This window comes from Nannobrachium achirus, assembly GCF_963921795.1.
Source record: "Nannobrachium achirus genome assembly, chromosome: 23".
Lineage (NCBI taxonomy): Eukaryota > Metazoa > Chordata > Actinopteri > Myctophiformes > Myctophidae > Nannobrachium > Nannobrachium achirus.
Genome location: NC_137830.1, coordinates 22,464,998 through 22,609,176, shown reverse-complemented (window position 1 = coordinate 22,609,176; position 144,179 = coordinate 22,464,998). Strand labels below are relative to the sequence as shown.

The 144,179-nt window shown below is 42.4% G+C and overlaps 11 protein-coding genes across 14 annotated transcripts in view; 3 read left to right on the top strand and 8 right to left on the bottom strand.

Moving 5' to 3' along the window:
• Positions 1-2,083, bottom strand: part of cdkn1d (cyclin-dependent kinase inhibitor 1D) — a 12,555-nt gene extending 10,472 nt beyond the window's left edge. The window contains exon 1 of the mRNA XM_080753957.1: positions 1,944-2,083. The gene's annotated coding sequence lies outside the window, so the exon portion shown is untranslated. The remainder of the gene's footprint in view (positions 1-1,943) is intronic.
• Positions 2,084-30,344: 28,261 nt separating this feature from the next.
• Positions 30,345-38,356, top strand: sapcd1 (suppressor APC domain containing 1; the record flags this gene model as incomplete). The annotated part of the gene is made up of 5 exons (XM_080754259.1): positions 30,345-30,434; positions 34,531-34,704; positions 35,526-35,672; positions 36,445-36,447; positions 38,216-38,356. The coding sequence occupies 5 exons, from the start codon at positions 30,345-30,347 to the stop codon at positions 38,354-38,356; spliced, it is 555 nt and encodes a 184-aa protein (XP_080610385.1).
• A 15,791-nt stretch (positions 38,357-54,147) lies between these two features.
• Positions 54,148-55,434, bottom strand: LOC308308806 (achaete-scute homolog 5-like; the record flags this gene model as incomplete). The annotated part of the gene is made up of 2 exons (XM_080754258.1): positions 54,148-54,708; positions 55,333-55,434. The coding sequence occupies 2 exons, from the start codon at positions 55,432-55,434 to the stop codon at positions 54,148-54,150; spliced, it is 663 nt and encodes a 220-aa protein (XP_080610384.1).
• A 2,421-nt stretch (positions 55,435-57,855) lies between these two features.
• prdm4 (PR domain containing 4) lies at positions 57,856-88,832 on the bottom strand. 4 transcript variants are annotated; one of them, XM_080754767.1, is made up of 18 exons: positions 88,803-88,832; positions 87,881-87,935; positions 86,688-86,803; positions 86,278-86,481; positions 85,135-85,304; positions 84,364-84,464; positions 84,064-84,140; positions 82,940-83,169; positions 82,527-82,710; positions 80,557-80,706; positions 79,051-79,169; positions 78,721-78,806; positions 77,780-77,907; positions 77,108-77,297; positions 75,691-76,040; positions 74,601-74,661; positions 74,145-74,346; positions 72,201-73,635 (listed from the first exon to the last, which is right to left on the bottom strand). In XM_080754767.1, the coding sequence occupies exons 3-18, from the start codon at positions 86,800-86,802 to the stop codon at positions 73,363-73,365; spliced, it is 2,640 nt and encodes an 879-aa protein (XP_080610893.1). In that variant the 5' UTR covers position 86,803; positions 87,881-87,935; positions 88,803-88,832; the 3' UTR covers positions 72,201-73,362. The 4 variants fall into 4 exon arrangements, 3 of the variants coding, with proteins under 3 accessions (XP_080610891.1, XP_080610892.1, XP_080610893.1); XR_013963321.1 differs by having other exon boundaries at positions 73,512-73,635; positions 74,145-74,326; XM_080754765.1 differs by lacking the exons at positions 72,201-73,635; positions 74,145-74,346; positions 74,601-74,661 and adding exons at positions 57,856-59,949; positions 61,448-61,616.
• Positions 63,050-71,667, top strand: LOC308309053 (uncharacterized protein). Its single transcript, XM_080754516.1, has 15 exons — positions 63,050-63,342; positions 64,609-64,710; positions 65,166-65,246; positions 65,618-65,683; positions 65,794-65,970; positions 66,076-66,433; positions 66,556-66,678; positions 67,134-67,296; positions 67,547-67,780; positions 68,067-68,158; positions 68,300-68,404; positions 68,588-68,781; positions 69,046-69,210; positions 69,542-69,786; positions 69,995-71,667. The coding sequence occupies exons 1-15, from the start codon at positions 63,119-63,121 to the stop codon at positions 70,039-70,041; spliced, it is 2,376 nt and encodes a 791-aa protein (XP_080610642.1). The 5' UTR covers positions 63,050-63,118; the 3' UTR covers positions 70,042-71,667.
• Positions 88,833-90,698: 1,866 nt separating the features above from the next.
• On the bottom strand, positions 90,699-91,385 carry LOC308309138 (ribulose-phosphate 3-epimerase-like; the record flags this gene model as incomplete). The annotated part of the gene is made up of 1 exon (XM_080754614.1): positions 90,699-91,385. One exon carries the CDS (start codon positions 91,383-91,385, stop codon positions 90,699-90,701), a length of 687 nt encoding a protein of 228 aa, XP_080610740.1.
• A 1,430-nt stretch (positions 91,386-92,815) lies between these two features.
• Positions 92,816-93,730, bottom strand: LOC308308805 (inositol-pentakisphosphate 2-kinase-like; the record flags this gene model as incomplete). Its single annotated transcript, XM_080754257.1, has 1 exon — positions 92,816-93,730. The coding sequence occupies one exon, from the start codon at positions 93,728-93,730 to the stop codon at positions 92,816-92,818; it is 915 nt and encodes a 304-aa protein (XP_080610383.1).
• Positions 93,731-94,505: 775 nt separating this feature from the next.
• Positions 94,506-95,921, bottom strand: LOC308308804 (inositol-pentakisphosphate 2-kinase-like; the record flags this gene model as incomplete). Its single annotated transcript, XM_080754256.1, has 1 exon — positions 94,506-95,921. One exon carries the CDS (start codon positions 95,919-95,921, stop codon positions 94,506-94,508), a length of 1,416 nt encoding a protein of 471 aa, XP_080610382.1.
• Positions 95,922-98,506: 2,585 nt separating this feature from the next.
• On the bottom strand, positions 98,507-99,169 carry LOC308308803 (thioredoxin domain-containing protein 9-like; the record flags this gene model as incomplete). Its single annotated transcript, XM_080754255.1, has 1 exon — positions 98,507-99,169. One exon carries the CDS (start codon positions 99,167-99,169, stop codon positions 98,507-98,509), a length of 663 nt encoding a protein of 220 aa, XP_080610381.1.
• An 8,978-nt stretch (positions 99,170-108,147) lies between these two features.
• On the top strand, positions 108,148-126,226 carry tmem209 (transmembrane protein 209). The gene is made up of 15 exons (XM_080754468.1): positions 108,148-108,191; positions 109,746-109,888; positions 111,165-111,223; positions 112,451-112,582; positions 113,047-113,270; positions 113,993-114,200; positions 115,937-116,112; positions 118,024-118,095; positions 119,177-119,273; positions 120,206-120,331; positions 120,535-120,632; positions 120,934-121,048; positions 121,531-121,628; positions 123,349-123,422; positions 125,327-126,226. Exons 2-15 carry the CDS (start codon positions 109,749-109,751, stop codon positions 125,379-125,381), a joined length of 1,674 nt encoding a protein of 557 aa, XP_080610594.1. The 5' UTR covers positions 108,148-108,191; positions 109,746-109,748; the 3' UTR covers positions 125,382-126,226.
• Positions 126,227-127,163: 937 nt separating this feature from the next.
• On the bottom strand, positions 127,164-128,582 carry LOC308308802 (nuclear factor 7, ovary-like; the record flags this gene model as incomplete). Its single annotated transcript, XM_080754254.1, has 2 exons — positions 127,164-128,246; positions 128,538-128,582. The coding sequence occupies 2 exons, from the start codon at positions 128,580-128,582 to the stop codon at positions 127,164-127,166; spliced, it is 1,128 nt and encodes a 375-aa protein (XP_080610380.1).
• Positions 128,583-144,179: the final 15,597 nt, after the last annotated feature.

The following is a 144,179-nucleotide window of genomic DNA, read 5'->3' as shown; positions in this document are numbered from 1 at the left end:
AACCTAAATTATGGTAAAGAGTCAAGTTCGTCTTGTTTTGACTAAAATCGGCCCCAAATTGTAATAACCACCCGGGAGCGTGATGCTGATGTGTTTTTATCTTGCTTGACATGGATAATTTCCAATCAATCTTGGACACATTGAACCTTTGTAAAATACATATATATAATAATTAATAATTAAGACAATAAAAATCTTTTACCTCTACTTAAAAAAAAAAAACAAAGTTCAATTATGATATTCTGATTTAAATACCTTTGGAAATATACAGTTCTTTTGACTCTACTCTTCAAAAACTATCGAAATGTTTTTGACTTAAATTGTTCAATTATTATGTTCTGTTTCAAATACCTTAAAAAAAAGTTTAACCCATGTTTTCTTCCCTTGTTGTTTATGCTGCCTTGACATTTAACACACACACACACACATCTCAGGAGGGAATTGATAGTACAATATGTTATTGTTGTTTAACATGGTATAGATATCATTCTCAGTGTTAAAAGTCAATGCCATGATGTTTTGATCTGATAACTAATGCACGAGACGAGAATCTGCCCCACTCCAGGGACAGAAAGATTGACCAGCGAAATGTCAAAGTGTCCCGGACACTGGATAATGAGAAACCAAAACATTCTACATCCTTGCTTCTGAGTTCACGAGACTCAGTCACAACACCATCTCATGATCCATTGTTATGCTTAATTGTCCAATCATAATGTGACTAATGTATTTTATGCTGTACACATTCAACTATATATGTGGAATCATTATGCTTTGTACTCAGAGAGCTTACGATGGGTGATTTTGCTATACTGTACTTGTACAGTACTTTGAACTCTGACTAAACTTCAACACAAAAACGCATATTCTCCGGTGTGGTCTCATTCATTGTGTGGAGTATTTTATTATGATTGGGGAAAACTGTTTATCCATATGGAATATGATCCAAAATTCCATCAGTCACCTTTACAACGAGGAACAGCAGCACAGCTAAACGTGTGGGTAGCGCCCCCAAATATGTGTCAAAATGGCCTGCATTCACTCTCGTTTTGGGCTTCCCTGACACTGAGTGCAAAATATAAAGTGTAAAAATTGCCAAATATATTTTTTCTTATTACTGTGGGCGAGTGCAATCATTGAATGCACCAAGCAACAAAGGTGAATACCAACAGAATAACAGTATTGCAGGCTATAGATTTTAGTCTAAAAATCGTCCCAGAGCTCTCCGTTGAGAACCATGCTGTTCTAGTGAAAGTTGTTTACGTGGTAAAAGGTGGGCGCGGTCGGTGCTGTGTGCAGATCTACGACCCCTAGCGGTGTCCCCCCGACACGACACCACTGGGGGGAAAACTGTAGCTTCAACTCGAGATTTTTTTTTTTGTATTTGTTTTTACTTCTGGCAAAAACAATGCAATAATATGCTCAATGTCTGTTTGTAATTGTCGTAAAGTGTGGGCCAATTACTAAAACGGCACACAAAACATGATGACACACATGTTATACCTCCGAGACATAACTAGTCCAAATGTGACGCATGTCGTTCAGTAATCAGTACCGAATAATATGTGGGTCAGTGAGATGCCTCAGTCACACAAACGGACCCAAGTGTCCTGTCAAAACGACATCAGAAGCTAGAATGTAAGACCAAAGACACGTAAATAATCTTGGTTTTCAATCAAATGTGCCTTCTTAACCTCCCTAAAACCACAGTATCGGCTGATGATGCACTTTTCACGTCGTCATTTAGCCTATTAAGAGTGCATTCGTTTAGGCTAAACCGACATTAAAATGATCACGCCACACTCTGCAGGCAAAATGACAACGAATAGCATTGAAATATATAAAGGCCCATTCCCACTGGGCCAGATAACAGATTAAATAAATATTAACAAGCAAAATGGTAAACAAAAATACAATAAACAACGATAACAACGATCTCTTACCATTAGCGTCGGAAACACAAGAAGTAATTATTGAATCCTGGGAAAATCCTGAGGAAAATATACTAAACAGCACGCTTTCTGAGTTCTCAGAGAGACGATCCGTAGGCTACTTGGTGACAGTCTACACAAAAACAATCTCACGTTGAGGTATAGTAGGCTAGTAGCCTAGACACTACCCACCTAGAACCCCTCCCCCTTCTTATCTATGTGACTACAGTCTGTTTGTCATGGACCTGAAGGGAGGGGGAGGGGGGTCTACATCACGTGGTATTCATCAAAACAATCCCAGTGTTCTTGGAATCCAGCCAGGGGGGCCAAAACAACAACCTCTACTAGAGACAGTGGGCCATTTCCTTGTAAGGACTACCCCACACTCATATTATATAATATATATATACAGTGGTGTAAAGCAGGGGTCTTCAACGTTTTCAGGCCAAGGACCCCTTAGTTGAGAGAGAGAGAAGGGACCCCCCAAAACCTTTTCATAGATTCCATATAGTTTCATCGTTTGACAGCACCATCATCAGTGTACTTTGGATTCATGTCGATTTGTGTTTTCAGATATTTAACCACAGGCCCCCCTGTAGTAACTCTGGGGACCCCCTGTTGAAGACCCCTGGTGTAAAGTAGCCTACATTTACGTAAGTACTGTACAACTTTGATTTAACCACTTCAACCATATATTAATTCTGGCCATTTGAAAATAGCCGATCTACAAGTGAGCTTGTAGATCTGCTATTTTCAAAAGATGTTTGTACGTTTGAAAAGTTGAAATGCATGGGACATTATTACTTTTACATTGTGAATTCCAGACTTGTACTTGTATTTCGATATTGCAATATTGATACCTTACTTAGGAAATGTGAGTACTTTGTCCACCACTGAATATATACATATACATACTGTACATACACACTCAAACACACACACAGTTTGAATTATTATTTTATTTGTTTAATCTTTGGGATCCCAATGTACACTGTAAAACTGTAATGCCAATGTTGGAGACCTGTAAAGGGTGCCTTTAGAAGCCTTGGTGGTCTTTGATTGATTGAAAAACGTATTAGAAGTTTGCAATAGGAAAGAGTACAGTTTCACGACAGTACAAATCACTGGTACAAGGGCAACTAAAAGAAGATCCTAGTAAGCTTGTTTACACAGGAACCACTTTATGTATCTCATATAACATTGATAGACAGATTGATAGAACACAGTACTTTGCTTAGGATAACATCAGTCCAGACATTGGGAAACACTGCTCGGTGACACTGAGCCCACTGTAAAGTTTATAGCCTCATCATAAATAATCAACATTGAATAGCTTAACTTACTCCCCTGTATGTTTATAATGATAATTTTTAAGATGCACTCGGATAGCCTATGCTAGACTACAGACTTGACAGATTTGGCACTCTTGTCTGATTGACTTTATGTATTTGTTTGTTTATTTAATAGGCCTAAAAGAAAAGTTATATTTTTCTGTTTAAGCATTTATTTTTAGCTATCTTGTTTTGATCTGTTTTCTTATGTCACATGAAGGAAGAACACTGCAAATTTCTGGGAATAATGTTGAAATGCACCCATTAGTCATAAGGAATGCTTTTCTCAGTGCTCCGTATTAAATTCTCAGTAACTTGTAAAGCTGTAGTTCCCAGGATTTCTCCGAACACAGTGAAAACCCAGAGTGTTCTTTTAACTCAGTCTACAAAACTTAACCAAAACGGAATGCCAAACCTGTTTGTAACTCAGAGTTGGAACAAATGGACCCGCCTTGGCCCATTCATACACTATCCAAGTTAAATTGACACTCTTTTTTTTCTTTTTCTTCTTTTTGCAGTGCAGGGGCCCCCAGCCTGAGCGGAGAGGAAGAAGGATATTGCTCAGTGTTATAAAGTAACTAAATACATTTACTCAAATACTGTACTTTTACTTCTACTTCACTACACCTAAGAGGCAGATATTCTACTTTTTACTCAACTAAAATTATTTGACAACTTTAGTTACTTTGTAGATTTAGATTTATTACAAAATTAGTATTAGTATTAACCAGCTCTATGCATACTTAAGCTATTTGAAAATAGCAGATCTACTACAAGCTCACAGCGTCGCAAAGAGATCTGCTATTTTCAAAGCATTTTAATTACACATTTGGAAACTTGTGAAATGGGACATTCTGCACAACGAGTACTTTTTCTTTCAGTAATTAAGTATATTTTAATGCGAATACTTTTACTACTTTTACTCAAGTAAATTCTGAATACCGGACTATTAATATAGTTTTGGTAGTATGGTACTAGTACTTGAACTAAGTTCAAAAACAATCTGAGTACTCCTTCCCACCACTGATTGCAGTGCAGGGCAGTGGTGGAAAGAGTACGAAAATGTTTTACTTATTATTGATACTAAAGTATCAATACTGCAATATAGAAATACTCAAACTGTACTTAAAGTACAAAAAGTAAAAGTACTCATTATGTAGAATGTATCATTTCAAGTATTCAAATGTGTACACATATTTTGAAAATGGCTGATCTACAAGCTCACAATGCCTTGCAAAGCAACGCATTGTGAGCTTGTATATCAGCTATTTTCAAACGGCCGAAATGTTTATAGGGCTGAAGTTGTTAATGTAAGTTTTGTAATAATAATCCAAATCTGCAAAGTAACTAGTAACTAAACCTTTCGAATAATTGTAGTGGAGTAAAAGTACAATGACTGAAAATTGGAAATGCTCCAGTAAAGTAAAAGTGCCTCAAAATACAGTACTTAGTTACTTTACACCAATGGTACAGGGGCCCCCAGCCTGCGCGGAGAGGAAAAGGATCTTGCTCAACTCAAACTGTGCCCTTGTTGCTCTCATGTTCTCCTCCAGTTCAGCCAGAAGTAGGTCAAGTTCTCCAATGTGACATACATTCTCATGCATGCCTTGCGTCACAGAGTTCTTGGCACCCCACCAACTGTCCAAGTCACGTTGAACTGCAACGTGAGGCGCGGGGGCCTATAGCTCAATTCAACCTATAGGTTCTCTCCCTCTCGCTCTCACGCTCATGCAAAAGTTTTTGCGGGAAAAGAGTTTTGGCGGGTAAGGGGTAATGGATTCATGGAAATGAGGAGGGGAGGTTTCGTGGCTGAACATGCATTTGGGTCACCAGTGTCGTTCCATAACCTATATATTAGATCACAGAAGATTATATAACTTGTGATGTATTAACCTTATATTAACTTTAACCTATTTCACTTTTTTAAAAGTGAATAACATGTGATTTTGACCGATCTGTATGGTAGAGTATGTTAATGCAGGAGCTTATAACTAACTAGTGTTGTGGTTTTATTTGGTCGCCCTGCTCTTCTATTGAGACATTTAGATTTAGAAAATTCAATATCTCCCCTGAGGAACTACTCAATATATCTATTACATTGTCAGCACTTGCCACATTCATGGCATTAAAACAAACAAGCTAATCAAACTGAATTGGTAAAGAGCCTAATGACGAAAAACATGTGGCTTGCTTCTGGAATTTACAGTTGCAATCCGTTAGTTGTACTGTATGTCCTACCCGGGATTCAAACCTTGGTCTTCTGTGTGAGAGACCAAAGGGTCCTAAGTAATTTCTTCCTATTCTATAAATAGAGCCAATCTACAAGCTCACACGTGTTGATGTAGATTGGCTATTTTCACAATTTTAAAATGACTCAAAAGTTTAGGCTCATGGGGTAACGTGATGCGCAAGATAAGAAATGCCTGGCGTTCATCCAAGAGGGAACTCTTGGCCACGGTGCACGGTGAAGCAGCGACCGAGTATTTCCCGGTGAATCTGTGCGCAAAGGTGGGGGCCGATGGGCAAGGAGGGTTGCGAGCTTATGAGAAACAACTAAAATAAGACCTTAAAACCTGGCGAAAACAGTTGCGTGCATTAGCGGAAGATGACGATAAAGGAAATCATTTAATGGAAAACATTAAATTAACTTCTGAAAAGCCTACACGGCCTTAAAACATGGCAAAAACAGTTGTGTGCATTAGCGCAAGATTAGATGAGGATAAAGGAAATCATTAAATGGAAAACATTAAATTAACTTCTGAAAAGGCTTCTAAGCCTACACTAATAGCCTACTAAAAACTAGTGAACCGCGATCACGTGAATAATTGTGGTTGTAAACAATAACACAGACAATATAAATCCTTAGTCTAGTTGTGGGAAGAAAAGGATATCATCATGGCCCCAAATAACGTTTAAATATCTTGCAATTGGCGACGAGTCTCTTACTAAATCGGCAAGATTACATTACATAACATGATACATAAAAGCTAAGCTATCACCTCTCCCCCACACTCCCAAGCCCCCACCGGTGCGCACAGATTCACCGGGAAATACTCGGTCGCGCTAGATCTAGGCGAGGTGGAGGCAGACGCGGGGGTGTGAGAACCGAAAAACGGCCGAAAGACGCGGACGCGACCGAGGTTTGCTATAGAGCTACTGACCACAAGTTGAGCAACTTACACAGTATAGCTTTAATATCTCTAAAATGACAAATTAAACATTGGCCAAATTGTCAAATATTAGAGGCAGAAATTGTGTAAATAGCCGATCTACATGCTCACTAAGCCTCGCAAGTGAGCATATGTAGATCTGCTATTTTCAAAATCGAACCTTGTTATACAAAATGTAATGCCTCAACTCTTAGTGCTCGTCAGGGTGGGGTGGGGGGTCCCCAGTTAAAATATGATTATTTTGGGGTCACGGCCTGAAAATGTTGAGAACCACTGATATAGGCTACTGACAAATTGGCTTGTCAAACATTTTAGGTTGCATAATGAAAAACACAACACTGATGCCATTTACTGTACTGTATGTGTTTACATTTCTGCCGTGTTGTGACTGCTCATTAAAAGTCTGTTGTGACTGAAGTGTTCTCAGTGTTGTGTCGGTTACATAAAGCTTCTGCATTACAGGTTTGCTCCTGGCTTAATGGATGACTGACCGTGACATCATGGACATCTGAGAGGCCTGTTTGCAGAGCCCACACCCCTATGGAGGTGAATTCCAGGTAAACACACATGTGTATTGTGTATAGTATACATCACGTTTTGAACTGCTCACGTTTCCTTTGTCTGAACGCCAAACGTGCATGCACAAGGCCAATTGAGCCGAAGGTTACAAATTCCATCGTACAATTGTGGCTTTTATGAGGTACATTGTCGCTATACAACAATGGGAAGTCCTTAATGTCTGTTAAAGTACTCATTGATTCCCCATAATAAACTGATATTGTACATGTAAGTATGATCAACCTCTTAACCCTGTATTATACCTGGATGTACAATGGTGGCTCACAAGAACAGTTGCAACACGTTGTGAGCTTGTCGTACATTAATTGTAATCAAGGTGAATGAAATAATCTAGATTGATTTCAAGTCCTATCACGCAACCTTATTATAGTCAGTGGTCAAAGCACTGAGACGAGGGTGACTGTGTAATGTTTTCTGCACAAGTCTGACAATGACAGCCAGCCAGGGATTAGGCTACTCCTAGTACTAATCTGAGTTCCCAGAGGTTCTGGCCAGCTCTCAAGGGGTAGAGAGGCCAGGCCACTACTAATGACATCAGCACTGTGGAATGGGTCTGTTAAGAGGGCACTATTTCCACATGGGACCACTTTCAACCAGGCATTCCTATTTTGGGCATGCCATTATAGGCGAACATTTTCAAACTAAAATAAAAGAAGAAGCTCACCGGCTGAGCTTGTAGGTCTATTTTTGAAAATGTGACAATAGAGTTTAAGTGGTTAAAAAAACTTCAAGGTAGCTAGTTCCATACAAGGCTCAAAAACATCTAAAACTTGTTTTTTCCATGAACCGCTGGATCGCATGCATGTTGATAATTCAAAATGCATTTACACATTTCAACATTAATGTAAAATATTTCTTCTTAGTAACAATGAATAAGTGGATGTATGACCTGATAAATGTATGTGAGTGATCAAATAAACTAAACTAAACTAATATATATGTTATTTTAAATTAATTTTGTTTACATAATGTGCAATGGAACACATTATAGTACTCGTGCTGGTTGCTATCATTTTGGAATTGTCGTATTATTACAGTGCTGTGTTCGTGATTCTCTGAATTAAGATGTTGTCCCGGGTCCTTAATCCCCTTCTAATCTGTGTGTCAAGATGTCTGCGTACACATTATGAAGTCTGAAGGGTCATCAACAAACAATGATGCCTCGCCAGCGTGATCTAGTCAGTGTTTACCATCACCAGCCCATCCTTATTGTTCAAGATCCTAATCCCTGTCCTGTGTGTGTGTGTGTGTGTGTGTGTGTGTGTGTGTGTGTGTGTGTGTGTGTGTGTGTGTGTGTGTGTGTGTGTGTGTGTGTGTGTGTGTGTGTGTGTGTGTGTGTGTGTGTGTGTGTGTGTGTGTGTGTGTGTGTGTGTGTGTGCGCGTGCGTGCGTGTGCATGCTTGGCTGTGTGCACACATTTATTCTGGCACACCCTAACCTTAATCCTGACAGTTTTCTTGCATACGCGTTGATAAGCATTTCGTTATTATGTGGCCATTAAGTCCATTGTCTCTGTTCCACCATCCATGACCCGTGAATACGCCCTCTCGCCCAACAAAGAGCTGCATGTCCCTACGAAGGTGATCATTCAATCCAAACATTACCATTTTGTTTCACTTTGTAATAACATACCATTCTGACTTATTATTATTATGCTACTAAAGATGTGAAACCTGTTACACGAATTACCACAGTGAACAGTTGTGGAATCGTTTGTACATTCTTAGCTGGCATTACTTCATCAGTTCACCCACATTACAAATGCCTTGTAACTGTGGGCAGATTTATAGGAATGTGTTTTTCTGCTGGAATTTGAATAACATCTATTTCCATTTGTAGTTAAAACGGCCCTGTTACATAATGAAACTGGTAACGAAAGACATGTAATAGGTACACGTTTAAAGTTTAACAAATGACATGTTATAAATAAATCATCATGCACTGTTGTTTTTCATTACGATGACAGCAAGATGAACATATTTTAAGGACTATAAAGGGACAAAATAGAGACCTCTAAAAGGAACAGACTCGTTTTAAAATCGAAAGATCATCTTGAAATGTGTGTTTTCTGTCCTGAGGGCAGATTCCTGCTGGGAACCTGTTGGATTCAGTGATTGTGAATAGTCTAGTCTAGGATATACATGAAGAGTAGTTTCTGTTCAACAGGAAGGTTCTGTGGTAAAGGGGAAATGGAGGGAGACGGTGAGACAGAGGGAGGTCGGTGGAAAGTCTGGTGATGCAAGGTTGAGAGGAGAGGGAAGTAGATGGTGTACAGGTGCAGTAAGGGGGTTTCTCTAGCACTCCTCTGCTCTAGATTCTTTTAAATAGTGGTGGAAGAAGAATTCTGATTTGTTTTCATAACCCATTAAGACCTGAGGCCGATTCTACAAATGCCTTCTAAATCAGTTGTTCTCACACTTTCAAGATTTCTCAAAACTAGCAGATGTACAAACTCGAAGTGACGCACTGTGGGCTCTGCTACTTTTGAATAGCCAACACAAAAATTGAAAATGATATACTTTCCCAGTTTTTTTTTTTTTAAAGATTTGTTTTTGGGATTTTTGCCTCCATTTGATAGGATAGTAGACTGACAGGAAATGGGGAGAGAGACGGGGAACGACATGCGGCAAAGGTCGTCCGGATCGTGAATCGAACCGGCGACGCCAGCAGGAATCACAGCCCAGCATATGGTACGCGCCCTGACCACCAGGCCAGCGGGCGCCCCATACTTTCCCAGTTTTAATACCACAATATAAAAATACTGTTACAAGTAAAAGTCCTTCATTATAAATTTGACGTACAAAAGTATTGACATAAATGTACCTACTGAACCAAAGTAAAGAACATTTTTGTGAATACAAGCTGACAAACGAATCGTGATAATACATGATGTGAGCTTCTAGGTCTGCACTCGAATAGCCTAAGGAAAACAGAGTAAATCCTCCGCCAGCAGAGCGTGCAAGTACTGTGTTTGGCTGTGTATGTAGGTAGGTAGGTACAGTAGGTAGGTAGGTAGATACTGTAGCTGTGGGGGTTTAAGCCCGCAGCCCAATCAGGGACCAGCATTTCTAGCAACCTCACCATTAACAGCCAATGAGGGACCAGCATTCCTGGTGATGCCAGTGGTGATGTCACTGGCATCGCCAGTGGTGATGTCAGTGGTTATCACACCTCAAGGTGCGCTCTGTTGGCGCACAAGTAGGCGCCTACTTGTGCACAAGGAGCAAGTTGGCACCTCGACAGAGTGCAGCTCTAGACATTGTATTGACATACAGATGGACAAAATAACATACACAAAAGTTACATAGTAGGCTTGGTTAATTAACTTGGTTACTTTCCATCACTGCGGAAATCGGCAGTGAAATCTCTTGTCTGCTTGTGGCAGACAGTAGACTGTTTATGCACACCGTAAATGACCGACACACCAGAGCCAATTATATGAGCTAGTGGTTTGAGGATGAGAAGAGGACAGGCTTGGAGGCACCGGGCAGGGAAAGAAAAAAGGTTTTCAATGATTTATGAAGGACAGAAATCATGGAAAAGCAAGACTGATAAAAAGAAAATTAGGCAATTCTGAGTGAAGAAGAGACCCCCCCCCCCCCAAATCGAACTCTAATTATGCCATTACACCAAACTAAATTAAACTACAGCCTAGAGAGCACAAAATGAAATGCTGTACTGCTTCCATGTTCTCCCAGTGTTCCGCTGAGTCATTTAGGGGTGCAACAGTTAATCCAACTAATCGATTACATCAATTTAATTTAAATAACCAAGAGCCTGTACACATTTTTGTATTTCATGAGATACATAAAGTGGTTCCTGTTTAAATAAGCCGAAAAAGCTTACTAGGATCTCGTTTTAGTTGACCTTGTATCAGTGATTTGTACTGTCATGTACTTTTTCCTATTGCAAACTTCTAATACATTCTTCAATCAATCAATCAGTGGCACAACTGGATATAAATGTGGAGTCAGGTCTTTGGCCTGATGTTGATTATAGATATTAAAGCTATACTGTGTAAGATGCTCAACTAGTGGTCAGTAGCCCTATAGCAAACCGCGGTCGCGTTCGCGTCTTTCAGCCGTTTTTCGTACCTTCACACCCCCGCGTCTGCCTCCACCTCGCCGAGAGCTATCTTTAGAGGGGTCCCTGGTTCCTGTGCGTTCAGGCATTCCGGAGAAACGGACTCCTTCACCCTGCCTGGTAGGCGAGATTACCTTTTGAGTATGGAGACACACAGGCGACTACAAATATGGCCGCCATAGCGACCCCACTTCAAGATGCGCTGTGATTGGCCGGCAGTGTATAACCCTCGCTGTGATTGGCCGGTAGTGTGATGACGTAATTTTGCCGCGAAATCCGGTCCCCGGTCAGAATCATAGAAAACATATTTACAGAAGGCTTTAGGGGATGAAATTAACGGAGTTGGTGTTCTAAAACTTTAGCGATTTAACAGTTAGGACAATTTTATGATTTGTTTTATAAAAAAAGTTACATGGTATAACTTTAAGTATAGAGACTGCCTCCTGGTCCCATTCACCTGTTTTCTTTTAAGATTTGTTTTTGGGCTTTTGTCTTTATTGGATAGGACAGTAGACTGACAGGAAATGGGGGGAGAGATGGGGAGTGACATGCGCCAAAGGTCGTCCGGATCGGGAATCGAACTGGCTACACAGCTAGGCATCCATGCCTTTGTGGCAATGCCTAAGTGGTTGGCCCCTGGACCAGTAGGCCAGCGGGCTACCCCCATTCATCTGTTTTCATTCTCCCTTGCTGTGGTTTGTCGTAGAATTTGGGGAGGTCAGTTTTGCTCTTGTCCACGTGTGCGAGCGTGTGTGTGATTGGGAGCGGAGTATATTACGGAGTGTGGTTTACATTCCGTAATAAAGGTCGGTGAACCCCAAAAATAGAGGCCACACACACACACACACACACACACACACACACACACACACACACCACTGCTCGTCCAGCTGTGATGACCACAGGTACAGGCTCTGGTTTCAGGATACTGATGTGGCAGGGCTTCACAATTATATTAAATAACAGTCGTTAGTCTCAATCTAGAGTTTGTGGCTAGAATTAGTTTATTGTTTTTCCGTTTGTTTTGGAACGGCGGAATATCATCGCTGTCGTGCATCTCCATATTTCAACTTTTTATGTTAATCTTCTTCTTATTATATGAATGTCCTACTAGGGGACCCCCTAGGGGTCCTCAGATTTACTACAGGGGGTCCTCCAAAACTGAGTGATATTTTCCCCTTTTTTAATATTAAACACTTGAACTCTAGTGTCCAAGAGCTTTAGCCAAAAATAGCAGATCTACAAGCTCAACGCCTCGCAGCAGGCTTGTAGATCGGCTATTTTCAGCAAAGAGCTTCGGTGTAGAGGGGGAAAAGAGCAGACTAAGTACATAGTGAAAGGTCAAGTTTATTAAGTGTTGACAGTTCAAGAGGTTAAATATCTGAAAACACACATTAACATGAATCCAACATACACTGATGATTGTGCTGTCAAACAATGAAACTATATGGAATCTATGAACAGGTTGTGGGGGTCCCTGCTTCATCTCTCTCTCAACTAAGGGGTCCTCGGCCTGAAAATGTTGAAGACCCCTGTCCTACTGTCTTCATGCTACAACAAGCGTCACACAAAAGTAGCCAAGATGTTGAAAGTGAAAGTGGTTAAGTCTGTCTGTGGGTTTTCTAAACATTGAACCAATGAAAAGTATTGTTGGACATATGTTTCCGCGGAGCACCCTTGCACCCTTAGCCTGTCGTCTCTGTCGGGTGGATATACTGTATATGGAGAAACAGGGTGTCGCACCAAATTCTGGGCCCTGGGTACTTTAACTATTGAAAAATAGCAGATATACAAGCCCACAGCGCGGCACCGAGTGCCGCGCTGCAAGCTTGTAGATCTGCTATTATTGTGGAAATGTGTGCAAGTCTTTGAATATTTCAAATCCTTCTAAGGTTTTTTTTGTTGAAAAACCTATGTTTCTATGTCAGTGGTGCTCAGACTTTTTCATGTGAAGGACCCCCAAAATGATATGTATTTGGCCACGGACCCCCATCTCAAAATATTTAGTTCCAGGGACCCCCCCAGAAGCAAGATCTGAGTTACAAATGTTCACAATGTGCACATATTTTCAAGAATTTTCAAAAATAGCAGATGTACAAGCTCGCTGTGAGCTTGTATATCTGCTATTTTTCAATAGTTGAAGTATAAAATAATTCCAGACCCCCCCCCCCCCCCCCCCCACCTTGTGACACCCCTGTGGAGAAAAGAGGTTTCTGCCTGACAGCAACACTATGTGGGATGTGTGCGTTGCTGCCGATGTTGAGGTGTAATATGACTGAGGACTGGGGAGTAGAGAGAAAGGTATGCAGTTTGGAGGGGTGCCTGCTCGCTGTTGCGGTGTAGTTGGGGGCAAGGGGTGTATGTGGGGGGTGGGGGGGGGGGATATGCAGAGAAAGAGAGCGAGAGGGAGGCAGGACGGAGCTCGGGGGGTGCAGCTGGATATTGTCTGGGGTGAACGGGTTTAAGATGAAATGTACCCCGTGAGGTCCTGCCTCACTGTTTGTTTTTGGGGGGATGGGATCGGGGGGGCGGATGGGGGTTCATGTCGTTCAGCGTAGGGGGGGACGCCAGTACAAGATCGGGGTCTCAAATTTGCTTTCTCTCAGTGACCGAGGCCTTTGTGTGTGTGTGAGCGTGCGTGTGTGTGTGTGTGTGTGTGTGTGTGTGTGCGCGCGCACGCACGTGTGTGTGTGTGTGACTGTGTGCGTTATTGTATTATTACTACATGGCCCGGACTATAGCCATATGTCTGTGGCTAATGTATTGGCGTTTTGCAAAAGTTTGCACTAGACTGGCTATAGACTGTTTATTTAAGCAGCTTAGTTTTTAACATACTGTGTAGATCACTCTTTACACACAGTTTTTGTATGTGGTATTCTTGAGACTGTAGCTTCTGTTTTGGTTTTTAGTGCACAGTGAATTTCACGTGTCTTTTACTTGTAATTGGTATTGTTGACAATAATGTTGAACCTACTTGTGAGGGCCAAATATAGTACATGTACATGTAGATTTTTGAGAAATAGACACTGTCTGCGAGGACTATTTTTCTAGGCCATGAAACAACATACTGGTTGTTTAATGTTGTTAAAAAAAAGAAAAAATAAATAAATAAAAGGCTTATAGTTGTGAAAAGATTTAAGTTGGAGTTAGGGCTAGACATTTAGAGCAGGGGTCTTCAACAGGGTTGTCTGGGACCCCTAGGGGGTCCTCAGAGTTACTACAGGGCGTCCTCCAAATCTTTGTGTGATAGAACCTTTTTTTTCTCCTTTTTTATATTAAACACTTGAACCCTAGTGTCCATATTCTGAGAACTTTAGCCAAAAATAGATCTACAAGCTGCTGCTGAGCTTGTAGATCGGCCATTTTTGGCAAAGCTTTGGTGGTGTAGAGGGGAAAAAGAGCACACCAAGTACAGAGTGAAAGGTCAGGTTTATTAGGTATTGATTGATTGGTTCAAGTGGTTAAATATCTGAAAACAGAAGTTTACATGAATTCAAAATATACCGATGGTTATGCTGTCAAACGAAACTACTGTATATAGAATTTATGAAAAGGTTGTGGGGGTCCCTGCTTCATCTCTCTCTCTCAACTAAGAGGTCCTTGGCCTGAAAACGTTGAAGAGCCCTGATTTAGAGGTTAGGATTTTGGAGTTATGGTCTGATGATTCCTGATTTATGCTTACTGTAGTTATGCGTCGGTGTCGCGCATATAGCTGAGCTTGTAGCTTTAGGGCAAAACATTTGGGCAAATAATTGTAAAAAAGTGCATTCATCAAACTGTGTACATGAGTGTGTGCGTGCACACATCCACGCGCATTTCTCCATCAATTCAGAGCCTGTTCCTTTTCAAAGTGCACCCACCCGCGCTCTGAAGTGATAACATTATGCTCTTTGAAATTCTGTTTTTACAGGGAGTGTTCTGGAGGGGCAGAGAGGGGGGGGGGGGGGGGGGGGGGATTGGGGTGGGGTCCGGCGGGTGTAAATCGATCCTTTGTTTTTCCTCCCAACACATGTGTCTGAGAGAGAGAGAGAGAGAGAGAGAGAGAGAGAGAGAGAGAGAGAGAGAGAGAAAAGGGGGGGGATTGTTTTGGTCTTCCTGCGTAGCCTCGGGCACTGACTTTGAGCATTACTCAATGTCAAAAATGAAAACTCGCTCTGCCTCTGACACTCTACATAGGACAGTGGTTCAGAATCATCTTTATTGATACATCACAGGTACAGTATACAGGTATAAAGAAGTGGGGGAAAGTCTTTTTTTGTGTGTGTGGCTGACTGGCTGTGTGCAAGCTTCATCATGCGTCGTTTTTAGAAAAAAAGGGGGAGAGGGCAAGGAGGAAAACAGGAGAGAAATAGGTCAAAAGGTACAGTATATAAAGACATATGCACATAACACAACATATAGTAGGTACTGTATGTGTATGAGGCTAGGTACAAAAAGTGGAAACGCTTCAGAATGTCCAGATAACAGTTTGTAATGAGATTAGACAGTTAAAAAGTTATTTTATGTATTTCTTTATTTCAAGGACCTTCAGTTTGATATGAATTAGGCCACGCACCTGAATAACTCTGAAAGGGTACTAATCTAAATCCATCTGGTTCCAGTTGTACATTCTTGGCGTTAGAGACTATCCATTTGGTTAGCTATCAATTATAGACCCCACTTTGTTGGTCGGCTATTTTTCAAGGAAATGTTAAGTGGGCTATTCATAAAGAGTACAAATACTTTGGTACTTAAGAATATTTTGATGGCAATACTTTAATACGTTCAGGTCCAGGTTTTTTACTTACTATTTGCAACTTTTTACTTGAATAACAAATGGTTAATAACAAATTATAGTACTACTTCCACTACTGTGCAAACAAAATGTTGACTACCTTTTTCCAACTAAATAAGAACTAACCTATAATGATGGCTATGACTATAAATATATTTCGTCAATAAATAAATAAATTATGAAAATGTGAGGGAGACTTGTCTTAGTAGAACTAAAACGAGTCATTTTATGCTTCGTTGCGCCGGTGTCGTGCTCCAAAAATAGCCAATCTACAAGCTCACAACACATCGCACTGTGAGATGTTGTGAGCTGGTAGATGTAGTATAGCAAAATATAAATCACGGAATCACGATGCCATCAAGGCCTGCCAAAATATAAAAATGAAGATTTAGTTGACTGAAATCTTCTGATATTTAGTCAACTAAAACAGCCGTAGACTAAAACATTTTAGATGAGTAAAATATGATTAAAACTACATAAGTTTATTCAAAAGGACTATGACTGTCGTAAAAAATGTACTGAAAATGTACTGTCGTAATCAACAGCATTTTTTTTAGTGCAGTGGAGGTGAGGTGTAAAGGTGGATTGCATCAGCTGGTGTGTTTTTTCCCTTATCTCCATCTGGGGAACATCTGGTTTACATCTGGTCCTCCTGAACTCTGTCCAATAGCATCAGCCTGCGGAAGAGTGCGTGCGTGCGCATGCATGTGTGTGTGTGGTGTGTACGTGAGTGTGCGTAGGGACGATTTGTGAGTGTGTATGCGAGTGCATGACTGACACGAGTGACTGACTGCATGAATGAGGATAACAACCTTTAAGCGAGGGGCGCGTGAACAAGTACACAGTCAGTTCCTGAGTGGTAATTTGACTCTGAAAGTGTAAAAATGTACCCCTAGGATATAAATTACTATACTCCAGGATTTGGCATTCAAGGGTTGCCCAACTTTAACTGAAAATGAGAATTAACCCATTAAGACCTGAGGCTGATTTTACAAATGCCTTCTAAACCAGTTAGTTCTTTCAAGATAAAAAAAAATGAAATGTTAAAAAATAGCAGATAAGACAAGTTATAAGTTACAAGAATGGTTTGATGTCAAACTCCTCGTTTAGACCATGAGGAGCTATTGAATTGAGATGATGAATGTAAAACATTTATCTTATCTTATCTTTGTCAAACCATTCTTATAACTTGTCTTTTTGACATTGCATTCTGTTGGTATACTGCAGCTGACTGCATCTGTATGACTGTAGAGTTCAGGGAGCTTTGTTCTTGTGGACAGGTACGTCTGTACACTTGATGTCTGTGCTGTGGGCATACTGTATGTGTATATATATGTCCAGGGGTCTTCGACGTTTTCAGGCCAAGGACCCCTTAGTTGAGAGATGAAGCAGGGACCCTCACAACCTGTTCATAGATTCCATATAGTTTCATTGTTTGACAGCACAATCATCAGTGTATTTTGGATTCATGTTAATTTGTGTTTTCAGATATTTAACCACTTGAACCGTCAATAATGAATAAACTTGACCTTTCACCCTGTCTGCTCTTTTTCCCCTCTACACCAAACCTCTTTGCCGAAAATAGCTAATCTACGAGCTCGCAACGCCTCGCATTTGCGAGGCGTTGTGAGCTTGTAGATCTGCTAAAGTTCTCAGAATTTGGACGCTAGGGTTCAAGTGGTTAATATAAAAAATGAGAAAAAAAAGTTTCTATCACACAAAGATTTGGAGGACCGCAGGACCCCCTGTAGTAACTCTGAGGACCCCCTAGGGGTCCCAGACCCCCTGTTGAACACACCTGATATAGACTAATTGTCTGTTTTGTAATTCATTCCAAATCCAAATTGGGACGTTATATCCCCAGGTGTACTCCTTCAGTGATTGACGTGAACTCTGTCCACTATTCCCTTTATATACTATATATACTGTATCTGCCTTACACGCTGTTCAATATACCTGACGAAAGCCACAGAGGCCTTTCGGCCGAAAAGCCGAAAAGCAGCACTTAGAGCTCCTAAATCTGTCTTTGTCTGTTTGTCCCGCGTCTATTTGTACGCATGTCCTGCCCCCTCCCACAATGGCCAAGCTTCGCGGGACGCTTAACGAAAATTAACTCATGATGGCACTGGTCACTTCACACTGGGTGTGATTTTCTTTTTTAACTGCATGAATAAATATATTTTTTCTGGGAGCATTAAGACAGTGTGCAGACCTTCTCTCTCCACAATATGTATGTAGATATGTTTATTCGGATCTAGCACCCGTTGAAATAGCCGACTTCATGGATTGATGTCCATGCACCTCTTGACCGCTATCTTATTATGGGACGTCCCATACCTCCAGATGTCGAAACATCCCCAAAATTGTGTGTGGATGGGAGAGGTAAAAAGTGGAGAGGGGGAAAATGGAAACTGACTGCATGAGGGAGGAGAAGAGGAGAGGAAAATGTGGGCCGCCAAGTTGGGGGTGGGGGTAGAGGTGCGCCCCCAGGGTTTGGGGGCCCCTGGCGCTGATGGTAACTGGGCCAGCTGAGTTTTAGCCACGTTTAGCGAGGTATATGTGACGATGAGCCCTGACTCACCGGCAGTGGTGGACAAAGTACTCAAATGTTTTACTTAAAGGGATATTCCACTTTCAACAGGGAGCAGTGGTAGGGCCTCTCTCCACATACCCTATACCCACCCATTGTAACTTCAAACTTCATTTTAACCATGATAGATTCATTAAAAACACCCATTATTTTTTCTGGTGACTCATTTTACCTTCCTAATACGTGAGCAGGCCGTGTTTTTTCGATAACTTTTTTCATTTATTTTTAATAATTATGTGGGAAAATGGAAAAAAAGAAATACAAAAACATAATTATTAAAAATAAATGAAAAAAGTTATCGAAAAAACACGGCCTGCTCACATATTAGGAGGGTAGTATGAGTCACCAGAAGAAATAATGGGTGTTTTTAATGAATCTATCATGGTTAAAATGAAGTTTGAAGTTACAATGGGTGTGTGTGGGGAGAGGCCCTGGGCCTGGAGGGCCTGGTAACATTTACATCAAATATCTAAATATTCAATCAAGCTAATTAAAAACTGTTCAGGGTGTTCATAAAAGCCTGATTAGATGATAAAATTACCAAAAGTTCTTTTGAAAGTGAAATATCCCTTTAAGTAAAAGTATCAATACTGCAATGTAGAAATACTCTGTTAGGGTGCCCTCACACCAAAATACCTAGAGTGGAATCCGCCAATGCATTTCAATGAGAATGGAGAGTGGCAAAAAAACGCTCAATTCTCATTGAAATGCATTGGCGGATTCCACTCTAGGTATTTTGGTGTGAGGGCACCCTTACAAGTAAACGTCTAGAATTCAAAATGTACTTGAGTAAAAGTACGAAAGTATTGGCATCAAAATATACTTAAAGTACCAAAAGTAAAAGTACAAAATGTTTGAAAATATCAGACCTACAAGCTCACTGGCTATTTTCAAATAGCCTATAGGTATAAAATAGGTCTAAAGTGGATTAATGTATTTTAATTTAAATCTGCAAAGTATAACTAAATATTTCAAACAAATGTAGTGGAGTAAAAGTACAATATTTTGATCCGAGCTGTAGTGGAGTAGATGTAAAAGTATTGGAAATTGGATATACTCAAGTAAAGTACAAATACCTCAAAAGTGTACTTAAGTACAGTACTTGAGTAACTTAGTTACTTTACACCACTCCTCACCGGGTGAGGCGAGGGATATGTGAGGAAGAGAGAGTGGATGAAGAATGGTTGTAGGCTGCAACAGGGATATTTCACTTAAAAAAAGGGGGAAAAAAACTTTTATCATCTAATCAGGCTATTGTGAGCTAGCCTGATTTCAGACTCTACGCTGGAGCTTGAGTCTGAAGTTGTCCCCATTCTATTTGATTGAAAAGGGGAGGGGATTTAACATTTGAAATTCCCAATCACAAGAGATCTGGTGGGAGGGGTTGTGTTTGACTTTTGCACACAAAACATTCCCTCCTCCCCCTCCCCTCAATGACATGCACCAAACAGGTCATTATCTTTGATGTTTCATTGATTAGAGAGAATCACTAACGAGCTATCGACACTTGTAATTGTAGCTCTTTTGAAGTTCAGAGGAGGCAATTAAGAACTCTGGTGAGCCACCCCTCCCTCCACTATTTCTGTTGATTTTCAAAAGTTAGACGCACCCCTCCTCCGTATTGCATTGATTTCATTGGTCGGTTTCGGTCGGTTTCGGTAGAAAGAGACGCATCATATGACAAATCCAGACCAAGAGAAGCAGTTCACTCAGAGAGTGGGCGGGTCTATTGGCTGGAGCCAGGCTAATTGTGAGCACCCCAGACAGTCGCTTGATTCAGTGTTCAGATATTTGATATTTATTTTTAACGGACACGCCTCCTTCCTATGCAAACCCATTGTAACTTCAAACTTTATAACCATGATAGATTCATCAAAAACACTTTGTTGGTTCTGGTAACTCATACTGTCCTCCTAATACATCTATCATGATTAAAATTTTATCAGACAAGTGAAATATCCCTTTAACCATGCAGGCTTGTACCTTGCCTGTTTTCCTCTGCCGAAGGTTGGTGAATGGGTGAATCTAATGCGCATCGTAAAGTGCTTTGGATAAAGGGGGTATATACTGTATGTGTGCACCATTTACCATTTTGAACATGCCAGCATCAATGAACATTGTAGAAAATAGATGCGACATGCTCCTTTTGGCATCACCATCTATAATCCTTAATAGTTCACAGCAGATATGGCTTGGACTCATATTATTATACAACATGGTGCATAACAACCTCTTAATCATGGGGCCCCAGTAGGGACATGGGGCAGCTCTGTCCTTTCATTCCTGTGTGTGTGTGTGTGTGTGTGTGTGTGTGTGTGTGTGTGTGTGTGTGTGTGTGTGTGTGTGTGTGTGTGTGTGTGTGTGTGTGTGTGTGTGTGTGTGTGTGTGTGTGTGTGTGTGTGTGTGTGTGTGTGTGTGTGTGTGCGCGCGCGTGCTAGTTAGTTGTGAGGGCCAAACGTTTTAAGTGTTATGCACCGTTCGAGCCCTATACTACCAGTAAGATGCCCTAAGGGCGAGAATACATACATGGGCGCGTGCATCCGCCTGGGTGACAGCAGACTGCTGGGTTCGCCAAAAACGCATTCACTTGAATGGAGCATATACTTTTTGGTACCAGCAGGGGGGAAAATAGTGAACAACTAGCGGCCATTCATATGAACTTTCTCTTGAAGCATCTTCCTATATCGCCTCAACTTGCAAGTCGAATACTATACCCTTGGGTCTAGCTCAATGGATTTCCACCTTTTCAGGCCGTGACCCACCCAAAATAATCATATTTGAACTGGGGACCCCCACCCTGACAGGCACTTGGAATTGTAGGAGTTGAGGCATTCAGTTTAGTTTGACTCGGTTCCATAAATATTGTTAAAATAGCAGAGCTAGTAGCATTTTGACCTTGTTTTCCCCAAAAATGTCTGAAAAATCCAACATATAATGTGCAAACAAACAAAAACGTTTAAGTTAAACATGATAGTTGCTGTCAAATGATTCTAAAAGCCAAAACTGCAACATCACTTGAAGGCACACACACATGAGCACAAAAATGAAAAAAGTTGGAGGGAAAAAAGACGTTGGAATACTAGTCTAAAATCTCTCAGTTGTCCGTATTGGAATCAAATTCAACGGTCAACACACATTGATGGAACAATCAGCCAAATATGGTGAGCTATCCACAAGTTTCCGCGGGAGTTTACTGGAGACTAACAGGACCAAACTTCCGGGTTTAACAGCAGACATACAAGCTCACGTCGCGTCGCAGATGCAACCCGTTGTGAGCTTGTAAATCGGCGGCGGAACCTCGGTGCAGACGTTTGCGCAATGCACTATGGGACGTAGGAAACTCGTGGATAGCTTTGAAAGCCTCTTATCAATTAAGTGTAACTAGCCCTTACCCGTTCAAAGATATGAGCTCCAAAATGATGTGCAGTGTGTGGGTTATGGGATGTGCACTGTGCATACAGTATATGAGGGATGGAAAGTAACTTTAACTGGTGCTTGCATGATAATATGTAGGAGCATCAATGTAAGAAATACCCGTTTCGTTTAATGGCTACCCCCCAGCCCGCCCGCCCACCCGCCTGTGCACACACCCGCCTGCCTGCACACACACACACACACACACACACACACACACACACACACACACACACACACACACAGAGCTGGTTAAACATTTTGCCTCAAGCTAGATGCAGAATTGATGTGCCTCATGCTAGATGCAGAATAGATAGTAGATACACCATAAAAATGCTAATATACAGCATACGATTTGTGAAAGTGACAAACAGGCTTCACAGTTATGTCAGGTGTGTTCATATGCTTATGGTGATGCGATTTCAGATCAATTGCTCCAGCCACTGAGGAGAAACGCTGTGACAGACAGACAGACAGACACTCACTCACTCAGACATTCCCAAAATTATAGTATAGACTAGCCCTTACCCGTTCAAAGATATGAGCTCCGAAATGATGTGCAGTGTGTGGATTATGGGATGTGCACTGTGCACACAGTATATGAGGGATGGAAAGTAACTTTAACTGGTGCTTGCATGCTAATATGTAGGAGCATCAATGTAAGAAATACCCGTTCCATTTAACGGCTACAGAGATACTGTGTACCGATCTGCATGATTTTGGACAACATCTGTAACAGACCCCTGCTATAGAGTGTTTGTTCAGTAACACGGGTTTCCCGCTCCCAACTATCCACCTCTTTAGTAACAAGAAAAGCTTTTTCAGGTTGGGATAACCTTTTTTTTTTTTTTTTTTTTTTCAATCAGGAGATACACAATTTAAGCTGATAAATTGGTAATCTCTCTTGATTGGATGAAATTGGCAACCCACCCGAGAAAGAAATGTTCTGTTTATTAAAGAGCTGCAGAGACAGGGAGACCCCTGTTACTGAACAAACACTATATTGACTAGTCTACTATCTATCAGAATATCACCTTTTAACCTTTAAATCAATGCAAGCAGTATTGTGTGTTATTTTCATACATGGTTTCAACAGCATGCATGGTAAACGCATGACTGTTGTTCTGTTAGTCAAGGGTTTAAATAAACCAGACATTGCAAATTGTTAGCCTGGGCTGGCTTCCAATTTCGGGCTTTTGATCCGGTCGGGAGCGGAAGAGCTCCTACGTTTTTCTGTAGTCCAAAACGGACTACACTTTGGCCGGAAACAACGACCGGAAACAGTTTTAACCCGTACTTGCGCATGCGCTAACTACTTGCGCATGCGCTAAACTGGGTTGAAACTGTTTCCGGTCGTTGTTTCCGGCCAAGTGTAGTCCGTTTTGGACTACAGAAAAACGTAAGAGCTCTTCCGCTCCCGACCGGATCAAACGGCCCGTTTAGTAAACGAAGACCAGGCTTTCTCTCAGGGGAAAGCCTGGTGAGGCGAGGTTAGCAAATTGTGAGTATCTGTTTTTTGAAGCTATGTGGACATACTTAAACCACTTAAACCCTGATCCCAAGCATAGACCCCTGTAAACCCTGGTCAACTAATTCATGGGTTTCAAATATAGTCCTACACCGGCCATGTTGAGGACCAACATAGGTGATCTGCTATTTTCAAAAGATTCTTATACATTATATACATTTGAAAATTTGAGAAATGGGACATTCTGCACACATTATTGATAATTTACTTAAGTTTAACTTAAGTGCACTTAATTTAGAAGAGAATATCTCACCTGTTCTTGGCTAATATGACCCCAAGGAACATCTTAGGAACTGTGAGTATTTCTCTATTGAAATACCTGAAAATGACCTTGCCCTTTTTTTAAATGACCACACCCTATGTGCTAATATATCAAGTCTTCTAAACCATTTATACAGCTTTGTTGGTAATGGCACACAGGGTGTGGTCATTTAAAAAAAAAAGGGCATGGTCATTTTCGGTTTCACCCCTATTAGCTGAGAACAGTTGAGATAGTCTCTCCTAAATTAAGTGCATACTGTATAGATTAGCCAGGTCCTAGACTATTAGTATACTGAACTGAATACTTAGTATATAACTAAGTAAGCCATAATTTACACTTGACCAGGGTCTATGCTTGGTGTATGTGAGTGTTGGTATGTGTATGTTGAATGTTAAAGTGGTTAGTGAAGAAGCGGTTAAAAATGTCAATGTATGGATCTATATGTGATGTGACGGTATATAGTGCAGGCAGCGCGGGAAGAGAAAGTGTAAGTGGGTGTGTGTGGAGAGCCGAGTGAGACAGGAAATAACTAGGGGCCTGTTTTCAGCCACAAAGTACAAGAAGTAGTAGTAGAGCAGTGACCGAGGGAAGTAGGTTATTGGCGGGAGTGCGTGTACATGTGTACCAAGTTTGTTTGTGTGTGCGTGCATGTGTGCGTGCATGTGTGCATGCCTTTATGTATACAGTATACACTTATGTAACACAGACACACACTCAGTTCCTTATGTAACCTTATGGCCGTGACACACTCTCAGTTCCTTATGTAACCTTATGGCCGTGTAGCTACAATGACAGTGGTCCAGGGACCACCAGAGGTCCTTGAGGGGGTTCCAGGGGTTACCCAGCAAAATGAGTCAGTTTAATTTTATTCATTTCATTCGAATTTAGAAAATGTATAATGGCTATTAATTTCACACCATAGGTTATATCAGAAATTCAGACTACAGGATATATTCTTCAAATATGTTCAAAGTGAACTGATCTATAATAAACATACAATCTTCCGGCTTCAAGCTATTCAGATCATAGATTATTCAAAAATGTTTTAAAATAGCAGATCACCACGACACATTGTGAGCTTGTGTATTTGACAATTTTGGGATATTTCTGAAAATCTTCAATTATGAGGGTCCCTGGCGCAGAATACCGTGGCCAAAATACAGTACCTATTAAATATGTCAGTCAAGCACTCCCAAATTGATATATATTTGGCCGCGGACCCCCATCTGAAAATGTTTTGTGCCACTAGGGACCTCCAGAAGAGAAGATTAACGAGTAAAAAATAAATGAAACATTTTCCAAAATTAGCAGATATACAAGCTTCTGGGATTCATCATCATGGGGTTCATGATATAACAGTATAGGTCAGTTGGTCCACGCCTCCTCACGTCTCCACTGGTGCTGTTGGAACGCCCTGAATGAATCCCATGTTTTCATCTGGCTTGATTCCAGTGGTGGAAGAAGTAGACTCATAAGGAAAACAGAGTAGGCCTACCAATGTACAAAATAGTCTCTTACAAATAAAAGTCTCATATTCAAATTGTACTAAAGTACAAAGGTATTCGCAATAGAATGATGTATCCCTATGTATTGAAAGTAAAATTTGGCTACTCATTTCACAAGTTTCCAAATGCTTTGAAAAGTGCAGATCACAGTTCACATGTCAAAAAAAAGAGAGAGAAAAAGGGAACATAAATCTCTCCTGGAGTGTCACTGTCATTAAATATGTTCAGATAGGTGTCTGCGGCCAAATACTATTCAATTTGGGGGTCTTTGACTTGAGAAAGTTTGAGAACCAGTGAAATACAGACGCTATAGGGGTTGGCAACTGCCATCAGGGGCGTCACAAGGGGTAGGAAAGTGGGACTGAGTTACTAGGGCCCAAGGTGGAGGGGCCCTAGTAACTTTAACTATTGAAAAATAGCAGATATACAAGCTCACAGCGCGGCACCGAGTGCCGCGCTGCGAGCTTGTAGATCTGCTATTTTTTAAAAGTCGTGAAATCTTTGAATATATGTATTTTTTAAGCGAACATTTGTAACTCAAATTTTGCTTCTGGGGGGTCCCTGGAACTAAATATTTTGAGATGGGGGTCCGTGGCCAAATACATATCATTTTGGGGGTCCTTCACATGAAAAGGTTTGAGCATCACTGACATGGAAACATGGGTTTCTTGCACACATTTTTTCACGATTTTTCAAAAATAGCAGATCTACAAGCTCGCAGCGCGGCACTCGGTGCCGCGCTGTGAGCTTGTATATCTGCCAAAGCTACTGCATCTTGCTTTAAATTATGTAAAGCTTTGGTTCGCAAAGTGTGGTCCGGGGACCCTCAGGGGTCCTTTGACATACTTTTTTATTTTTTATTTTACCAACTTTCAATTACCTACATTATGCAATGTATTGAAGACGCTCCCTCTCGTGTTTTGCAAAAGCTACTGCATCTTGCTCTAAAGTCTAAATTATGTAAAGCCTTGGTTCGCAAAGTGGGGTCCGGGGACCCTCAGGGGTCCTTTGACATACTTTTTTATTTTACCAACTTTCAATGACCTACATTATGCAATGTATTGAAGACGCCCCCTCTCGTGTTTTGCAAAAGCTACTGCATCTTGCTCTAGTCTAAATTATGTAAAGCCTTGGTTCGCAAAGTGGGGTCCGGGGACCCTCAGGGGTCCTTTGACATACTTTTTTATTTTACCAACTTTCAATGACCTACATTATGCAATGTATTGAAGACGCCCCCTCTCGTGTTTTGTAGAAGCTACTGCATCTTGCTCTAAATTACATAAGGCATTGATACTGAAAGTGGGGTCCGGGGACCATCAGGGGTCTTTTGAGATACTTTGTTATTTTTTTATTTTACCAACTTTCAATGACCTACAACTACATTATGCAATGTGTTGAAGACGCTCCCTCTGGTGTTTTGTAGAAGCTACTGCATCTTGCTCTAAATTACATAAGGCATTGATACTGAAAGTGGGGTCCGGGGACCCTCAGGGGTCTTTTGAGATACTTTATTATTTTTTTATTTTACCAACTTTCAATGACCTTCATTATGCAATGTGTTGAAGGCGCTCCCTCTGGTGTTTTGTAGAAGCTACTGCATCTTGCTCTAAATTACATAAGGCATTGATACTGAAAGTGGGGTCCGGGGACCATCAGGGGTCTTTTGAGATACTTTATTATTTTTTTATTTTACCAACTTTCAATGACCTTCATTATGCAATGTGTTGACGTCGCTCCCTCTGGTGTTTTGTAGAAGCTACTGCATCTTGCTCTAGTCGAGGCATTGGTACTCAAAGTGGGGTCCGGGGACCCTCAGGGGTCTTTTGAGATACTTTGTTATTTTTTTATTTTACCAACTTTCAATGACCTACAACTACATTATGCAATGTGTTGAAGACGCTCCCTCTGGTGTTTTGTAGAAGCTACTGCATCTTGCTCTAAATTACATAAGGCATTGATACTGAAAGTGGGGTCCGGGGACCCTCAGGGGTCTTTTGAGATACTTTATTATTTTTTTATTTTACCAACTTTCAATGACCTTCATTATGCAATGTGTTGAAGGCGCTCCCTCTGGTGTTTTGTAGAAGCTACTGCATCTTGCTCTAGTCGAGGCATTGGTACTCAAAGTGGGGCCCGGAGACCCCCAGGGGTCCTTGGGGTGGTTCCAGGGGGTCAACATATTTGACAGAGGCCCTACTGTTTTATTTTATTTATTGAATTTATTCTTTATTTTATAAAATTTTGATGACATACAATATGCAATGTGTTGGTGTTTTGCAGAAGCTACTGCATCTCGCTCTAGTCAAATTGATGTAAGGTATTGGTTCTCAAAGTGGGGCCCGGGGACCCCCAGGGGTCCTTGGGGCGGTTCCAGGGGGTCCCCAGCAAAAGTAGTTTACATAGCGTCACATTCATTTTAACCACTTTATATATACAATTGTTTGGCTATTCAAAAACAGCAGATCTACAATCTTACAGAGATCTGCTTTGAAAAATATCGATAATGTGTTTTTACATAAATCCTCTCTTTAAAATACAATTCAATTCATTTGGGAGTCTTTGTGTTTCACAGCAATGGCAGGCATCAAGTAAGCTGACAGAGTACAGCATCTTACAATGGGCCTGGTGTACAAGATACACTGCACCACTAAGATACCCATGTACCTGACAAAATACTTTAAAATGTCAAGGATGTTCACAATTACAACATCAGAGGCAGCTCCACAGATCACGTCCAACCCATATTTGGCTCAAACAATGGGTTAAATGTGTTCTCCTGCTATGCCGCTAAAATGTGAAAGGCCCTACCGAAGGCCCTAAGGAGTGTAAATCCCTACCCTCCTTTAAAACCGCTCTGAAAAGTCACCTACACCTACTGCTACTCGAAACTGGTAAAAAAGACAAAGCCTATACCCCCGTCCTTTCTACCGCAAATACAATTTCTTCATTTTGTGTGTGTGTGTGTGTGTGTGTGTGTGTGTGTGTGTGTGTGTGTGTGTGTGTGTGTGTGTGTGTGTGTGTGTGTGTGTGTGTGTGTGTGTGTGTGTGTGTGTGTGTGTGTGTGTGTGTGTGTGTGCGCGTGCGTGTGTGCGTGCTTGCGTGGCCGTGTGTGTGTAGCAGTTCATTTCAGAGTTGCGTGCATTAGAGGCACAATACCACAATGTGGAAATACTTCAAAATGTGACTTCAGTAAAAATACAAAAAGATTGTCATCGAAACAGTGCCAAAGTAAAACTATAAAACATACACAGACATATTTTAGAATAATACCTGACAAGCTAGGCGTTGTGAGATAAACTAGATACAATTTAAGATAGATGGATAAAAGTTAAGGTCTAAATAGGGTGAAGTGGTCAATGTATGTTTTGTAATAATAATCAAAATATGTGGTAGTGTAAAAAGTACAATATTTGCCTCTGAGATGTAATGGAATAGAAGTATAAAGTAGCCTATTCAAAAATGGAAATACTCAAGTAAAGTAAAAGTACCTCAAACCTCTTAGCCTACTTGAGTAAATGTTTATTTTGTTCAAGGTACAAAACCAAAGGATTGTGTATAAGAATTATACAAATTCGCAAGTTATGAGCTCAAAATAGGGCTGCAATAATATTGATTTTTATATTTATTTTAGCACACAAAAAAGCTGACCTGTGCCTTTTTTTTTGGCAACCTACCATGTTACAGAACAACATATACAGTATCTGTATAGTTACCAATATTGATTGTATTATATTGATTTTTTTCTAGTTGTCTTCATTGACCAGGCTTATGCTTGTGGATATTGACCCAGAGTGTCAGTGATTTTCTGTATCGGGAGTGACCAGTTAATCCAGCTTTGTGTTTATCCTAAAGATTTTTGCCTGTCATTGAAACTGTTTGTTTTACGCTTTAGACTTAATTCCCATACCGTTCCGCCCGCTATTCAAGCTCTTGCCTTGTTTTCACAAGCAAATAAGTATCTATCTCATTCTCAGAACCTGTAATACGAGCGTATTGTTATGTATCTCTCTCCCAAACAGCTGTAAATGAAGGGTACACACACAGACAACAGAACACTATACGCTCATAAGTCATAATAGGTGGTGAGATGTCCCGTCTCGTTGCCAAAGTTCTGTCACATTCCTGCGAGCATGTCGGAACAGAACGGACACATTCCCACCTGAAACCTAAATGCGCAGCCCACTTTATACTGTGCCACGCCCCGTAAATAGCAGATCTACAAGGTCACAGCGTAGCGTGTCTGCGCTGCGTTGTGACCTTGTAGATTTGCAGTTTTCTTGGGTGCAAGTCTAAAGGAAGGGGAGAAGAAATGGACAGAGTAGTCTATCAGCTTCCCTCATCAAGAACAGAACATAGTGGCATAAAGTGTCTAAGTAAGTATTGTACTCAATGTTGAGGTACTTTGACTTTACTTGAGTAGGCTATTTCCATTTCACAAGACTCCACTACAATAATTTGGCAGCTTTTACTTTGTAGATTTAGATTATTATTATTGCAAAACTTATAGCCTACTGTATTAATCACTTATCTCTGTTTTAAACTTAGGCTATTGTCACACGACGCGTTTCGAGCTTGTCGACCTGCTATTTTTGCTTTGAATCCTGAAAGGTAACAGTTCTAGACGTAGGAGGTTTCCACCTGACAGAGACCATGTAGAAATCGTTGCCGTCAGGCACGAACCTCGTATCTCCATCACTTCAACTTCAAATTGTTGCCCTACTACCGTTTAATTGTTATTATTTCAAGTTAGGCCTAATTAAAAAATAAGAGGAATGGTATTGGACACACAGGGTTTTTCCACCCGACCAGCGAAGGAAATGTCGATTAAAAACAACAGCCTCATGACGGTGACATGTGGAATTTTTCATTAGCTCGCCCTGGGGGCACCAGGGTGCTTGTGTCTGTTCCCTTAACCATCCTGCTGCTGCCGCCCTGTTATTCCACTCTCTCTCTCTCTCTCTCTCTCTCTCTCTCTTTCTCCCTCTCCAGTGTTATTCAGTCAGTCAGCTGTGTCCCGTGGTGTTGTTTCTGCTTTGTGTTGCGCTGCGTTGTGCTGTTTGTTGTTGCAGACAGCTGTATGTTTGTATGTATGTATGTATGTATGCATATAGGGGCCAGTAGTAGTGGTGCTGGTCTAGCTGAGTGACAGTGGTACGGTGTCTCCTCCCACCCACCACCATGGCCTCGTCATGTCCCTCCTACACTGTGGTCATCATCCCACTCAGGACCAGCCTCTACAGCCTGGACGCCCTGCGCTTCTACCTGTGGGTAAGGACTAGAGCAGGGGGTCTTCAATGTTTTCAGGCCAAGGACCCCTTAGCTGAGAGAGAGATAAAGCAGGGACCCCCTCTACATATTGTATAAAATGTTGTTGCAGATTTTCATCGACTTGTTTGACAGCACTGCCATCAGTTGGATTTGTGTTAATGTGTTTTTCAGACATGTAATCGCTTAAATCGTTGATCGTTTACTTGGTAAACTTGACCTTTCACTCGATACTTGGTCTGCATTTTTTTTTACCTCTACACCAAAGTTATTTGCCAAAAATAGCTGATCTACAAGCTCTCAGTGCCTCGCACTGCGAGGCGTTGAGAGCTTGTATATCTGCTATTTTTGGCTAAAGTTTTCCTCGGAATAGGGATGCGAGGGTTCAAGTTGTTCATTTAAAAGAATGATCCTATCACACAAAGATTTGGCGGCCCCCCTGTAGTAACTCTGAGGACCCCCTAGGGGTCCCGGACCCCCTGTTGAAGACCCCTGGACTAGAGAGTTGGGTTTACAAATATGAATTGAAGCAGGTTGGAGTCAGAGTTAGGATTAGGCATCTAGAGGTTATGTTTAAGGGGTTAGAGATGGAGTTATGCCTGCTGTACTTATTGTAGTATTTATTACTGGCTTGCACCGAAAACAGCTGATCTGAGCTTGTAGATTTGCCATTTTACGGCTTTTAATGTTAGTGTATCTATAGTAGGTGTGTGTCTATAATTATTTTTCCACTGGAATACCATAACACAATAGATTCTTTTTTTAATAATCATAAATTGACATACCTGTAGGCATTGGAGTGTCATTCTCACATTGTCCTATGGCTAATGATGGATGGACTACATGTGCCGTGTGTGTAATATTGCATTAATATAGCAAAAGTATCACAATATTCAATATGATCGGTACTAGCCTAGTACACGCTATTCACGATGTATCAAATATCGGCCCAAGCCTAGTGTTTGTGTTTGTTTACTACACACATGCATTAGTTCAGGAGTGTCATCAACTAGCTTAATGTACCGGTACATGGCACGGAGGTAGGGAGCAACCTTTGCTTCAATACTGAGTGCAGTATGAAATGACTGTAGTGTGTCAAGCGTACAGTACAGGCTTGTCTAACAGCAGTAGGCTAAATACTTGACTGGTGATGTAATTATTTGTCTCTATCATTGCCTTAAGGCCCGAGCAGACGTCAGTGTTTTGCTATTTGCTTTATGTCCACCTGTATGACAGGTTCAAAATGCACATTTAATGTAAGAAACAACCTTGTTTGAGACTCCTACGTTACAAAAAAAACACATCACATGTGCTGCATGGAAACGGACAACATCCTGGACCTTACACAAGTAAAAGGCTGAAACCGGAATGGAGAGACGTGATCAGTGTTACTTTTTAATGCCTCCACTCCAAGTACAGATCTAGGGTCAGATTTCCTGACTTCATTTTTGAAAAACCAAACCAGATCCCGAATAAGCAGCCAGGGAATTTAGTACATTGTCCCACTTTTTTGTGATAAGGCAAAATTATCGTACATTTGGGAATTATTTGAATTATTGATCATACATCGGATCATACATCGTACAGAGAGTAAAATTATCGTACAAATATACAATATCGTATAAATATATATATTTCTTTATTTTCTTATTTTTAACCTTGTCCCTAAAGCTGAAAATAGCAGATCTAAAAGCTCACAACGCATCGACTTGCAATGTGTCGTCAGCATGTAGATCAGCTATTTTCTGGGCGAAACATCACAGAGCTCAATCATCTGTCTGCCTGATCTTATTCCTATAACCCCAACCTGAGTATATCCCCGACTTTTACTACAAAACGACCTCTCTTCTGAGGACCAGGACAATATTATCCTCACAATGTGATTTCAAATATTTGTGGGACATTTGTCCCTCACAAGTAATAGTTGATCACACACACGCACGCGCGCGCACACACACACACACACACACACACACACACACACACACACACACACACACACACACACACACACACACACACACACACACACACACACACACACACACACACAGGGGTGAAAAATCTCCCACCTGCCTGTTACGGCATGGCAGAGATAGAGATGACAATAGAGAGGTGGTTGACCTCTGCCCCGGTTCACACAATGCTGTGGTGGCTTTGTATTGAGTGATGCTTTACACAGTAGCCTCCTGTCAGCCTTCACTCATTATGGACGTTTACACACGAACAGGGGCGTCGCACCAAATTCTGGGCCCTGGGTACTTTAACTATTGAAAAATAGCAGATATACAAGCTCACAGCGCGGCACCGAGTGTCGCGCTGCGAGCTTGTAGAACTGCTATTTTTTTGAAAAATCAAGAGCATTTGTGCAAGTCTTTGAATATTTCAAATCCCTCGAAGGTTTTTTTTTTTTAAACCCATGTTTCTATGTCAGTGGTGCTCAAACCTTTTCATGTGAAGGACCCCCAAAATGATATGTATTTGGCCACGGACCCCCATCTCAAAATATTTAGTTCCAGGGACCACCCAGAAGCAAAATTTGAGTTAAATACATATATTTTCAAAGATTTGCACACATTTTCAAGACTTCAAAAACAGCAGATCTACAAGCTCACAGCCATAACTTGCTTTCATCCACTCAATGTGATATCAATCAGTCCAACTTCAATCAGTCCAACTTCATACAGAAAACTTATTTTCATAATGTTGCAAAAGTATCTAATTTACAAACTAGATTGTAGATCATCGTGTGTAGTCTGCAAGGGGCACCAGTCGTTGGTGGACAAAACACTGATGCTAAAAACTGGATGCTTTTTTGGGAGGCATTTCTGCCTTGAGAGTACAGTTGACAGACAGGAAACAATGAAAGAGAGACATGTAGCAAAGGTCGCCTGGCTCGGGAATCAAACCCGCGACTGGCTGTCAGGCTGCATTAGAGCCTATATGTGGCATGCACCTTAAACACTACTAGTAGGGGTTTCATCGACAAGCTTATCACATGTCGATCTGCTGACTTTCCTGCCTAACCTTCCCCATAATACAGATGCTGGGGTTTAAGTGGTTAGTTCAGACACATGTGTTATTTGGTATTTGGTAATAATGAATACCAGTCACCCCAACGACACATTCCCTCATGTAGAGCCCTGCTCCTCACAGCTTCCCGTCAAACTCCCTGTGGACTGAAGTCCGTATTAATAGCTGATGCTGTTAACAGTTGAAGTGCAAAGTACAAAAACACAGACTAGATCCAGTGTTTTCACCTACATCGACGGTATTGGCAATTATGCAATGTCGATGTGTCCTGATGTTTGACCACTGTTTTTCCTGATTGAATACTTGTAAACAGCACTTACAGGTACAGAGTATATTAAAGCTAAAAGGATAACTCATAAAAAAGCTAAAAGGATAACACAAAAAAGTCCTCTGACTATGTTGTCTAAACCTAAAAAAAACTAAAACAAAAATGTAATTATCCTCTATCCCCATCCGAAAAATGTTTTGGTGCCCAGGGATCCCCGTACCAGATTTGCGTCTGAAAATAGCTCACAAGCTCACAGTGCGTTGGATCGCAGCGTGTTGTGAGCTTGTAGATCGGCGACTTTAAATGTTCAAATAGCGTAACAGGGTAGAAGACACCACTGGGGTCACCCCTCGTCCCCAGCTCTTTAATGAACAGAAAATGCATTTTTAAGGGCACTTGAAGAAGGTGCCCTTCTTTGACAGCAATGACAAGGTTGAACCCATGTCTCCAGCTGGGCTTTCTGTGGACACTTGCTTTTGCAATGTAAACGTATGTTTTCTCATACTAATAAAGCTCCTTTGAATTGAATTGAATTGAAATTGTATCGTCTCTGTCGGGTGGAATCCTCATTATGTCCAAAACTCTTACTTTTCAGGATTCAAATGCAAAAATAGCAGATCTACAAGCTTGCGGATCTGCTACTTTTGATGCTTTCGTGTGACGCTGAGAGAGAGTGTGACGCTGAGAGAGAAAAACAATATTGAGATAAGAGTTGTCTGTCCGACAGCAACATTATCTCGTATGAGAGCCTCTCAGCTTAGTATCTGATTCTGAGGAACCCATACTGCTTTGTTTCAGATGAAGCGTCTGAAGGACCTGGAGCTGGAAAAGGACTGTCTGTGGTGTGGTGTGGAGGTTCTGGAGCAGGCCCGTCTGTGGTACCGCAGACGGCTGGAGGAGAACCGGACCCAGCAGGCCGGTCTGGACACCCAGCAGCAGGGCTTCGCTGGCGGATCTGAAGGGGCCCTGGAGGTACGATATGGCAGTGAAATGCAAAATTATTCAAACACTTTCAAGATTTTTCAAAAATAGGTTGTAGATCTGTTATATTTGAATAGCCAACGTATACAATGGTAAATGTTAAATGTGCATTTATATAGCGCTTTACTCCAAATCGCTTTACATAGATTGTGCATTACATTCACCCATTCACAGCACACATACACCTATACGGTTCTCCATCCGGCCGCTCCACCCATAGACATAGAAAGGTAGACGCCTCCTTCAGCTCTGGGGCATCTGCATCGATCGTGAGACAAGGGGGCAGCTTCCGCGTGCTTCACAGAAACAGAGGTTTGGTAGGCCATTGAACTGCAGCGGCAAATGAGGTATATAGGTTTATATAGCCTATCTGTGGCTCTACCGGCCACTCTACCCCTGAACCACTGCCGCCCCCTGGATAAATGGATAAAGTGGTTAAAATGATTTTGATGCTTAATACAATTTTTTTCGCTGGGGACCCCCTGGAACCCCACTCAAGGACCCTTGTGGGCCACTTTGAGAACCAATGCATTATGTGCTATCCTTTAGTAGCCTAAACTTTTTAGCCTGCACGCGGAAGCTGCCCTCCTGCCTCGCATAGTTTTTGGTTAGGGGAAACATTTTTGTAATGTATATTACATTTTTTGGTGGAAAAGAAAATGGGATTCTACTCGAGTTGTGAACCATAAAAATTGGTCCATGACCCAGAAATGGGTTGCTCCCCTCTGTTTGGGAAACAGTGCTTTACTACACCACTTCTCTTGAGCAGCAGATGTATATTTAACCATGTGTGTCTCCCCTCCGTCCTGCAGGCCCAGCTGAGGTCTCGCATCCAGCGGGTCAACGGCTCTCTGGGCAGCGTGATGAGCGAGCCCCAGGTCACCAGCACCAGCACTCACTCCCTGCCCGATGCTGTGGCAGACAGCGACCTCCGCTGGCACAACTCGGTACTGGCTCAGGTGAGGAAGAATAGAGGTTTATTCACATACTGGGTGACTTGACTTAATCTGGGACATAAATACGGCCCTGGCATCTTGGCCCATGACCGGCCCACCAGAACCAGCCCAAACCCTGTTAGGGCTGGTTCAGAGTGTGGGGGTCCCTGCTGCATCTCTTTCTCAACTAAGGGGTCCTTGGCCTGAAAACGTTGAAGACCCCCTGCCTTATACTCATATGCCTCATAAAGCTCCTTTCGGAACCTCTCCCTCCGCTATACAGCACCGAGATGAGGTTCCTGTTGGTCGCATGACCATATGAGATTTTTCTGGCGATAGTTAGCCACGCTTTCCCGATTCTTACCTTCACCAAACATTGCATCCAAAAAGTAAAGGTCCCATACCATACCCATACCCGTCTCTCAGATGCGTTGAAACAAATACTTTTAACTCGCTTGTTCTGTCAGCCAGTTCGATCTTTTTTTCCCAGTGAAATTTTACGGAAGCAGTAATGGGCATGTGTGACTGGCCATTAATCTGTGTTACAGAAATGTTTTGCCTGAGGCTTACACAAACGAACAGGAACCTCATCTCAGAGCTGTATAGTGGATGGAGAGGTTCCGAAAGGAGCTTCACCTCATACTGCATACAGACACTCGGTCAAGCATTGGAGCGCTGAGGCACTGCTCAAAAATATTGTAGAGCTATTTTAAAAGTGTTTGTACTTTTTGAATACCGGCCAAATTTTATCAGTGTGGTTTAACTTTCTTCTCCTTCTTGTTCTTCTTCTTGACAGGAAGTGAGTGAGAAAAACCGACAGATCGCTATTTTGGAAATAGAACGACAAAGTCTCCTTCAGCAACTTGGGGAACTACAGGGATAATGATGGACGCGCGTACACACACACACACACAAACACACACACACACACACACACACACACACACACACACACACACACACACACGTCCAGACTCCAGACAGTAATGTGCAAGCAAAAATATGCAAATTAATTTTACATTTCAGTAAATGTTGTGATATTGTTTGTTTCTCTAACCACTGTAAATAATACGCATGTAAAATAACATAATAAGTCTATGTTGGATGTACTATCAGATCATGCTATCTTTTAATCCCTGAGAAATGTTGCTGATGAGTGAAAGCCTGAAATGTGAATATTGTTGCTGTCAAGCAGAAATCTCTTATCTCCTTATTTATTTTTTGTAAATTGGCGCCCCTTACTTGTTCACACTACAGCGTCACACAAAAGCGTTTTGAGCTTGTAGATCTGCTACTTTTGCTATTTTTGAATATCATGAATCCTGAAAAGTAACAGTTTTGTATGAGGTTTCTACCCAACAGAGACGATACTTATGATCATATTTATGTTATCATCTGGATGGATAAAGTATCTTAAAATAGGCATCTTGATTTGTGTATCTGTGCACAACCCCTTTGAAGTTCCAAGGGGTCAATTAATACCGTAAGAAATGTAATTAAAAAGACCATTACTGCATCAAAATGTGAATCAATTATACTATAAAAAGTAAAAATTGGCCAAATTGTTGTCAAATATTATAGGAAAGAGGCAAAACTTGTTAAAATAGCCGATCTACAATCTGACAACAATGCCATATGTGGAACAGTGTCATAGAACTTACAGCACTGAATTTGAAATCATATTTATCTATTTAAATAGGTGGTTGCTGAGACAAGTTATACACACATTGGTTAAATGTGATGCTTTAAGAACTTCAGGCAGACAGACATAGTGATGAACAAAAATAATTACTTTTCATATGTTTTATTCTTCATATACTGTACAAGGTAACAAAAACAAATCAGTTCACCATAATTCTCTGTTTAAGTATTAGATTACAATCACCAATTTCTTAACATGATCTAATCTAATCTTATGACATACTGTAGATCACAGAGATGAATGCCATGATATTTCACTGCAGTATTACTAGTTACCACGCTTCATTTAAAAGTAATATTATGTTACAATGTTAGTGTCTGTGAAGGGGAATATAGCATATTACTTATGTCTAAATTGTCTAAATGAGTGAAATAGGTCTACATTACGAATTCAGAACTCACTTACTCAACAGACCTATAATATACTGTACCTTCTGTAAAGTATAATGACATGATAATACAAATATATTTCTTCTATTTTAAGAAAAGTCCACAGAACAAAGACAGCATGATCCTAATGTCCTGGAATTGGAGTGGCGAGTGGCGGTGATGTTGTTAAAGGTGTAGTGCGGTCGCTTAGCCACGTAGTCGTGGCCGGAGTAATGAGATGTCGGACTTATGGGCAGTCCCCGCTGTTGAGGTCTCCTGTAGTTATTGACCAGACAGCTCACTGTAGGAGTGGTGGAGGACATGAGGACATGGAGGCCTGCTGGTTCTGGAGGTCGACTCCTTCTTCTCCAACACCACCACACCACCACCATAGATAGATAGATACCTTTATTATCCCAAGGGGGAAAATCAGTCTGTCGCCCAGAGGCAGCAAAGCAGTTTAAGGTTACCACCATCTCCCGTGCAGCCCCAGCAAGGGGCCTGTGGAGGACGGGGTGGAGGAGGCGAGGGTGGACGTACAAGAGAACCATCTCCTCACCCAGGTTGGTTTCCCCAGAGAATTCCATCTAAGACTGAACGCCGGTCTGTGCCACCGCACAGGGATATCTGTACCGTGAGAATCCTTCGCCATGTAGGGGGATTTGGATGCCACCCGTGCCACCTGCAGCCACCGTTGAGTAGAGACTTGGGTGTGCACTTATTTGGATACCTGCTGTGTGAAGATTTGCGTGCTTGGTATGCAGATCTGGAAGCAGATCTGGAGACTGGGCGTGCAGATTTGGACACCGGGCGCATGTCCTGCTTGCACCACAAAGTTGTGCCCTTGTTGCGCCATGAAGTCGTGCCCACTGTTGTTGTTGGGTCCTCCTTGCAGAATTATGTTGTGGCTTTGTGGCACGGTGTTGTGTCGCTGCTGTTGTTGCGGCATCAGCTTTCTCAGTTTGGGGCCTTGCAGTGCAGTGTTGGGTCCTTGCACAGCAGTGTTGGGTCCTTGCACTGCAGTGTTGGGTCCTTGCACTGCAGTGTTGGTGCCTTGCACTGCAGCATTGGGTTGTTGGCCTTGCACTGGAATGTTGTAGTTTAGCATCACAGTTTTGTGTTCCTGCACTACAGCGTCGTAGTCTTGCAGCAGCAGCTTTCTCTTCTGTGCGTCGACAAACTTGTGCCCGCTCTCGGGGTTGATCTGCCAGTAGCCTCCTTTCCCGCCCTCGCCCTGCTCCTTGCAGACCTTCACAAAGCAGTCGTTCACCGACAAGGTGTGACGCACGGAGCTCTGCCAGGTGGTGCTATTGGAGTCTCTGAGTCTGTAATAAGGGAAGTTGTCCGCCATCCACTTGTAGATGTTGGAGAGAGTCATCCTGGACTGTTTGTCGTCCCTTATGGCCCTGTAGATGAGAGAGGCGTAGGAATAAGGAGGTCTGATGGAGGCATCGGGGTGTAGAGGCATTGTGGTGGCTGCTGGCTCCCCAGCCAGAGGGCGGTGTAGAGGCATTGTGGTGGCTGCTGGCTCCCCAGCCAGAGGGCGGTGTAGAGGCATTGTGGTGGCTGCTGGCTCCCCAGCCAGAGGGCGGTGTAGAGGCATTGTGGTGGCTGCTGGCTCCCCAGCCAGAGGGCGGTGTAGAGGCATTGTGGTGAAAGCTGTGTCACCAACCAGCAGACTCCTCTCCGGGTGCGCACTGGGAACAGAGTATTTCCTCAACCAGTTGAGATTTGTTAGGCTGTCATCTATACTGCTGTGAACTCTGTCAGTTGTTCTAACATCATGGTCCTCATCTGGGTAACCAGGCGGACATTTCTCCTCCTTAATCGTGGTTTCCTGGTCCTCATCTGGGTAACCAGGCAGACATTTCTCCTCCTTAATCGTGGTTTCCTGGTCCTCATCTGGGTAACCAGGCAGACATTTCTCCTCCTTAATAGTGGTTTCCATGTGCAGCATTCTTCTGAATAAATCAGCAACAAAGGTTTTAGCTAAAACTGTAAATAATTGGTATACAGTTTATAAAGATGTGTCCTCTCCTTTGGTCCTCTTTGGAGAGTCTGAGGGATGTTATGGGAGTAAATTCAGTAGTCAGGTCTGTGTCTCTGCGTGTAGGTCCACACACTGTCTGGCTCCTGTTGACTAGTCTCTCCTTTATAAACAGCGGCGCCACGTCACAGCAACTCTTACTCACGTGACCCGCGCGGCTGCTGTTTGTTGATATCAACCATATCAACCTATCAACATACGGTACGCAGAGGTTGCCATGGTTACCCAGCGCGGGCGACACGCCTCTTCAATTCAAACCCAGACCCCTAGAGAGAGAGAGTTATGACACTTACGTCGACTCCCATTGTACGCGTGGAAAGCCTATTTACTCTACTATGGTGGAATAGCTTAGCCTAGCTAACTGGAGCCTGTTCTCATTCTTAGCGAGCCTTTGCTGCTCTTCAGCCCCATCCGCCCCCATTATAACCGAGGCATTTTCACTCGCTGGTAAGTAGACTAAATCACGTCTTTCCCCCCTTTTAATAATGTTGTCTACGAGACTATCGCTCGCTAAGAATGAGAACAGGCTCCATGCGAAGCCACTTCCGGTCGGCGGCGAGATCAAAGCGTGTCGCCACTCTGTTTACACTGCTTTACACGTCACTACTACGCTGCATGGGACTATTTGCGGCTATTTAATTAACCTACTTTATATGTTTAGTACTCTGTTTCAAGTAAAAGTCCGGAATTCAAAATTAACTTGAGTAAATGAAGTAAGTATATTGCCATGGCATCAAAATGTACTTAAAGTACAAAAGTAAAAGTAGGCCTACTTAATTAGAATGGCCCATTTCAAAATTTCAAATGTATTGTGAGCTACTATCGGCCGAAATGTTTAATGATTGTGTATAATCCTATATACATTATAATTTATAGAATATTAATCATCCTACTGTCCTAGCCCTGAAACATGATACCCGTGATATGACACGACCGTCATGCAGCCACCTAAACCTTACATGTCGCGAGGTACTGAAAGTGCCACGGCAGGCAAAACAAACGTTCAAATGTAAAACATAAAGTGCTTGCCCAAGGTTCATTTGTATCAGAATTGATGCCGTTTAACCAGAATTACATGGTGCTCATGTGTTGTTTAATAAGGAGCATTTTTATCCGATCGTGTTCTGTTTTACCGGACCGGTTTTTTCAAGGCCACGCCCACATCTCTGTCCATAACGCCAGGAAGGAAAAACAGAAAGCGATGGGATAAAAATGCTTCTTATTAAACAATACGGAAGGGGCATGTAATTCTGGTTGAACGGCATCAATTCTGACACAAATGAAACTTGGGTAAGCTAAGCACTTTATTTTTAAAATATGTTTGTTTTTTTGTTTTGGCTGCCGTGGCACTATCAGCGTACCTCGCGACATGCAAGGTTGAGGTGGCTGCATGACGGGTCGTGCCCATGGTCGTGCCATATGCCACGGGCGTCATGTTTCAGGGCTAGGATAACGATAATCCTTAAATTATAATGTAGGCCTATAGGGGCAGAGCTGAAGTGGTAGCCTACGTTTTGTAATAGGCTATAGTCACAATCTACAAAGTAACTAGTAGCAAGTTTTCAATTGCAGTGGAGTAAAAGCTGAAAGTAGCCCTACAATATGAATTTATTAGAAGTTTGCATAGGAAAAGGTACAGTTTCATGACGGTACAGTTCACAGGTATAAGGTCAACTAAAAGGAGATCCTAGAAAAGACTAAGCTTATTTTCATAGGAAATAAGGAAACCATTGAAGTATCTCATATAACATTGAATGACAGAGGATAGAACACATTAAGGATGTCCATAATTACAACACCAGAGGCAGTGCCACAGATCACGTTCAACCCAGAGTCAACTCAAAGAAAGGGTCGAACTCGTTCTTCTGCTATACCACAAAAATGTGGAATGCCTTACCGAAGGCCATAAAGGAGTGTGGATCACTAGCATCCTTTAAAATTGCCCTGAAAAACCACTTACAGGCAGCAGCCGTTCGCAACTGGTAAAAAACCTAGCCCAACCCTACCCTCCCTGCCCCTTTCTTGTATATACTTGTATACTTGTATATTCCTTGTATATACTTACTGTTTGTTTAGATTTACTGTATATTCCTTGTATATACTTACTGTTTGTTTAGATTTACTGTTTTCTTTTCTTTTTTTCCCCCTTTTTCTTTACATATCTACTGCATAGTACTGTGTTCTATTTGTCTGTCATTCAATGTTATATGAGATACTTAAATGGTTTCCTGTTGAAATAAGCTTAGTCTTTTCATGGATCTCCTTTTAGTAGACCTTGTACCAGTGAACTGTACCGTCATGAATCTGTACATTTTCCTATGCAAACTTCTAATAAAGCCTTCAATCAATCAATCAAACATTACTATGCAGTAGATATAGTCAGGAAAATAAAATAAAAAAACAGACTACATTAGGTAAATACAAAGAAGGGGAGGGTAGGGCTGGGCTATGTTTGTTTTACCTGTTGCGAACAGTAAGTGCCTGTAAAGCCCCTTTTCGACTGAAGTTTTAGCACCACACCACACCACACTACACCACACCACACCGCACCACATAAAAATATCTACATTTTCCTTTACACAAAAGTACCCCTATCGGTAAGAAACAAATTGACCCTTTTAACTGTGATTATAATACATAATACATTTGTATTACAACTATCCTAATTATAATGCACTATAATGGATTATAACTGTGATTATAATACATTATAAAGTATTAATGTATTACTATGATACTTATAATATACTATAATAGATTATAATAGTGGTTATAACACAATAGAATCTATTATCATGTATTACAACTATATCCTGGTGGTCTAAATGAAAAGCCAGTGAGTGATTAGTCAATATGATGTGTTTGGCCCTGTGTGGCCTAGCTCAGACCTACTCTAGAGTGGATACTTTTTAGTACCCCGTTTAGTACCACTTTCACACCACTCTACCCAGGACCTTGTAGTGGAAAACCTCACACAAGTGGGCAGTGTGGTGTGGAGTGGTGTGGAGTTGGGCCAGTGGAAAAGGGGCTTAAGTGGTTTTTCATTGCGATTTATGGAGTGGAGTAGAAGAATTGGAAATTGGAAATACTCAAGTAAACTAGACCAGGTCAACCTGGTTGTGCCAGACCCCCTGTCTGTCATCATCATTTATGACATCATGCCTTTTGTAGGCATGTCATCATCATGTCATCATCATATATACCCTTTATATAGAAAACCCGGACAGACATTTGCTTATGTAGGCCTACCCATTTCATGGGTCTGGCAACTAGTAAAGTAGCCTACAAATAGGCCTACCTAAAAAGTAAAACAAAAATACTTAAAGGAGGACTTCACCACTTTTCAACCTGTCTTCATAGGTCCTCAACAATGTTCATGATAAAATAGCAATTTTTTTCCCTACTCAGTCTGGGTCTCATAGGAGAGCTGTGGGCGGGTCAAATCCATCCACCAGTGACGTCATCAATGGGGAATCCAAGCTAATAGAAACTGCAGGCTTTCTAGTCCTGAAAAGTTACAATGTTAAAGTGGAAGAAGACATTGTTCTCAGGATAATATAAATCTAAATATATATATATATATTTTTTATATTGTTTAAAAAAAATCTGTCAAACGATATGTCACTGGCGGATGTGACATGTACTGTGTCTCCACAGTAAGCTGAACTCATTAAAGTTTGAACGGTGTTTCTAGGTGTAAGTAGACTATGTAGGAGTAGATAGGTACCAAAGTTTTACTGACTGACTGACTGACTGACTGACTGACTGATAGATAAATAATGAGGATAATAACATATACGTGTGCTCGCTTTCAGCGAGCCCTCAAAAATATTGTGATATTTAATTTATTTTAATTCATATATTCATTATAAATTGTCAATACAATCTTGGTGTTTTGCCAATTATTGTGGGTCTAACGTCACGTGCAATATCCTCCTCATGGTCCATGCGTGGGGCCAAGCCCACAGGTTGGGAACATGGTTTGGAATCACTGGCTTAGTTTACTACATAATAACCAGTACTAGTAACCACCAGAGGGGGGCAGTGTGGACTTAATTTGAGATAAGGCACAAGTGTATCAGAGATAGAGAGAAAGGCTATAGTTATTTCAGTTTTTACATCGTCTTGGGCCGGTGGAAACCTCCTATGTCCAAAACTGTTAGGCTACTTTTCTAATTCAAAAACATCAAAGCAGAACGCCAATCTCAAGGTCTGTTACTTTTTGAGAACCATTGTGTTAAACCCAGTGGTGTCACTGTGCCTGAAAGGTGCTCTGCATTTCGTCTCTGTCCAGACATGAAACCTCATATGTTCAAAACTGCTACTTTGCTTGTATATCTACTACGTTAGATGCTTTGTTGTGACGCTGTAGTATAGGATCAAGTAGGGTGTTAATTTACAAAAAGATTCTGCCCAACAGCAACAATGTTGGTGTATTACAATGAATAAATGGTGCATTTATAGGGCCTTTATCCATGGCGCTTTACAGAGATTGTGAATACATTCCCCCATTCACACACACATTCATACACTGATAGCTGAGGAAACCATGCAGTCACCAACCTGCTCACTGGGAATTCAGGGTGCTCAAGGACTCTTCGACACTAAGGCCCCATTTACACTGGCAGCCAAAACCAGCCTGAATCAGGAATAAATGGTCACATGGAACAAATCAGATTCCAATCTGGATGTGACACAGATCTGATTGAGGCTGGTTGTGGCTGCCAGTGTAAATGGGGCATTATACTCTCTGGGGGAGCCCGGGCTCGAACTTGGAACTCTCTGGTGTTCTAAGACGGCAACTCTATCCCTGACCCTGAGCCACTGCCGCCCCAGATGTAGATGTTCTACTGTGTGTGCATGTGCAACCTGGTCAGTGGCATATACGCGAACGCTCACCCCAAAACAAAGTCGCCTCGAGCCGAGCGTCTATCCGGCGGAACGGTAGAATGGTCTCTGCCTGGTAAACATGCCTAAACGGTAAAATCTAACCTTATTCCTTTTGTAAAATGGTCTCAACCCCTAAACGTATATGGTCATTCTCACGAAAACGTGGTTTCAAATATTTCAAGCATGACATATTTAAAAGACTTTTATCAAACTTTTAGGCACCTCTGCGTGGTCCAAGTAGTCTAGTAGGGAGAAAATACACTCAGGTTGGACAAAATTGTATTATTTAGTTTTTCAACTGATTCTGTTAGGAAATTAGGTCTACTTGCCAGGATAAAAAATCTACCATGATCTGCTCACTGCAAATACCCACAGTGGCCAAATCAAGTTGGGCTCCCATCGACTTTCTATACAGGAGGAAAATACCCAGAAATACCTCAGCTTTAAGTAGGATGTGAGGGGTCTAACTAGGGGTTTGTCATAATGCTGAATCCATTGCAAGCATTTGTTTTGCACAAAAAAAATCCTTGGGCTAAAAATGGCCCCGAAAATGATGGTTTAGTGATGAAAATGATGAGTCATCAAAAAAATCATCTTTTGTTGGCGTTTTCTGGGGCCAATTAATGTTTTTTGTGCAAAACAAATGCTTGCAATGGATTCAGCATCATGACAAACCCCTAGTTAGAACCCTCACATCCTACTTAAAGCAGATATTTTTTCTGGGTATTTTCCTCCTGTATAGAAAGTCGATGGGAGCCCAACTTGATTTGGCCATTGTGGGCATTTGCAGTGAGCAGATCATGGTAGATTTTTTATCCTGGCTAGTAGACCTAATTTCCTAACAGAATCAGTTGAAAAACTAAAGGCCTCTCCATACTTCGACCGAAATGTTTGGTGAGTTGTATTTTCCGACATGCAAATTTCCGAACTCTCGTTCGGTCCAATGCTTTTCAGAAGTCCCGAGGGATATACTTTTATGGTAGAAAAGGACCTTTTGACCGAAAACGGCGGTTTCGTTCAAAGTATGGACAGGCCTTTAATAATACAATTTTGTCCAACCTCTGCCTTAATTTTATCGGACTAAGGTGAACACAGAGAAGCTGGCGCATCAGTGGAAAAGGGGCTTTTGAGTGCTTTCAGGCTGTCGTCCATACATCCATCTTCAACCGCTTATCCGGAATCAGGTCGCGGGGGTAACAGTTCCAACTTAGAATTCCAGATTTCCTTATCCCGAGCAACTTCCTCCACTCCCTCAGGGAGTATACCGAGGCATTCCCAAGCCAGTTTGGAGATATAATCCTTCCATCTGGTCGTCATATTGGTGCCTTATATTGTACACAGCTTACAGTATATTGTGAGGTCAACACATTTTTCCACTGAAGTGTGTTTTCTTCACTTCAACCTCCTCTGAACCATTTTTGAACTTTTTGGGAATTGCAATGGACCATTCTTCCCAGTGGATGGATCCAAAGTCACTGGGAAGAATTTGTCCTTGGCCTGGCACTCACTGCATTGCCCGCATAGCATGTTATTGGTGCTGCAAACACAATCCTTGGCAATATCATTACGGGATGCTGTTGTGATGATGACACCAAGCTGTTGTAGCCTCTTTATTTTCTGTGTCATGTTTTCGTGTATTTTGCAGGCACATGTTTCTCGTTGAAAAACATTTGGTCGGACGATCCAAAATGCTCGCAGTCTAAAAAGCTGAGCCTTAATGGAGAGCTTATGTTGAGGATGCTGTTGGATAAATTGTGTGTGGAGTCTCGCCATGGTGTCTGTTAATTCCCTTTTTCTGAAGATTTGTCCACCCCTGCGAATCTCCCCAGCTTTTCCATTGATGATGGTGGAAACATCATCCTGATGTAGGAATTGACTGACCAGGTTTCTCATTTGATGTCTTTTGAGGGGGGTTGTTTTTTCCTTGCCCTTTTGGTTGGTGAGGCTCTGAGCTCTCCTGGAATGTGTTTTTTTTATTTGAAGCCTCTTTGATTGATTGATTGATTGATTGATTGACTTTATTAGAAGTTTGCGTAGGAAAAGGTACAGTTTCATGACAGCACAGTTCACTGGTACAAAGAAACCTTTATGTATCTCATATAACATTGAATGACAGATGGATAGAAGAACACAGTACTATGCAGTAGATATTGTCAGAAAAGAAAAAAAAACTGTGCAAAAAATATATATGTGGCGGAGAGAGTCGCAGCCCCAGCCTGAAGCCTCAAAAGTCTAGTATCTGCCCTCATTTCATAGGGATGTCCCTTTGGAGTAATGGTTAAGATATTGGACTTTCACGCGGGAGACCCGGGTTCGAAGCCGGGTGGGGAGGTTCGGATCACCTCCGTTACATTGGTGCCGTGACCCGGATCCGGGCTTCCCCGTAGGAGGAGGTCAAAGGGGGTTGAGTGTGGCGGAGAGAGTCGCAGCCCCAGCCTGAAGCCTCAAAAGTCTAGTATCTGCCCTCATTTCATAGGGATGTCCCTTTGGGGTAATGGTTAAGATATTGGACTTTCATGTGGGAGACCCGGGTTTGAAGCCGGGTGGGGAGGTTCGGATCACCTCCGTTACATATACAATAGATATTTACAATATAAGGGTCAGGGAGAGGGTAAAGGGCTGACCATACCTCAACCAAAACTGAAGATTTCAGTCAAAAGGTCCTTTTCGACCATAAAATTATGTCCCTCGGGACTTCTGAAAAGCACCGAGTACAAGCTGCGAGCTTGTAGAAAAGTCATGAAAATGTGTGCAAATCTTTGAATATACTGTATGTATTTTTAGCAAACATTTGTAACTCAAATTTTGCTTCTGGGGGGTCCCTGGAACTAAATATTTAGAGGTGGGGGTCCGTGGCCAAATACATGTAATTGTGGGGGTCCGTCACATGAAAAGGTTTGAGCACCACTGACATAGAAACATAGTTTTTTTTTTTTTAAAACCTTAGAAGGATTTGAAAGATCCTCGGTGAGCTGATAGATCTGCTATTTTCAATAGTTAAAGTACCCAGGGCCCAGAATTTGGTGCGACACCCCTGCTGCCGAGCAGAGCCTCAGGAAGCCAGCCTCCTACTGTACTTCCGTCCCTGCATGTGGGCTCTCTCTCTGCCTCGACACGTTGCATGCTATCTCCCTGGTGGTCTGCACTGATGTTGACTCAACTGATAACCCTTATCTCACCTATACATCACCTCTCTCTCTCTCTCTCTCTCTCTCTCTCTCTCTCTCTCTCTCTCTCTCTCTCACTCACACACTGTACAAACACACTCATGTATATACAGTACACACACAAGGTGTTGCACTTTGCGGCCCTGCACGCATGCAAACAACAGAACTGTACCTCTCACACACATACTTACATCAAGTAGCTGCTGTACTTTTACGTAACTCAAGAAAGTGCACTTCCACATCAAGCAGAGTTTCATTAAAACCACCTAATTATTATGAGACAAAAAAAAAAGACTAATGTGTCTGTTTTTCTTTTATCCACTTGAATAGACCTATAGTCCAGCCAAGGACATTTTGGTGATTATATATATTTAAAAAAAGATATTCAAAAAATAATAAAACAATAAAATAATATTACTCTTTAAAACCTTGAAAAACCTTGAAAAAAGATCTTGTGAAACAAATGTCGCCATCTAATCATCAAGGACAATGATACACAGAAGAAGAAGAACTCTTGAGAGTGTAAAATGAAACCATTTGGTTTCATTTTAAATTATTGTTAAACACCTGCATTACTCAATTTACAAGAAGTCTACACAATTAGTGAGAATTTAGAATTGTTATTTTGATTGACCTGTTATCCCTCCTATGGTACCACATCAATACAGCATGAAATTGTGGACACAATCTTATCCAACAACCGATAAAGTATAATTTAATGACATCAAACGATGGTCTGCTGCTAAAATGACGAATAAATAACGTACATTGATGTGATAAAGGTTGAAAACAACTGTTATAGGCCTGTGGTAGTCAACATGATTTACTTGCTGTCAGGCAGACACCTTGTAACTCCATATTTCAAAACGTTTTGTTTTTTCATGAACATATAGTGCCCTACTTCGTCATACTAGTGTCAGTGAAAGTCAACGTGCTTTTCCTTTTCCTGAATAGTAATTAGTAACCATACCACAGCAGCGATAAGTAAAAATCAGCTAGAGAATGTAAAATAATTAGGGCTGTCAAAATGTGTGAATTCACTCGGGATGATTAATATATGGAGTCAATGCAAAAAATAATTTTAATCAATCTTTATTTCTTCTCTCCTCTGTTCCCAAGCATAACACCGCATCCCTGCATTGAGGGGGGACACTCCTGTATAAAATGGCACAGAGACCACATGCCTGCCAGGAATCCGTGCACAACCTTGATTTCAATCTGTGCGTGCACGTATACAAGGAAAAGAAAACATCCATTATGGCAGAAGCTTTCCTTTAAGTAGCTCAGTTTTCGCTATCTTCACAGAGCCACTGAACCATCAAGGCCAGGGTACCAGCACTTTGCTAATTATTGGGTCTAATTCACGCAGCACACAGCCCAAACGCCTTTTGTAAGACGGGGCGTCATGCTTGTATGGCAGTGAACACCGTTCTTCCCTTGAGGCACGGTTCGCTGGCTCTCAACCCTGCTGGTCTCTCCAGCTCCCCGTCGGGCCTGTACACAATAATAACACGTCCTTTGGTTTTTAATCTGTGGCTTTTTTTTTTTTGCTTTGAGAGAATATTGGAAAATAACGTGTCGTTTCCGTGCAGGTCGGCGGAGGCGTGAAACATAAACAAATATGGAGAGAGGATGATTTGGAGAGGAGGCACACCACAGACTTTCCTCCAGCCTAGCGGGACTGAGGGTTCCCTCATAAACTGAATTCCTCAAACAGGGCCAAAGCTGACACCATCCCCATATCCCGGGCCTCCTTAAATCTGAGCTCTGGTGTTCATGTTTATGAAGTTAAAAATGCATTGATTTACCAGAGGGGCAAGGGTTGCACAGCACCCACCATCAGGACCACTGCCCCACGCAACCTGTTTCAATTAGTCTCCAACATGAGCTCATATGTTAATGTCGTTCTCCTAGCTGGCTGCTAACAGCAGGCTCAGGTTTCCCCGCTAAGGGCACTGTCACACCGAAGTTTAATTATACCAATGTGAGGGTGGATTCTGTCAATGCTTTTCAATTGGAACGGAGCATTCTGTTGCTGTTTGCGAATTTCTGCCTAAAAAATGCCCATTCAAAAGCATTGGGGGAATCCACCCTCATACTGTAGGTAGAATTAAACTTTGGTGTGACTGTGCCCTTTTAATAAGTGCCAGGATTTAGATAGATACAGATCGATACTCTGTATCGTTTGGTATCGATTCCTCAAATAAAAATATTTTTATTTTACAATTAGAATTCAGCTTTGCTTTTATAACGGTAAATCCTTAATCCTTTTCAGATTATTCCCAAAGAACCAGAGACATACACTGAGCCTATCCACAACTGTCCAACATCCCATCGTGCATTGCGCAGTAGGCGAGCGACATTTCCGGCGTCGCAGCCGAGTGTGATCTACAAGCTCACAACGGTTGCATCTGCGACGCGACGTGAGCTTGTATGTCTGCAGTTAACCGGAAGTGTCCCGCAGATAATGCTACAGTAAAGTCTTGCGGAAACAGGTGGATAGAAGATGATTATTGCTGACTATAGTAGTAGCCTATTTCATTGATGAGGCCATCCAGGTTTCTGTCATTTTATGAATAATACAATACAAAGTTACTGGCAGGAGGCCTCTGATGTGTAGGGAAATTCCAAATCTCAGAGGAACTTCATGAACAACACTGGAAGACTTCATAGAATATGCAAGCAGTGTGGTGTTTAACAAGTGATATGGACAACTGAACAGTTAAAAGGATGCAGCTGTGTGGCGCGCTTTATTGTTGCAACAATGCTGTCAGGTGTAGAAAAAGGTGTAAGATGACATGTCATGATCAATTTGAGCCAAGAAGATATCATTTTTACCCCATACAAATGGCAGCACATATTTAAAAATATTAGCTTGTAGTTCTGATATATTTTAAATATATACAAGAGGAAACAACAGACTTAAAAAAATAGTCAGTGTAGATCTGTCAATGTACACACACATACACAGAGACTAGCTGCAGTGCCCTGTCAATCAGTGAGCGCACGGCTGCAGTGAGACCTGGGCATACATTAAAACATACACCAGTAAGACTCCCTAATCGGTCGCTTATCTCCACAAATAGGGCAAAAAGTAGTTTTTCCAAAATCTTCCTGATCCATGTTGATGACATGAGTGTAGACATACTGTGTAGTGATTTCCGTGATTTTAGGGCAAAATCTGTAGGAGCAGTGTCGAAAAATGTGTTTTTAAAAATCGGCCTGAAGGTGGCGCTATATGGGACAGATGCATGTTGATGGGATGAGTGTAGACATAGTGTGTAGCGATTTGCGTGATTTTAGGGCCAAAACTGTAGGAGCAGTGTCCAAAAATGTGTTTTAAAAATCGGCCTGAAGGTGGCGCTAGAAGAGGGCAATGTGAGAAATGAGGGGTGGGGTCTTCGCGTTGCCTTGGCGGACGAATAGGTACCGGCCCCGGCTCTCCCGGACGCTCCTAGCCCGAGTTACGGCATTTTATGTGAGCTGCAGTGGAGGGGGTCCTCCACTGGGGGCGCCACCACTTTTGCATCCGTTCTGGAGCACCAGGAGTGGGTGGTCCCCAGGAATTCCCCGTGAGCAGCCCCGTTGGGGTGGTCATTTGGTCATTTTTGCACATTTGGTCATTTTTTACACCTGGGGGTCCCCCAGGGACAGCTCCGGGGGTCCTTGGAGGTTGTAGTTTGGCAGGTAAGGAGTGTGTGTGCAAAATGTGGCATGGATGGGGGCAACGGTTGTGGAGATATGAGCAGGGCAAAAGTGTGACGTGTGAGTCACGGACGGACATTTCTTTACACCTGGGGGTCCCCCAGGGACCTGGGGGTCCCTGGAGCTCCGGGGCAAAAGTGTGACGTGTGACGTGTGACTCACTGACTGACGGACAGACAGCCGGTGGAGGTTTTGGTAGTAAATGCGACCTACGGTCGCAATTAAACCACTTCAACTCTGTATACATTTCAGCTATTTGAAAATAGCCAATCTACACGCTGTGCATCGTGACATTTACATCTCCCATGTATTTGTGCCACAAGAAAATATGTCAAGGGTTTAAAAAAAGGTGTTTGTCCCTGCCTCAATACAACGACTGAAATCAACTCAAATCTAAAAGGGGAAACAATGACAAAACAAAAAAAGGTGGCGATATAAACATATCAGGGACACATTATTGCTACTGGCTATAATGAGAAAACTATTACAACTTTATAAACAAACGTACACTTAGACATTGCATAACTCTGACCATAGAATAAAACATTTCCAATGAATGCATCTATAGGCAAAGTTGGAGAGTGGTGTCATTTACATGGTAAGAATGTGAGCAGGCATGGAACAGATGCTTTATGAGTTGTTTGAGAACATTCCTTAAAGAGTCAATGTGTCGATAAGTGTCGATCATTTAATTCAGTAGTGTGTTATTTTGTATAATGACCGATGAGCTCTATAACAGACCGCCAGTGGTGGAAAAAGTACTCAAATGTTTTACTTAAGTAAAACTATCAATACCACAATTAATTAAAAAAAACAAATACGCTGTTACAAGTAAAAGGTCTGTGTTCAAAAGGTTACTTTCTAAAAGTAAAAATGTATTGGCATCAAAATGTTCTCAAAGTAGGCTACCAAAACAAAAATGTTTGGAAATAGCAGATCTACAAGCTTCGCAATGCAATGTGAGTAGATAGGCTATTTTCAAATGGCTGAATTGTATAGGGCTGAAGTGGTTATGTATGTTTTGTAATGATAATCAATCTACAAACTAACTACTGTAGTAGCCTAACTAAAGGTTTTAAATCATTGTAGTGGAGTAAAATTACAATATTTGGATCCAAGATGTAGGCTAGTGTAGAAGTTGGAAATTGGAAATATTCAATTGAAGTACAAATACCTCAAAATTGTAGTTAAGTAAATGTACTTTATAGTTACTATACAATTACACCACGTGCAGATTGCTGTCTAATCAAAGACTCAGAGCACCTGCTGTGCTAGCTTGATTTTATGTTGCATCCAACATGACAGCCATGGAAACAAACATACAATATAATTTACAACTAAACGTTGCACTCAAGAATGTTTTTGTTATCAAATAGACAATGAAGTAGCAGAAAACGTATCCTATTTGATCAACACTTCCTTGTTTTCCGAGTTCCGAGGCGACCGTGTCTGCCCAGCGCAACACTTATGAAATATTTTCAATTACCGTAAGCAAGGAAATACTTCTTTTTGTTGTTACTTTTGAGTAAATGTATTAGCCTAATTAGTTTAATAGCTGTGTAATAAGCGGGACGGCCAGCCGGTCATTAAAAGCCTTCAGGTTGATTATGGCAGTAACCAAACATTTTAGCTTGTGACCCAAAAGAGAAATTAGACATTTGCCCTGGGACCCAAACTAGTGAAAATAGCAGATCTACAAGCTCACTACGTGAAGCTTGTAGATCGTCTATTTTCACAACTTCTCTTCTTCAATTTGTTTGCTTTAAAATGTATACAATTTTTTTTAATTATATACAAAAATACATATATTTTTGTAGGAAAAGAAAACTGGGCGGTTTTACTCGAGTCGAGGTCGCGCAGGATTCATTATTGATATATATCGGACCAGTTACCCATGTATAAAGATCCCTGATACCCATATATGGAGATCCATGGAGCTATGGGCATATTGGTTGGATCGGCAGTTCTACAAAAAAACATTGTTTTATACAACTGCACATTGTGCAAGGACAGAAATGGCAGGGGAAGCAGCTAAGAACATAGGCTGAGCTATCCATGTACAAAAGTTTTAGTCTGTAGAACCAACCGTGTGCTGTGAGACCCCAGACATGCTTACTCGGTTACTCGTTATGGGAAAGTCCTATGACGTCTGACATCATACATACAATCCCTTTTATGCCCATATATGGAGATCCCTGTCTGTAGAACCAACCGTGTGCTGTTAGATCCCAAAAATGCGTCCGTGCGTGTCAGTATCTGTCTCCCAGTCCTTGTCCCCTTTTATGGGCATATTGGTCTACTGATTTTTTTTCTTTCTTTTTCGTATAACTGTAGATAGATGGATAGATACCTCTATTATCCCAAGAGGGAACATCAGGGCTCTCCATATATGGGCATACAATGGACAAGGACGAAATGTGATGTCACAGTGTGATGTCACAACAATGTGATGTCACACCAATGCGATGCCATAGGTCAGCTATAGACATTGAGGCGTTACCCTTACCCTCTGACGTTAGATGTACTGTAGCACCGCTCAAAAATGTGAATGGGGGACCATGGCCTAATCTAATGCATATCAAACTAGGGATCTTGAGAGAACCACCGTTTCACAATTGTTCTAATACACATTTTCTCCACAGTCGCTGAGACTGGTTTTGGACTCTCCATCACTGTTGCATTCTGATGTCCTCTGTGGCACAGGCACCCGGTCCCGCTCGTCCCCGAGCGACTTCTCCGTGGCGCCGGCGGACACGCCGAAGTCCAGCAGGCTCTGGAGGTGTTTGATGTAGTCGATGGCCGCGCGCAGAGTCTCCACCTTGCTGAGCCTCCTGTCCTCCAGCTCCTGCGGGAGGTGCTCCCGGAGACGCGCGTAGCCCTCGTTGACGCAGCGCACCCGGTGGCGCTCGCGCTCGTTCCTCTTCCGAACAAATGCGGGCTCCAGGGAGTAGTCCAGCACGCCCAGGTGTCCGTGGAAGCCGGGGAAGTAGGCCAGGCGTCCCGCGGCGAGCCTCTGGCCGTGGGCAGAGTCCAGGTGGCCGTGCGTGGGGTCCAGGTAGGCCGCGTGGAGGTGGAAGGACAGCGGGAGCGCGTCCGCGTAGGATACAGTGTCCAGACGTCCCCGTTTGGCCGGGGCTACCGTCCCGGTTTCAAGCTGGCCGTCCCGAGTCCCGACAAATATCTGTAAATCAATAAAAAATTAAATAAATCCGAGTTTTCAACATTCACAAACACCTTGCCCGACGTCAATTAAATAATTTTTATATAATAAATAAAAATTGTTTCGAGCATTTTGCATCATCAACATAATCCATTGACAGATGCAGGCATGAAAAAATGCCAGACGTGGAAAAAAAAGGGAAATTGCAAATGTGATTGCACTGACGAGTCGTGAGGAATCCATTGGGAACTGAATTCCGTCTTACTATTTATATTATACTAGTAAGACGCCATATATGGATTCTGTGAGGCCTATATGGGCCTCCATATATGGGCTTAATATTGATGACATCAGGGATCTCCATGTATGGGCATAAAAGGGTGTGATGTCAATAAAGGATGACAACAGTGTGTGAAGCATGACCAAAAGCTTAATTTTGCTGTTGTGCAGCATTACAACCCGGATAACTTTACTCAAAAGGTTGACAAAACACAGGTTCACTTTGCTGGCAAAAAAATCTCAGACCGAATACAATAGTAACCACACTCATTATGTAAAATCGTAGATCTGCTATTTTCGCAAATTGTTAGAATAGGGCAGAAGTGGTCAAGGGTCGTGGTTTGGGTGTTTAAAAATAATGGTCACCCTAGTGTAGGAGGCTCTGCAGGGATCCATGGAGAGGTCGTCGTACGCCAGGGGTCGTGCGTATGGCATTCGATCTATTACGTCCTCGTCAAAGTAAGACATCATTCTAAAGATAGAGAAAGTGGTTAATTGATTCATTGGTGACAAAGTTGAGGGGTGGAGGGAGAACTAATCGATTTAAATGACTATAAAAAATGTAAAACTAAAAGTTTGAATTGGTTTAAAAATAGCTGTTCTACAAGCTCAGTTTTGAGCCTGTAGATCAGCTATTATCAATATTTCTGCATGACACCATTGTGCAATTAAGTATAAAATGACACTCATATATAAAACAGGCTTCTCGATTATTCAATTAATCCAAAAAGTAATCGATAGAACAATCCTCAAGAAAATAATCCATAGTTGCAGCCCTAAGAAAAGAGAAAAAAAAATGCTTTGCTGAAAAAAGATTGTTCTTTTACCAAAACATACCTGCTCACATGCCACATAGCCTCTGATCATCTTGTTCTTGCTGTGTATAGGTTTCTTCCCTTACGTTTCCCTTTGCTTCATAGCCTTAAAATGCCTGACTCCGTGTGTCTGTGTACCTCTCCACAGGTTAACCTTGATCTCCACACAGGCATGCTGCTGCTGCCTTTGTGACAGTCAAGCTGAAGTTCACTGTGGTTATAGTGTAGGAGTTGGTGGGTGGGAGGATGTACTGCAGGCTGTATAGGACATACAGGGGTGTCGCACCACATTCTGGGCCCTGGGTACAAGGATTCACTGTTCTTCATAGGGGGAGGGGGTTTAACCCATTTAGACTGGGAACGCATTATTACGCATTATTTTGTGCTTTAAAGGAGTAGTTCACCCCCAAAATGACTTTTTTTCTATTGATTACTCATGCCATGGAGAGCAGAGTTCAATAATATTTTTAGTTTTTTGTCACATTCCTAAGACAAAAATTTGATTTGGGACCCGTTTCGAAAAAAAATTTTAGGGGTGAACTACTCCTTTAACTATTGAAAAATATCATAATACAAGCTCACTGCTGCTATTTTTTTTTTATCGTGAAAATGTGTGCAAGTCTTTGAATATTTGAAATAAAAAAAAATGTTTTTATGTCAATGTTGCTCAAACCTTTTCATGTGAAGGACCCCCATAATGATATGTATTTGGCCATGGACCCCCATCTAAAAATATATTTAGTTCCAGGGACCCACCAGAAGCAAAATTTTAGTTATAAAAAATACTTATATTAAAACATTTGCGCACATTTTCACGACATTTAAAAAATAGCAGATCCACAAGCTTGCAGCGCAGCACCGAGTGCCACACTGTGAGCTTGTATATCTGCTATTTTTCACAGGTGCAGGTCAATCTCAGAAAATGTGAATATTTTGTAAAAGTAAATATTCTTGAAACTTTCATATATTTCTTGAAACGTTCAAATATTCTTGATTCTAGTTGCGCATTCATGATGTTTTATGGCACACAGCTCATGAATATCAAAAGTCCATATTTCAAAATATTAAAATATTACACGAGACCACTCAAAACAAGGATTTATATTAAGAGAAATGTCAACCTTCTGAAGTCAGAGTTGCTTTTTTACAAAATATATTCAAATTTTCTGAGATTGATCTGTATATCCGAACGCACCCTGTTTCACTTGATCATTAAAATAAACATACTCTGAAAATGACACGGCAGCCAAATGGATGGTCCGTGAACACTTGCAATACAAGGGGACCAACCAAGTGCATGGCACCCACCTTCAGGATAGGATCCACCCCTACACTGCTCCCTGGCACACAGATCAGCTAACACAGCTACCCCCTGGCTCCCAGGCTGTGGAATGACACCTTATTTCTTTTTTAAAGGCACAAAATATGATCATGATTAAATACAGGTCATATCATTTATTGAATATGTGTAAACAAAACAAAAAAAATCCATATCCTTATTGTGTTAAGAATATAGCATTTGCTCTGTTACATTATGCAGCTGATTTGCAAATAAATCAATATTGCCAGGCATTCACTCTGCTGTAACAATGAATAAAGATAAAAAATAATAAAGTCATAATTATATAAAGATGATAGCTTATTTTAACAAATATGTTGACGAGTCTTGTCATTACTGGGTCTTTAAAAAGACAACTATATATCAGAACTTATAGTCATACAGTACAGTATACTGTGTATTGTGTAACATTCATTTTAGATGCGTTTTTGGCAACACCTCTCGTAGCTCTGTGTCATTACAGCATTTGCCTATTATGGACAGCTCCATAAAAGAATTCTGCAGGTTCCTAGCGCCCGATGGCATTTTGTAACAAGTTGTCAGAAACTGTATTGGTTAAAGACAAAATACAAAATACAAATAAAGTGTTTGATAGTGTTTAGAGCCGAGGAGTTGTCAAAAACACAATTATGTGGAAAGATTATACAGTATGGGTGTTACAGTACATATCAGAAACCAGTACAAGAGAACGGGGTGCGGGAGGCCGGGGTGCCGTTCGACGGGTCCAGTTGGCCCTGGCGCCCCCCACTCTGTTTTTATCACTTGTACTGGTTTCCCACATGTACTGTAACATACTGTATGTGTACAGTATAAACCTTACAAATAGACCACTGAAGTCATGATGTCATGCCGCTAGATAGAGCTCTCCCCTGTGTTCTTGTTATTTATCGCCATAGGGGAATCTTGGATGACGTCATCCTGGCGTTAACTGTCAGAGGGGTGGCTCTGCATCGTTTATGATATGCATTCATATTTGATATATAGCTTGTTTCTGGAGAAAATTATTTCTGCCGGCAAATGTCGGAAAATACCCTTCCGGGTTTGAAATTAAACTGTACCCTACTAGCTGCGTTCATGGGAAATGTAGTCGCTGGGTTTTGTTTGACTCGTTTCTAGCGTTTAATGTGTTGCTCTTTGGGTAAATGTATTTCCACCTTCAGTCGATGCTTCATATCTATGAGTAAAATCACCAGGTGGTGTTTATTTTTGAAACCCAGTTCTTATATGATGCGATCTAAGATTCCCTTATGCTTATGGGCATATCAACACAAAAAAAATAACAATGGGAACCTGGGGGATAGCGCCCTCTTGCGGCAGTGACGTCTTCGAACCAACCTTTAATTTGATTGAAAAGGTTACACACAGTATGACTTTAAGACCATGATACAGTAGTATATCAAATGGCTTATACAGGAACAATTATCTTAACAGCATGGTGAGGCTGAAACCCTACATACTTTGTTGTGTAAAATAGCAGATCTACAACCTCACACCACATCAAGAAGCACAGCAAGCTTGTAGATCGGTTATTTATGCAGAACGATTGCCTATTTCCGGAAGGGGCAGTTCGGTTATTTTCACCCATTATGACAGGCCCAGAATAAGGATGCTAAGTTTCGACAATTAACCGGAAATATGTCAAAACCGAAATTTAGCAATAACCAACTTAATCTTGCTCATGTAGGTTAATGGAATAATCGAGATGAGAAGAACGAATCGACAAAATTCAGAATAGATTTCTTTATAATCAACTTAATCTATTATTCTGATGAACCAATTAACTCTATTAAACTTCACTGTGTAATGGTGTCGTACAAAAATAGATTAAATAGCCGATCTACAAGCTCACAACGCGTCAAGAGCTTGTAGATCTGCAATTTTCACTTTATAGATTTGTTTAAATAATCGTTCAACTAATCGCAATTGAGGCAAAGGTTTGCAATAATGGTGATAATTCATATCTTCCAGCTCTAGTTCATGTGGTTAAAAAAAACAAAGCCAGGATCTTAAAAGATCTCAAAGTGTCAATAATTGTTCAGATAAATCTTCATACATAATTGTTGAAATTAATTTGGCAATGAAAGTGAAACAAAGGGACAACAAAGTCGTACAAAAGTCAATAAATAACACCTCTCCAGAGGCACTGTGTGGGGTCCAGTGGTCCTCAAAGTGGGGTCCAGGGACCTCCAGGGGGTCCTTATGGGGGTTCCCGGGGGTTCACGGGAAAATAAGTTAAAACACTTTAACCTTATTTCATACTTAAGTCATTTGGAAATAGCAGATCTACAGGCTCGATCGTAGTGTAGGTCTGCTAATGTCGGAGAGAAAAAAAAGGACACATTGAGGATAATTCGGAATAATGCACTAAAATGTGCACACATCTTCTCTTGTGGGGGTCCCTGGCACAACATCTTTCCAGAACCACTGTTGTTAAGTCAATGTGGGGGCGACAGCGACTTTTCAGAACTATATCCTCCCACGTCTAAACCACAGTCCTCGTTGCTGGCCGAATCGACAAGTCCCTCAACCCCTCCCCCCCTTCTGCCATCTTCCTCCTCTTCGTCCTCTTCCTCCTCCTCCTCCTCCTCCTCATCTTCCTCCTCCTCCTCCTCCTCGTCCGGTCCTTTCCGGGAACCCCCCCTCTCCCTCTCGGCCTTGGGGCCCTTGCAAATTTTGAGGTGGCGGGTGAGGTGGTACTTGGTGAGGAAGGCCTTGTGACACTTCTCGCACACGAAGTCCCTGCGGCCCTCGTGAGAGTTGATGTGCTTCTTCAGGTGGTTGGTCTTCAGGAAGTACTTGTCGCACTTGGGGCACTGGATGCGACGCTCGCTGTTGGGCGGGTGGGGGGGGAATATGATGAGGCAAGAGAAAGAAGGGGGGTTAATATAATTTAATATTGCTGCAATTCAGTGAAATGATGCACTGACTGCACTGTGACAAAGTCATCGTATTGGTGGGAATACATGCGGATCATCGTGGTTGTATTTTTTCTTTTTTCTTCGCGTGAAAGAAAAGACTTTGAACGGCCGTGAACCGGAGCCACCGCGCGCAAAATGTGCACGAGCTGCGTGCACGGAGCGAAAATCAGGTAAATAGAATAGGAAAAACCTTGGCAGCTTTTTTTTTGCGGCTGTGTCCTTCTGTCTAATCGGTCTAAGCAACCGGAGCGACCGCGGAGGAGCTGTTGTTCACTGTTGTTCAGCAGTGAGCACTTCTCCTCCTCTCCCCCCAACACTACTAACGTGTGTGTGTGTGTGTGTGTGTGTGTTTGTGTGTGTGCGTCCGTGTGGTGACAGAAAATAACCGTGCTTCAAGCTCACAACTAACTACGCAGTCACACTTTTTTGGAGAAAGACACACATGACCTACTAGTCTAGTAGCCAGCCCATAGAGCCCCATTGTAGACCCGGACATTTTGAGTACCCTAAAGTTTTATGTTAGAAATGTTGACTATGGGTCCCCAGCATATAAAAACCACCGGATGCTAACTTGTATATGTTGAGCAATTTTCATAATCAGCCACTAAAGTTGGTGTCCCATTAACTTTACATTACAGGAAAAATAAGCAAAAAATTAATCTGCTTTAAGTAGCATATGAGGGGTCTAACTAGGGGTATTTCATAACATAATGATATTTTTCGGGCGTGTCATCACATCTTCAGAACGGGTACACATTATTGTGTATCATTATTTTATGCTTTAACTATTGAAAAATAGCAGATATACAAGCTCACGAGCTTGCAGATCTGCTATTTTTGAAAAATCGTGAAAATTAAAATTTTGACCCGATTCTATGTGTCTTTTGAATCCTTCTAAGGTTTTTTGAAAAACCTGTTTCTATGTCAGCAATCTGGCCAGCCATCGTCAAAGAAAAGGTCCTTTTCACTTAACTGGAGCTCAGTTAGTCTGTTCTTGAGAGACTACTATGTCAGTGGTGCTCAAACCTTTTCATGTGAAGGACGTTAAAGGAGCTATAGTCAACTTTTTCTTGAAAAACGGATGCTAAAATAAAAATAATGTTTCGAAAATATTTTATAAAAAAATAAGCTTCATATATGTGTTTCTATTCAAAAATTACCACAAAAAGTGTAAAATAATGATAAAATAATCATTTTGGCCATTGTCAGACCGACACTTTGTTTACATTCTAGTCCATAGACTAGGATGTAAACAAAGTGTCGGCCCTACAATGAAAAAGTTGACTATAGCTCCTTTAAGCATTCAATAATTCGAGGCCTAAATGGGGTTAAGTAAAACGTGCGAGTACTTTTCCCACCACCGTGACGTTATGACACCGCGAGAGAAAGGCGTGGAAAACGAAACGTACTGCGTGTGGGAGAACATGTGCTGCCTCAGGTCCTGTTTCCTGATGAAGGCCCGGTCGCAGAGGTCGCATTTGAGCTTCTCGGCGCCGGTGTGGATGACCATGTGCGAGGCCACGTGTGATTTCTGGGTGAACGACTTCTCGCAGACCGTGCACCGGTAGTTCTTCTGTCCTGCAAGCAGAGAACATAAGAATGCTGTGAACAGGGTTCCCACATATTTTTACCAATTCATTTCCAAAATATTTAACCCGATTTCCAGGACTATATAACAATAATTCAGCTCAATAACAAGTTGCTTACTCCTATGCGCAATGCCCAAAGACAGGTAGTGTTTGCCAGTGGTTCTCAACCTCAGGCCGTGACCCCCAAAATAATCGAGGACGAGCACTAAGAGTAGAGGAATTTTGTATAACATGGTTCTATTGTTGCGAGGCGTTGTGAGCATGTAGTTCAGCTATTTTCACAATTTCTGCCTTTAATATTTGACAATTTGGCCAGTGTTTAATTTGTCATTTCAGAGGTATTAACAAAATCAATTACCAAAGACAATGCATAGCTATTTTTTCTAGGACCTTCCAGGACCCTTGATCAATTCCAAAACTTTTCCAGCACTGGAAAAATATTTTAATAATTTCAAAATATTTCCAGGAATTTCATGACCGTGGGAACTCTGTGTGAAGCACCGCAATGACCCGTGATATAAAAATCAGTATTTCACCAACCTTGGGTTCTGTCCCCACCTTGGGGGAAGCGCCAAACATGTTGCAGAATATCATTTTGGGTAATTTCAGAGTCAAATATTTAGTTTACATTTTTCAAGAAATGTTTACTATATTGTCTGTGTCAGGTGGAAACCTCCAAAAGTGGTACTTTTCAAGATTCGACTAATAAAATAGCAAAAGTAGCAGATCGATGAGCTCGAAATGCGGCATGAAGTCAAGTGAATCTGCTACTTTAGATGCACGTGTGTGAAACTGTAGAATCATCAATTAAAAAAAATTAAAAAAAAACACAAAAAGTTAAAATACTGAGATAAGAGTATACTGTATATCAAGGGTCTTCAACAGGGGGTCCGGGACCCCTAGGGGGTCCTTAGAGTTACTACAGGGGGTCCTCCAAATCTTTGTGTGATAGAAACCTTTTTATCTCCTTTTGTATATTAAAGCTGATATAAGCATTTCTTGGGCCAGCTTGTCAGAATTTTACTGTCACTTTTTTTATTTTTTTATTTTAGATTCAGATGGTTAGCAATGAAGTTTGCAGCGACAAAAAAAATCGAGTCTCTCGGTTGCCTGTAGGGGCCGCAGTCTGCCTCCAAAGCAGAGAGCTGCTGGGCTAAACCACAACGTGATTGGTTCGTTGCCGTTTAAAATCACCGCGCCGCGGTACAAACTACCTCTCTCGATTGGCTACCGAGTCGACTCTTTCGATTGGCTACGTCGGTTGTCAATCATTTTAAGCCCCACAGGCCGACGCCTCATTCTCCAATGAGGTTTGAAAACCACCGGTTTGAAAAACAGAAGAAGAAGAACATACTACGCATGCGCTCCCAACGGCTGTTTACGTCACTGCTCATAGTTTATTCTGTGCTGTGGTCGTTTCGTTTTGCGCTCTCTGAGACAAACAAACAAACAAACAAACAAAGACAAACTTTTAACGTGCTTTTGTGAAAAATGGCGGATTGGGAAAAGAAACGTCCCCGTCCCATTCTACCACTCCCCACAACGGCATACACCGCAAAGGCGGCAAAGAAAAAGAAGGCGGTGGAGAAGGAAATACACAGAGCTCGTGACAAAACACGAATCAACATCGGTGCTGCACATGGACGATGGAGGGATCTCAGAGACTCCAAAGGTCTCAAAACCGATGCTGAACTTGCTCTGTTGCTCCTGGACAGGTAGGCTTTTCACTTGCTCTATTTTATTTGTTTCCTGTGTTGGAATTAGTAGTTACAGCACTGCTCTTTTGTCTACTAGCTTACTATGCTAATGTTAGCTTCGTGGTGTGCATATGACTAGGACTCGGTACAAATTGACCCAAATGTACACTTGTCAGAGTTACATTTACATGGATTACAATATAAAAGGGGGTCCCAGAGATAACCAGGGTCTGCAGCCAATGCATGTCAAACTGGGGGTCCTTGAAATTAAAATGGTTGAGAACTGCTAGAGCTAGAGCCCTAAAAATCCTCTCTAATTTGAGGGACCCTTACATATCTTTTCAAACGGGGGTCCACGGGCTAAGAAGTGTCAATTTGGGGGTCCTTGACATGAAAAAGTTTGAGAACCACTGGTCAAATATGCTATTATTCGAATGATAACGTTAGTCTTGTCATGCACATAACCTACTTTCTACAGTTTCTAGAGAGTAGAGCAGTGGTTTCAAAACTTTTTAGCCCGTGACCCAAAAGAAAAATCAGACAATCGCCCAAGAACCAAACTAGTGAACATGCATAGCAGATCATCAAGATCAGAAACAGCAGATCTGCAAGCTCACAACGTGTCACGTTGCTCCGCGTTGAGAGCTTGTAGATTGGCTATTTTCACTACTTTATTATTATAGCCTATTTTATTCATGGAATGTCTTAGATGTGTTTGTTTCTTGTTAAAAAACTGTTACATTTCTAAAAAAATAAATCATATTTCAAAAGGTTTTACATCTTTTGAAATAATTATTTTTTCTGGAGTTCCCAAACTTTTTTGGCTTGGCTCAGGGCACCCTTAAAAATATTTTCTTCATCCTAGGCACCCCTACATTATATCATAATTTTCACTCCCAGCACCTTATATTTATAGCATATTTTAGCGACTATGTTGTGAGGAAAACATTAAGATAATAGCCATTTTGGTTAGAATTGACAGAAAATAACTTTGTAAGTTTAAAATGACACTTGAAATATTTTTTCAAGTGTCCAAATAAATTCCAAATATTATCAAATTATCTCGCGGCACCCCTGGACTGCCATCACGGCACCCCAGGGTGCCCCTTCACCCACTTTGAAAACCCCTGGTCTAGACCCATGAAAATTGGTCTGTGACCCACAAATGGGTCCCGACCCACTGTTTGGGAGTGTTCTAGAGTGTGCCCTCTGCTTAGTCATTTAGCATGTATATCCACTGAAATGGCCCACAAATAATGTTGCAATATTTGTGTGTTATTGTAGTTACATGAACGAGGAGTCATCCGCATCAACGCCCAAAAAGCGCCTTCCTACACCCCCCGCCCCCCCTGTTTCCAGCATCTGTGCCGGGTCTCTGGCTGACAGGTGAGTGTGCATGAATTACTATCGCTGTAACTTTCTTTGCCTACTGAAATGCATGTCTAACTGTCTTCACTAGCTTACATTGCCTTAGTGAAAAAAAATGTCATGTTTCATCTCACTGTAATGTATGGTTAAATAAATATAAATCAAAGTGGGAATTCAAGCTCTCAAGCCACTAAACCTACAAAGCATTTTCAATTATCACATGCAATCCTGTGACATTTCCATGTAGTAATGTTGTAGGGATAAGTAGGATAGTAAACCGTCGATCTATGTTATCTGTTATTTCTCATATTAATTATTGATGTATATTCAAAATATTAAAACATGCATGTTGATAGAATTATTGCCAAGAAGTATAGCTGCAGCCTCGCTATGCTTTGCCCTTAGAGAACACAGTTTCCTCCTATAACAATGGCTTTAGATCTTTTTCTAAAAACATGTTGCCTTCATTACAGAGTTGATGACTTTCGGCCAGAGGCTGGTGTTCAGGACCTGGGCTGTTGCAGTGGGGAGACGCCTGTGACCCTGGCTGCAAGGTAGAGCCATTGAGTAGGGCCAAAAAGATTATTATTATTATTATTAATAAGTAGTAGTAGTATCATCATCATCATAGCCAAGGGCTTGAGGCTTAGAAAATGTATTTTCCCAGCTGTTCTGAAACAGATGAGGACATTAAACTTTAAAAAAAAAAAAAAAAGTAATGTTGCCTGTGCGTGCAGTGACAATGACTCTATATACTATATTCTCTACTCCTTTGCACTTTTGTTTGAGACACTGGTGCTAAAAATGGTGCATAATGTATATGCACATTAGCTAATATTTTTAATTCATTCAGTAGGAAAAAATAAATACATTTTATATTGCCAGCATCTACATAGTTGTTGTCATTTTTATTTTCTTGTTGTAGGAAGTCATTGGATTTTTGCGTTGGCGCCATTGATGTTGAAGACTTCAATGACATAAAAAACGCAACGTAAGCTGCAATGCATTGCATACATTTATATCTTGTTTGTAGCTTGTCAAATCGTTCATTCTGAGCATTCTGTTGTCTGAGTAATAATTTTTGAACATTTCCTTCCATAGCATTGACTGGGGAGAGGAGGAGGAGGAAGAAGAAAACGACGAGTCTTGGTGTCTACTGGAGCCAGAGCCTGTAGAGAGTGAGGCAGAGTCTCCAGCATCATCTGACGAGGAGGACGATGTGTCCTCTGAGCCAGATGATAGCGACGATGCGGATTATGTTGCTCCCCTTCGTGTTAGGTAGGTTCCTATGCTGTCCCATAACTGTTTTCAGTGAAGTGACACTCTCAGTTACAGCTGTTCTTATATTTTTGTGTTTTATTGTTTGATTTCTCATGGCTGAAGAACTGGCGGTGCTCTGAAGTCAGGTGTCGACATCATGGCATTCGATACCATCACCATGGAGGAGACTGTCCATGATGTTGTACCCGGTGAAGACTCAGAGACGGATGAAGAAGAGTCGGACGAAGAAGAGACTCTGGTGAAAGAAACTCCACTCCCAGACAAGATTGTGATCTCGAAGCCAGAAGAAATAATTGGCCACCCAGCATCCATAGCCTACCATGACTGTCTCAAACAACTGGCAGAATGTCTTCTGCTACCTGTTCACATGTGCACAGAAAAGGACCCTGAGACGTGTGGGGCACTTGGACCATTTGGAGTCATTGTGATATCTCGAGGTACAGCAGCCATTGTTGAATGGGTACGTATTTCTAAATATAATCGTGAAATGCCTTTTTCTGTGTGGGCACAGTAAATCCGGGAAAGGGACACAAAAATATCAATGACAAGTATTCTGCTTTCTATTCCATGTCTGTTTCTCAGAAATGTCCATCTGGTCATACTGTCTGGAGTTGGTGTTCGCAGCCCAAGGTGAAGTTTGGAGTGAACGCTGGTGATTTCCTCCTGTCGTCCAATATCCTACTCTCTGGCAACAACTACACGAAGGTACACCAAGACTCTTTCTTTTTGGACTGCTTGACTGGTGTGTTAGTCACCAGCCAAGTGTGGGGTGGCTCAGAGTAGATGACAGAGTACAGCATATTGCAATGGGCCCAGTGTACAAGATGGTAGATACACTACACCACTAAGATACCATGTAACGATGTTCACAATTGGAAACTGGTTACAACAAACCTAGCCTAACCCTCACCCCGACTCTATAATAACTATTATTTTGCACTTTTTTTTTTTTTTTTAATCTAATGTGCTTTTCTGATAAACATCTACTGCATAGCACTGTGTTCTATCCGTTTGTCATTCAATGTTATGGAAGAGAAGTATCACAATGGACATACCTGAGTTTCCTTTTAGTTGTATCGATGAACTGTACTGTCATGAAACTGTACCTTTTCTTATGCAAAACCTCTACTAAATACATGTACTTCAATCCATCGATTCAGGTGGCTCTGCTGTTCAAATTCATGAACATGCAGATGGTCAACAGCTCCACCTACTTCAAACTCCAGGACCAATATTGTGTTGACACAATCAAGGAATTCTGGAGTAAGAAGAGAGAGCAGATTGTTAACCGACTGCGCTCAAAAGACTGTGTTGTGGCCCTGGGTGAGACGCGCACACACACACAAACACAAACATACACACATGTAGTCGTAACCAAATGTATTGGTCAGGAGTGTTGCAGAATTCTGTAGTTCCATTTTTTGGAGTGTGTGTGTGTGTGTGTGTGTGTGTGTGTGTAGAAGGACCACAACAGCTTCACATGGTTTTGCAACTCAGAGTTTCATGCCATAGGACAATCATCAGGCATATATATATATATTTCTTTTTTGTTCAAATTACTATTCATTCAAAGGTGATGGTCGGATGGACAGCCCAGGATTCTGCGCCCAGTATTGCTCATACACGGCAATGGAGAATGACACCAAAGAGATCATCTCTTTGGTTGTTGTGGACAAGAGGGAGACTAAGAGGAACTCTGTGATCATGGAAAAGGAAGGATTCATCCGGACCTTTGACATGATCCGACAAGAGATGAATCTTGTTGAAGTGTGCACAGATGCTCACTCACAAATCTCTGCCCTCTTCAGTAAGTGATCGTTTGGGTTTCATTACAGTTTGAGAGATTGGCCCAGGAATCCATGTACTGTACTGCTCTGACTACAGTAATTGATTTAACCCATTTAGGCCTAACCTATAGAATAGAAATCAGAAATTAGCCTACAAAACAAATATGTTGCTACATACTGTACATGTACTGTAAGCCCCTCCAAAAAAGCAAAATGTGTTCCCGGCCTGAATGGGTGGGGAAAATATACGTTATTATGAAATATATACGTTTTACATAGGCCTGTTTTTGTCTTCCATACAAACAGACCCAGACAAGGGGATGTACAGAGACCTTGGCGTTCTCCACACTTTGGACATCTGGCATGGGTCCAAAAATCTGGGGAAGAAGATACACGCAGTATGTTTATTAAATGTTTCGTGTGTGTGTGTGTGTGTGTGTGTGTGTGTGAGAGAGAGAGAACATACATTTGTTTCCCTTGTCTAGGAATACCTTGAACAAACAACCATTACTGATGTATTTTCTTTTTTCTGTGTGCAGGCAGGTCTGGAGAAGGGATGCTCCATTCTCCTTCAGTGGCAGAAGGACATCTGTAACCACTTCTGGTTTTGCTGTAAAACTGCGTCTACCTATAATGAGTTCTTTGTAAGTTCTCTGAAAGTCTTGGCCTTGGAATGTTCTAATCTACATCAATGTTGGTCTGTTACAGCTATTGTGTAATTTTATGTTTTAGGGGTATACTTTTATGTTTTCATTTACAGTAGCAGTAACGTTTCCTTTGTGCTTTTACATGTATAACTCAAGTAATGATGCCTTGCTGTTTTCCAGGACATGTGGAACGGACTTTTGCACCATGTCTCTGGGATTCACGAGTGGTTCTTCGGAGCCTGTCACCACATCCCCGACTACGTGGAAAGTGACAAGGAGAAGATCCCTCCAAACAGCGTGGCCCACAACAGACTCAAAGAGATCGTGCTGAACAACCGGTTTCTGAAGGATGTTCACAAGTACCTGACTTTCAGGTAAAACGTCAACATAGACTTATATTCAACGTACAATCTCCCTTATCTATACATACATTTTAGAACTGCAGCCAGCAGTTTGTTTGTCAGACACGACCAAATGCAGCACTCCAATTGGCTAGGACTGATCACGTGGCACACGGAGCTCCTAACCGGAAGTGCGTCCGGCGGTCAATTTTTTTTTTTTTTTTTTTTTTTATATTTAAAAAAAAAAAAAAATTAACTTTTTTTTTTTTCAAAAACATTTTTTTTTTTCTCTCACAGGTCGACCTCCGAGTTGGAGAGTTTCCATAACCATCTCCTCATGTATTGCGCCAAGCGTTTCTGCTTCAGCCCTCCTGTGTACGAAGCTAGAAACCTGCTGGCAGCCTTGGACTACAACTACCATGTCCACAGGCCATACAAGTTGAAGGCGGATGGATCACCAGAGTATGTTGAAAGCACTTGTTCTCTAGGGCAGGGTTTCTGAAAGTGGGTGCCACAGAATACTTTAACAATTAGAATGGATCAATATTGACCCTCCATGATCATGAGAACAGACTTGAGTTGCACTGTACTTGATGAGTTATTTTTCCACCTACCCAAACTCTTCACCAAAATAGAAGATCTACAAGCTTACAATGTGACACAAAAGTTGTTATTTATAGGGGTGCCCTCAGTCAAAGTTTGAAAACCACTACAATAGGGTTCCTAGGGTCTGTTGACTGTTCTGAAGAATGTTTATCTACAAGTATTGTTTTTCTTCTTGTATGTGTGCCAGTTATAGGAGGCTGCACAACAAGAAGTCTAGGAAGTGGAGTCTGTACCCCATGAAGGTGTTGAAGGACTACGGCTACATCTCTGAGCTACAGGCTGATATCCTGAACTGCAGACTGTCCTCCGGCCGAGGGATGAAACGGCTAACCACAAGAAGGTCAAATGACGCCCGCCAGCTCGGCCTTCTTAGTGGTGACGTACCCCCATCCAAACAGACGTTGTTGGACACACAAGTCAGCCGAGGACTTGGTACGCCTTCTAGACTATGCATTATAACACACATAGAGAGTGATTTTCCATTTATAATAATTGAGAGGAGATTGAGCATTTTATTATACTTGCAATGTGATTCGGAAGGCAACATTGTATTATTGTGTGTGTTACTTTAGCTCACTCCTGATGCGTGACAAATTACAAATTCATGTTCCTAATTCTAATTATGCTTTTAATTCAACAGGCCATGGACTGGCATCCAGCAGAACCATGGGGACAATGCAGAAGTAACAGACTCCTGGCAGAGAGAGACATCTGGCCTTGTCTCTCAAGAGGCCAAACCACGCTGACGCCAAAGTGACTACTGGCCAATCACAACGTGTCTTTTCAGGGACTTGTCAATTCAATTCAACAGAGCTTAGTTCCGATGTTGCACGGCTCAGCTGTTCTTAGATGCTGCGTTCGAAAAGACCCGCCCCCGCCTGACGCTGATTGTCCTGCCAACGTCTGTGTCAGTGACGCACGTGCAAGTGGGAATTGCCCGTTCGTAGAGTCCTCAAAGCCAAAGATATGTAATTAATGTAGATGGCTCATCCTCATTGGATCCACTGGAGTGCGACATGGTACACATACAAAGCCTACAAATGCCTGTTTACTGGTGCTATAGATCCCACGAGAGTGTGTTGCTGGGACAGCTAAAGAGCAATAATAAAGTTGATTTTCTCAGTTGTTGTGTCGCTGAGAAAAAAGCCACTTTAGTATGACAATTTTGTTAATATTATGTGGCTTGTGATGATCTGGTCCAATATTTAGTTCAGTGACTATAGCTTCTGAACTATTATTTTGCTCTGTGTTCACGTTGGCTCTCTCATTGTAAATTAATAGACTCCAAACATGCTTCCGCTTCCTAAAAAGGTATCTACCTACGTCACACAGAAACGGGAAGTACAGGTCTTTTGCACCCTCTTGCTATCGCCCTCTTGGGCAAAACTCATGCCTCAGAGCCAAAGGAGCACTTTAAAACCCACTTCCCCATAGAAAGGTGTTGTAAAATATGCTATAAATATAAGGTGTTGGGAGTGAAAATTAGGAATATAATATAGAGATGCCCCGAGCCAAAAATGGTTTTGGAACCCCTGCTTTACTCTGTACATATTGTTTTATATTTTCTCTACTCTGTACATAGTGTACATATTGTTTTATATTTTCTCTACTCTGTACATAGTGTTTTGTATATGTATTTGTGTTATAGTTGTGGCCGCTACTATACAAGCAACACACTATTGTTTTCGCTGCGAAATGTCTTTGCCAGCAAAGTGAACTTGCTTCAAACCATGTGTCACTGTTGTCATGCTTCACAGTGTGCAGTGTGGTTGCCCTAACAGGGCATCATCGAGGACAGGGGTCTTCAACAGGGGGTCCTCAGAGTTACTACAAGGGGTCCTCCAAATCTTTGTGTGATATAAACTTTTTTTCTCCTTTTTTATATTTCACTTGAACCCTAGCGTCCATATTCAGAGAATCTGCGAGGCGTTGTGAGCTAGCAGATCGGCTATTTTTGGCAAAGAGCTTTGGTGTAGGCCAGAGGGGAAAATGAGCAGACTAAGTACAAAGTGAAAGGTCAGGTTATGTATTGACTGTTCAAGTGGTTGAATATTTGAGAACACAAAATACACTGTGCTGTCAAACAATGGGACTACAGTACAGTATATGGAATCTATGAACAGGTTGTGGGGGTCCCTGCTTCATCTCTCAACTAAGGGGTCCTTGGCCTGAAAACGTTGAAGACCCCTGATCTAGGAATCAGGTGGGTGTTAGACCTTAGACCAGTGTCTCTAACCCTGCCCTGAGCCAATAACGTTTTTGGAACCCCTGTTCTGTGTACATATTGTATTATAGTTTCTCTACTCTGTACATAGTGTTTTATATATGTATTTGTGTTCTAGTTGTGGCCTTTACTCTACAGGCAACACACTATTGTTCCTCAGGTCTAACAATAAAAAATGACTACTCGCCATACCCTGTGTTTATTTCTTCATTAGAATATAATGTTGGTACTATTTATTTTATTCAAAGAACGGTCACGCTGGTGTAAATTGTAACACTAATGCTGTATAATTGTCTCATTGCACTTGCTAATAGTCCATCCTCGTATCATTTATTGTTTAGACTACTGCTGCTTATTCGTTATATATGCAAAGTTTCAAAGACTTCCCAAAAATCGTCCAACATTGACTGAAACTGTACTTTGATCTCAATGGGGCTGTTTACACTTTTGGGTTACATACAGAATACGAATAATTATGCAGTCAGTGTGACAGATGACATTTCTATTATAATTAGTTATGCACTTGTGTCCAACAGTAAAAATACAAGTATAATTGGCTGTGAAATACAAGTTTATTTTCTTTTTTAAACTGTGTGGGTTTTTTTGACCAGCAGGGGTCAGTGTGTATAACAGTACACAGTAAACAGAACACAGTACTTTGCATAGGCTGTCAACAAGAAAACAGGAAAATAAAAATATATTTACAGTGGAAAAGGGGAGGTAAGTATGCCCTTAGTACAATACCATTGAACGTCAGACGCCTAGAACACAGTACTTTGCATAGGCTATCAACAAAAGAAAACAGGAAAATAAAAAATATATATTTACAGTGGAAAAGGGGAGGTAATTATGCCCTTAGTCCAATACAAGTTTTGATTGTCTGGATATGGTCAAAACAAAACATGGTTGCCAGCTGATAAGCAGATTGTGTCAATGCATTTCAATGGGAATGGGGCAGATTCGTTTTGAGAAATCTGGCATTTGCGGATTTCTCCTAAAAATATTTTCCATTCCCATTGAAATGCATTGTCAGAATCTGCTTATCAGCTGGCAACCATACTTTGATGTGACTGCCCTTACGGTACATAGATAAGTACAATTTCCCCCTAAAACAAGGTCTTCAACAGGGGGTCCTCTAAATCTGTGTGATAGAAACCTTTTTCCTTTTTTATATTAACCATTTGAACGCTAGTGTTCATATTCTGATAAATGTTGCAAAAAATAGCATATCTACAAGCTCACAACGCCTGGCTATTTTTGGACAAAGAGGTTTGGTGTAGAGGGGGAAAAGACCAGACTAAGTACTGAGTGACAGGTCAAGTAAGTTTATTAACTGTTGGCACACTTCAAGTGGTGAAATATCTGAAAACACACATTGACATGAATCCAAAATACACAGATAATTGTGCTGAAACTAATGGAATCTCAGAAAGGGTAGTGGGGTCCCTGCTTCATCTCTCTCTCTCAACTAAGGGGTCCTTGACCTGAAAACGTTGAAGACCCCTGCCCTAAAATGCCCCATTTTTTTTTTTTTTTTTTTTTTAGTTTTTTTTACACCCTGCGTGGTATGAAACCTACGTACTGGCCGTCACTCGATGGCCAGGCATCGCGAATCTTCCACACACAACAACTAAAAATAACCATGCGTTGGTTCGCTCCCAAAAAACCATAGCGCCACACAATAAACTGCCTGTATGCAGCAAATCTAAACTGCTTGTTGTCCTCTCCTGGCTCTTGAATGTCGACGTCAGCCCGAACGTCGTTCCAGATCCTCCTGGCCAGTCTCAGATGAGGCGCCTGCATGCAGAGGAGGTCAAAATCTGGCAAGAGTGACACGCACGACCCAGGCTGCTGCATGCAGCACTTCTTCTCCAGCAAGGTCGGCATCTCCCTGCAGCGCTGACACACACACCAACTGGGTGGACCTTGGCCAGGAGGATCTGGAGGCAGACTGTCACTGGGATCAGGCAGGTCAAACAGCAGGCTGGGCTCTTTATCAAGAGCCCTATGAAGAAGGACCCGGATGTCCCCCACTGTGACATTCGGTCAATTCGTGCCTGAAAATAGACAAAGACAATATGAATAGAGAGACAATTCTATTATAACCAAAGTAACTTCATCAAAGTATAAATATTAATTTATGCATGCAATGGGCAAAATAATTTACAATAAATAGCTAGGGGCTCTTACACATTTAATTCCAAAAGTAATACTTTTTCCATACTAATTTCCAGACTGTTATTATAATGTACAACCTTACACACAAACTTGATTTATACTTCATCATTTGATAGTGTCCTGTAGCAAAGATAGCAGATCTGCAAGCTTGGGGATCTGTTATTTTTACTATTTGTGAAAATATCTGACCAAATTATTCACCTATAATTAATTGGGAAAGCAGATTGAAAGAGCCAGGGTGCCATGTTATTTGTTCCCTTTTACATTAGAAATATATTTTCAACAACACAATTGTAGACCCACATAGAAATAATATATTTTCAACAGCCCATCTACCCTGTTGATAGATAGATAGATAGATAGATAGATAGATAGAATCTAAGCCTACCCTTTGGCCCACAATGGCTTGCTGCCTTAGCTGCTCCATCCTCTGGATGTCCTCCTGGCAGAGACGGTCTGGTCCTGCCTGCTGCCCTCTCCGACCCCTTCCTCTACCCCGACCACTGCCAGTGGCAATCTTCTTGGCACCCGGTTGGCTTTTTTTTCCAGCCTGTTTGCGAGGGACAGGACCTGGTTTGATTGATTGAAGACTTTATTAAAAGTTTGCATAGGAAAAGGTACAGTTTCATGACGGTACAGTTCACTGGTACAAGCTCAACTAAAAGGAGATCCTAGAAAAGACTAAGCTTATTTCCATAGGAAACCATTGAAGTATCTCATAAAACATTGAATGACAGACGGATAGAACACAGTTCTATGCAGCAGATATAGTCAGGAACATTTAAAAAAAAGGGGGGGGGGGGGGGGGGGAATACAGTAGTTACATACAAAATAAGTGATTTACCTGGGGGCTGGTAATCGTCTCCACTGCCAGCATTGCTGTCCTCCTCCTCCATTATTGAACACTGTTTAGAAATAAAATAAAATAAAAATAAAGCTCAAAGCTCAATCTTGGCTAACATATTCAGCTAATAAGTTCGTTTACAGAAAGATTCATTTGGATGTATGCCTCTGTGATGTACACAGCAGTAGCAGTTTAGGTAGAGCTAAACTATATGAATAGCCAGTAGTCTAACCCATGTCTTCCAGTAGGCCTATACTTGCTATAAAGCTGTGAGTAAAAACGTTCATTATGACATATAGTTTACTAAAAGTCAATATATGATAGCTTACCTCCGAATCAGACATTCTGTTCGCCATACTGCTTCTGTTTGACTGCTTTTAAGTTTCAAAACAACCGCACGTTGTGCAAAGAGCCTCACTGAGCAGACGCAGTTTTCTTCTTCGTTGGTGGCTTTAGCGCACGGCCATACTGAGTGAGGCGGGCCCTTAGTGGGCTGACCATAGATCTCACTGGATTGGCTGTTGTTTAGAGGCCAAATGCGACCCCTGCAGGCAACATAGAGACTAGATATTTTGCAATGACTATCCAACCCACTGAAACTGTCTAAAAACAAAAAAAAAACAAAAAAAAAGTGACAGTAAAATTTTGACCAGATCTGGCCAGAAATTGCTTATAGCAACTTTAACTTGAACCCTAGCGTCTATATTTGGAGAACTTAAGCCAAAAATAGCAGATCTACAAGCTCGCGCTGCGAGGTGTTGTGAGCTTGTAGATCAGCTATCTTCGGCAAGGAGCTTTGGTGTAGAGGGGGAAAAGAGCAGACTAAGAACAGAGTGAAAGGTCAAGTTTTTTTTAAGTATTGACGGTTGAAGTGGTTAAATATCTGAAAACACAAATTGACATGAATCCAAAATACACTGATGATTGCGCTGTCAAAAGATGAAACTATATGGAATCTATTAACAGGTGGTGCTTCATCTCTCTCAACTAAGGGGTCCTTGGACTGAAAACGTTGAAGACCCCTGCTGTATATGCATATGACACTCAGTAGGTGAGGTCAGGACAGGCCTAACCATGCGTCCATCCACACCTGTGTGAATCTTGAGGTGCATCCGCAGGTTGCTGGGGTCGCTGAAGGCCTTGCTGCAGTACTCGCACTTGTGCGGCTTCATGCCCACGTGGCCCATGAAGTGCACGTTGAGCTTGGTGGACGTGCTGAACGCGCGCGAACACATGCTACACTTGAACTTCTTCTCTCTGGCGTGGTGGTGGTGGCCGCTGCCGGAGCCCGGGGCTCTGGTGGTTGTGCCGTTGGAGTTGTTTCCGTTGCCGGCGCCGCTGTTGCCGCCGCCACTGTTGGAGTTGTGTGCGTGGCACGGCCAAGGGGAGGAGGAGGAGCTAGACGTCCCATTGGTCAGTTTGTCTTCCTGGTGTGCAGGGCTGTCACAAATGAGCAAATGTAAGTATGAATGCAAATGATTGAGGACTTGATTTTGTTTGTGGCATTGAACCTTGTTTAGGCTTTGCAAACAAAAATGTAAAAGCGCAGATATGACAAATAACGTAAATATACAAAGAAATGGCTGACAACGACCGATACCAATAATCAAATTAAATAATGTACTATGGCCAAAACTGGCCACGTTAAATAGTTTTCAACAGATGAATTTATACAAATGAATGAAAACTATTGACGATTAGATAAAAGAAACTCAAATGATTGCGATTGGGTGATTATTCATTTTCTAAAGATTAGTTTTTTGGGCTTTTATGCCTTTATTTGATAGGATAGGACAGTAGACTGACAGGAAATGGGGGGGAGAGATGGGGAGTGACACACGGCAAAGGTCGTCCGGATCGGGAATCGAACCGGCGACACTGTCACGCATCAATGCCAATGGGCAATGCCTATGTGGTATGCACCTGGACCAGTAGGCCAGCGGGCACCCCACGATTCATGTTCAACAGATGAATTTATACAAATGAATGAAAACTATTCTGACAATTAGGCAAAAAAACAACAATTGCGATTATCTCAAATGACTGCGATCGGGCGGTTATTATGTAGTACAGGGGGTCTTCAACAGGGGGTCCGGGACCCCTAGGGGGTCCCCAGAGTTACTACAGGGGGTCCTCCAACTCTTTGAGTGATAGAAACTTTTTTAACCACTTGAACCCTAGCGTCCATATTCTGAGAACTTTAGCCAAAAATAGCAGATCTACAAGCTCACAACGCCGTTGTGAGCTTGTAGATCGGCTATTTTTTGCAAAGAGCTTTGGTGTAGAGGGGAAAAAGAGCAGACTAAGTACAAGTCAAGTTTAATATCTGAAAACACAAATTGCCATGAATCCAAAATACACTGATGATTGTGCTGTCAAACCATGAAACTACATATGGAATCTATGAACAGGTTGTGGGGGTCCCTGTTTCATCTCTCTCTCAAATAAGGGTTCCTTAGCCTGAAAACGTTGAAGACCCCTGATGTAGTAATTTGAGGCAGGCCTACTGGTGTGTGTGCGGCGGTGGTTGATCTGGCTGTTGAGTGTGCTCGTGCTCCTGCTGCTGCTGTGCGGGGCTGTGGCCACTGTGGGTGGGAGGCGGGTTGTGGCTGCTGCTCAGGTGGGCCTTGAGCTCGGCGAAGGAGGAGCACTCTTTGCCACACTGGCATATCTGGCCCTCGGGCACCTGGGGGACGCCTGGGGAGGAGGACGTGCAAAATGGGCCAGGGACAAGGGTCAAAATGTCAACTCTAGGGAGCCAAACAGGCATGCAGGTAATCAAACTAGTCGATTATTAAAAAAGAAAAATAATAATAATAATGAATTGATCGATTCATAATTGATTCCTATTTTGGGCAGTTCATAAGTGAACATTCTATTAAAAAATAGCTAGCTCAAAATAGCAAGCTACATGAGCTCGTAGATCAGCTATTTTCACTATTTTTGCACGACACCATTGTGCGACGAAGTACATTTTTAAATGTAAGTGGTTAAGCTGTTTTTACTATGACGAGCGTGTTCGTCATTTGACGTTTGCTATGCAATTATAATACCAGGGGGTTCTCAAATGTTTAAAGCCAACATCGGCCGATACGATGGATGACATGCACTTTTGTATTTGTATTTATCGTGCATGCCTAGAAAACAGATTGTGTGTTCAGAGTGCGAGGCAGTCGTACCCATCAGGCTGCAGTAGTCTCTGCTATAGTAGAAGAGCAGCTCCTGTTCGGGGTGGATCTCTGTGGTGGTGCAGAAGAACAGCTTGCCGTTGGCAGGGTAGGCCACCAGGTTCTGCTCCTCTCTGGTCCTAAACACACACCAGCAGAAAGCAGGGTTTTTTCTCCGTAAAATGAACGCTGTGCTTGATCACGCTACAGCGTTACACAAAAGCATCAAAGTTAGTACATCTGCAAGCTTTTTTTTTTTTGTGTGTGTGTGTGTGTGTGTCTGTAGCCTGTACTCCTCAGCGTTTTGCCATAGCAATGTGTGTGTGTGTGTGTGTCTGTAGCCTGTACATCCTAGACTTATATCCTAGTCTGAAGACGTTATGTAAGCACGGCCACCGCTCACTTCACATTGGGTGTGATTTTATTATACTAGGGGTGAGACGATATGAAGATTTCATGTCAGTTATTGTGACCAAAGAATTTGCGATTTACGATATAATTCAAAATATCTCCAACAACCATTATCCTGGGGTGGAACAATTGCCAAAAAGATAGCCGATCTACAAGCTCACAACGCTTCGTGAGCTTGTAGATGGGCTATTTTTTGGCAGAGATTTAAATGGTTGGCAGGGTGTAAATGGAACCGGATATGCAGCTCGGCAAATCAAAGGTGAATTGATCCCAGTGCATGACGGAGGAGGATTTCACGATTAATGAAATCTCCACGATACGATTATCGTGAGTGTTTTTTAATTACGATAATAGCAATTATCGTCCCATCCCTATATCTCAAATAACTGCCGCTCCCCCTGGAAATTTGATTTTGGAATCCCTTAAAGTAGGTCATATCGGCACTGGCGAATAAAGATGTATTTGTATTTTATTTTAAAACAAAATGCCAGATGCCAGAGGGTTATGGAACATCAGACGTGATATGGTACAATGATGCTTACCTTGCCTTACGGACAAACATCATCCAATTGCATTCATTCTCGTCAGTGGTCACAATGCAGAACTCCAGCACATTGTTGAGGTACATCTGAAACAGGAAGTACTGGACTTACTGTTTGTATTTGGCAGGTTTAACTCTTAGCAATAATGCAGGGACATGTCCCTCTGCTTCTAAACCCACTTAACAGACACTGCAGGGATCGCACCAGGGAACGTTTGGTCACACAACATACATTCTGTCCACAAATTATTATTTTAATCTACTGTATAATTCTTACCTGGGCACATAAACAACACGTTGCAGTTTGTACACGAGAGCCTGTTGCACTAACCTTCCATATCGGCGGCGTGTCTTTCTCTGGCCAATCGGAAAGAACCACATTGCTACAGTGCTGCCCAACCATTGGTCCGAAGCAGGTCCGAGGCGAAATGATGTCCCGTGCGAACACGCCTAACAAAAAGCATCACAAGAACACCCAGTTAGTCCTTGAAAACAACAACATGTCTGCACCACAAAGCTGAGTGTTTTTTTCTTCTTTAGCCAAGTCAAACAAAAAACTATCTTTGATTGATTGAATACTTTTTTGTAAATTGTACAGAGGTACGATTATACAATGGTGCTAAAAGGACAACAAAAAAAGCCCTAATGGCTTTTTCCATAACTGGTCCAAACTGATCTAAATTAACACAATTAGTGCCTCTTAATCTGAAGGTTGCTTGGTGCCTCGGTGCCACGCCGTTTCCTCCATAGGCCGCCGCTATTATTTTGAAGGGCTGGAAGGGGGTTGTTTTTGTTTTTTTGGATTATCACTTGACGGCAACGATTACGTCATCTAGTCACATGACAGTGTGGGTCCAGAAGGGAAACATGGCTGCGCGCATCCCGTGTCTAGAGTGTGCAGAGTGGAGCCCCCTTTTTGTATACAAATGTCTTTTATGAGTTATTGAAGTTTCTTTATGGGCCTCTCAATGGATTTACTATGGAGGAGCTTCACTTCGCGTGCACGCCCGACGTGCGTTGTAAACAAATCGCGGACATTGCCGATGCGGGCGGGACCGGAGCGACGTACAGTAAGTGATAATATCTTTACTGTATATACAGTAAGATTCACAGTCCTCACCGTCAACGGCGCCATGGTATTAACCCTTTCAATGACGGTGAGGACTGTCAACGGCAGCAGAACAGTTAAACTACAGTAAATCGTCTCTGTGGGGTGGAAACCTCATGTCAAAAACTGTTACTGTACTTTTCAGGCTTCCAATTCCAATCTGCAACCAAAAGTAGATCGACAAGCTCAAAATGTTTCGAGCTTGTGGCTTAGCTACTTTTGTGCGATGTTGTAGTATGATGTAGGCATTAATTTGCTAAAGAAAACACAAACAGTTGAAACAAATAAAAACTACACTAAAATGTTAGGGAGGGATGAGTGGAGAAGAGATCCAGTAGAACACAAAGACAAGTCGTTTTATGTTTGTCGCACTCGGGTGTTGCAGATCTACAAGCTCTCAACGCCTATATCGGCTATTTTTGGCAAATAGGTTTGGTGTAGAGGTAAAAAAAAAGAGGAGATCAAATTGACTAAGTATCGACAATTTAAGTGATTAAATGTCTGAAAAAAACCCAAATTTGATTTGTTTAACACAAATCAAATATAGACTGATGACAGTGCTGTCAAACAAGTCTATGAATCTATCTATGAAATCTATGAAAATCTGCAACGCAATTTTGTAGTGGTGGTCCCTGCTTCATCTCTCTCTCAACCTAGGGGTCCTTGGCCTGAAAACGTTGAAGACCCCCTGATCTAAATTCTCTAGCTGTCAAGATGAACGCTGCTCACCGAGTGGCTCGTGGGCCACTGAGATGCGGAGGCAGAGCGGGCGGGGCAGGGAGAGGCGGGCCCGGCTCTGGATGGGCGCGTCAGGGATGAAGGTGACCGGGCCGTGCTCCGGACAGTCTGAGGTGTACGAGCGCTCACACAGAGTGCACCCTGGTGGTGGGGCACATCACACAACGGGATGGTGTTTTCCTCTGGTGTTTCAGTCCGAGTGTATCAAAGGGTACGTTCGGAAATGCGCACCGGGTGTGTGCTTAGTGTAGTGAGTGCCTAAACCTAACCCTAATCCTAACCCTAACCTCAGTAAAACTATGCCTAACCCTAACCCTAACCTTAACCTCAGTAAAACTATGCCTAAACCTAACCATAACCCCTAACCCTAACCACAAACGGGGCGCATTTACGAACGCACCCTTTGATACACTCGGACTGAATCACCAGTAGAAAACACTCTCCCATCACACAACACAACAGGCACGTCTTGAGAATGAGTTTAGCTCAAGTCAGTGTCAAGGAATTAGCCCCCGTCAACCCATTTAGGCCTAGGATTATTTTATGCTTTAGCTATCGAAAAATAGCAGGTCTACAAGCTTGCAGCGCCGCACCGAGTGCTGCTCCGCGAGCTTGTAGACCTGCCTGCTATTTTTGAAAAGTTGAGAAACGTTGCGCAAATCTTTGAATATATGTGTTTTTAAAGCAAACATTTGTAACTCAAATGTGTGCTAGTTCTGGGGTGTCCCTGATGCATATTTCGAGACGGGGTCGGCGGGCAATTTCATATACTATGGGTCCTTGACATGAAAAAGTTTATTTTTTTAGAAGACATTTATAGAATGGGGTCAAAAATATTCACTCTGTGCTGCTCTGTGAGCTTGTATATCTGCAATTTTTGGAGCGGTGAAAGCGCTCCCAATGAACAGGTATGTCTGTGGGTATGTGGCTGGGTGGCTGGCTGGGTGGCTGGCTGGGTGGCCGTGTCCGTAGTCTGGCAATACCTTGAGTGGCCACACACAAAACACTAGTTAAAGGAGGGGCGCTGTTTTGTGCAGGCCAGGCACACTCACCACTCACTCACAGGCACAGTTTACACTCACTCACCCACTCACATAGGGTACAGCTGCTCAAATTCACCGCTCCACTTCGAACCGAGGTTTGATTTTTAATAGTTAAAGCATAAAATAATGGTTAAGAGACCCTAGAAAAACCTGATGGTGATTCTGCAAATGCCTTCTAAATCAGTGGTTCTTAAAACCTTTTCATGCCAAGGATGCCAGGAGATTTGTGTATTTGTTTTTTTAATCTATTCATTCAATAATTTGCGAGTTTTGACATCCCAGACGATTTAGATGATTATTTCACAATCATAATATTTTTGGTGGGGGAAGCAATACCTAGCCTGGAATCCAGATTCATTTGCTATGTTCGGTGGATTTTTGTCTTCCTTTTTTTTTCTCTCACCCGGCTATTCAGTATGGCCAGGACGGTCCTATTTGACTCGTCAACGTAAGAAATCAGTCTGGATTCCAGGCTAAGCAATACCTCCTTTTGTACACCTTTTTAGAAGTTCTGGGAATCACAAATTATTTGTTCATTGTCTTGGTAGAGTGTCAAGTACAGATGGTATCTATACCATCTATAAGAGCCAGTGTGTCTCTTATAGATTGTATAGATGAGTCAGTGTCAGTGTGTCTCTTACAGATAGTATCTATACCATCTATAAGAGTCAGTGTGTCTCTTACAGATGGTATAGATGAGTCAGTGTCAGTGTGTCTCTTACAGATGGTATAGATGTCAGTGTGTCTCTTACAGATGGTATAGATGAGTCAGTGTCAGTGTTTCTCTTACATATGGTATAGATGTCAGTGTGTCTCTTACAGATGGTATAGATGTCAGTGTGTCTCTTACAGATGGTATAGATGAGTCAGTGTCAGTGTGTCTCTTACAGATGGTATAGATGTCAGTGTGTCTCTTACAGATGGTATAGGCGGGGACCATGTTCTCCTTGTTGGAGCTGGAGTCGTCCAGCTGCAGGCTGGAGTTGACCAGCACCAGGCTGCTCTCCGGGCCCAGGGACACCTCGGCCGTGATGGGAGACACGTTGACCGCCTCCAGACCCATGCCTGCATGTCCGTGGAGGGACACCGGCTCCAGCTGGCCCTGCAATGTGCATGCATGGTAGGGTTTGTCACCATCGTGAAAGTTAGCTTGACAATTAATTCCAACACAAATTATTTGAGTTTAACGATTTAATTGTGTTTTTGGCGCTGAACATTATGCAAATAGCCGCCTGGTTCCTTTTAAACGCCTGGGCTACAATTTGTAAACATACGGGTGAAATAACAGCGATCAGGCGTAATTATGTAACAATAATCGTGTAGAGACCTACCTGCACCTGCGCGGCCATGGAGCCTGTGAGCACCACGCTGACCACGCCCCCGGCGACGTGGAGCTGCTGCTCCCCCACCGCGCCGCCACCGGGGGCGCTGTTTCCGCCCCCCCGGCCCCCCATGTGCTCCGCCTCCATCACCACGGGCAGCTCCAGGACGGGCGGACCGCCGTGGAGGGACGGGTCCACCCCAGACATGCCCTCGTGGGGCTGGGGGGGCCTCCCTCCACCTAGGGGTGTCACCATCACCACATTTTAGTTGACAATTAAAACATTTTTACATAGATCAGGGGTCTTCAACAGGGTGTCCTCAAAGTTACTACAGGGGGTCCTCCAAATCTTTGTGTGATAGAAAGTTTTTTTCTAGCGTCCATATTCTGAGAACTTTAGCCAAAAATAGCAGATCTACAAGCTCACAGATCGGCTATTTTCGGCAAAAAGCTTTGGTGTAGAGGGGAAAAAGAGCAGACTAAAAGTACAGAGTGAAAGGTCAAGTTTATCAAGTATTGACGGTTAAATATCTGAAAACACAAATTGACATGAATCAAAAATACACTGATGATTGTGCTGTCAAACAATGAAACTATATGGAATCTCTGAACAGGTTGTGGGGGTCCCTGCTTCATCTCTCTCTCAACTAATTGGTCCTTGGCCTGAAAACGTTGAAGACCCCTGACAGATAATAATCGCGATTAACGATTTCAGTGTGGTTTTGGTATTGGAACTTATATATTTTTTAGGCTTTGTAAAGAATAATTGCATAGGTCAGATGATAAATAATATAATATGATATATGATATAAATATGATATATATTTATATATCATAATATAAATATAAAAATATAAATATGATAATAATACAAGGAAATGACTGGAAATGACCGGTATCAACAATCTACAATCTAAATTAATAAATGTACAATGGCCACAACAGGCCACATACTCTACAAGATCACAAAGAGTCACATTGCAGATTGTTGTTGAGTTATTCCCGCCATTTCTGAAAATGGAGGACACTGTAGGAAATGTAGGAAATGTCGACACATTTTTCAACAGAAAAAACGAAAACATTATCTCAATGAATTGCAATAAGGCGATTATGTAAGCATTATGACGGCCTTACCTCCGCCCAGCTGCTGTTGGGTGTCAGAGACCGTCACCACACACACTCCTTCCATGTTTGCCAGGTCCTCACCCATCCTGGGAAGGTGACCAAGGATATTAGAAAGCAGTGGTTCTACTTTTAAATTGGATCCCCATAACTATGGGGACCCAAACAGCTCCAGATAATATCTAAAACTAAAAAAAAACATTTTGACCAAATATAAACGAAACTATCCTGCTTTATAAACAAATTGAAACTTATAATCATAAAGTCAAAACAAAATAAAAATAAATATAAAACTTTCTAAACAATAATGACCTGTCAGGGGACATGGGGCTGCTGACACGGGACTCCATGGCCAGGCCTCCTGAGTCTAGCTCATGAGTGCCACCCTGGTGGAGGTCCCCCTGGCTGCTGACCTATGGTAGACCACATGAGCAACAGCTTATTGAACTAATCGATATAATACATAAAAACATGATTGATTGATAAAAATGTAAAAAAAGCTATAATAAAATAATCAACAAATTGATTCAGTCCAATAATGCTGTTAACAACTTTCAACCTGGCTTGCCTGTTGGGCACGTCGATATAGGTGAAGATGTTCCAAATGTATAAAAGTTGTTGTGAAAATAGCACATCTGTTAGGATTAGAAGATGTTTATAGAATCGGCCTCTTGTGGTCCAGTAAAATGCCATGATGGGTAGGCCTGTCACAATTATTTTGTCATAATCGTCACAATCGTTTCACGTTGAAAAATGTTCATATATTTTCAAACATTTTCAGAAATAGTGGAAATAGACGATCTACAACACCTATTAGATCGGCTATTTCCACTATCAATGTTCTTTTTTAAGTACAGTTGTCAAATACTGTATGTCAGTCATTTCTTTGTATATTTAGGTTATGTGTCATATCTGCCATGTGCAACTTCAAAGCCTAAAAGCCGAACAGAAATGCAATTATCAACGCCAACGGCAAAAACACAATTAAATCGTTAATCGCAAATTATTTTGAGTGACAATTAATCGTCATGTAAAATGTCATAATCGTGACAGCCCTAATGATGGGTCGGCAGTGAGCCCTACCTGTCGAGCGTCCATGGGCACCAGGCCCTGCTCCAGCGGCCCCCCGGGGCCACTGTAGGGGTCCATGCCTGAGGGGTTGTTGCTGGCCACAGACAGGCTGCCGTCCATGTTGAGGCTGCTGGGGTGGATGTACTGAGGCGGAGGCCTGTCCGCCAGATAGGACAATATACCTTCAGCCCGGGACAGAGACACAAGTGTGACAAAAGAGTAGGATACCTAGCGTTTGCTAATGACACTGTGGGAACGGAATTCGAAAATAGGTGATCTACAAATTCTCTATGCATCATGAGCTTGTTGATCGGCTATGTTTGGTATTTTTGTGCGCAAGTAAAAAAATAGGGCTCAAGTGGTTAATCATACTGATGGATTTAGTTGATTTTCTCTTTAATATCTGTGAGAATTGTTTCATATCGTTTCATTGATATCATTTTTTTGTATGCCCCCATTTCTTTAATATTCAATAAAAGTCAAAGTAATCAATACATTATTTGCTTAAAGAAATCGTCAGTTTACAGCTCTATAGCTTACGTGCAAATGTCTACAAATCTACAAAAATAGCCGATCTATAAGCTTGATGCAACACATGTAGAGCTTGTAGATCTGCTATTTTCACTATTGTGGACATTTTTGAATGTCTGAAGGTTTAGTGACATCCCCAAAATGTCACTATAAAACCAACATATATTTTTAAATAATTGATTACAGGGATATTTCGCTTTCAAAAAAACGTTGTCATTTTATCGTCTAATCAGGCTTTTGGGAACACCCAGGACAGTTTTTGAATTTCTTCATAATAATCCATTATAACTTCAAACTCCATTTTAACCATGATAGATTCAATTAAAACACCTGTCCTTTCTGGTGACTCCTGACACCCTCCGAATATGTGAGCACTGAGCAGGCCATGTTTTTCGATAACACACAGGAGTTTATCCATGATTCAATGAGCTAGACCCCTGGGAGATTAAGATGGAGTGCCACACCTACCATCAGCTCCCAGTGCTTACCACACGACTTGCCGCACTACTCATACGTTTAGTTGTCGGGATCGAACCCACAACACTAAGGTCCAAAGGCGAGAGCTCTACCGACTAAGCTACCAGGAGACAAATGAAACCGGTATAGTGTGTCACCCCTTCATACCTGGCAGTATGTGTCTGAAGTAGCTGCTCTCCAGGTGGGGGTATGGAGGTGGAGGCAGGGAATAGTTCCTCTCCGGCAGACCACACATCACCCCCCTGTCGCCCAGGGGGCCCATAGGCAGCATGAGGGACAGTGCCGAGGGCAGGGATCCCAGCGAAGGACCCAGACTGGGGATGGCCACCGGCATGCCTGCAAAAGTTGACACTAAGGAATAAATAACACAGTGGTTGGAGAGCAACTAATGTATGTACATTTACTTACGTACAATATAATTACAATTTTGAGGTAATTAAGGGAACTAGCGCACTGGTATTCAAAGTGGGGTCCAGGGACCCGCTAGAGGTGTTTGGGGGGGGGGGGGGGGGGGTTCCAGGGGGACAGAGCTACACGGTAAAAAGGGCCTTCCTTACCTGGCGTGGGGAGGGGGTTGTGTGTGGGGGAGGTGGGCAGACCCAGGTGGCTGGCGCTCACAGAGGGTACACTGAGCTGGTCCATGCCCACAGGACTCAGATTCATGTCGTTCATTCTGGAGAGAGAGGAAGGGATTCAAGGTTCAACTTTATTTTGTGTCAACAATTACAAAGTAAAAAGAATCCTTGTCCGCTAAAAACCAACACAGCAGCGACAGTCTCAAGAGTAAAGATGATAAAGACTTGCTGTCAAAAGGGATCTGTGTTGAAAACGAAGCGGCTTAAACCAGTAAGACTCCCTAATCGGGAGATAAGTGACCGTCACGTTGCATACACAAACTTTAGAAGGCAATCGTAGCCAATCAGGAGGGAATATGGGAAATGGGACAGATCCATGTTGATGACATGACTTTGGAGATACTGTGTACCGCTTTGCGTGACTTTAGGGCAAAATCTGTAGGAGCAGTGTCCAAAAATGTGTTTCACAAAAATCAGCCTGATGGTGGCGCTAGAAGAGGGCCATGTGAGAAATCTGGAGGTTGTGATGTGCCATCCAAGGAGTGTGTGTGCAACATTTGGCAACGATAGAGCCAACAGTACCAGAGATAGAGTAGGGGCAAAAGTGTGATGTGACAGGCGGACGGACAGACAGACGGTGGAGCTTTTCATAGTAACTTGCGACTCGCCGGTCGCAATAAATCTAAAATCTAAACTATGTAAATGAACGAAATAGCTAGAGTGCCACCGGCTGCTGTTGATATGGCTGTGTGCCGTGGAAACGCACGATTTACGTATACTTATACAGTATGTGTGTGTGACGGTGTTGCGCACAGAAAATTGCAGATGTACAAGCTCACAACTAGGGTTGGAGTCTGGAACCGGACGAACCAGATCCAACATTGGATATACAATTATATACAGTATATATAAATCGTTAAGGAATCCGACCGTTAACAGGGAATCGTTAAAATCCCGAAGGATCCCAAACTTACTCAAAAAACATATTTTCAGGGTGTGACACAAGAATGTATAAATCAGGTATACATGTGATGTAACACAATCACTACACTTACGGGTTAGTTTAGTCACATAGGTACGCTCTCTGAGTTAAATTAACACTGAGATTATGTATAGTGCTGTGCAGGACAACTACGAAACATCCTAGAAAAGTATTTATATCCAGAGAGAGGTACCTGAATTCAGCAACCGGTGTCCACCGACGTAAAGGGTTTATTCCAATATCTCACCCTGCAAAGGGTAAGTTAAAATCACAAACACACCTTAATAGTAAAATAGTACATTTTGTGCACATACGTATGTATATAGTACAAATACATCATCTAAATGAAGCAATAAGTGAATTGCCTATATGGAAGAGCTTAAATGTATGGTAAACAAGTGGAAGTTTACTGTAGTAATGTTGCAAGCATGATTCAATAATTTATAAATGAAAGCTAGGCCTGTGTGTGTGTGTGTGTGTGTGTGTGTGTGTGTGTGTGTGTGTGTGTGTGTGTGTGTGTGTGTGTGTGTGTGTGTGCGCGCGCGCCAAGGTCTGCCAAGAGGATTTTAAACCCAAGACATCACTATGGCTTGTTTCCAATGGGGTCCTTTGAAGTCAAAACATAATAGGCTGCCTACCATCACCTGGGTGCTTGTTGTATAAATGTGTATCAGTCTAGAACAGTGCTTCTCAAAGTGGATTCCAGACAGGGACTCTAGTCTGTGGGTTCCTTTAGGGGTCTCTAAATTGACCCTTATAAGTACCTATGTAACTCTGACAGTGTACAGAATAATGCAACCAAATGAACCCGTTTGGTTCAATTTATACACTGTCAGAGTTAAGGAGACCTTGAAATGTAAAAGTTTGAGAAACACTGGTCTAGAAGGTCTTGTATAAATGTGTATCACTATCAGTCTAGAAAAGACCACACGAATTTACAAACAACCTGCAGCTAATGACTTGTTTGCAACGAGTTTACCAGAACATATCAAGCAGAATGCAACCGGTAGCTGTAGCTACACAACACAGTGACATTAATGCATTAGCCTGCCTACCAGACGACTAAATTCATATCCATTTATGAGAAGAAACACAACATGAAAACAATAACATACCACAACAACAACAATGCTTCTCTGAACGGGGCCATGACGCTGGGTGCTACTGCGCGTGCGCACGTTGTGTTCTCGCGTGCCGTGCCGTGCTGTCCGTCACCAGCCAGAATGGAATTGTGGGAATTGTAGTTTATTCTGTGGTGGAAAATGTTTTATTTGACTAAAAGTATCAACACTGCAATGTAGAAGTACTCTGTTACAACTTATGTAACAGTCCGGAATTCAAAATGTACTGTAAAAGTACTCATTCATTGTGTAATTTGTGCAGAATACCCCATTTTAAGTTTTCAGATTATTTTGAAAATAGCAGATCTACAAGACAGAGGCAGAGCTGAAGTTGTTTTTTATTTTTATGGTTTGATATTCGTTTGGTATTTTAGGTGGGTTTCAGTGCATGTTTTCTCCACTACACGTAATGTATTGGTAGGTCATTTTATTGGATTATATATTTTTATTTTGTGTGGCAGGACCACATTGGAGTAATACTCTTTTGTATATCCGGGGTTTAAGTTATATTGTGTTTAGACCTATTGTATTTATTTTTTTACGAAATAAAACTAAACAGTCAAAAATAGACAATCTAAGCTCCATAGTGAGATGTTCTTATTGTTTTTGATGAGAAGCTACATTCATCCCTCTGGCTACTGATTTTCCCATAGACTGTCTGTGTTAAATGGTCCCTACGGTTTAACCTGTGTTATTGTGCCCCCTAGTGGACTACATTCATTCATTCCTGCACAGACAAGCTTATATGGCATTGAGGCTAAGTGGAGACCTTTCTAGGTCATTCGCATTGGCTCACACTGTCATGCTCGCTCACACTCAAAACCGAAAAATAACCGATCTAAAATGTTATCCCACATCAATGGCGTTATACTAGCATAAAGAAAAACTGCAACAATTTACAATTTAGGCATTTAGTCTTAATCTGAACTTTGTTTTCCAATGTTACGTTTCAGATTGGATTCTTTGCTTCCAGGGGTTTGGAATTACTGTCTATGAGATTTGTGAACTGTCGCAGATGAACTGTGAATTCTAGAACAGCATTAACAGTTCATCTGCGACAGTTCACAAATCTCATAGACAGTATATTCCAAACCCCTGGAAGCAAAGAATCCAAAGCAGAACCAAAGCAGACCCAAAAGTGGACACCAGGCCAGGGGTCCTTGAGGGAGTTCTAGGGTTCCCAGTTAAATGATAGTTAGGAACCAAATGGACCCTTATGGGTCTGTGTTACTCAGAGTGTACAAATGTACATTTGAGTTAAATTAACATTGATTTTACGATACAAATTGGGGTCTCAGTGATAGAAATACCATTACATGGGGGTCCGTAGCTTAATGCATGTCAAGCTGTTGGTCCTTGAAATTAAAATGGTTGGGAATCACTGCTAGAGCCGTAAAGATCTCCTCTTATGGGGGTCCCTGTCATATCTTTTCAAATCAGGGTCTGTGGGCTAGTAGGCTAAGTGTCAATGTGGGGGTCCTTGACATTTACTGTAGTTTGAGAACGTATTTTTCACTGCTATAATGAGTACTTTACAGCCCTGAGCTTTAACCACGTGAAACCCTGGCAATCCCTAGTATTTATGAATTTGCTAAAATGAAGGTGAGAAAAAAAATACAAGATTATTGTTATAATTATTATTATTGACATTAACATTTTAAAAAGTAGTGAAAATACACCTACAAGCTCAGCACGCATGGCAATACGACATGTTGTGAGCTTCTAGATATAAAGCTATTTTCACTATTTACTGTACAACGACGTATAGGGTAAGCAGTTTATTTAAATCACAGAACTTGTCCAGAGACTGTCCCCAGGGAAAGGTGGTAAAGACATGTTGGTTATGGGGCATAACCAGCGGAAACACAGCCATGTGGTTATCATCGGTTATCAGCGCTTTAGCGAGCGTTTCTGAATCGCTTCTGCCACCACAGTGCGAAGAAGAGCAATGACGGTGCGAGGGTCATCACTACCAATCACGGCACTGCCCGACACGATCATGTTGGCCCCTGCTTCGGCACACTTGTGAATGGTGTTGGCACTCACTCCTCCATCCACCTCAATGTCCAGCGAAGGGAACTGGCTCCTTAGCCAGCTGACCTTGGGCATCATGTCCTCCATGAATGTCTGTCCTCCAAAGCCAGGTTCAACAGTCATAACCAGGGCCATGTCAATCTGATTAGCCCATGGCGCAAGCTCGGCAACTTTAGTATCAGGCTTGATTGCCAAACCTACCTTCATGCCACTCTCTCTGATCTCCTTGATGAGGTTTCCAGGGTTGGTGGTGGCCTCCAAGTGGAACGTATACTGGTTGGCCCCTGCAGCAGCCATGGGTTTCACCCATTGTTCCGGCCGAGAGACCATCATGTGCATGTCAAAGAATGGACTTTGTCCTACAAACTTTCTCAAGGACTCCACCACGGGATGTCCAAATGTGATGTTGGGGACAAAGTGTCCATCCATAACATCCAGGTGCAGATAGTCGGCCCCACATTCCATCATTCGCACACACTCGCTGCCCAAGCAGGACAGGTCACTGCTAAGGATGGACGGACCGATCTTTGCATCGTATGCCATGATGGTTCTGTCTGTCGCCATGCAGTCCCTGCAGTCTCACTGTTTGACACAGTTTAGTCTTGCCACAGGCATTTAGAAACTGAAGTCCTAAAGGTGAGGTTTCACCTTTATAAAAATGTGTGATGATGTCATGAAGTTCATTTAGAATCTTCTCAACAGCTACAAAACGTTGGTGGAAACCCTATCATTAATGTGTAGAAAAGGAACCAACCAAATGGACCCATAAGGATTCAAATACACTCTCAATGGATTGGAGTCCAAGCAAATTAAGGGCCATTGAATTGTTTATGAACCACCAGTGTTGAATCGGTCCAGTCACGCGTGTAGACGCCGTCCCGTATCTTTTTTGAGCATGCAGTGTCACGCCTCTCACGCGCACGGACATGCATCGCTGTAAAACAACCCCCAAGTTCACACCTCAACAATATTTGCAGACGTTGTAGTGTCACAGCAGGGTGATTTAACAAAGGAACGAGCCTGTATTAATATGCATACAGGCTCGTTCCTTTGTTAAACTCCCGTACTGTAGGTGTTAAGCGAGGTGCATGTGACATCATTCAAATTGCGTCCCCAAAACATTGAATCACCAACGCAACACTGTGAACCATTGCTCTAGATGATTCCAGGTGCCAACTTCAACATGGCTGCCCTCCATGTAGTAAGGGGATTTTATAAGATATTTGACCAATCTGCGAAGTAAATCGTTACCAAGAAATTTCTTCACCAATGTGTTTCTAAAGGTGTGTAATAATATGTACTAAAAGGTTGAAATTCAACTCCAGGGGGAAACCTCTTAAAAAAACTGATTTGTATTTGTGTCCCATTAATTTACTAAACAGGAAAAAAATACAAAAAATAAATCTGCTTTAAGTAACATGTGAGGGGTCTAACTAGGGGTTTTTCATGATGCTGAATCCATTGCAAGCATTTGTTTTGCACGAAAAACATTCCTTGGGCTAAAATCGGACCCACAAAATGATGGTTTAGAGATGAATCATCACTTTTCACCTTTTGTGGGGGCCATTTGTAGCCCACGGAATGTTTTTCGTGCAAAACAAATGCTTGCAATGGATTCAGCATCATGAAAAACCCCTAGTTAGACCCCTCACATGTTACTTAAAGCAGATTTATTTTTTGTATTTTTTTCCTGTATAGTAAAGTTAATGAGACACAAACTCAAATCATTTGTTTTAAGAGGTTTCACCCGGGAGTTGAATTTCAACCTTTTAGTACATATTATTACACACCTTTAGAAACACATTGGTGAAGAAATTTCTTGGTAACGATTTACTTCGCAGATTTTCTTATGTTCCCCTCACTAATGGCTGCCTGTGGGTATGTGCCTGTCTGCGGAGGACTGCAGTGGTCAACAGCAGGGGTGGAGCCGTGGATGTTCTTACATGGAGTGGAACAGCTCTCTGTCCAGGGGATCATTGGTTCTCAAGGTAGAAGGAGACGACCTGGTGGTCCAGGATGAGCTGGCGGGGGACGCTGTCGAATGGCTTGGGGTCCAGGTCCACGATGGACACGGAAAAGGAGAAACGAGGAGCAGAAGACCCAGAGGAGCACAGGAGTTCTCTCGCTTTCATCTGACCCGACAGACTTTCATTCTCACCGCAGGGAATCAAGACAACCATGATGGAGCAATCCTTTGCAGTCAAGGCAACCCGGTACTGATGCACCTTGGCTACAGCATAATCTATAGAGCCATCATCTTCAACAGGACATTTCTGGATCCTGTCCAAGAAGGCTGCATTATACGGTCCGTCCAATTGGAGACAGCTCCTGTCTTCAGGGTAGAGTTTCAGGTGTTGTTCGAGGCGACGGTACAGAGGGTGGAGACCTTCAATGTCTAAACTGTCCAACATCTGAGTGTGAAGGATCCTGGACAGAACGCAGTCACTAGGCAGACCTGGACAACCGTTTCTGATCAGCTCTCTCGTGAGAAGGCTGGCCTCACAGAATCCTTGACCCTCTCTTCCTCCTCCTCCTCCTCCTCTCTCAAATATCATGTCTCGCTCCTCTCCTCCGTTGTTCAGCAGAGCCTCCACCAACACCTGTATAAGGCCATTAAGGACAGCCTTGTTGGCCAGGTGGCCGCTGAGACTGGGTGTTCCAGGCAGGAAGTAAGGTCTGAGGTCCTGCAGGAGCGAGTTCAAATCCTGGAAGTCCTCACTGCCCTTATTTCCTTCATATATACACTGACCACCCTTGAAGATTTTACAGTTATTTTGTGGTTCTTCTATTAAGTGTTTGAGGGAAGAGCACATTCTCTGCTTGGTTCCTGAGAACAGGTCTAGCTCTAGATGATTCCAGGTGCCAACTTCAACATGGCTGCCCTCCATGTAGTAAGGGGATTTTATAAGATATTTGACCAATCTGCGAAGTAAATCGTTACCAAGAAATTTCTTCACCAATGTGTTTCTAAAGGTGTGTAATAATATGTACTAAAAGGTTGAAATTCAACTCCAGGGGGAAACCTCTTAAAAAAACTGATTTGTATTTGTGTCCCATTAATTTACTAAACAGGAAAAAAATACAAAAAATAAATCTGCTTTAAGTAACATGTGAGGGGTCTAACTAGGGGTTTTTCATGATGCTGAATCCATTGCAAGCATTTGTTTTGCACGAAAAACATTCCTTGGGCTAAAATCGGACCCACAAAATGATGGTTTAGAGATGAATCATCACTTTTCACCTTTTGTGGGGGCCATTTGTAGCCCACGGAATGTTTTTCGTGCAAAACAAATGCTTGCAATGGATTCAGCATCATGAAAAACCCCTAGTTAGACCCCTCACATGTTACTTAAAGCAGATTTATTTTTTGTATTTTTTTCCTGTATAGTAAAGTTAATGAGACACAAACTCAAATCATTTGTTTTAAGAGGTTTCACCCGGGAGTTGAATTTCAACCTTTTAGTACATATTATTACACACCTTTAGAAACACATTGGTGAAGAAATTTCTTGGTAACGATTTACTTCGCAGATTTTCTTATGTTCCCCTCACTAATGGCTGCCTGTGGGTATGTGCCTGTCTGCGGAGGACTGCAGTGGTCAACAGCAGGGGTGGAGCCGTGGATGTTCTTACATGGAGTGGAACAGCTCTCTGTCCAGGGGATCATTGGTTCTCAAGGTAGAAGGAGACGACCTGGTGGTCCAGGATGAGCTGGCGGGGGACGCTGTCGAATGGCTTGGGGTCCAGGTCCACGATGGACACGGAAAAGGAGAAACGAGGAGCAGAAGACCCAGAGGAGCACAGGAGTTCTCTCGCTTTCATCTGACCCGACAGACTTTCATTCTCACCGCAGGGAATCAAGACAACCATGATGGAGCAATCCTTTGCAGTCAAGGCAACCCGGTACTGATGCACCTTGGCTACAGCATAATCTATAGAGCCATCATCTTCAACAGGACATTTCTGGATCCTGTCCAAGAAGGCTGCATTATACGGTCCGTCCAATTGGAGACAGCTCCTGTCTTCAGGGTAGAGTTTCAGGTGTTGTTCGAGGCGACGGTACAGAGGGTGGAGACCTTCAATGTCTAAACTGTCCAACATCTGAGTGTGAAGGATCCTGGACAGAACGCAGTCACTAGGCAGACCTGGACAACCGTTTCTGATCAGCTCTCTCGTGAGAAGGCTGGCCTCACAGAATCCTTGACCCTCTCTTCCTCCTCCTCCTCCTCCTCTCTCCAATATCATGTCTCGCTCCTCTCCTCCGTTGTTCAGCAGAGCCTCCACCAACACCTGTATGAGGCCATTAAGGACAGCCTTGTTGGCCAGGTGGCCGCTGAGACTGGGTGTTCCAGGCAGGAAGTAAGGTCTGAGGTCCTGCAGGAGCGAGTTCAAATCCTGGAAGTCCTCACTGCCCTTATTTCCTTCATATATACACTGACCACCCTTGAAGATTTTACAGTTATTTTGTGGTTCTTCTATTAAGTGTTTGAGGGAAGAGCACATTCTCTGCTTGGTTCCTGAGAACAGGTCTAGCGGACAGTAGAGACTGGATCTCTTCCACTTCCCGTTGGCCACCTTGTAGCGTTGATGAGTGCAGAAGCGACAGATCTTGGTCTTGATGTCTCTACTGACATGTCGAGCTAAAGGTAGGAAGCCACATTTAGGCTTTATCTCTATACAGAGAGGTGGTGTGTGTGTGGGCAAGTCATAAGGAGGTAAGGTCAGGTTTGGAAGGCATAGAGCATAGCCACTATAGATGTCCATCGCCTTTTTACAGCGCCAATGTGGTCTATGATGCTGAACTTTGATTGACAGCTGTCTGACAAACTCTAGAGGCAGCTTGATCACTTCACCACTGTGGACAAACCTGTCTCCCAAAAGAGGACTCATGATGTTCTTACTGAAGTCAACAATGTGTCTGTAAGTCTGCTCTGAAGTCTGGGGAGCGTCTTCAGAGTCGTCTGTCAAGGATTTGAGGAACCGTAGGACCTTGAATTGCTGCAGGTGTGAGACCACCAGATTCTTGTTTCCTTCTCCGTGGTATTTCCATTCGTTCTCGTCCATTTTATCCAGTTCCATAGAGAGTTGTTTGTTGGAGAAAATACTGAATGACTTGTCAGTTAACCTAACGGACGAACTGTGCAGGCCTACAATTCTGTCTGTCCATTCGTCCGTCTGTCTGTCCCAAACAAATGTCATTCAGTAATTGTTCCGCTTTTGTTTCAGAATAAATGTTCATTTGAAACCCAACCTTTGAATCCTGACTGCATCGGTTAAAAAAGGATAAGAAACAGAGTACCCGCACACATCCAAACCAAAAAATAGTATTAAAGGACTGTAAAAAGAGCCTTACTCAAAGTTTTGAACTGACACATTTTATATTGTGCTGATTGCATGGAGTGAATTTGACCACAATGTTAGGGATTCATTAATATGATGCCATATTGATGTCCAAATATGGAGTTCCAAACGGCTCCATATTTGGGAAAGATGGATCAGTGTGTAGTGTGACCGTTCGTGTCACAAAATGTGAAGAACATCACACAGATGTTTGCAAAACATGAAAACTATTTGAGGATCGACTTCCTTGACCTACAAGAAATCTGACGCTGACCAGTGGTTTGCAAGATACGGATGGATGGACAGACTACTTGTGCGCCAGCAGAGTACACCATAAGGTGTGCTCACCACTGGCATCACCAGGAATGCTGGTCCCTCATTGGCTGTTAATGATGACGCTGCCAGAAATGCTGGTCCCTGATTGGGCTACGGGCTTAAACACACACAGACACCGACATACGCACATACTGTACGTACATACACAGCTGAACGCAGTACTTGCACGCTCTGCTGGTGCATGTGATAAATGTTAAAAAAATATCGTCTTACTTTGATGATGACCTGTACATCTTAGACTTAAGTCCTAGCCTGTAGATCTTATGCAAGCTAGCAGTTATTCAGTACGGTCTAGAACAGTCAGAACTCCCACACAATATCAGGTGGGAACTGGGAAGCAAGTGTCAAAAAAAAACATCGCAAGTGAGCGGTGCCTTTTATGAGTTCATTTCATTAAGCGTCCCACGAAGCTTGGCCAATGCGAGATGGGGCTGGACAGACATACATACTGTATAGGCGAAACCAGAAGTAGCGGTTAGCACCACTCAAAAACTGGACAGAGAATCCACAAAAAAACTACTAGAAAGATGCAACAATGGGAAATTAATTCTTACCATTTATATATTATATATATTGTATATTGCAATGTCAAGTGAAGCATGACCAAAAGTTTCACTTTTCAGCCACCCAACCCGATTACTCAAAAACTTTGCTGGCAAAATATTCTCTGCGTGAATACAATTGTATACAACCTTTCTAGGAAATTGCAAGTGTGGTTGCACTGACGCAAGTCACGAGGAATCCACTGGGAAATGAATTCTGTCTTACCATTTATATTAGATATTGTGTTGACATGTGAAGCATGACAGTGACAACAGTGTGTGAAGCATAACCAAAAGCTCCACATTTCTGTTTAGCAAAAGTTAACAAAAATCAGGTTCACTTCAATGGCAAAAACTTCTCGGACCGAGAACATAGTAGTGTGTTGCCTACAGTATAGCAACCACACTAACTAGACTTCTGGGAAATTGTGCGGTTGCCTATTATGTATTGTGATGTCATGTGATGCCTGACCAATCCTCAAGCTTGCACCACTCCTCCATTGATCTTAATGGACTTTTGGGGTTTGGGGTCACTCTAGATCGGTGGTCCTCCAGCAGGGACCACCAGTAGTCCTTGAGGGGGTTCCAGGAGGTCCCCAGCTAAATGATGGAGAGTTGGTAACCAAATGGACCCTTATACTGTAGATCTTTATCTCTTGGGACTGGGAGCATAAAATGAAACCAAATGGACCTGTAAAACTCTCTCTCAAGAGTTAGATTATTGTTAAACATCAGGAAATTACTTAATGTTATTTTGTGATGTGGTACTCTTATGGTACCACATCAATACAGCATGGAATTGTGGACAAAACCTTATTCCACCACAACAAAATATTTTATTTTTTGGGGGCCGAGAGTCTTAATGCAATGGTGGTCTATGGCTCAAATTCAGAAGAAATAATGGGTGGGAAAATTGGCACTTTGTCGAGGTGCCAACTTGCATCTTGTTATTTATATCAGGTCGCACATGTTGGTGGTGACATCACCAAGAACGCTGCTCCCTGATTCGCTGCGGGTGTACACACACATAGACGCACGGGATGCACAGATACACTCTGCTGGCGCAAGTAATAAGGCTAATTATGCAACTGATCCTGGTTTGAATCCAACCCCATGCATGTCAATTCCCTGCTTGTCTTGTCTCTGTTCACTGCAATGATCAAATTGGAGCAACGGTGCGCCTGTGGCAACCACATAGCCCCTGGGGGCCACACGTGACCCTTGGTGTAGCTATTCTGATGGCAGATCATATTATATTCTCAATCTTTATGTTGATTAGTCTGTGTACAAGACATTAATTAATGGTTTGCACACAACATATCAATTGTGTAGACAAAAGCATCGCTAAGTTGGAAGGATGGAAGACTGATTGAAATACTACGTTAACTCAAACAAGTAGAAAGCAAAGCTCGCTTGGGCCTGACTGAGGAAAATTGGCAGCGCTTTCTAGCCATCTTCAGAATCTGAATCTGAATCAAAGCCTCTCCCTCGGATTGTCTTCTCCACCCTTGTGAATATAGAGGCTGGCTTCTGTGCCTGTGATGGAGGCGACAATCGGTCTCCAGTGTAGTTAATTACATCTGAACGCGCAAGTCTCCATTCCAGCGTCTCTGTGGAAAACGCATCTGTATTCCCAAGGTCAGCGAATCCAGCAACATAGTCAGTGGTTTTGCCATCGATCAGCAGGGCCAGGGTAGGAATGGTCTTGAGTCGCAGCCTCTGTGTAAGGAAAGGCGCCTTCTCCACATTCAGCTTGATGAATTTGGTCTCAATATGCTTCTTTGCCAGGATAGCCAAGTGTTTGTCAAAGATTTGACATCTGGAGGTGGAGTCATTGTAGAAATGACAGACCATGTTCTTGCTTACCTTGGCCTCGTTGAAAAAGTCTTTCTCGCTAGGGATCTCTCTGTATTCTCCATGGCCTTTAGCCAGCCAATCTTGCTTCTGTTTCTGGCCCCTCTTGAGGGCCTCCAGGCGCCTTTCCCTCAATTTGTCCAATTCCTCTTCACCCAGTTGGTCCAGTTCTCTCAAATGAGCATCCACCTGCTCCTCGACCAACTTTGCAGACTGCTCCAACACCTTTGCTATGATCTGCTGCTGACTTTCCATAATTGTACACACAGTGAGAGTTATTATCTGCCACTAGATGTAAGAGAGAAAACAACAAGATAAGATCCTCACAGTTGAAGACCGGAGTCGATGAGTATTCTCGTTATAAACTCATATATTATGGCGTCATATTGAGGATTGTCATATGACGTCATAATATATGAGTTAATCTTCTCTGATTGGATGGCAAGGTGGACAGTATGTTACTACTTTACTTTCTAATATTATTCTATCGAGCAGTGCTCCTGGAAGGAGCTAAGCTCAGAGCCTCGCATTGCCAGACACTCATCCGCCCCTGCCAGTGTGATAGAGTATGGCAACGCGAGGCTACTAAGAGTCAACATCTGGCTTTGTACGGAACACGAAGCTTGGCCTACATCTGGCCTACATCTTGGCACAAAGCGCTCAAATCACTTTGTTGTATGTGACTTTGAATTGATTGTCTGTGCAGCCAGGAACAAATGCAGTCCACTAGGGGGCTCAATAACACAGGATAAAACTCAAACCATAGGGAGAGACCATTAGCGTTCTGCTTGATATGTTCTGGTTAACGCCTGGTTCCCGAGGCTTGTAGGGTTAGGACAATCAAACCACAACGGGGGTCTGGGCCTGGGGGTCCTCCTAGTTTAGTAAATCTAGGGAAAAAATACACTCAGGTTGGACAAAATTGTATTATTTAGTTTTTCAACTGATTCTGTTAGGAAATTAGGTCTACTAGCCAGGATAAAACATCTACCATGATCTGCTCACTGCAAATACCCACAGTGGCCAAATCAAGTTGGGCTCCCATCGACTTTCTATACAGGAGGAAAATACCCAGAAAAAAATCAGCTTTAAGTAGGATGTGAGGGGTCTAACTAGGGGTTTGTCATGCAGGTGCTTTATCCATTGCAAACATTCCTTGGGCTAAAAATGGCTCCAGAAAATGATGGTTTAGTGATGAAAAAGTGATGAGTCATCAAAACAAATCATCTTTTGTTGGCGTTTTCTGGGGCCAATGAATGTTTTTTGTGTAAAACAAATACTTGCAATGGATTCAGCATCATGACAAACCCCTAGTTTGACTTAGACTTTCCTAGGGGACATGACAGATCCGTACTTATCCTAGTTAGACCCCTCACATCCTACTTAAAGCAGATTTTTTTTCCTAGGTAATATTTCCTCCTGTAGCTATAGAAAGTCGATGGGAGCCCAACTTGATTTGGCCACTGTGGGTATTTGCAGTGAGCAGATCATGGTAGATTTTTTATCCTGGCTGTATAGACCCAATTTCCTAACAGAATCAGTTGAAAAACTAAATAATACAACCTCTGCGTGGAATATGTGGAACAGTGTCATAGAACTTACAGCACTGAATTTGAAATCATATTTATCTATTTTAATAGGTGGTTGCTGAGACAAGTTATACACACATTGGTTAAATGTGATGCTTTAAGAACTTCAGGCAGACAGACATAGTGATGAACAAACAGAATTACTTTTCATATGTTTTATTTTTCATATACTGTACAAGGTAACAAAAAAATCAGTTCACCATAATTCTCTGTTTAAGTATTAGATTACAATCACCAATTTCTTAACATGATCTAATCTAATCTTATGACATACTGTAGATCACAGAGAAGAATGCCATGATATTACGCTTCATTTAAAAGTAATATTATGTTACAATGTTAGTGTCTGTGAAGGGAATTTCTAAATTGTCTAAATGAGTGAAATAGGTCTACATTATGAATTCAGAACTCACTTACTCAACAGACCTATAATATACCTTCTGTAAAGTATAATGACATGATAATACAAATATATTTCTTCTATTTTAAGAAAATTCCACAGCACAAAGACAGCATGATCCTAATGTCCTGGAATTGGAGTGGCGAGCGGCGGTGATGTTGTTAAAGGTGTAGTGCGGTCGCGTAGCCACGTAGTCGTGGCCGGAGTAATGAGATGTCGGTCTTATGGGCAGTCCCCGCTGTTGAGGTCTCCTGTAGTTATTGACCAGAGCTCACTGTAGGAGTGGTGGAGGACATGAGGACATGGAGGCCTGCTGGTTCTGGAGGTCGACTCCTTCTTCTCCAACACCACCACACTACCACCATAGATAGATAGATACCTTTATTATCCCAAGGGGGAAAATCAGTCTGTCGCCCAGAGGCAGCAAAGCAGTTTAAGGTTACCACCATCTCCCGTGCAGCCCCAGCAAGGGGCCTGTGGAGGACGGGGTGGAGGAGGTGAGGGTGGACGTACAAGAGAACCATCTCCTCACCCAGGTTGGTTTCCCCTGAGAATTCCATCTAAGACTGAACGCCGGCCCGTGCCACCGCACCGGGATATCTGTACCGTGAGAATCCTTGCCAGGGGGATTTGGATGCCACCCGTGCCACCTGCAGCCACCGTTGAGTAGAGACTTGGGTGTGCACTTATTTGGATACCTGCTGTGTGAAGATTTGCGTGCTTGGTATGCAGATCTGGAAGCAGATCTGGAGACTGGGCGTGCAGATTTGGACACCGGGCGCGTGTCCTGCTTGCACCACAAAGTTGTGTCCTTGTTGCGCCATTAAGTCGTGCCCACTGTTGTTGTTGGGTCCTCCTTGCAGAATTATGTTGTGGCTTTGTGGCACAGTGTTGTGTCGCTGCTGTTGTTGCGGCAGCAGCTTTCTCAGTTTGGGGCCTTGCAGTGCAGTGTTGGGGCCTTGCACTGCAGTGTTGGGTCCTTGCACTGCAGTGTTGGTGCCTTGCACTGCAGCATTGGGTTGTTGGCCTTGCACTGGAATGTTGTAGTTTAGCATCACAGTTTTGTGTTCCTGCACTACAGCGTTGTAGTCTTGCAGCAGCAGCTTTCTCTTCTGTGCGTCGACAAACTTGTGCCCGCTCTCAGGGTTGATCTGCCAGTAGCCTCCTTTCCCGCCCTCGCCCTGCTCCTTGCAGACCTTCACAAAGCAGTCGTTCACCGACAAGGTGTGACGCACGGAGCTCTGCCAGGTGGTGCTATTGGAGTTTCTGTAATAAGGGAAGTTGTCCGCCATCCACTTGTAGATGTTGGAGAGAGTCATCCTGGACTGTTTGTCGTCCCTTATGGCCCTGTAGATGAGAGAGGCGTAGGAATAAGGAGGTCTGATGGAGGCATCGGGGTGTAGAGGCATTGTGGTGGCTGCTGGCTCCCCAGCCAGAGGGCGGTGTAGAGGCATTGTGGTGGCTGCTGGCTCCCCAGCCAGAGGGTGGTGTAGAGGCATTGTGGTGGATGCTGGCTCCCCAGCCAGAGGGCGGTGTAGAGGCATTGTGGTGGCTGCTGGCTCCCCAGCCAGAGGGCGGTGTAGAGGCATTGTGGTGAAAGCTGTGTCACCAACCAGCAGACTCCTCTCCGGGTGCGCACTGGGAACAGAGTATTTCCTCAACCAGTTGAGATTTGTTAGGCTGTCATCTATACTGCTGTGAACTCTGTCAGTTGTTCTAACATCATGGTCCTCATCTGGGTAACCAGGCGGACATTTCTCCTCCTTAATGGTGGTTTCCTGGTCCTCATCTGGGTAACCAGGCAGACATTTCTCCTCCTTAATCGTGGTTTCCTGGTCCTCATCTGGGTAACCAGGCAGACATTTCTCCTCCTTAATCGTGGTTTCCATGTGCAGCATTCTTCTGAATAAATCAGCAACAAAGGTTTTAGCTAAAACTGTAAATAATTGGTATACAGTATATAAAGATGTGTCCTCTCCTTTGGTCCTCTTTGGAGAGTCTGAGGGACGTTATGGGAATAAATTCAGTAGTCACGTCTGTGTTTCTGCTTGTAGGTCCACACACTGTCTGGCTCCTGTTGACTGTCTCTCCTTTATAGAGCATCGCAGCGGAAGTGGATTCCTGGGGTCACTACGTCATTCCCCATTCATTTTCGCCATAGACTTTTACAAAAATATTTATAACAATTATGTTAAGCCTCGAACCAAGCCATCCAGGATGGAGGTGAATCATGACCATATAACCTTTGATCCTATGTGAAAACATATTTTAATATTACATTATTTGATATACTACATTTAATAACTACCCTTTGTTTAGCGATTTTCAAAATGTTCTTTTCATAGAAAAAAAGGTTATATGGTCATGATTCACCTCCATCCTGGATGGCTTGGTTCGAGGCTTAACATAATTGTTATAAATATTTTTGTAAAAGTCTATGGCGAAAATGAATGGGGAATGACGTAGTGACCCCAGGAATCAACTTCCGCTGCGATGCTCTATAAACAGCGGCGCCACGTCACAGCGACTCACGTGACCCGCACGGCTGTTGTTTGTTGATATCAACCATATCAACCTATCAACATACGGTACGCAGAGGTTGCCATGGTTACCCAGCGCGGGCGACACGCCTCTTCAATTCAAACCCAGACCCCTAGAGAGAGAGAGTTATGACACTTACGTCGACTCCCATTGTAAGCGTGGAAAGCCTATTTACTCTACTATGGTGGGAAAGCTAGCTTAGCCTAGCTTACTGGAGCCTGTTCTCATTCTTAGCGAGCCTTTGCTGCCCCCCCCGTCCGCCCCCATTATAACCGAGGCATTTTCACTAGCTGGTAAGTAGACTAAATCACGTCTTTCCCCCCTTTTAATAATGTTGTCTACGAGACTCGCTCGCTAAGAATGAGAACAGGCTCCATGCGAAGCCACTTCCGGTCGGCGGCGAGATCAAAGCGTGTCGCCACTCTGCTTACACTGCTTTATTCAAACCATAAGACCGTTGCTGACACGTCACTACTACGCTGCATGGGACTATTTGACTATTTGCGGCTATTTAATTAACCTACTTTTTATGTTTACTATTCTGCAACGTGGAAGTACTCTGTTTCAAGTAAAACTTGAGTAAATGAAGTAAGTATTGCCATGGCATCAAAATGTACTTAAAGTACAAAAGTAAAAGTAGGCCTACTTAATTTTATCGGACTATCCCCCCAAAACTTCTTAACAGTGTAAAAAACATCACAAGGATGCAGCTGGGACGTATCATCAGTGATGTAGCCTGGGGTCGACGGGTGTTTCGGGTCTCGCAACATCATACACCCTCGCCCAGGTGACCCAGCCGGGGTTGATCAAGTCCCGACTTACGTCCCAGTAGCTATCCACGATCAGTCCTATTAGGGAAAGACAGGGTCACTCAATGTGCAGCACCGGAACTACTCTGCCAGGATTGGGGAGCCATTCTGGCGCGTGGAAGAACTAGGCTCTATGGGTTGACTCCTGGCCGGGCTCCTCCTACGTCTTACCAGGTCCTCTCCTGCTCTCACCAGGTTCAGAACCTGTGCGTTGCACCAGACCCCAATCCAAACATTCCATTCAGCTGCTGCAGTTGAATGGCCCTCCTAAAGGCCTCACCGTGGATTTGTTGGGCTTCTTCCTCACGGAAGACACAGGCTGGGGCGCTAACCCAACCTGCTCCCGGGTGCCGTCTAAATTCCGGCCGTCAACCGAGTCTCCGGTGGTCACCAAACTATTCCTGGTTGTCACATAGTCTATTCCTATGAGCCACTATAAATAGAACTAATAGTGTAAAAAACATCACAAGGATGCAGCTGGGACGTATCATCAGTGATGTAGCCTGGGGTCGACGGGTGTTTCGGGTCTCGCAACATCATACACCCTCGCCCAGGTGACCCAGCCGGGGTTGATCAAGTCCCGACTTACGTCCCAGTAGCTATCCACGATCAGTCCTATTAGGGAAAGACAGGGTCACTCAATGTGCAGCACCGGAACTACTCTGCCAGGATTGGGGAGCCATTCTGGCGCGTGGAAGAACTAGGCTCTATGGGTTGACTCCTGGCCGGGCTCCTCCTACGTCTTACCAGGTCCTCTCCTGCTCTCACCAGGTTCAGAACCTGTGCGTTGCACCAGACCCCAATCCAAACATTCCATTCAGCTGCTGCAGTTGAATGGCCCTCCTAAAGGCCTCACCGTGGATTTGTTGGGCTTCTTCCTCACGGAAGACACAGGCTGGGGCGCTAACCCAACCTGCTCCCGGGTGCCGTCTAAATTCCGGCCGTCAACCGAGTCTCCGGTGGTCACCAAACTATTCCTGGTTGTCACATAGTCTATTCCTATGAGCCACTATAAATAGAACTAATAGTGTAAAAAACATCACAAGGATGCAGCTGGGACGTATCATCAGTGATGTAGCCTGGGGTCGACGGGTGTTTCGGGTCTCGCAACATCATACACCCTCGCCCAGGTGACCCAGCCGGGGTTGATCAAGTCCCGACTTACGTCCCAGTAGCTATCCACGATCAGTCCTATTAGGGAAAGACAGGGTCACTCAATGTGCAGCACCGGAACTACTCTGCCAGGATTGGGGAGCCATTCTGGCGCGTGGAAGAACTAGGCTCTATGGGTTGACTCCTGGCCGGGCTCCTCCTACGTCTTACCAGGTCCTCTCCTGCTCTCACCAGGTTCAGAACCTGTGCGTTGCACCAGACCCCAATCCAAACATTCCATTCAGCTGCTGCAGTTGAATGGCCCTCCTAAAGGCCTCACCGTGGATTTGTTGGGCTTCTTCCTCACGGAAGACACAGGCTGGGGCGCTAACCCAACCTGCTCCCGGGTGCCGTCTAAATTCCGGCCGTCAACCGAGTCTCCGGTGGTCACCAAACTATTCCTGGTTGTCACATAGTCTATTCCTATGAGCCACTATAAATAGAACTAATAGTGTAAAAAACATCACAAGGATGCAGCTGGGACGTATCATCAGTGATGTAGCCTGGGGTCGACGGGTGTTTCGGGTCTCGCAACATCATACACCCTCGCCCAGGTGACCCAGCCGGGGTTGATCAAGTCCCGACTTACGTCCCAGTAGCTATCCACGATCAGTCCTATTAGGGAAAGACAGGGTCACTCAATGTGCAGCACCGGAACTACTCTGCCAGGATTGGGGAGCCATTCTGGCGCGTGGAAGAACTAGGCTCTATGGGTTGACTCCTGGCCGGGCTCCTCCTACGTCTTACCAGGTCCTCTCCTGCTCTCACCAGGTTCAGAACCTGTGCGTTGCACCAGACCCCAATCCAAACATTCCATTCAGCTGCTGCAGTTGAATGGCCCTCCTAAAGGCCTCACCGTGGATTTGTTGGGCTTCTTCCTCACGGAAGACACAGGCTGGGGCGCTAACCCAACCTGCTCCCGGGTGCCGTCTAAATTCCGGCCGTCAACCGAGTCTCCGGTGCTCACCAAACTATTCCTGGTTGTCACATAGTCTATTCCTATGAGCCACTATAAATAGAACTAATAGTGTAAAAAACATCACAAGGATGCAGCTGGGACGTATCATCAGTGATGTAGCCTGGGGTCGACGGGTGTTTCGGGTCTCGCAACATCATACACCCTCGCCCAGGGTATACCCTAGAACATTAAAAAAAGATATATATTTTCCTGTGTTCTGTTGAAATGTTTGCATGTTTGATACTTTTATCAGGCTTGCTTTACTAGCATGAGTACAATTTCAGCCTTAAAGTGCCAAATGTAGGTGTAGGCCTACACTAGATTTGATGACTGAAGCAACCAAAGACATCTTTAATAATGACTTCTCATCTTTAAGTCATAAAGCCCCCCCCCCCCTGTTTTCTGGTGAATTTTGGGAGTATCTAACATATAATTTAGCGAATGTCTGTCTGTCTGAGTGAGTGAGTGAGTGAGTGTCTGTCTGAGTGAGTGTCTGTCACAGCGTTTCTCCTCAGTGGCTGGAGCAATTGATCTGAAATCGCATCACCAATAGCATATGAACACACCTGACATAACTGTGAAGCCCTTTTTTCACTTTCACAAATCGTTTAATTGATATTAATTTATTAGTGAATACATTTTTCCCATTGACTTATAATGGGAATCGCAAAAACTCACATTCAATATTTTTTTTCTCGCAAACCATAGGGGCTACAGTTACAAAACTCTGAGAGGAGATTTATAATGATATCAAGGATTAAATAAAAAATAACTTTGTCAGTTGGCCTCATGGTGGCGCTATAACAGTCCACTTTACGTTTCGGCCTGTAACTCTTGAACCGTAGGTCGGAACATTAAAATTCTTTTTTCCCTGGATTCCTTGGGTCAATACGCATCTCCCGATATAGGCCCCGCCCATTTGCGTCAGGATAGATTTTCCGCCATTTTGAATTTTCTCCAAAACACACTTTTTGCTCCTTTTCCTACATATTTTCTTCAAATGTCACGAAAATGGGTACACATGATCTCTGAACCCATGCAATGAACATAGTCAAGGGATATTTTGATAGTCCATACCGTTCGTTCGTAACGGGCCTCCAAAGTTAGCGGGAGGGGCCCGTTTTGCAAACAATAGCCATAAATCACAAACAAAACGTCGAGTCAACACTGAATTTCTGCCACAGGTTGCGGGTGGCTTACTCAACGAATCCCCAGAAGCATTTCCAATTCGACCCGTAGAGGGCGTCACAAACGCGCAAAACGTAACCGTTGTCACACACACACACACACACACACACACACACACACACACACACACACACACACACACACACACACACACACACACATAGCCATTAAACGAAACGGGTATTTCTTACATTGATGCTCCTACATATTATCATGCAAGTACCAGTTAAAGTTACTTTCCATCCCTCATATACCGTGTGCACAGTGCACATCCCATAACCCACACACTGCACATCATTTCGGAGCTCATATCTTTGAACGGGTAAGGACTAGTGATACCAAATCCAGGAGAAATTCAGGAGAAATGCCAATCCAGGAGCATGGCAGGAGATGGGGTCAAAATCCAGGAGACTCCTGGGAAATCCAGGAGTGTTGGCAAGCCTGATAACCATAGCTCATAACCTGCTCATAACCGGCATAGACTGTAAAAAGCTCATAACCTGAAACTTGAACTACAAAAACTGTGACGTAACATTTATTGTCACCGGAAGTACTTTGCTCGTCTGACACTTTCCTTCCGGGTGAAGTAAACCGAACCGACGCAGTGCCGCTGTTTCCTTCCTTCTATCGCAGCAACGCGGTATGAATGATCAACTTTTTATATACTATTAATTCACCAATAGTCATGATAATACTGTACTAATACTAATGTGTCCACGGGTCTGTTCAAAATATACACGTGTGCGTTGTATGCCTGACCAAGACTCTTGTTTTCCACTGTGTTGTTTTTGTCAGCTAACGGTGGCTAACCAGCAATGTGTTTCATTATGACCAGTGGTGGAAAAAGTATATAATGTTTTTGTCCTACTCAAGTAAAAGTATCAGTGCTGCATTGTAGCACTCTGTACTAGTCTGTGACAAGTAAAAGTCTGGTATTCAAAATGTAGGCTACTTGAAGTACAAAAGTATTGGCATTTGGCACCAAAATGTACTAAAGTACTGGGTGTCAGGCAAATTCGCCTAAACGCATTTGGTCCTTTCGCCTGGCATTTTCGCCGTAGAGGAGAGTCTTTTTACCTACCTGTCTGAGCCATTTCGCCTACTCTCAATTCTACTGTCAGACTGTCCATGTTCGCATATTATCCCTTTAAATATTATAGTGAGACTGTGACAGTGGTGTTATCTGTCAAACTGTGACCATTACACGCTATCCTATGTTCTCCATCAATACAGATGCCTGTCTGTCTGTCTGCCCACAGACGGACCCTAGAACATTAAAAAAAGCGCCTGTTGACAGGCAAGGTTGATTCTATAGGCTATTTTGGTGTAGCATATCATATATATATATATATATATATATATATATATATATATATAGGCTAATATATATTTTGTATAGCCTAATGTTAAAACTATAGAATACTGTTCATTGTAGGCCTACAATACTGTTCAATACTGCACCGAAGAATTGCCATGTCCATGGTGTTTATAGTATCGGCTTATCAGGACATGAATTAATTAATGATTTGGATGCACCTGATTCAAACAATAGCTAATCTGTATTGATGTGATTGTTATGGAGTGCATTGGATAGCCGTGTGTAATCACAGATTGACTGTCACAGTCGCTAAAATAGGCCTATTTAAATGACAAACGGATAATGCAAAAATGGACAGTCTGACAGGCGATAGCAGAATTGAGGGTAGGCGAAATGGATCAGACAGGTAGGTGAAAAGACTCCTCCACGACGAAAATGCCAGATGAAAGGACCAAATGCATTTAGGCGAATATGTTTTAGGCGAAAGTGCCTGACACCCAACCACCTACAAGGTGAAAAACTAAAAGAAAAAGGAGTAGCAGACCATTTAGACCAGTGGTCCTCAATGTGGCGTCCAGGAAGGTCTAAATTGTATGTACTGTAACTCCTTACGGGTCCATTTGGTTTCATTTGTATACTGTCAGAGTTAAGGTGAGACCTTGACATTTTAAAGTTTGACAACTACTGATTTAGAGTAGACCAAAATGCAGGTTTTAATTAATTCTGCAATGAATCTCTGTATTAACAATTCAACAGGAATTTTGATATGGCTCCCTCATTGTATCACGATATATACGATATCTCTGAAAAGGCCCATCGTGGAGACATTGTATCGCCTCCCTCAACGATATTTATCACCATATCGCCCACCCCTAGGTTATGTTTACCCCCTCGAAGGATGGCGTGTCGACACTCATCGACAGGACGATGAGACTGCGGAGGGAGGAGCAGGCTCGGCAGGTGGTTCTGGCGTGGGCCGTGCTCAACGTCTCCCTGGCCGGAATGGTTTACACTGAGATGTAAGCAGGGGCGTCACAAGGGGGGGGGGGGGGGGGGGGGGGGGACTGAGTTACTAGGGCCCAAGGTGGAGGGGCCTGGAATTATTTTATACTTAAGCTATTGAAAAATAGCAGATATACAAGCTCACAGCGCTGGCACCGAGTGCTGCGCTGCAAGCTTGTAGATCTGCTATTTTTGAAAAGTCGTGAAAACGAGTGCAAATCTTTGAATATATGTATTTTTTTAAGCGGACATTTGTAACTCAAATTCTGCTTCTTGGGGGTCCCTGGAACTAAATATTTTAAGATGGGGGTCCATGGCCAAATACATATCATTTTGGGGGTCCTTCGCATGAAAAAGTTTGAGCACCACTGACATAGAAACAGGTTTTTCAAAAAACCTTAGAAGGATTTGAAATATTCAAAGACGTTCAGGCGTAGACACTAAAGCTTGCCCACCTGCCCCCGGCAGGTAAATAAAACTTCCGGGCAGGTGAAGTTGGCTTTCAGGTTGCCCGACCAGGCAAGTGCGCATTTGAGAGGGGAGGCAACCGAGATACGTAAACACAACAGGAGACACCTGAATGTGGCCAGTGTGCTCTGTTTTCTGGTCTGTGGAATGTAAAATAAGAGCACTGTTTACCTATAATGTGCTGTTTTTACTGTTGCTACACTTGAAAATATATAATAAGTGTGAAACCATAGACATATTCAATCATAGCTACCGTATGTAGGTTGTGTTATTTGGATTTGGAGGTATTGAGGTATGACATATTTTTTCGCAAAGCCCCAGAAAGTAAAGAAATAAGTGTTAGATTGAACGGTAATTAAAATCTTAACATTTTATAATGGATGATTCACTTTTCGGGCAAGTGGGCATGACCTTTGGGCAAGTAGAACATGATCTGTACTTGCCCAGCGGGTAAGTGCCTCTGAGACCTTAGTGTCAACCCCTGGACGTTCCTGTATTAGCTACTGTACATTTTGCAAACAACTTCACTGTGTTTGTTCTATGTGCAACATGTTGGTATAATTATACACTTAACAGTATATATATTTATGTACAGTGGGTGCTGTTCAGCCTCACAGTATCTATTTATGTACTGTAGGGGAGGCTCGAGCATAATAGTGCAGGGAAGGGAGTAAGGGACGAGTGAGTGGGATGGGGGAGATTGGCGGGGATTTACCGTCATCTTGTAGAACGAATTATGTCATTTATTTAAACTTGAAATATGGAGATACAAGCAAGGTTTCTGACCAGCAGCGGCGATATGTATTTTTCTTTGTTTTTTTGTAGGTCTGGGAAGCTGCTGAGCCGATATTACAACATCACCTACTGGCCCATCTGGTACATTGGTGAGTACTTCTCTTCACTTAACCCCTTAAACCATACTTGGACCGCTCTATATCAGTGTTTTTAATTTATTCAGCATTTGAGCCACGGACCACATGGATGACGTTTAGCCTCAGACCCAAAATGTGGAATATGTTGTTATTGTTGGATTGAAGATTTTTTCCACAGTTCCATGCTGTATTGATAGGAGAGATAACGGGTAAACGTTGATCAAATTAACACATTCTTCTACATTCTCTAATTCATCCTTTGTTAGCCTTCTGGTTGGTCCCTGACTGACCAACCAGCAGGCTCTATCTGCCTCGTCCCGCCCTGGTTCCGCCTTTTTTATGTTGAATTTGCTAAAACATAATTTTGAGAGAAATTAAAACATTTAAAAACATGCTGAGTCACTATACTGCCACAGAGCAGCTCCATTTGAAAGAAACCAAGTTTGAAATGAGAAATGAATATACAGTATAACAATATTAGGGATAGACCACCCATTTTCAATATTGAACTATAAATGTCATTAATATACCTTAGAGGAGTTGTGTGGAAATAGAACAAAAGGTTCCCCCCCCTTCTGTGTTGCCTAGAACTGGAGGATGGATTTTGGGGTTTGTATTGTAAAGTACAACGGTTGATGTCATCAAGTTGCGACTTTATGAATCGTTGGCTTACATTGCACTGTAAAACAGCTTGTAAAGTCGATTGATTGACTGATTTGATTTGGTGAAGAAACAGCACAATAGCACTTCTAAATACATACACAAAGATATATCAGAGGATAGAAACTTGAGAAAGCCCAAAAGGCTTATTTCCATTGTGGTCCTCAATAAAAATGTAATTTTTGGTGTGTGGAATCCAGACTACAAGTAGAACGTTTGGACCTACTCTTCTTGGAATTTGATTCCCCGCACCAGCAATGTGTTGAAGTGTCCCTCAGCAAGATACTTACCCCTGCGGTAAGTATCTTACAGCCCTGCGACTCCAGCACTGCGAGAAGCTGAAACACAAATTTAACCTGTGGGATGAAATGGGTTCAAATATTATTATCTACTGTATATACGGTAAGTTAGAAAGAAACAGCAGCACTACTCTACAACGGTTGTTCTTTGTGGATGACCATGTCAGACCTGCTGGTTGACAAACAAATGTTGGAGCTGGGTATCAGATTAGATTGGGTCTATTTGCACAGTGGCCCATGGGTCATGCTGTTTATTTGCTCTCTCTGACTTGTCCCACAGAACTAGCCCTGGCTGCTGTGTTTAGCCTCAATGCGCTGTTTGACTTCTGGAAGTACTTCCGATACACTATGGCCCCCTCCACCATCGCTGTAACCCCTCAACAGCATGCACTTCTAGGCCTACGAAACTCAGGTGAGAGCCTCGTAGAGTAATTGCATTAATCATGCGTTTATTGAAAGGTCATCTAATGTTGTCTTCTAAATCCTAATAGTTTTCTGAAAAACGTATGTTTCTCTATCAGTGGTGCTCAGACTTTTCATGTCAGGGACCCCAGAATTATATGCACTTGGCCGCAAATCACCATCCCAAAATACTTTGTTCTCGAGACCCCCCAGAAGCAAAGATATGAGTTAAGTTTTTTTCAAAAATAGCAGATCTAGAAATGAGCTTGTATATCTGCTATTTTTGAATAGCTAAAGTCTAAAAAAATAATGGTTCCAGTGGTTAAAATGTAAAGTGACACAGATGCGTTTCCAGGTGTAAATCGTAATGGGTTCAAATGTAGCGCAGTGAAACTCATCAACTTGCTCTGTTCTGGCGTACAGTATTCAAATACATTGTACTTGTGTACTTGTGTCACTGTCCATCACTGCCAGGTATCCAGGCCTCTCCTCCCCAGAAACCAGCAAAGGCGGAGACCCCGGCCCCTGCCCTGTCCTCCCCCATGCAGGGGCAGAACGTGCTGAGTTTCAGCCCCTCGCGGCCCCCCACCGCCAGCCCCAAGTTCTCCCCCAGCTGTGTGCCCGGGTACAGCCCCCCGCTGGGCAGCCCGTCCACCCCCAGCAGCACCGGGGGAGGGGCCTTCTCCCCCTATGGAAAGGTGGGTTCATCCATTGTTGCGACCGTCTAATATGAAAACCTCCACCGGCTGTCTGTCAGTCCCTCCGTCTGTCTGTCCATCACTTCACGTCACACTTTTGGCCCTACTCTTATCTCGGGCACCGTTGCCCCTATCCATGCCAAACTTTGCACACACACTCCTTGGCTGGCAAACCACAACCTCCGCACCCGGATTTCTCACATGCCCCTCTTCTAGCGCCACCATGAGGCCATACATGCAACCTGACGGTTGCTTATCTCCCGATTTGGGAGTCTTAAGACTTTATCAAAGTCCAAGATGAAGAGCTATCACCTCAGATTTTAGGTGATAGCTAGATGTCTTGGGGTTCGTGGTGATAGCCCTTCACCGCGGCTAATGACGTAATGGTGTAGTTTTCTGACTTTAAAAGACTACACTGCTGTGATGGCTTATCACCGCAGACTGTAGGGCCATTACTGGTGCAGTAGTGTTTTTCTTTTTAGTGTACCTATCTGGAAATGGATCGGTCAGTGCTGCTAATGATTGTTGTTCAATTAATGGGTTCATATCTCACAACTGACCTCATGGTCTCCCCACTGTGTGTGTGTGTGTGTGTGTGTGTGTGTGTGTGTGTGTGTGTGTGTGTGTGTGTGTGTGTGTGTGTGTGTGTGTGTGTGTGTGTGTGTGTGTGTGTGTGTGTGTGTGTGTGTGTGTGTGTGTGTGTGTGTGTGTGTGTTGATCAGGTGTTGAACTACAGCCCGTCTCCAGGGTCCTCACCGTACCCCAGCAGCCTGGGCCCCGCTGAGGGCTCGGGGCTGCGGGCTCGCTACCGCACCTCCCCCTCCGTGTTCAGCTCCCCCGGTGGCGGGAAGGAGGACTACATGGAGGACGTGAAGACCCTGGAGAGGTTCCTCCGCCTCGAGGAGGAGAAGAACCACCGGAGCCAGCTAGGTCAGTGGTTCTCAACTTGTGTTGGTCGGGGTCGGGACCCACATTATTTTGGGTGGTCCCCAGATGATGAGCTTAATGTGGAACATTGTTTTCTCACTCAACAGTAAACAAACCAACACGAAGTTTGAGTGTATAGGGGGTATTATCTACACATTTCTAAAGTGACAATAATAAGGACCTTTTAATACTTCTAAAATTACAAATTAAACATTGTTCAAATTGTCAAATATTAGAGACAGAAATTGTGAAAATAGCCGATCTAGATCTGCTATTTTCACAATAGAACTGTGTAACTCTTAGTGCTCGTGAGTGCCCCAGTTCAAATATGATTATTTTGGGGGTCGCGGCCTGAAAAGGTTGAGAACCACTGAGCTAGGTCACTGTGAGTGTCGTAGTGGTGTTGTTGTTAGTAGAGCTGTAGGGATTATGACACTCAAATAATTGCGATAAACGATTTAGATTTTGTCATTGAACATTATGAATTAAACATAACACACCTGTATCAAACACGACACATGTGCATATCTTCTTGTATTGGCCGTTCTGTCCGTGACATCAGCTGTGATGATGCTGGTCTGGTACTTTCTATGACGTTTTCTATGACGTTACACATGAAGTTGTCCTCGCCGTCCCTATTTTGGGCATCTCATTACAGACATCAATTTTGAATAGAATTCAAAAATAGCATGTCTACAAACTCAAATTGTTTCGCATCGAGTGTACAAGTGGGTCTATTTGGTTCAACTTGTACAACAGTCTTTGGATTTAAACAGAAAATGCAATTTCAGGTTGGGATATCAATTTTATCCAATCAAGGGAGAGAACTCCAATCAGGACCAAGGAAGATAAGGAAGGAATGGAAACACGTGGCCACTGGGCATGTGCCATGTCTGGCTATGAAGCTCACCATGGGTGCCAGAACCCGCAGCCGGAAGTGCGATAAAATACATGTCAGTGAAGCGACCGCGGTTTTCCCAACGACCCTGAGCGCAACGGTGGGGGCCGATGGGCAATAGGCGTCCCACACTCCTGCGCCCCCACCGTTGAAGCTCAGGGTCGTTGGGAAAACCGCGGTCGCGTCAGTGAATGGAGCCGGCTTGATCAGCTCATGAACAAACCTGGAACCAAAACTATTTATGAACTACTGAGACCTTTGTCATATAATCTGTTCAGGAATATAAAAGAAGACCTATCGAAGGTATTTTTACAATCACTTTCGATGTGCACAGTAGATAATGAAATAATAATAACAGTAAATAATAATCGTTTCTGTCTCCGAAGTATCGCGAGATTTGGTTCCCAGACAGGAAACGGTGGATAGTCTCGCGATACTTGGCTCGTTTAGAAACATACTTTTTGCTCTTTAGATACTGCTATAACATTGAAAATCCACACAGCACAAAAAAATGTGTGACATGCCTTCTTTTATTTTCCTGAGCTGAGTATGTTATAAAGGTCTCACTTTTTTCTAAATAGTGTTTGTTCATGAACTTCATGAGCTGCTGGGAGGCTGCTCCACAGTCTTCCACAGAACTTCCGGCTGCAGTTTGGCACCCATGGTGCGACGAATCTGACGGTTGGAATTGCGAGATAGCGAAAGGGGCGTGGATGTCTTTACCTCTCTATTTACCTTGATCAGGACGAGGAAGTGAGCAAATAAATGAGCAATAATAATTTACAGTACATAATTTTAAATGAACGCAGAGGATTGTACTTTGTGCATTGTTGTTCTCCAGGAAGTCCAGAGTCCTCGTCTCCGACTCACAGCCCTACCTTCTGGAACTACAACCGTTCGGTGGGCGACTACGCCCAGAGTCTCAGGAAGTTCCAGTACCAATTGGCCTGCCGCTCACAGGCACCCTCTGCCCACAAAGATGACACCGACCTGGGCTCCAAACAGGCTGCGGAAGAGGTCAGCGGGGTTGGGTTTTGCAACACTTCGTTTTTCCCCTCTTTAACTCTTATTGTGCCGATCCCGAACAAGTTCGGCTTTATTTCAATCCAATACAATTTTTTTTTTTATTATTTTACTTACCCTGAGCTGCTTGTAGAGCCGTGGGTGGTCCTGGCTCGTCCTACGCTTTCCAGCGAGTCATTTTACACGGTCCGACGATATATTCCATTAAAAATGGTTTAAAATACATTTTTGAGCCCCCCAATGTTCACTGAATGTTCGCCGCCGCCGGCGGTACGACGTCCAGTGTGCCGATCCCGAATTAATGCAGCTTTTTTAATGAAATGAATAAAATGATCCGAGGCCTACTGAAGCCCCGGCCTAAATTTACCATCCAGTGACCGAGATCCGGCCGCCCCCCGGCCGGCCGTAAACGAGTAAGGCCGCTGCGAATCGCCGCCGAATCCAATGCAAACCCACATCTTTGAAGGTCATTTTCTCTGGATTGTGTTTTTAGGGAGGCGGCGCTTGGTTTATTTACGGCGAAATCGCTGAAAAATGATCTTTTAAATGAGAAAAAGCTAATAGCTATTTTGTAGCCATTTTCATCCGGGACCTTTTCATGACGTGCACGAACGTGAGCACGCGCGTCACTGCAACGTGAGTCCCCGGATGCTAATGCGCTCGCCTATGGGAGATACCCTGGCATTCTTTGGCGCCCTCTAGGGGCTGGCACTGGAAGGGTTAAAGGTCTTATGACATTTTTTTTTTCTTTTTTTTTATGTTTCCTGACCTCGATTACACCAAACCTGAACTTTCAACATTCAGTGTTTTTTCTGTAATCTGTGTTTTTCTTTAATTACTAGGCTCAGAAAAGTGAGTTCATTTTCCTCTGGACGTACACATCATCATCCAGGGGAGGGTGTGGTTGTAGGGGAGGGTGAATTCAACAACCAAAGGGGTGAATGGTAATTGGTGCATTGGACCGATGCAAACACAATGTACAGTAAACACACTCCCCTGGATGATGATGCGTACGTCCAGAGACGAATGAACTCATCTTTCTGAGCCTAATTATTAAACAAACAAAAAAATACAGATTACCGAAAAACCACAGAATGTTGAAAGGTCAGGTTTTTTTGGTGTAACTGAGGCCTAAGAATAAATAAAAAAAATTATGTCATAAGACCTTTAAGTTTGTCTGCGGGGCCCAGCCTTTGGTGTTTATTACCTTCCCTGCTATAATATCCATTTCCCTCCATGGTTATTCGGTTGTTAAAATCGCTGTGTTGACCAGGTTTCAACACTCATAGACTACTCACTCATCCCCCACGTTTTAGAGCAGGGGTCTTCAACGTTTTCAGGCCAAGGACCCCTTAGTTGAGAGAGAGAGATGAAGCAGGGACCCCCACATCCTTTTCATAGATTCCATATAGTTTCATCGTTTGACAGGCTGCACAATCATCATTGTATTTTGGATTCATGTCAATTTGTGTTTTCAGATATTTAACTACTTGAACCGTCAATACATAATAAACTTGACCTTTCACTCTGTACTTAGCCGATCTACAAGCTCACAACGCCTCGCAGTGAGCTTGTAGATCTGCTATTTTTGGCTAAAGTTCTCCGATTATGGACGCTAGGGTTCAAGTGGTTAATATGAAAAAAAATGTCTATCACACAAAGATTTGGATGACCCCCTGTAGTAACTCTGAGGACCCCCTAGGGATCCTGGACCCCCTGTTGAAGACCCCTGTTTTAGAGACATTACCAGCGGTTTACAAATGATGAACCGCAGGTAATGCGCTTTATGTAATGTGTTTGACTTGAAAAGGTTCATGACACTAGCCTCGTGAACCAGCCTCTCTGCTGGCAGGTTCACGAGGCTATCATGACACTGCCTGTTTTAATGTCCTCGCTCTTGTGCAGGTGTGGGCCAGAATCACCACCAGTCGGCCCGTGGTGGATCGCATCGACAGCTGGACGGCCAAGCTGAGAAACGTGAGCATTCCATATATCTGGTGTATTGATACATGATTTTCTGCCAGAAAAATAGTATCCAAATATGAGAAAGGAGACATTGGAGCATGTATGCAACACATACCAACAAGTGGCACTGGCACTGAGGCCATGGCTACACGGAGCTGGATATTTCTGAAGCTAGACATTTTTTTGTGCTGTTGGGGCTTGCAGCCACATGAAGCTGGATATTTTGGGGCGCGAAGCTGGATGTTTTTTAAACCGGATAAATAAGTGGAGAGATTGAAAAATATCCGATTCACTGGATCCGTGTAGACAGGGAACCCGGATATCTCTGAAGACTTTACTGTGTGTGTGCTTGTTAGACTAGATATCTTTGTCGTGTGGACCTAGATATTTTTCTATGTGGATATCTGAAAAACCGGGATATATGAAATATCCAGCTCTGTGTGGAACTAGATATTTTTCAATATGGATATCTGAAAAACCGGGATATATGAAATATCCAGCTCCGTGTAGCCATGGCCTGAGTCTACACGAAATCCACCTTATTGATCTGAATCAAACCAAAAGAGTCACAAATGTATTGTGCCTTACAAAACATTTTAAAGCTTAAAAGAAAAACAGCAATATTCTAGCAGTTATCACTTATCTGTTATCCGCAGCCTTTCCTTGTTCAGGGAATAGTGAAGTGTTCAGTGTGTCTCTGAACTTGCAATCAATACAGTTTTTGCTTTTAATGTTGGTATGGTAGGAAATGGGTTGATAAAGAAAAAAAAATGCTCGGATACTGAGGGCTCCGATGTGACAGATGCTTTATTGCACCAAATAACTCTGTAACGTTTAGAGAACAAAGCAGCCCTTCATCGGACTGATTCACTGATACGCCAGTCTGGATAAGAGCATAAAAACAATCGAAAAACATAACGACAATATGCCAAACTTGCACACACACTCCTTGGATGGGAACTCACAACCTCCACCCCTCATTTCTCACAGTTGTGCGCTTGTAGATTATGGAAATGTTTGTCCTCCTATATAACACAAACGTGTGTGTGTGTGTGTGTGTGTGTGTGTGTGTGTGTGTGTGTGTGTGTCATAGTGGATAAATGACACCATCCTGGTACCTTTGGTGAAGGAGACAGACTCAGTCAACAGCCAGCTCAGGAGAATAGGCTGTCCAGAGCTCCAGGTGGGAGGTAAGTGCATGCCACCTACATTTTATCATTATTTCTTCTACTACTCAGTATCTCTGACAAGCCAGGAGGCGGAGATGAGGTGTTTCGCCCCTATAAAGGCCTATTTAACACATTCATCGCACATTGATGCTATAACGCGTCGTTTGGTCTTTTCGTTGTTTAATTAGACTGCTGTCGCACCCGGGAGTGATGCAAAGACTTAGTTTCCCATGATCCATTGGGAGATGACGTCATCCGGAAATTATTTTGTCGGCTCCAGACCAATGATGGCAAATTCAGAAAAATCGATATGACTCGGTTTCTTCTGCCAGATTGTGTTTTCGTCAAAAAAAGCTTTTTTCAATGGACCATAACTGGGGAATGGATCGTCGCGGTTACACAGGTTTTCTTTTTTCCGGGTTGAAAGGAGAGAAGATAGTTGGATGTTGCAGACCGCGTGTTTGCACATCGTCGTCGCGTTGTGCGTTACATGGGTCTTCAGAATAAGATAAAAACAATGAAAGACGGATGAAAGAATTAATTGATACCTGGCGATATGAATGTGTTGAGCTTGGTGTGTCGACCATCGTGTCACACTTAAAGGGTCAGTTCACCTCTGGGACAACCAGATCTTATTTTATTGTTGTTTGGGACAAGATCAACACAATCCTGAGTTATTTTTGTGTTCAATCTGTGTTTTGAGATATTTTAGTATTTCAGCATGAATGATGATGCATTTTGCATCATATGATGCAGCATGACGACTCACAGATTGAACACAAAAAATAACTCAGGATTGTGTTGATCTTGTCCCAAACAACAATAAAATAAGATCTGGTTGTCCCAGAGGTGAACTGGCCCTTTAACACGTCCCTTAACGGGACAAGTAAAATGTCATGATCATAACGGCCCTAGCTGGTAACCATCATTATTTGTTTGTGTCCGCCCACCAGAGACCAGCATCAGCAGTCTGAAGCAGGCTGCCGTGGTGAAAGCCTCCTCCATCCCCACAATGAACACCATCGTCCAGTACCTGGACATCACCCCCAACCAGGAGTACCTGGTGGACAGGATAAAGGGTGTGTTGACGATTGCGTTTTCGATTGGCCCATTTAGGCCTGGAAAGCATCCCTGTCACTTTTTAACCACTTAATCGTTATTGTATAGTTTAGCTATTCAGAAATAGCAGATATGCAATGTCTTAGCGCGGCACGCTATGAGCTTGTAAATCTGCTATTTCTGACAAATCATGAACAAACATGAACATGAAATTATGTTTCAGAGCTGGCACACAGTGGCTGTATGAGTTCATTCCGTTGGAATGGAGGTGGTGATCTGAAGAGCAGGAAGTGGGACACAGACCTCCCCACGGACTGTGCTGTGAGTCTATTCGCACGCACTCGAACGCACATGCATTGGATTTAGTTCACTTTGAATTCAGGATTATCTTCTGCATCCTTTGTCATGATGAAGTGCTTACATCCAACTATAACGGCTCAAATGACCACTTATGTCCTATTGTATGGTAAATAGCAAAGATATCCGATCTACAAGCTCACAACACGTCACATTGCAGCGCGTTGCAACCTTGTAGGTCTACTCTTCTAGCTATTTGATTGTTTCTTCATTCTCTCTCTTCAAAACAGTATTGTTTTCTTATTATTGTTTTGTTCTTATTCAGATCCTCATGCATGTGTTCTGCACCTATCTGGACTCCAGACTGCCTCCACACCCCAAATATCCAGACGGAAAGACCTTCACCTCTCAACACTACAGCCACACCCCGGACAAACCTGGTGAGAATGGACCATCATCAGATATTCTGACCACTGACCCAAAATCTTCATACTTCATGAAGACACATACCATGATTTTGTGAATGTAACCTTCAAGGCGTAGTTCACCCCCCAAAATACTTTTTTTCTATTGATTACTGACACCTTGAGTTCAATAATATTTTTTTGTATTTGTCTCATTCCTAAAACAATAATTTGATAACAATAAAATGTACCCCCATTGATTCCGGAATCAATGGGGGTACATTTACTATAATACAATTTGTTATGCACAAATATAAAAGAATATTATTGAACTCAAGACTCCATGGCTTGAGCAATCAATAGAGAGGGGAAGAAAAGTATTTTGGGGGGTGAACTACTCCTTTAACTGTGCCTTTTAAACTTGTGTGCTCTCCTTTATTTGGACATGAATAAATTGTTAAAGTGTGTGTGTGTGTGTGTGTGTGCGTGCGTGCGTGCGTGCGTTGTGTTAAACCTAGATGTGAGCAACGAGAACCTGTTCTGCATTCACCAGAGCAGTACCAACCCTCCGCATTACCAACTCATCTACCAGGGACACATCTACAACCTCCCCAAGGTCAGCACCTTATACTCAGCACCACTGGTTCTCATGTCTTACTTGGAACAGTGGTATGTTTGGTATGCATTAGGCCAGGGGACCCCCATAGCTCTCAGAATTACAGACCTGTAAGGGTCCATTTGGTTCCTTCTCTGAGTTATCAAGAATCAACTTAATAATGTTCACAGCTCTGGTTTACAGGTGTAAAGATGTGGCTGAAGTTTGTTTATGCGCACGCTCGCTCCATCATTTTTCATCAGTTACAGACCTGTAAAGGGTCTGTTTGGTTCCAACCGATCAGTCATTTAGCCAGGGACCCCTGGAGTTCCTCAGACCCCACTTTGAAAACAACTGACTTGGAACACTTAGAACGCTAAATATATATTGTTGTTGTCGGGCAGAATCCTTCTCTCCAAGACCATATTCTGACTTTGTTTTGTGTTTTGTTTAGTTTTTTCGTAAATGTATGCCCTAATTGTACATACTACAACCTCACACAAAAGTAGCAGATCCACAAGCTTTTGTAGATCTGCTACTTTTGATACTTTAGAACAGGGGTCTTCAACGTTTTCAGGCCAAGGACCCCTTAGCAGAGAGAGCAATAAATCAGGGACCCCCTCTACATATTGTATTAATGTGTGATGGAGATTCTCATCGATTTCATAGATAGATTCATAGACTTTTTGACACTTAACCACTTAAAATCTTAAATCGTCGATACTTAGCAAACTTTCACTCTGTACTTGGGCTGCTCTTTTTGACCTCTACAGCAAACCTATTTGCCAATAATAGCTGATCTACAAGCTCTCAACGCCTCGCGCTGCGAGGCGTTGAGAGCTTGTAGATCTGCTATTTTTGGCTAAAGTTCTCCTCAGAGTATAGGGGTTCAAGTTGTTAATTTAAAATAATTATCCTATCACACAAGGATTTGGAGGCCCCCCTGTAGTAACTCTGAGGACCCCCTAGGGGTCTTTAGAATTTGAATCCTGAAAAGCAACAGTTTCGGACAGAGACAATATTATACATTTTAAGTTTCATACGATTAATGTATCAGTTTAACCTCTTTCAACCTGGTGCACCTCTTTTGGGAATGTTGTTGTTGTCCAAAATAAATTGCATTTATTTTGCGTTCATGCGTGCAGTTTTTTATGTCGTTGAAATAAGAAAGAAACGCCTCGGTTTACATGGCCCCTAATGCTGTGTTCACACTAGCAGCTACAAAGCAACAGGTACCATTCATTTTCACTGGAAGCCAGTGACATGAAGATACAAACTGATGGTCAACACTTGCTTTTGAGACCCGCTACAAAAGCTACAAAATAAAGTTGAGGTGGCTTCAACTTCACACACTAGCAGCTGCAAAACGACCAAGTGTTGTTCAACCATTTCCACTGACCTCTCCACACAATTCCTGCTTGTAATGGAGGGAAAACTATTCATTTTCACCAGTTCTTTTTACCCAAGCCTTTATATTTCCCTCGCTGGATTGACGCACGCTTAATGATGTTAATGAGCATGTTCTTCTCAACAGCGACTCCGCAACAGATACGCTGCGTTGCTTGGTAGTTTGTAGTTTTTAGCTGCCAGTGTAAACGCTGCATTACTCTGTAGGCGGTACTGTTGGTGCCTTGCTTATGGGTAGCTAGACAGGAGTCACATAATTTTTCATGATGATGTCTCTTTCTTTGGTTGTATTTTCATTGCACTGACATCTATTTGTTTTGGATTGTTTTTACAGGGTAGGAACAATCTGTTCCACACTGTTCTCATGTTCCTATATGTCATCAAATCCAAGGAGTCAGGGATGCTGGGGTGAGTACTGTGGATTACTATAGACTCTAATATAACACTTAATAATAATCTAATGCCCCATTCACACCAAAAAGGCCAAGCTATTACCGTTATCATCTTTGTAATTCAATGTAATCTCTAATAGCTTGGCTTTTTTTTGTGGTGAATAGGGCATTATACTATAATCATCCAAAATATTCTGTAACAGTAGGGTGAACTGCAGGTCATCATGGCATGGAAAATAATACTGATTTGATCAATCTACGGCACTGTTTGGTGGATTATAAATGGCTGATGTGCAGTCAATGGTCATCAAACATTTGCATGTCAAGGACCCCCAAGTTGATACCCATTAATCCGCATACCCCATGTTGAAAAGGATGTGGTGCCAGGAACCCTGATGAGAGAAGATCCTAGACAGTTAACTCCAATTTCACTTGTATCTTGTTTGGGTTCTCTCTCATAGCATAGACTGCTTTGAGAATGTAGAGCTAAATTATTTAACGCTTTTTTTGATAAAGCTTTACTTACCAACCTTAACATGTATAAATGACAATTCAAATTCAAGTTGAATTTTGATTCATGAATAATCCTCAACTAGGTTGTATAAAGTGCTTGCTTACATAATCTGGAAGTGATTTCATTTCAGAGCTGGGATTGTTTTGTACCGCCTTGTTTTTATGCTTTCAGTTATTTGATATTAGTTGATCATTCATGACCTTCCCTAATTTGACTGCACGATTCCACCATTTCAACAACCCATCTTTTATAGCTGATAAATTGCTCACTCAAGTCATTATTTGACAGTATGAGCAGGAGGACATTCATCACAGCATATATTTTTGATGAGAATAATTTTATTCAAGAGGGGCATATAAAAGGCATTTTTGTAATTCAGTTCTTTTTTGTCAAATAAGTTTTATTGCCAACAGATTATCAACAACAAAATGGACGTTATCAGATTTACAATTTTCTGTTTCAGCATATTTAAGGAAGAAAAGAAAGAGAAAAGAAGGGCTGAAAACAAACAAGAAATAAAATACAAAACAAATTAACATATGACATATTGTAATTCAGTTCTAATTAAACTTCAGCGTTTAACGTGCCTGTCCGTCACAGAAGAGTGAACTTCTGAAGAATGACAAACTTAGTAACATTGTAACATTGGAAAGGGATCTTTTACGTACAGAGCTACTCAGTGGAACAGCCTGGATACTAGTGTCAAATAGACAGGCTAAAGCTTGGATATTGGAATAAGTTACTGGGGAATAGGTCAAATTTAAGCTCAGTTTTTAACTTTTGTCTTTGTCAAGTTTGTTTTGCATTGTCAATTGTTTTTTAATTATTAGTTGCATGTGAGAGGACCACAATGGAAATCTAGTCTATGGACTTTGTTTGTGTTTATCCTCCATCTGCTGTAACCTGTGTGAGGTTTTTGCACATCGAATCAAACCAAACCAGGGGTCTTCAACAGGGGGTCCGGGACCCCTAGGGGGTCCTCAGAGTTACTACGGGGGGTCCTCCAAATCTTTGTGTGATAGAAGCTTTTTTTTTCTCCTTTTTTATATTAACCACTTGAACCCCTATTGTGTTATAGCAGATCTACAAGCTCACAACGCCTCGCGCTGCAAGGCGTTGTGAGCCTGTAGATCGTCTATTTTCGGCAAAGGGCTTTGGTGTTGAGGGGAAAAAAGCAGACTAAGTACAGAGTAAAAGGTCAAGTTTTTAAGTATTGACAGTTGTTAAATATCTGAAAACACAAATTGACATGATATCAAAATACACTGGTGGTTTTGCTGTCAAACAATGAAACGATATGGAATCTATGAAGAGGTTGCTCTCTCTCAACTAAGGGGTCCTTGGCCTGAAAACATTGAAGACCCCTGAACTAAACTTAATTTGATTTCTGACTGTGCTTTCCGCAGGAGGGTGAATCTGGGCCTGTCCGGGGTGAACATCTTGTGGATATTCAGAGACTGATGGCACCTCTGGTCATGATGCGCTTGCCTTGAAGAATGTGTCAGGACGACGCCAGTGGGGTTTTGGAATGGCCTTCATTGTTGTATAGGGTGATTTATACTTGTGTGCCAAATTTGTCGCACACTGAAAAAATAGCAGATCTACACACGCTCGCGGCACATTGTGCTGCAACGCGCTGTGAGCTTGTAGATCTGCTATTTTCGGTGCACAACCGCCAAGTATAAATGGGGCGTGATGAGGCTCTCACAGTACCATGTCACCAGAAGGTCTCTGTAATGACACAAATGCTGGAGGAGACTCGCTTCACACTGAAGGACTTGTGGAATTTATTAACCACTTTCAACTGGCATCACTGTTTTGGTGCAGTCGTACTGTAGGCGAATAATCTTCACGCATTTTCAAAGATTTTCAAAAAATGTAACAACAAAATTGCTGATCTACAAGCTCACAACTTGCTGCAGAGCAACGAGTTGTGATTTTGTAGATTGGCTATGCAGGAATATGTCTGAAATAGGAGTGGTTTCTCCCAGCAGTCTGGAATAGCACAACAGCAGTTTTTGACATGCGCTCAATTGTATTCAGAAAAGAACACTTTGGAAATGTGTTATTTATATTTTAGGGACACCTGTCTCCGTCACACAACAATGTCCTTGTAAAACAACATAAGGAAGTGTATTTTTTTATATAGTTAGTTCCGTTTGGGATTATTTTGTATACTGAGGACCTACCAGCATAGCAGACTTGTAAATAATGTCCAGTACCTCTTTTTGGTGGGTCACACAAGGGCTCAAAGCCCTTCTTGAATGTAAATATTTGGTTCATTTCTTTTCCTGGAGCTTGAATAAATGTGTGTCCGTTTTGAATACACAGGATATGATGTAAATGTCTTTTGTTTTCTACTGAAGATAAACACCTAATTAAAAGATTAGTATTTTTGTGCATATCTTGTATAACAGAAGGTATAGGGTTCAGAAGGCAGATTATGTATTTTCTTCCCCCCTCCAGTGGAGTGAATGGCACAAAGCTCTGCCACCTTCCACAGGAATTTGGAAATTGACACACTAAAAATCCCATGTTAGTTTAACGTTCAAAAAGCTACAGATTCTACAGTGTACTTGTACACAGTTTACCAATCCAATTCCGCATGGCTTTTGCTTTTAAATTACACTGGCAAACTCAAGTAGTGTATTTGCTTGATTGTTAATAAATGAGACGTTATGGAACTTAATTTAGCATGTTTTATCTTTTTCTATAACCAACAAATAGAATTGGCAACATTTGAATACAGAAAGAAAAGAAAATGGAAGTCCTGCACAGTCGGCACTCACAGGCTACTACAATGTATGTGTGCAAAAGGACCTTCCTCAAAAAATGGTGTGCCTTTGGCAACATTTGAATACCAAATGATTTGTTTCACATTGAGGCATAGTAATGCGTCCGCTCATTTATGTAATGCCATTCTGTGGACTTTTGCTGAGATGTGGCATTCATGAAAATAAAGCCATTAAGAACATCATTTTGTAGCCTCCTTACAGCTTACTATTGTTTGTTCTTTGTATCTCACTGGGCTCTACAACCCCATGAGGCCTAGCATCCCTTTTCTGGGCTATACATATTCATTAAACTGTTAAATGACATTTGATCGTCAATCTTAACAAAACTTGAATGTAAAACAGAAACTATAACTTTGCTTGTATTTTGTTTGAGCCAAACATTTGCCAAAAAGTACTATAACTTTGCTTGTATCTTGTATTTTGAGCCAAAAATGACCCAAAAAGTATCTCAGTTACGGTAGACACTGCTGATATTACCTGTTAACATCTTCAAAGGGTGAGTACCATCAAAAGTGAAAATGAATGGAAAGAGTTTGTCATTTAAAGTGTGTGAGAATGTGAAGGTGTGTATGTGTGTGCTGGTATCGGGATCATAGAATGACAGCTTTCCTTCATTCCAGTCCAGTTGGACTCTGATCCTCTGAGCTTTCTGCTTCAATGAGAGATCAATGTCTGACTCTAGACTGAATTCGAGGCCTGCTGTGTATTTACCATCCTGTAACCCTATTCTCCAGAGTAAACCCCCTCCGGCTCCCTTCCTCTGGAAAGACTCTGCCAACACACCCACTGCCCAGTCTGCATTGTCTCCAACCTCGACATCCCAGCTGTGAGTCCCTGAGTTAAAGCCCTCAGAACCCAGGACGATGGGAAATGTGTCAAACCTCTCTGGGTTGTCAGGAAGCTCCTGCACTCCTCCATGTCTCACACTGGTCAGATCATCAGACAGGGCGAATACTGGACAGGCAGTGTTGGGGTCCAGAATGACAGGATTGTAGGAGACACGGTCCTTCATCTTGTCCCAGACTCTGAAGGTCAGGTTGCCCAGGTGTTTGGCCACGTCTATCAGTGGTCCTGAGACCAGCCGTGGGTCCTTGGGTTTGAACTGCATTCTTTCCATTGTGGTCTTGTAGTTCTGCAGGAATAAGATATGATCACCTCTCAGCGCCTCCTCTATGGCTCTGATTGTGAGTGAAAGGCTGTTTCTCTCCATAATATTCACCATCATCAACTCTCTCTTCTCCATCCTTTCCTTCCACAGTTCATTGATGCTGGCCTTTTCTTCCTCTTGTAGAAATCTATGAAGCTTCTTAAACATTTCCTTAATCTGCCTCTCTGTATGCTGGGTCTGGGCCTTAAAGTGTTCTGCTGTTTGTTCATTTTTCTTGTGAACTTCATTAAAGACCTCCAGTTTCTCCTGTAAAGGCTTCAGTAATTTCTGGACTTCCTCCTTGTGATCCAGAGCAGCTTCATCGATGGGTCTGAAACTGTGGTTGGTGTGTTTTTTAGAATCTCGACACACAACACACACTGGCTGTAGACATTCCAGACAAAACAGTTTGAGTTTCTCAGCATGCAGACTGCAGCGATCCTCAGACCCTGACCAAGTTCTTCTACGCTTTGAAGCACTCTCTCTCTCCCGTATGAAGGCCTCACACACATTCTTCAGAGCCAGGTTACGGGGTAGATTATCTATTGAATGTATTTCCTTACAAACTGGACATTGCTTTATTCTCTTCTCTCTCCACCATTCCTGCAGACAAGGTTTGCAGAAGCTGTGGCTACACAACAGTATAACAGGATCTTTAAAGATGTCACGACAGACCGGACAGGAATAATCCCCTTCTGGAGGAGACGACGTGGAAGCCATTTAGTCTCTGAGTGAAGCTACAAAACACGCTTCTCAATTCAGTCTCAATTCAGGAAAGCAGTCAGTCAGTCAGTCAGTCGTAATAACACTCCCAAGTTTACTTTCCCTGTGAATCAAAGTCCATTCAGTAGCTGCAGGTTCCAGTGGTATTCCCTCCTGTAGCTGTGGATAGACAGTTTGTCCTCCCTCACTGGAAGTGTAGTTTCATCTGAAGATCAATCATATCGTCTCAATAAGTCTGGCAGGGGGCAGAGCTTTGACACACCACCACAGACCTGTTACAGAGCGCACACACAAACACACGCACACACAAATTTGCCATTAATATAATTCTAATAATACACATAAGATAATGCACCAAGCATATTGAATTGGTTGAATGAGAGATGTAACTCAGGACAGTATTTAAATACAGGGGTCTTCAACGTTTTCAGGCCAAGGTCCCCTTAGTTGAGAGAGAGATGTTCATAGATTCCATATTGTTTCATTGTTTGACAGCAAGATCATAAGTGTATATTGGAATCATGTCAATTTGTGTTTTCATTTAACCCTGCAAGGCCCGAATTAATTTCTACTGGCCAAAAAAAATTAAAAAAATTCAGATGGTGTTGTAGGAGTCCTAATCACAGGAAAATGTAATGTTAAAAAATGTATAATGTTTTTGTATGGTTTTATAGCCATAAATCATAAAGCATAAATCCTGCTCTAATTTGCATATTGGGGATATTTTTCACAATATTAACATATGCACGTGTTCTAGACATCGAAAAAAAATATTACAGGCATTTTACTACTGTTTTAGTGAGGAATAGCTTCATTTAAAAAGTGAGATGTTGTTCGTCCAGACGCTGGAATTTCAACTTCTCTGGGAGGTGTCAATGTCAGCCCCTGTGGGGGGTATTTATATGCAAATATCGTGGCCAATGGCATTGTAATACTAAACAATAGGATTTAATGGTGATGTTAATGAGAAAAAAGAACAGGAAAACTAATTATAACATTTTTTAAAAAATGATTTAAAAAACGTTGCCAAAAAGCTACGCTGGGCCTTGCAGGGTTAACCACTTGAACTGTCAATAGGCCTACTGCTTTTCAAAAATTGCAGATCTACAAGCTCACAACGCCTAACCTGGACCCCCTGTAGTAACTCTGAGGACACCCAAGGGGTCCCGGACCCCTTGGGTGTCCCAGACCCCTGTCTTATATAATTATAGATTATTATCAAAGAATAATAATTCTGCAAATAATAATCATGATTCTTTGAGACACACATGCAAGTGTTTTGCCGGGCCAAACAAAGAAACCCCTTCTCCTATTCGATCATACTTGTATGTGTAGGTAGGCAAACGAATACCCATTCTAAGTGGTAGAAAGTAAATAAGTAGGCCTACATTTAATCTTGAGGTACTTGTACTTAAGTATTTTCATTTTCCAATACTTTTACTTCTACTCGAGTAATTTGACTACATTGGCAAATATTGTACTTTTACTCCACTACAATTATTTGAAAACTTTAGGCCTACTAAATTGTTTGTAGATTTGTATTATTATTACAAAACATACATTAACCACTTCAACCTATACATTTCGGCCATTTGAAAATAGCCGATCTACAAGCTCAAAATGTGTGAGCTTGTAGATCTGCTATTTTTAAAGGATTTATATAGCCTACATTTTATGTTGAAAAGTTGTGAAATGGCACATTCTGCATAATGAGTACTTTCTACTTAGTACATTTTGATACAATTACTTTTGTACTTTTAACAGTAGGCTATTTCTACATTGCAGTATTGATACTTTTACTTAATTAAGTAAAACATGCTAGTACTTTTTCCAACACTGACCATTCTCTTAGCCAAAATACAACTGAACTGTGCTAATTTACAAAAGTATAGCCTAAGAAACACTCACATGAAACTATCCTGTTCAGGGCTAACATGAAACATAAACCTAACAGAAACATGACATAAACCTATATAGGCCTGTACAAACAAAACAATAATGATTAATCAAAACAACATTTCAAACAAACACTAGCCCTGAAACATGACGCAACCAGGTTGCACATCATGTGCAAAAACATAGCTCGCAAACACAAACACATACCTCGCAGGGTGCACACAACATGGGGACATTAGTGGTCCAATGTGTCCATCAGTCCATGTCAGACGCGTACAGACTGTAAAGAAAAATAATATATTCTCTTTCAAACATATGAACTTAAGGACAAACAAACATCATTCCCACCCAGGTAATCCAGCTGTCTTTCAATGTTATATGAGATACATAAAGTGGTTCCTGTGTAAATAAACCGAAAGGCTTACTAGGATCTCCTTTAAGTTGACCTTGTACCAGTGATTTGTAGGCCTACTATATGAAACTGTACTTTTTCCATATGCAAACTTCTAATAAACATTCTTCAATCAAACAATCAACCAATATAATAATAAGGCATACATGTGTCGTTCAAATGGAGGAAGTCACAAGCATATAGGCCTAGTAGACAACACAAGGTCACAATCAGGTGGGTGGGTCCATGGGTGGGTCACAATCACAATGCATGAGTCAGTGTAACCACTAACAGTGTCCCCCTAATGCGCGACACCACATTATTAGTTCCGGGCAGATTCAAGAAACATAACAAAAACACTGTACAACAAAGACAAGACAAATACATATAAGACATGGTGGAGTGTGTTCAGAGTGTTTGTTCAGTAACAGGGCGGTGTCCAGCTCTTTAATTAATAACACATTAGCCTAATGGTTACAATTCGGTCTCGTTGTTCATTTGTTTCATCACTTCCATTTTCACTTGTGTAGCTATCATGCATGTAGGCCTATCATGTATGAGTTCTCTCTCCTGATTGCATAACATTGATATCCTGACCTGAAATTTCTGTATTGTCTGTTTACAAAAGAGCTAGGGAGATTGGAAGACCCCTGTTAGGCTACTTACTGAACACTATTACATTTGATTGATTGATTGAAGACTTTATTAGAAGTTTGCATAGGAAAAGGTACAGTTTCATGACGGTACAGTTCACTGGTACAAGGTCTACTAAAAGGAGATCCATGAAGGGGGCACGGTGGCGCAGTTAAGCCGACATCATAGTCGCCTGGGCGGTGGAAGGCTTTACACCGCGGTGTAGTCTTTTCGAGTCTTTTTGAGTCATGAAACTACAACGTTACGTCATTCCTCGCGGTGGAGAGCTTTACACCGCGAGTCCCAACACATCTCTCTGTTTTTACTATCAGACAGACAGGCTCTACACCCCGTTCACTGATTGGTCGACCTGAACGGAGTTTGCGTCTGAACCAGAGGGAGGCGGGGGAGGACTTCACCGTGGGCCCCGTGACTATGATGTCCTGCACTTATTTTCTGACTTGCGGTGGAAAGCTTTCCACCTAAAATTTGCGGTGGAGAGCTCTCCACCGTACACTCTGATACGGGCTTCAGTAGTGCTGTCGCCTCACAGCTAGAAGGTCCTGGGTTCGATTCCCGCCGGGGGACACTGTGGGTGCTGGGGGCGTGTTCCCTCCTCAGCGTCATCAGTGCCCACACCCTAGGTGGGGTTGGCAAAAGGGCCTTTCTGTGTGGAGTTTGCATGTTCTCCCCGTGTCTCCTAGGGTAGATAACCTCACAAAAACATGCAGTAATCCTGGTCTCTATAAAAGCCTCCCCCTGGCCAGCCGGGGCGCCTGATGGAGGGGAATGGAACTGGTTGGAATAACGTGTTCCTTCCACGCGCTACGTCCAACCGGGGAAGCTCCCCCTGTCAGGTGATAAGAAGCGGCCTGCTCACTCCTCATGCATTGAAGGAAGCATGAGCTCAGTTCGGGGCCCTCCCCAGGTTGGCAGAGGGAGAGTAGAGCCCAGGATCACAGTTTAGGCAATTGGCACCGGGTGAAAAAAATGGGTTACAAAAATTGTGGGATAAAAATTTAAGAAAAAAAAAAAAAAAGGAGATCCATGAAAAGACTAAGCTTATTTCCACAGGAAACCATTAAAGTATCTCATATAACATTGAATGACAGACGAATAGAACACAGTACTATGCAGTAGATATGTAAAGAAAAAAAAAATGAGAGAACAAAAAAGAAAACAGTAAGTCTAAACAAACAGTAAGTATATACAAAGAAGGGGCAGGGGAGGGTAGGGTTGGTTTTTTACCAGTTGCGAACGGCTGCTGCCTGCAAGTGGTTTTTCAGGGCAATTTTAAAGGGTCCTGCTAATTGCACCAAAATACCCAAAAGTACACAAAAGAACACAAAAGTACACAAAACTACCCAAAAGTATACCCCAAACTACCCAAAAGTATACCCAAAAGTACACAAAACTACCCAAAAGTACACAAAACTACCCCAAACTACCCAAAAGTATACCCAAAAGTACCCCAAACTACCCCAAAGTACACAAAAGTACCCCAAACTACCCAAAAGTATACCCAAAAGTAGACAAAACTACCCCAAACTACACAAAGGTACACAAAAGTAGGCAGGGACCAGCACCCAGGGGGTCCCTGGTGGCCGCCCCACCACCGGGGCCCACCACGGACCCCCACGGACCTCAGCAGCGCTGGAAAAAGCAAATGAAAAAATAAGCGAATCTAGCAGATCTAAAAGCTACGTACTGCTCCACTCCACATGCCGTGGCTTGGCCGGGAAGGGGTCTGCGGACCCCCACTCCTCAGGGGGGGTCCCCAGGGGGTCCCTCGCCGCCGACCCTCCACCGGGGCCCCACGGAGCCCCTCGTGGACCCCCACTGCGGTCCCCCGGCAACTAGACCGACCGGAAGGGTCTCTGGACCCAAAAGTACACAAAACTACCCAAAAGTATACCCATAAATACCCAAAAGTACACAAAACTACCCAAAAGTATACCCAAAAGTACACAAAACTACCCCAAAGTACACAAAACTACCCAAAAGTATACCCAAAAGTACACAAAACTACCCCAAACTACACAAAAGTAGGCAGGTACCAGCACCCAGGGGGTCCCTGGTGGCCACCCACCACCGGGGCCCACCACGGACCCCCACGGACCTCAGCAGCGCTGGAAAAAGCAAATGAAAAAATAAGCGAATCTAGCAGATCTACAAGCTACGTACTGCTCCACTCCACATGCCGTGGCTTGGCCGGGAAGGGGTCTGCGGACCCCCACTCCTCAGGGGGGGGTCCCCAGGGGGTCCCTCGCCGCTGACCCTCCACCGGGGCCCCACGGAGCCCCTCATGGACCCCCACTGCGGTCCCCCGGCAACTAGACCGACAGGAAGGGTCTCTGGACCCAAAAGTACACAAAACTACCCAAAAGTATACCCATAAATACCCAAAAGTACACAAAACTACCTAAAAGTACCCCAAAGTACACAAAAGTACCCCAAACTACCCAAAAGTACACAAAAGTACACAAAACTACCCCAAACTACACAAAAGTAGGCAGGGACCAGCACCCAGGGGGTCCCTGGTGGCCACCCCACCACCGGGGCCCACCACGGACCCCCACGGACCCCAGCGGCGCCTACGTACTGCTCCACTCCACAAGTCCACATGCCGTGGCTTGGCCTGGGAGGGGTCCGTAGACCCCTGCTCCTCAGGAAGGGATCAAATTCAGGTTTGTGTGTCTTAGACAGTACATGTGTTTATTATAGATATCTGGCATATGGTTGAATCATTCCATTTCATTGTGATTATGATATGATTGTGCCATGCTTTCAACAGGTCTGAGCTACAAGCTCACAACGCGTCGCATCGCAATGCGCTTTGAGCTTGCCTTGCCCTTGTAGAACTGCTATTTTCAGAAAGACAGTGTATAAAATAGGGCTAACGTGTATGTTTTATAATATTTTAATTTATATCCGCAAAGTAACTATAGTAACTTCAACTAAGTTTTCAATTAAATGTAGTGGATTAAAAGTAGAATATTTGTATCCGAGTAGAAGTAAAATTATTGGAAATTGGAATTACTCATGTAAAGTACAAATAACTCAAAATTGGACTTATACCCAACTACCCTAAAGTATACCCAAAACTTCCCAAAGTTGATTGATGGGAAAATATGATCAAATTCAGGTCTGTGTGTGTGTGTGTGTGTGTCTTAGTACATGTGTTTATTATATATATCTGGCATATGGTTGAAGCATTCAATTTCATTGTGATCATTATGACATGATTAGGCTATGCCATGCTTTCAACAGGTCTGACTCAAACTTTTCCAAAAAATAAATGGATAATCAAAATGATGGTAAGCAATAGTGAAGCAAAACAGCATACTTTGAAACACACTTAGAAATGCAAAGCAAAAGTTATGTTACACTGGTTGATCATTTGAAATCATATTGCAGTAAGATTAACAATATTCACTACATTGTAGGGCTGTGAAAATAGCATTCGAATATTCGCCCGAAAATCCACCGTTGATTCGAATAAATTCGAATATTCGAAAATATCGAATAATTCGAAGCATTCGCAATTCGAAGCTGTTTATTCTAATCTTTTTTTTTTTTTTTAAGAAACCTTTTTCTTTAATTATTTATTTCATTTGCATTGTTATATTGCTGTTGGTGTACTGACATATTAACTTGTTTATTATTGTGATGTGTTGTTATCTGCTTATTGTAAATCGCTTTGGATTAAAAGCATCTGCTAAATGCCTAAACTGTAAACTGTAGACAGTCGCGGTCGTGCAGCCAGGTCCGCGTTGGTCAGGGACGTGCAAAGAATGCTAAGAGAGGCAGGGGCTGACATTTCTAAAAGGGCATTTTGGTGGACAATTCTCTCTTAAAAGGGCAGGGGCTCAAGCCCCGTTTGATGTCTGTGTGCACGTGCCTGGCAGCATCGCATCGTCGTTGCGAAGCGTCACAGCAGCAGCCTGTGATGGAGTTGGAACAGCCAGGTTTGAACCAAATTAGGTAGTCTACAAGAGTGTGACGGAGTTTTACCGTTACCGTGGCTGCGTGCGGGGAGAATGACTCGTGAGAGAAGAAATCCATGCTTTGTGTTTTTCGGTGGAGAAGTCTCGTTGTCCGGCTTCCCGTCACTACCAAATGAGTCGCACGTTTCAGCTTGACTCGTTAATCATTCTGAATCAACGTATTAAGTTTAAAAGCACTGAGTGTGCAGTGAACTGCGAGGCGAGTGCATCTCTCCACTCCGTCGGAAAGGAGAGAGCCTTCCCTGCGGAGCAGACGACGGCCAGTGACAGTGTGAAGGGAAAGTTAAAAGCAGCTGGAGGTTTATTCTTCGCCGTATGACGGTGTTGCTAAATAGGCACCCTTAATGTACAAGCCCACAACGTATTGGATCAGCGACGCATTGTGGACTTGTAGATCAGCCCACTTTTGCAGCAGCGAATGGAGACTTCTGCCTTGCGAGACCAGCCACCTTTTAACGTTCCATGCGCCCAGAATCTCGCGAGAAGTGCGGTAGATTTGTTTTAATTAAATATAAATTAATTCGAAGCTCAATTTTTTACTTTCGAATATTCTTTTATTGTTAACATTCGAACGAATATTCGAATAAAGAATATTCTTTCACACCCCTACTACATTGTAAATGAAAACAAATACAAAACAAGAATTGCTTGTTTTACACTCACACATGACATCTCAGATTAGGACATCTCCGGAAACATTTTCAATAAACATTCTGGTAATTTCATTAAGAAAACAAAGAAAATCTAAGAAATTACATAAGCAAAAAAATATGAGTAGTGAAAAAAAGAATCTACAAGCTCACAACGCTTGCTTCATGCTGTGAGCAGAGCAATCTCTTGGGTTGAGTCACAAGCTAAAAATGTTTGGGAACCACTGGTCTACAATATGAAATTATAGACACAATATAGGATGAAATTAATGCCCTTAAAGTATAATGAAATGAACTTTTGTTATACTGTATAATAATAAATTATGGATCTCTAAATCCATAGTTAAAATAAGAAGAGACGAGCCAAAGGACTATATTTAAATTGCTGTATTGAGGAGAGACAGACAAGGTAGACAGACAGTTCTAAATCTCTCCCCACCCTAACGGTAGGTCGAGCATTCTCTCTCTCCCAAAATGGAAGTTTAACATGTATATAAAGAGTACAGTTATGACAGTAAGAAGTCGTGGAACTTATTGATTCGTTCCCATATCATAACAAGGAAGTAACAGGAAGAAAGTGACACGTAGTGTTGGTAATTTTCCACCACTCGTGACTTATATCATAGTATCACAGTATATCAAAACATGATTACAGTCGGGGCAACCAAAGTTACTATGACCCGTAATCTATTAGCCTGAGCTTTACAGTATCCACAAAATGTGGTCTCTATACTGTGAGTTCAGTTCATAATATATAATCCTTATATGGTCATATGAGCTTCATACACCAATAACATAATTATGTATCATAATTTATCCTAACAATCTATCCTTTTAATTTTTGTATGAGGTTCATATGACCTCCATATTAAACATTTTATCAGGGTAATAATAATAATAATATGAAGACTTTAATAATATTTAGAAATTCAAATTTTCAAAAGAGAACTGTAATAAATCCTTAAAGTTAAAGAAACTTGACACCAAATAAAAATATTTCATCGTTTTTTACAGATGAAATGAAGACAGAATTAAAATTGAATAAACAGATAAAAATAAAGAATGAAAAATGAAAACCTGTAATAAAAGATGAATTAAAAAAAAGTCCATAAGTCCAGTGATCGGATGACGATGGTGATGATGATGATGATGATGACGATGATGGGGCATTGTAGAGACGTGAGGGAGGAGGACGCAGGATGCAGTTGATGTGGGGTCGTTCTTCTGGGTCTGGGTAGTCTTCTTTCTTCTCAGGTAGTTTCCTATACGGGGCAGAGGACTTGGCCAGTTTACTGTTTCCAAACAATTTAGTTCATCATGATAGTGTTTGTACTACACATGGCATCAACAACAGTGCAACTTAGACTCACCGACCAGGCACGATTTCTCGTGCCAATGCGGTGGGTTGGCATGCACTGCTGGCCTGGCCTCAGGTTGTGGTTCGTCTGCACCCCATCAGTCAGGTGGTTTTCGATGATGACCCGATTCTCCTTCCCCACACTGCAGTCCTCCTCTCTCCGTCAGCGTCAGCCCATGAAACAGAAATATTTCAAATTAAGTTTCAAATAAATCTTAAATCAATGAAAAACCAAATTAAATGAATGAAAACAAATCAAAATATTAAATCAAAATGAATCCTTAAACACTCCCCCGTTTTGGCACATCAATATAGATGTGGCATAGAAGTTAAATAAAATAATTTAAATTATTTAAATCAATGAAAAGGGCACTATACAGTACCAGTCAGGAATGGGGAGAGTTGCTAGACACTGTGTCTAGTGATAAGTAATACGCCTCAGGGGCGAGAAGCGACCTTGTGTCCTTCTCAACAATGGAGTCTAATTTGGTTGTTATGGTAACCTGGGACATGACGTTCCCAACAGAGGTTTATGGGTAATGAAGTTTTTAACAGTAAGAGAACAGGACAATTAAACAAAATACTTCAGAGAGTAAACAATCAGAATGTTGTTGAAAATGGAAGAGACAGAGACTTGTTCCCAAAACAATTCTCTCACACACAGACCATCTGACCTCGACAGATCCAGGTGGTTTCTCAGACAGGCACACAGGCACACATACGCTGCACTCAGACAGACACACACACACACATGCACGCTCACATGCACGTCGACGAAGAGAGAGGGGGGGGTTGAGCTCACACACTCCACCTCAAACCCACGCACGCACATGCATGCACGCACACACACATACAGAACGGCACGCACACACACAAGTGCACGCACGCACGCACTCATGCTCACAGAGATGGGAGTCAGAGAGGGGGGGGGGGTTTACTGAAGCAGCACCCACACGCACAAATCTTCTGCTCGCACACACATACAGGACAGTAAATTCATTCTCACAGAATCACACCCAGAATCCTCCAGGAGGTTTTAAAACTTAACGTTACAACATATTATATTAATTTAGACATCATAATTTAGTTAGTTATTCTTAGTCTTAAATCTTAACTTTAATTTCTCAGAGACATTTTAAAATGTCTTAAAAGTATTTAATATTACAGAAAACAGAACTGGTCAGTAACATAGTCTTAAAGATAAAATATTGTTTCTCACTTTCCAAATGGCTTGGCGCCAAGCCATGAAAGTGAGAGACCCAAATAAACACAGTATTATCGGTACATAAACAGATAACTAAACACTCCGCTGACTTGCGGAGGACATAACAGTACAAATACTGACAAATAACATCCAACTGTACTGGGTATACAGAGATTCTGTCTGGGTCTACAGTGGGTATTAAACAAATAATGACCCTTCATAGGGTCCAGACAAACAAATAATGACAAAAACAACTGTACCGAAAAAAGTTAAAGTTTGAAAATATTTGACTCTGCTTCCTCATGGCAATGAGAGGGAGAGAAACCAAACAGGAGAGATCAAAAATAGAATAGGGAGTTTGTACACACACCCTTAAACTTTCAAAGAAGAAACAAAAGAGTTTTACGACCATCTGTATCTATAGCAGATAAGGGTTAATTTACGACGCGTGTCAAACCAAAACATTATTAGGAGCTATCGGACTCCTCCAGACGGAGGGAGAACATCATTCTCAAATCATATCAATTATCATAACATTAACATCGTTAATTCAAAATTCAAAGACACGACACGTTACAGGGATTTAGTAAATATGTACTTATCTTAATCAACTTAGGAATTTGCCGATGCGCAGAAATCCAGGAGGCGCAGCCGGGCGGTGGTGCATCGGTGGAAAATCCAGCCTTTCGTCACGGTCCGGTGCTGCTCCTGGATGTCTACGCGGTTCCACATTAATCCAAAACTCATAACACTGTTGTCAAATAAAATCCTTTGTCTGAAAATACAGCAATTAGAGATAAAATCCTGGCTGGTACTTTTTCATACGTGTTGCAACATTGTTCCACCGGGGGAGAGAGTGAACCATGGCTAAACAGCCTGAACACTCCGTCCCTCAGTCGGCCAATGTTGACAAACTGTATGCGGCTAACGAAGGACCAATTAATAATAAATTATGGATCTCTAAATCCATAGTTAAAATAAGAAGAGACGAGCCAAAGGACTATATTTAAATTGCTGTATTGAGGAGAGACAGACAAGGTAGACAGACAGTTCTAAATCTCTCCCCACCCTAACGGTAGGTCGAGCATTCTCTCTCTCCCAAAATGGAAGTTTAACATGTATATAAAGAGTACAGTTATGACAGTAAGAAGTCGTGGAACTTATTGATTCGTTCCCATATCATAACAAGGAAGTAACAGGAAGAAAGTGACACGTAGTGTTGGTAATTTTCCACCACTCGTGACTTATATCATAGTATCACAGTATATCAAAACATGATTACAGTCGGGGCAACCAAAGTTACTATGACCCGTAATCTATTAGCCTGAGCTTTACAGTATCCACAAAATGTGGTCTCTATACTGTGAGTTCAGTTCATAATATATAATCCTTATATGGTCATATGAGCTTCATACACCAATAACATAATTATGTATCATAATTTATCCTAACACTGTACATGAAACCGTCATCATACTAGGCAAAACGGGACATCAAAGGCACAATTCAATAGATTAATTACACAAAATGAACAGCATTCAACAGGCAAACACGGACTTACTTACATTAAAGCATGAACAAACAAACTGGCTTAAAGCAAAACTTCTTCATGCATCATGAGACACTTCACTTTTGACTGAACCAACTTTTGATGCATGCAAACGCTGCTTCACTGACCAAATAAGCACTGATTACCTGCAGGTGTGTGCACGGCTGCGCGCACTGCGATGTCAGGCAGTAGCAGATCTACAAGCAAGTACAGTAAGTAGGCTATAAAATAATTCCAGGTCTTAATAGGCTAAGCTTTTAGGCATGAAATAGCATTACATTTTTTATGAAAATAAATAAGATACTATATAGGCCTACAAAATCAGTTTAAAATGCTTGTACATTTTTTAAACAAACACGTAGTCTATTTTAAACAAACATCTTCAGTGAATTTAGTAGTCCTTCATTCTTTTAGGCCTATCAGTCCATGGCAAAAAAATGATAATCCATTTACAAAATGAATACTTGAAAAGAAACACACTCCATTTCACTATTACACTAGAATGACTCCGTGTTCACAATTAATTCAAAGTAGCCTACAAAATTAAATAAAACTGAAAGGAATGAACAGTCTCACCGATTCCGTATGAAACAGCTGCTCAAACAACAGTCCCCAGTATATCCACGAGTGGTTTCTAGAAATAAGATAACACCCATGGATCTCCTTTTAGTAGACCTTGTACCAGTGAACTGTACCGTCTAGCTCCTTTCGGAACCCCTCACTCCACTGCTACGCAGCTCCGAGATGGGGTTCCTACTGGTAGCATGCCGGAATCCTGCGGCTGGATCGCCGATCCGCCGTTAGGGAACACTCCTTACCTTTGGTGAACACTATCCAAAAAGTGACCGGTCTCTATTCATCTATAATCGTTTTACTTCTTTAAGGTGGAAGAAACTCGAAGCACTGGGGTGAAATACAGTTTTTATATCGCTCAAAAGATCAGCCGGTTCTGTGTTTTTAGACATTCCGGAAGTTGTGGCCGCATAGGGAAACATTACTGCCTCCCCTGGTCACGTGTATACACAAGTTACACAACGGGGAAAACACAGAACCGGCTGACCTTCTGAGCGATATAAAAACTTTATTTCACCCCAGTGCTTCGAGTTTCTTCCACCTTAAAGAAGTAAAACGATTATAGATGAATAGAGACCGGTCACTTTTTGGATAGAGTGTTCACCAAAGGTAAGAAGTGTTCCCTAACGGCGGATCGGCGATCCAGCCGCAGGATTCCGGCATGTTACCTGTAGGAACCCCATCTCGGAGCTGCGTAGCAGTGGAGTGAGGGGTTCCGAAAGGAGCTAAGTACCGTCATGAAACTGTACCTTTTCCTATGCAAACTTCTAATAAAGTCTTCAATCAATCAATCAACCACACATTAAAACCAAAACAATTTCCACTCATGTTGTTAAATGAAGTTATAACAATGAGTGACTTACCTTGCAATGCTGTGGGTGGGTTATTTTTATTATATTTTTCTCTTTCTCCTCTCCTCAAACTTCTGCAGCGCAGCATGTGAATGTCTCTACATCAACAGCTGAATTGACCATAGCTTGATTAGAGCTGGCTTAATTAGTGCAGGAGTGTATGGCAGAACACCCTGCCCTGACGGGCCTGTGATTGGCCAGAACCACATGTCACTCTGTCTTCCAGTGACCAGTGGTGTAAAGTAACGAAGTACATTTACTTAAGTAGGCCTACTGTACTTATAAGTCCAATTTTGAGTTATTTGTAGGCTACTTTACATGAGTAATAATACTTTTACTTCTACTCCACTACATCTTGGATACAAATATTCTACTTTTAATCCATTACATTTAATTGAAAACTTAGTTGAAGTTACTATAGTTACTTTGCGGATATAAATTAAAATATTATAAAACATACACGTTAGCCCTATTTTATACACTGTCTTTCTGAAAATAGCAGTTCTACAAGGGCAAGGCAAGCTCAAAGCGCATTGCGATGCCACGCGTTGTGAGCTTGTAGCTCAGACCTGTTGAAAGCATGGCACAATCATATCATAATCACAATGAAATGGAATGGAATGATTCAACCATATGCCAGATATCTATAATAAACACATGTACTGTCTAAGACACACAAACACACACATTTGACTGACCAAATCAAACGCGAAGCGGATGACGGCAAATATAGCGGCATGGTCATGATGGACCTCCAGAAGGCATTTGACACCGTAAATCATTCTATTCTGATTGAGAAACTAAAAGCCATCGGTCTTGACAACGCAGCAGTGAGTTGGATGCAATCTTACCTGGTGGGGAGGGAACAGGTGGTGGAGATTAACGGTACCCTGTCCCCCCCCCCCCCTCCCAGTAAGCTGTGGTGTTCCTCAAGGTAGCATACTGGGACCTCTGTTGTTCCTAATATACGTGAACGACATGGCATCTGCTTGCGACTGCAACCTGTTCCTGTTCGCGGATGACTCGGCTCTCCTAGTCTCGGGCAAGGACCACTTGCAGGTTGAAAAGACACTTAACTCTGAACTAAGTAAGATCTGCACATGGCTTAATGACAACAAATTATCTATTCACCTGGGAAAAACTGAGTCCATCCTCTTTGGATCAAATCATAACCTCAAAAAAGTCGATAACTTCACAATCAAAGTGGGTGACAAGGTCATATCACGAAAAAACGAAATATCTTACTTAGGATGTATCCTTGAAGCTAATCTTTCCAGTGAAAAGATGACTTCTAAAGTAATAAATAAAATCAACCAACGAACTCGTTTCCTACAGAGGATCGCCCCAATGGTCAATTTCAACACACTGAAGAAGACCATAGCTGGTGCAATAATCCAGCCCCTCTTTGACTACGGAGTCCACATATGGTATCGTGACGCCCCACAAGCCCTGAAAACTAAACTCCAAACAGCCCAAAATAAACTAATTAGGGTCCTACTTCACCTTCCCTATCAGACTCACCTCACCGCTACTCACCAGTTAAGAGTGGGGTGGCTCAGAGTAGATGACAGAGTACAGCAACTTGCAATGGGCCTGGTGTACAAGATACACTACACCACTATGATACCCAAGTACCTGTCAAAATACTTTATAAACATTAAGGATGTCCATAATTACAACACCAGAGGCAGCGCCACAGATCACTTTCAACCCAGAGTCAAAACCAACAAAGGGTCAAACTCTTTTTTCTGCTATACCACCAAAATGTGGAAAGCCTTACCGAAGGTCATAAAGGAGTGTGGATCACTAGCATCCTTTAAAATTGCCCTGAAAAACACAGGCAGCAGCCGTTCGCAACTGGTAAAAAACTAACCTAGCCCAACCCTACCCTCCCCTGCCCCTTCTTTGTATACTGTTTGTTTAGACTTACTGTTTTCTTTTTTGTTTTTCTTTACATATCTACTGCATAGTACTGTGTTCTATTTGTCTGTCATTCAATGTTATATGAGATACTTCAATGGTTTCCAGTGGAAATAAGCTTAGTCTTTTCATGGATCTCCTTTTAGTCGACCTTGTACCAGTGAACTGTACCGTCATGAAACTGTACCTTTTCCTATGCAAACTTCTAATAAAGTCTTCAATCAAATCAATCAATCAAAACAAACCTGAATTTGATCCCTTCCTGAGGAGCAGGGGTCCACGGACCCCTCCCAGGCCAAGCCACGGCAAGTGGAGTGGAGCAGTACGTAGCTTGTAGATCTGCTAGATTTGCTTATTTTTCCATTTGCTTTTTCCAGCGCTGCTGAGGCGCCGCTGGGGTCTGTGGGGGTCCGTGGTGGGCCCCGGTGGTGGGGCGGCCACTAGGGACCCCCTGGGTGCTGGTCCCTGCCTACTTTTGTGTAGTTTGGGGTAGTTTTGTGTACTTTTGGGTACTTTTGGGTATACTTTTGGGTAGTTTGGGGTACTTTTGTGTACTTTGGGGT

Bases quoted from the DNA above. Each gene is read 5' to 3' on its own strand.
- prdm4 (XM_080754765.1), bottom strand. From the start codon at position 86,802: ATGAACGACATGAATCTGAGTCCTGTGGGCATGGACCAGCTCAGTGTA. The intron at 79,170-80,556 runs GTGAGCAGCGTT...GCTTTTTGTTAG, and splicing joins AGTGGCCCACGAGCCACTCG to GCGTGTTCGCACGGGACATC. The intron at 77,298-77,779 runs GTACGACTGCCT...CCTCCTCCCCAG, and splicing joins AGACTACTGCAGCCTGATGG to GCGTCCCCCAGGTGCCCGAG.
- LOC308309053 (XM_080754516.1), top strand. From the start codon at position 63,119: ATGGCGGATTGGGAAAAGAAACGTCCCCGTCCCATTCTACCACTCCCC. The intron at 65,971-66,075 runs GTAGGTTCCTAT...TCATGGCTGAAG, and splicing joins GTTGCTCCCCTTCGTGTTAG to AACTGGCGGTGCTCTGAAGT. The intron at 67,297-67,546 runs GTGAGACGCGCA...ATTCATTCAAAG, and splicing joins AGACTGTGTTGTGGCCCTGG to GTGATGGTCGGATGGACAGC.
- tmem209 (XM_080754468.1), top strand. From the start codon at position 109,749: ATGTTTACCCCCTCGAAGGATGGCGTGTCGACACTCATCGACAGGACG. The intron at 112,583-113,046 runs GTGAGAGCCTCG...CATCACTGCCAG, and splicing joins TCTAGGCCTACGAAACTCAG to GTATCCAGGCCTCTCCTCCC. The intron at 119,274-120,205 runs GTAAGTGCATGC...TCCGCCCACCAG, and splicing joins TCCAGAGCTCCAGGTGGGAG to AGACCAGCATCAGCAGTCTG.